Source organism: Pelobates fuscus, chromosome 11 (assembly GCF_036172605.1).
Source record: "Pelobates fuscus isolate aPelFus1 chromosome 11, aPelFus1.pri, whole genome shotgun sequence".
Lineage (NCBI taxonomy): Eukaryota > Metazoa > Chordata > Amphibia > Anura > Pelobatidae > Pelobates > Pelobates fuscus.
The window spans coordinates 77,461,810-77,605,988 of NC_086327.1; the positions used below are offsets into that span (position 1 = coordinate 77,461,810).

Here is a 144,179-nt window from a genome sequence, read left to right on the forward strand (position 1 = left end):
TCAATACGAATTCAGTATGCTGATATGGCTTACACTTAGCACTATTTGTACATATATTTAGACAAGAACTAATGAAGAGATTGTAATAGAGCACGTTCATTCGCTATTACTATTATAGACTGAGTTTACATTGACTGTAGAAGAACCCCCTTCAGTTGAACTGCACGGATACTTTGTATTGTATCTTATCTCTGACACATAGATACAATTATATCTAACAATATTGTGCAGTTCCACTTAGTGGGATCTTTCTGACAAGCCTAGTTAGGCTACATAGTTGGAGTAGTTACCTATATATATCGCTATATGCGACATTTATAAACTCAGTCCATTGTTTTATTCGCTTGTGTCATTCCTTATTTTTCTTATCTTCTATTTTTTTCTGTGCTCTTTGCTTTGACTGCCGAAATTGACTTTCGTTTAGTCAGGCAGTCATTGCCGGGGTTTTTTCATATTGGTGTCTCTTATCTATTAATAAAGTATCTTCTAGATTTTTAACTGTTTGTGTGTACCTGATATTGGTAGTGGGAACAGATTTCCTTTCTTCCTTTTGTTCTCAAAGTAAAGTCTTGCCTGATGGCTAATCAAAAAATGAACTATGCCCAGAGGAGTCATGGTCAGCAAACTCGGCCCATGGTAATAATTTGGACCAATTGTCTTAAGTGCTATTAACAAAACAACGCAAATATAATTCCAAGGACTGGTTAGCCCTCTCAGCTGTACCATTGGTCTGGGGATGGTAAGAGGATGAAAAAGACAATTCAATCCCTAATTGTTTATTGAAGGACCTCCAAAAACGGGACACAAACTGAGAACCAGATACTATATTGTGAGGAATGCCATGCAGACGGACAATTTCTCGTATAAAGATTCGTATCAGGTCTTGAGATGATGGCAATTTCTTGAGAGGAATAAAATGAGCCATTTTAGAAAAACGGTCCACAATCATGAGAATAGTGGTATAACCGTTAGAACTAGGAAGTTCAACAATGAAGCCCATGTACAAGTGGGACCATGGGACCTCAGGAATAGGAAGAGGTTGTAACAAACCACAAGGGAGTTTATGAGGCACTTTGCAAACTGCACAAACAGAACAAGCCTGCACATACTCCTTAACATCCTTCCTGAGGGAATCCCACCACAATGACCTCATGATAGCAGAAGTGGATTTATTAATACCTGGGTGACCAGCAGACACATTGTCGTGAAACACCTTCATGATATTAACCCATTCCCCCAATGGAACGAACAGTTTGTCCTGATGTTTACTGCAGGGCGCCTGAGACTGAGCCTCCATGATGGAGCCAAGCAGTGGAGAGGACAATGAAAGGACAGTGGACGCAATGATACATTCCAGGGGAATGATATGGGACGTTTATTGCTCTAGTATAGCCTCAGTATCAAACGGCCTGGACAAGGCCTCGGCCTTGACATTTTTTGAACCAGGTCTAGAAGTGATAAGAAAATTAAAGCGAGAAAGAAATAGAGACTACCTAGCTGGTCTAGAAGATAATCTCTTGGCATCTCCTATGTGATCAGTAATGATCAAAAGGGGGTCCTTGGAACCCTCTAAAAGATGTTGCCACTCCTTAAGAGCTAGAGTAAGGGCCAACAATTCTCTCTTGCCAATATCGTAATTGCGCTCAGCAGGAGACAATTTTCTAAAAAAGTAACCACAAGGATTTAACAGAGTTTCCCTATCCCTGTCTCTGAAGCATCAACCTCCAGTATGAAAGGCTTACTGGTGCCAGGATGTATCAATATGTCGGCGGAGGCAAACCGCTGTTTGAGAGTTTCAAAGGCTTCAATAGCCTCCTTAGACCATATTGTACTACTAGCCCCCTTGCGTGTCATATTGGTGATGGGGGCTATTACTGAAGAAAATCCCTTTATAAATCTTCTGTAATAATTGTCCAATGAACCAATGAACCTTTGAATGGAGTTCAACCCAGTGTGTAAAGGCCACTGTAGAACAGACTCTAGTTTTTTAGGATCCATCTGAAAGTCCAGGATGTATGTATTTCCCTTTTTTTATTCCAATGGCGATGCTGACAAAATCTGGACTGTTGGTGGGACATGAGGACTGGGTTGGGGACTCTTGATCTATACAGTATTAGACCAGATCACCTCAATGATTGGTAATTAGTGATGTCCCGAACTGTTCGCTGGCGAATAGTTCTCGGCGAACATTGCTTGTTCGCGTTCGCCACGGACGGCGAACACATGTTCGGTCCGTCCCCTATTCGTCCCCCTATTCCCCATTGAGTAAACTTTGACCCTGTATCTCACAGTCAGTAGACACATTCCAGCCAATCAGCAGCAGACCTTCCCTCCCAGACCCTCCCATCTCCTGGACATCCATTTTACATTCATTGTGAAGCTGCATTCTTAGTGAGAGTAGGGACAGTGTAGCTGCTGCTGATTTGATAGGGAAATTGATAGCTAGGCTAGTGTATTCAGTGTCCACTACAGTCCTGAAGGACTCATCTGATCTCTGCTGTAAGGACAGCACCCCAAAAAAGCCCTTTTTAGGGCTAGAACATCAGTCTGCTTTTTTTTTCTGTGTAATGTAATTGCAGTTGCCTGCCTGCCAGCCTGTGTGTCAGACTCACATCATATACTGTGCCCACTTGCCCAGTGCCACCACTCACTCACTGGTGTCACAATAGCTTGCATTTAAAAAAAACAAAACTTTTTTGACTATAATATAATAGCAGTCAGTTTCCTTCACTAGTGTGCGTTTCAGGGCCTGCCCAGGTATCACAAGAGCTTGCATGTAACAAAAAAAAAAAACTTTTTTGGACTGTAATATAATAGCAGTCAGTTTCCTTCACTAGTGTGCGTTTCAGGGCCTGCCAGGGCACAGTGTCACACCAGTGCAACTCATATCTGGTGTAACAGTAGTGTACATTTAAAAAAAAAAAAAATACAATTTTGACTGTAATAGATTGAATAGCAGTTAGTTGTCTGCCAGCGTGTGTGTCAGGCTCACAGCGTATACTGTGCACACTTGCCCAATGCCACCACTCATATCTGGTGTCACAATAGATTGCATTTAACAAAAAAAAAAACTTTTTGGAATGTAATATAATAGCAGTCAGTTTCCTTCACGAGTGTGCGTTTCAGGGCCTGCCAGGGCACAGTGTCAAACCAGTGCAACTCATATCTGGTGTAACAGTAGTGTACATTTAAAAAAATAAATAAATAATAACATTTTGACTGTAATAGATTGATAGCAGTTTCCTTCACGAGTGTGCATTTCAGGGCCTGCCCAGTGCCACCACTCACTCATATCTGCTGTCCCAATAGCTTGCATTTAAAAAAAACTAAACTTTTTGGACTGTAATATAATAGCAATAAGTTTCCTTCACGAGTGTGCATTTCAGGGCCTGCCAGGGCACAGTGTCACACCAGTGCAACTCATATCTGGTGTAACAGTAGTGTACATTTTATAAAAAATATACAATTTTGACTGTAATAGATTGAATAGCAGTTAGTTGTCTGCCAGGTTCACAGCGTATACTGTGCCCACTTGCCCAGTGCCACCACTCATATCTGGTGTCACAATAGCTTGCATTTAACAAAAAAAAAAAAACTTTTTGGACTGTAATATAATAGCAGTCAGTTTCCTTCACTAGTGTGCGTTTCAGGGCCTGCCAGGGCACAGTGTCACACCAGTGCAACTCATATCTGGTGTAACACTAGTGTAATTTTTTTTTTTTTTTAAATACAATTTTGACTGTAATAGATTGAATAGCAGTTAGTTGTCTGCCAGCATGTGTGTCAGGCTCACAGCGTATACTGTGCCCACTTGCCCAGTGCCACCACTCACTCACTGGTGTCACAATAGCTTGCATTTAAAAAAAACTAAACTTTTTGGACTGTAATATAATCGCTGTAAGTCTCCTTCACGAGTGTGCATTTCAGGGCCTGCCCAGTGCCACCACTCACTCATATCTGCTGTCACAATAGCTTGCATTTAAAAAAAACTAAACTTTTTGGACTGTAATATAATAGCAGTCAGTTTCCTTCACGAGTGTGCATTTCCAGGTCTGCCAGGGCACAGTGTCACACCAGTGCCACTCATATCTGTTGTTACAGTAGCTTGCACGCATAGTACCACTAATCGGAAAAAAAATGACAGGTAGAGGCAGGCCACCCCGCAGGGGCTGTCGTGGTGGTGGTGCTGTGATTCCCGTTGGCCCTAGAATAATGCTTTCTTGCACCTATCCTGCATGCTGTCAGCCAATCTACTACATGACTTGGCCTCTCTTGATTTCTGGGCTGGGGTATGCAGACAGTACATTCCATTCTGCCCTATTTCACCTTGTATGATAGCCTCTCTGGTAAGTAACACGTACCCTGAACTTCCATTCCATTCTGCCCTATTTCACCTTCTCTGGTAATTAACACCCTGCCCCCCAACCTGCCCTGACATGTAGCTTATTGCTGAGTGCTTAATAAGTGTGCCTTGTGCAGGTGTTGTATTTCAAATTTCTGTTTGTGTCATGTAATTAAAATTCCTTTAAAGAAAGGTTTAATTGTGAGTTTATACCTGCAGGCTATTGCCCGGTGCATATTAGGGATTCTTTTTCTGTTCAGTTTACTGTACTAGCTGTTATGCATGAGAATCTGACTCTGCTAATTACTTCTTTTCACACTGTCTGTACATTGCATATGCCATGTAAATTACTAGAATGTGGCTATGATGTGGTATGTGACTGGTCTGGTTAGGATGGAAGAGAGTGTGTATGTATTGACAGACTGGCTTACCATAAAAGTGTCTAGTAATTTTTTTTAGATTCAGTGGAGAATTTATTTTAAGTTCTCACGCAACATACTTTTCTGCAGCAAAAAGCAAAACTAACAGTATTTTTCACTAAATATGGAATTTTGTTCAGACGTATGAAATCCGGTAAAAAATTACCGAATTCTGACTGCATTGGCAATTCATATCTTTAGTAAAGCAATTGGAATTCAGTCGGCCCGGGCGAGTCTGCACCAACCACCTGGATGCATTCAGTGTCTAGATTAAAATTAGTATAGGATTCGGTGTATTCACAAAGCACCAGTTTGAATTTGCCAAATGCTTTTGGCAGGATAAACATAAGCAAATTATCATTCTCTTGATTTCATGCAAGTGAATGATGACTGGTATTACTAAAAGACAAGTATGGAACCAAAGGTCCCTAATTGAAGAGTTATGAAAAAAAGGGGAAGTCCCTACCTTTAATAATCTTAAGGTTAAAGCAGTACAAATTAGACAGGAGAGAATAGGGAGGAAAGGGTGAGAGAGGATGGATGTGACTAAGCACATACAGACCCAGGCAACTACTTAGCAGAGAGTTATGCCAAAGCCTAATGCCTAGATCAAATAATATCAAAAGCTGTAGTATTTCCAAGAATAGGTAAATAGAGGAATAAATGGGTGGATGGGGGGGGGGGGGAGGGAAGGAAAACCTCCTAAAAAGGGGATAGAAACTCCCCAAAAAAAGAAAAAAAGGAAGAAGAAACAAATCCCAATCCCAAGATAAGTCCACTCACTAGGAGAGGATCCTATAACTAAATACCTCGGCACTGTGAAGAAACACAAGTGCCTACCTATTACCCTGCTCCCGTCCTGACTAAGTAGCTAAAAAAATAATTTAAATCAAGTAATCCAATTACTTTGTGGCCCTTGTTTTTGACATATGTTGAGCACAACATACCCTTTAGCAAAACACAAAAACAAAAGGAGCAAGGTGTAGGACACAAACAAAGAAAATGTGCACATATTCCACATGTCTACCCTAAGGCCCTCTCCTCAATCATAGCCCATCCTCAAGGACACCTGGAATGCAGATAGCTTTTTTTCTCTTGGTATAGTTAAAATGTTTAAACAGGCATACGATGGAAAAATATCTGAAACAAGACTGAGTCACAATTTCACTTACAGTTTTGTGCTCTGTAGCGCAGCAGAGATAATACAGCCAAGTCTTAGACTTGGAGAATTAAATTAGGTCTTTTTCTACCACAGTCTCCGATTCGGGTCTGCGTTAATCACTACATAAAGTTTGTAGCTCAACGCCATGGTTTCCTGCTGTATCATGTTGGAAAGTGAAAAGTGACCTAAGGAGACAGAAGATAAAGAATACAATGAAGCATCCAGGCACTATCAACACCAGTGCATGTAGTACTTATGACCCAAGGGAGCTGAACCAGCTGCTTAGTCTAAAATCCCAACCCTCGTGAGGAATAATCAAAGAATCTTGCAATTTCTTTTCAAGCTCTCTAATCTTATTTATCCTACCTGTGACTCTGGCATTTAAGTGCAGCACTGTTTGTTTAAAACTTCACATGTACCCACCTTCTTGGCAAGAAGATCATCAATGCAATGCAGTTCTGTAGTGATATCAATCTTAAAGGGGAACTATAGGCTAGGAATACAAATTTGTATTGCTAGCACTAGAGATGGAGTTGACCCTGCAATGTAATTTCTCAATAACTGCAATAATTGCAATTGCAGGATTAAACTGACAGGGACAGTAAACACAGACTACTTCAATGAGCTGCAGTGGTCTGAGTGCTTGCATTTCTTCAGCAGTAGGTCCTATAGCTTCTATAGTCTCATTAGAACGTGTTTCTACTATGCTGTTGTGTCCTAATCTTTCTCTACTTATCATACACAGGAAAAATATATAAATAAAGCATTACGGCTTCCAGATATTTCAACAGCTGAGGGACCATCTGGTGCCTCATTCATTTCCTTCCTGGAACCATAGTTTTATGTTTATAAACAGTAAAAACCCTGTAAAACACAGTAACGGACCCCTGAGTTGTTAAGAGTAGTGGTGAAATGTGAATTTTTGCAGTGAACCCAGGACCATATGTAGTTAGTATTGTTTTCAATAATGTTGGCTACTACAGGTATGCTGCTTTTACCATATAATATAAAACATTTCAATGTGTAGTTACATTCAAACGTTCCCAAAAATACATGATCCTTGCCGCTATATAATAATCTAGTTCACACATAACCTTTTCTTGCCCTTACATGTAAAATGGGAGTATTTGATAGACCAGCACTGAAATGGAAAGTGGATTAAAGACCCTGACAAACCCAGGTCTCTAAACATTCAGGAAACCCTAGATCACTCTCTTTTTAAGAAAAGATGAATAATGAATTTCACTTAGCAGAAATAGTCTGCTTGCAATAGAATATGTACCCCAGTGCATTACAGCTTTTTATATTTAGATGTACTACACCAAAAGGTCCATGTATCCTAATCTGGTTGCTGGAATAGCATTAAAAGGTATACCATTAAAAGCACTTTGTGGTGTATTAAAACAAACATAGCATGAGTCATTAGACAATAGTGGAGCAACCTGGTGGGCTAATAATACTAAATCATTTTTCTCAGGTCCACTATTGGCAATATTTCTCAGCTCCATTACAGCATTGAAAATACAGAAATAAACACTATAATTTTTTATTATTTGGATTATACTGCCTTGCTATTAGTTTTGTAAGTCCTCCGCAGGAGGTTGAAACAGTTTGCAATGTGTAACATGAATCCACGTTGCAGTGTTGGTGACTTTAACAGAAGTGTTCATGCAGAGCAGAATCTGGTGGGTCACTTCCACCTTGGTGTTAGGTGGTTATTTTTTGGAAAACATTTACCATCACCTAGTCCCCAGGTTTCAAGTGGTGCACCTTTTCATGGTTCTCTATTGGCTGCACAACTTTAATCTATGAGTGAAGAGACTGAAGAAATAACTTATTTGGATACCATTTCATTCTATGTCATATGATACTATTCACATGTTCACTATTTCACTAATAATTAATCAGAGATTCCTGTTGTCATAATATATGTCTTAAAATAATTATTTTTTTTCTGGCAGAGGTGCTTCTCATAGATATGAGAGTCAGGGGAAGAGCATTGAGCCATTTTAATACAGTTTGACAAAATATTTTTGCAATTTTATTTTTAATGTACCATTGCTCTTTTTACTGCACCTGCACTCTGAGGGTGATGAGATCACTTAAGGTGGTAAGTTATACCTAAAGCCTTAGATTTATCTTTAACTACTTGAAATCTGTGCCTCTGTCAGAAAAGAGAGAGTAAGTTATTCCATACCTAGGAATATGCCCTTGTAACAATTTCTTTACCACCATTTTAGCATCTGCATGGATGCAAGGGTATCTTTCGATCCAACTGGAATCAAAGCATATTGATAATGTGCTTGTTTTGGCATTTATGAAATAACCCCATGGACGTGGTGAATGCAGCAGTAAATGTTGTACTGCTAGCATGTAGGGCAATTCTTACAATAGGGAGAAGCTACTGTGTATGCCCCTGGTGCCCACCATTGAGAGTTAATCAGGTTGATTATCCCCTCATCGTCCACATGAGACATGCTGTATGTCAAATTAAGAATGTATTGAAGTAAGGAGGAAGGAAAAGTAGGTAGCTGACTTAGTCACAGCCATCATTTATCCAAGATTAGTGTGGCATTAGCTTTCAACCATGAATCCCTTTCATTTTTAGATACTGCATCTTGAAACTGCCTAAGGTCAATTGGTGTCTCTATCTTTTCAGTATTGTGCTGCTTATGTTTGAAAGAGTGTGAGAATCTGCTTGTTTAGCTGCTTCATCTGCAAACCTGTTACATTTGGACTGGTAATAATTTCTGTGTTGTAACTTTGATAACAGCAACATGAGAGGGTTTGTAGTATAGTGTCCAAAGGTTCCTAAAACAAATTTGTAGTTGAATTGAGTTACCTGCAGTTGTTAATAACCCAAAATCATGGACCACCACCAAAAGCATACCTGGGTCTGTGTAAATGGCAGGCCCTAGTAATATCCACCAGTATAGCTACCTGAGCAGACAGAGTACCTGGGAGTGGTCTTTATTCCATAACATCATGCAGGGAGATTAAAGCATATCCAGTATTTCTTTGCCCTGTTGGAGTTATGAAAACATGAACCATCTACAAAAATACTCCTAATAAGTATTTAGTAATGTGGTTTCATGCAGATATTGTTTCATCTGTGAATAATGATCTACTACCGTATCACAATCATGAGGGCTTCCGTCTTCACCCAAGACTGGGAGTAATGAAGCAAGATTTAGAGGTGGGTATCTCACTAAAGTTACATTGTCAGTACCAGTGAGCATGCACTCATATTTAGAAAGTCAAGTATGAGTGACTTGTGTTGTTTTTCTCAACAACAAGGTTTGCACACTATGTGGAACTAGAACCTGTAGGAGGTACCCCAATATGATATTCTGGCAAGATTCAACTATTAAGGCAACACCTGCAACTATTCCCATACAAGGGTGAAACCTGTCGTTACTGAATCAAGAGTTGTACTATAGTTAACTGATGGTCAGTGATTAGGCCCATGTGGCATTCATGAACTTAACCCCTTGTGCTCATAGCAATAAAGACAAAAAGGTAACTGGGAATTTGGAAATAGTGCTGGGGCTGAAGCTAATGCTTGTTTTAGAAACAATCATCAGCCCAAAACAAGATATCAGGAGTCCATATTCTAGTCAAGACCTGCAACGGGACTACATGTCCCATATGTAAGAAGTTTTGTATCTAAAGTCTGCAGTATCCCACATTCTGGACACACTCTGTTCACTGTTTCTGGTCTTTCAGTCTGCAAGATGGGATTAATTCAGTCAGAGCTCAGAGACCAAGTTGTAACAGAATATTTCCTATGTATTTCACAGATGAACTGCAACTTGCCTTTATTTACCTTATCACCCTTAGCAGCCAAAAGTATCAGGGAGTTCCCTTCAGCTGTTTTTAAGTCAGGAGAAGTAAGCAGCAAATCGTCTACATACTGAACCAAAGTTTGTCCTGAGAGGTCAATTATCCTGTAGATCCTTTAAAACTGGACTCTCTGTATATCCCTGAGGCAGAGGCGTAACTAGAAACAACCTGGCCTCAGTGCAAAAATTGCCTCTCAGCCCCTCCATGTATCTCTCCCATCCAGTCCCTCCATGTGTCTCCCCATCCCCCCATCCCCCCATATGTCTCTCTCACCTGCTTTGCCCCTCCATTTGTCTCTCCCAGTCCCTCCATCTGTTTCTCTAGCCCCCCTTGTGTCCCCCCAACACCATAACCCATCCATGTGTCTCTCTCCCACCATCTGTCCCTCCCACCATGTATCTCATCAACCCCTAGCTCCTTCTTGTGTCTCTCCAAATCCCCACATGTGTGACAGACACACAAACTCACTGATAGACACACACACTCACTAAAACACACTTACTGTCACACACACTGACACACAAACACACACTCACACACACTTACTGACATGCACACTGACAGACAGACACACACACACTGACACAAACACTGACAGACACACATACACACACTGTCTCACACACACACACACACACACACATACATACTCACTGACAGACACACACAAACACATTAATGCACACTAACCAATTTATTGTATTTTCCAAGGCCCATCCAGCCTCCCTACCTTTTGGAAAGCTGGTATGGGTCTCCTCCCTGGGGTCTAGTTTATGGCAGTTCCTCACTCCTCCCATGCGCTATTTAGTATGCCGGGGCTGGAATGACATTACATTTCAGCTCCTGATATCACAGAGGGCATGTGAAGAAAGAGTGGGGAACTGCAAGACCAGTATCCCTTGCCCCTGATGCCAGAGTAGGTGCTCGTGGGTTAAGCAGGTGCCTACTCTGTTCCATTGAGTAAATGCCACATCAGGGCACCCTAAGGTGGCCAGATGGCCACATTGAGTGCTCCCTGTCATAGGGCTCCTCTTGGGGCCCTCCACCTTTTGAGATCTGTGGTCGCAGGGGTCGACAGGGTGGTCGAGCCCCCTGAAGTGATGGTTGCAGCTGTGACCGTTGTAGTTCCGCCACTGCCCTGCGACTGTGGCAGTTCTGCCAATGGCCTGAGGTATTCTCATACATGTGTATTGTTGTCCCTGACAAATAAAAGCAAATAGATGCTGGCTACCTTTGTGCAAGGGAATACAAGGAAATGAAAAAAAAAGTGATACATTGTCTATTGAGGAAATAAATGAACAAATAGTAGCAGGATTAGGAAATAAAGGAAATATGGGTTCCACTATGGCAGTGCTTCCAAAACTTTTTTCACTTGTGTAACCGTTGGCAGCCATTTCCATAAATTGTATCCCTCATATTAGCAAAATGTTTGTAGTTAATATAGTTGCCGCAATATCAAATTTATGTTTTTTTCTCCCCATCCCCCTTTTTGTCACTGCCCTAAGCTCTGCTGCTTCCCCTCTGCTCCAGACACCCCCTGTTCTTCCTCTGCCACAGACTCCTTTGCTCCTCCCCTACTCCAGGCTCCCCCTGATTCTTGACTGCCCCAATATAATGTATATACAGTGCAAATACATACACACGGACACACATACAAATTTACAGACATGCACATACAAACCCTGACACAAAAGCAGATACACAGACGCACAGATATAAACACTGACACACATAGAATATGACGGCAGATAAGAACCATTCGGCCCATCTAGTCTGCCCAATTCAACAGGTACACAGATAAAAGCACTGAAATACATACAGATACAGACACACATACAGGTACAGTGAATGCTATTGGAGATCCATTCCTAGTAGATAGTATAGGTGCAGGCTCACAAGACTGCCCTTAAAAAAAAAAACCCATAAAAGTACAAAAAAATAAAATGAATTGAGCTGCAGCACTACAATGTATGCAAATGGTGGTGGCAGCATTTCAACATACAGTGTCTTTGTCAAGCCTTAGATCCAATTAACCACATACAGCTTAATTAATAATAATTGCATCAATTAGTGCAAAACCCATTCCTACAAGGATCCATGCATACAAAAGTTTAAGGGACTCTCCAGTGCCAGGAAAACAAACCGCTTTCCTGGCACTGAGGTTCCCCTCTCCCTCCCACCCCCCATCCAATGTTGCTGAAGGGGTTAAAACCCCTTCAGTGACCTACCTGTATCCAGCGCCGATGTCCCTCGGTGCTCGGTCAGGGTCCACTCATGCTCATTCCCCGCCGACGGCATCTGGCGGGGGAGACATATTAAGCACGCGTGGCCGGCGGTGGGTAAGACCTAATGCGTATGTGCGGCAATGCCGTGCATGTGCATTAGACCTCCCAATAGGAGAGCATTGAATAATGCTTTGGGGATTTCAGCGACACAGGAGGTCCTCACTTAGCAACTAGAGGAGGACTTAACCCTTCAAGATAAATATTGCAGTTTATGAAAACTGCAATAATTACACTTGCAGGGTTAATGGTAGTGGGAGTTGGCACCCAGACCACTCCAATGGGAAGAAGTGGTCTGGGTGCCTGGAGTGTCCTTTAAACTCTCTACGAGATACCACATCCAAAGAAAAGGAAGAAAAACATAGAAAATGTATCATAACCACATTGAGCACAATAAATGATCCTTATAAAATAAAGCTTCTTAAGAAACTAAATTATCCGGTCACACAGAAGCACAATATATAATTATGGATACATTAAAGGTAGTTACCATGTACATAATGCAACATAATTGCAACATATGTTATTCACATGTTATTCTCAAAACGTCTATACTTTGGAAAAAAATTTGGGTTCCAGACAGTCCATCGCCTCACGTTGTTTCAGCAATTTCTGTCTCTTGTCAGACTGTATAGGTATAGAATGAATTGCTTGCCATTTCATATGTGATGCCATATGGTTACAGGAACAAAATGAGCTGGCACTGGTTTATCAATTCTCTGAAGTCTGAATATCTGATCAGTAGGTAGGCATGCTGATTCTATTGGTGGTCTCAATATAAATCAGGTCATATTGGGCATTTGATGAGATAAACTACAAAGGTCAATTCACAAATTAAGTAATGTATAATTGCAAATTGTTTACTGGGGATGTGAAAAAAATTGATCACTGAGCCACAAGAGCTACTGCCCAAGCAAGGAAAAATTTAGGTTTACTTAAAAGTATTTGCTTCAGCGTAGTGTCAGTTTTTTTCAGGTCTCACATAGATACTTGATGACTACAAATGGCTCTACCTCTTTTGTATGCCATGAATGGTGGCTAACTGAAGTCAGGAATGTCAGGGTGTGCCCACTGTAAAATGTGCCATTATTTTCTCAAAGTGGTGCCTACTGCCTTGGAGTGTGTCCTAAAATAACTCACAACCTCCCCCCCCCCCCCACGCAGGCACTCTACCAGCCCAGATAGACTATATAAAGTACCCAAGCTCCTACATGAACGAAAGTATACACCTAGACTCTCATCAAATGACTACACCTCACCATCGGACCTAGTCCAGCTTAATTGAAGCAACACTTACTAGAAAACAGCACACTATAAACCGAAGTGGCCCTCGGCGAGGCAACACCAATAACACCCACAGAACAGTGTCCTGGTCACTTCATGGTACCCAGCAGTGACACACACTTACAGATCACTACCCAGCCTAGCCAATACTCTTAAAAAACATTCAATCACAACAACCCAGGCACCTCCACTCTACTGGCTTCACAGTTTATCAAGTGGAGTGCTGATATACCCCCCTAGACGAGTGGCCCATACTCCCTAAATCCAGAAACACACCTCGCTATAACCTATCAGTCCACATTAAAAATAAAACGGGCGAATTGAACCGCCACAATGTCTAAAATTGCATTTGTCATGTTATGATGTTACGAGGAAGTATACCTTTGAGAAGGGTAAATGGTGGGAACCGCACTCAATCCAAGCGGCCACAGGTGCTCCAGAGCAGGACCAGCAATCCCAGGATAATAGGTAGAGAAAAGAGACTCACAGGCACTCCGAATTCAAGCCGCAGGCAGTTTTATTGTAGCAAAATGTAATGCAACGTTTCGACCGTAAAGACCTTTACGGGGTAGGGTTAGGGATAGGGGTTGCAAACCGCAGGCAGTTTTATTGTAGCAAAATGTAACGCAACGTTTCGACCGTAAAGACCTTTACGGTCGAAACGTTGTGTTACATTTTGCTACAATAAAACTGCCTGCGGCTTGAATTCGGAGTTCCTGTGAGTCTCTTTTCTCTGTTGTAGCTATACCCGTCAGTTTGTTATTCTTTCGCTCGAAAAATAAAGAATAAAAATATAAATTATGCTTACTAATGCAAGGAGCCTAAATAACAAAATGGGGGTACTAGAGGCATTAGCATACACTAAACAATATGATATAATAGGCATAACTGAAACATGGTGGAATGAGACACATGACTGGGCAGTTAACTTAAATGGGTACACATTATTTAGGAAGGATAGGAAAAACAAGAAGGGTGGTGGGGTATGTTTGTATGTCAACCATGATTTAAAGCCAAATCTTAAGCAAATTTAATGCGATGAGGAAAATGTGGAAGCTTTATGGGTAAATATCTGCTTGGGGGAAAAGAAGGGAAACCAACTATTGGTTGGGATATGTTATAAACCACCTAATGTTAATATTGACGAGGAACAACAGCTGTTTGAGCAAATTGAGAAAGCTGCAAATCTTGGTAACACTTTAATTATTGGAGATTTTAATTACCCAGACATAAATTGGGACATAGGGACTAGTAGCTCAGCAAAGGGAATTAGGTTTCTAAACTTGTTAAATGACAACTTCATGTCACAACTTGTACAAGCACCAACTAGAATGGACGCTTGTCTGGACCTGGTTTTAACAAACAACGTTGATCTTTTGACCAACATTCAAGTAGGTGAGCACTTGGGAAATAGTGATCACAATATAGTGTCCTTTGAAATAAACTCAAAAAAACAAAAGCACATGGGGTATACTAAAACATATAATTTTAAAAAGGCCAATTTCAATAAGATAAGGGAAGCTTTACAATATATTGACTGGCATAAACTCTTTAGTGAAAAGAACACTGAGGATAAATGGATCATCTTCCAACAAATATTAGAAAGGTACATTTCTCAGTATGTACCATTGGGAAATAAGTATAAAAGAAACAAATTAAAACCAATGTGGCTTAGTAGAGAAGTAAAACAAGAGATAAAAAATAAGAAAAGGGCATTTAAAGCATTTAAATCAGACAAATCAGATGCATCTTATAAAAGATATAAGAAAGCAAATAATGCGTGCAAAAAGGCAATTAAACTTGCTAAACTTCAAAATGAAAAAATGATAGCTAAAGAGAGCAAAACCAACCCCAAAGCATTTTTTAAGTACATAAATTCCAAAAAACCCAAAAATGAAAGTATAGGTACACTTAAAACTGAAACGGGGGTGTTAGTTAATGAAGACCAAGAAAAGGCAGGAATTCTAAATAACTATTTCTCCTCCGTATATATTAAAGAAGAACCCATGGCAATAGATGTGCAAATGATTGCTACTAAAAACTTGCAGAATAATTGTAATTGGTTAACTCAAGACAATGTGCTGCAGCAACTAAAGAAAGTTAATATAAACAAAGCTCCAGGGCCTGACGGTATCCATCCACGTGTACTTAAGGAACTAAGTGTAGAAATAAGTGAACCTCTGTTTTTAATCTTTCAAGATTCTTTTCTTTCAGGAAGTGTTCCGGAGGATTGGAGGAAGGCAGATGTGATTCCAATATTCAAAAAGGGTTCAAAATCCTTGCCTGGAAATTATAGACCTGTGAGCTTAACTTCTGTGGCTGGTAAAATATTTGAACGGTTATTAAGGGATAATATTCAAGAATTCCTTGAGAAGAATATGGTTATCAGCAAAAATCAGCACGGTTTTATGAAGCACAGGTCATGTCAAACTAACTTGATTGCGTTCTACGAAGAAGTAAGTAGAAGTATAGATCAGGGTGTTGCAGTGGATGTGATCTATTTGGATTTTGCCAAGGCATTTGATACAGTTCCACACAAAAGATTAGTGTTCAAACTCAAGGAAATCGGTCTCGATGAAAATGCTTGTTCTTGGGTAGAACATTGGCTTAAAAACTGAATACAAAGAGTTGTCGTTAATGGTAAATTTTCAAGCTGGACAGAGGTGGCAAGTGGTGTCCCTCAGGGGTCTGTTCTGGGACCCCTTCTATTTAACATTTTTATAAATGATCTTGAAGACAGCATTGAAAGTCTTGTTTCAGTGTTTGCAGATGACACAAAACTTTGTAAAATAATACAATGTGAGCAAGATATTACTTTGCTGCAGAAGGATTTAGATAGACTGGAGGACTGGGCACTCAAATGGCAGATGAAATTTAATGTTGAAAAATGCAAAGTTATGCACTTCGGCGTAAAGAATACACAAGCAACGTATACCCTTAATGGAAGTGAATTAGGGATAACAACACACGAAAAGGACTTGGGAATTGTTATAGACAACAAACTATGCAACAATGTGCAATGTCAATCAGCAGTGGCCAAGGCCAGTAAGGTATTGTCATGCATGAAAAAGGGCATTCATTCTCGGGACGAGAATATAATTTTGCCTCTCTATAAATCACTGGTAAGACCACATATTGAATATGCTGTGCAATTTTGGGCACCTGTTCTAAAGAAGGATATCATGGCACTAGAAAAAGTGCAGAGGCGGGCTACAAAATTAATAAAAGGAATGGAACATATCAGCTATGAAGAAAGGTTAACAAATTTAAACCTATTTAGTTTAGAAAAACGTCGCCTGAGAGGGGATATGATAACATTATACAAATATATTCGGGGCCAATACAAACCATTGTGTGGAAATCTATTCACAAACCGGACTTTACATAGGACACGAGGCCATGCGTTTAGACTGGAAGAAAGAAGATTTCGTCTAAGGCAAAGGAAAGGTTTTTTTACTGTAAGAACAATCAGGATGTGGAATTCTCTGCCTGAAGGAGTGGTTTTATCAGAGTCCATACAGATGTTCAAACAGCTACTAGATGCATACTTGCAAAGACAGAATATTCAAGGATATAATCTTTCAATGTAGGGTAATAACTGCTTGATTCAAGGATAAATCTGACTGCCATTCTGGGGTCAAGAAGGAATTTTTTGACCTAGCTTGTTGCAAAATTGTGCTTCAAACTGGGGTTTTTTTTTTGCCTTTTGGATCAACAGCAAAAAACAGGTGTGAGGAAGGCTGAACTTGATGGACGCAAGTCTCTTTTCAGCTATCTAACTATGTAACTATGTAATAAATAAATAAATAACTCACAAAAGACATCCTACTGGTAATGTATATTTTAACTGGTCTTTGATTGAGAGGGATCAGATAACAAATCACACCTATCAATATCTTGCAAAGCACATCATTCCTTATGTAAGATCGATCTAGTATAACCTCTCTGCAAAAATTTGTTACACATTTCATGAAGTCTCTGAGAACAAATATAATTTTCAGCCACAATTTGTTTAACCCTAAATAAGTGACTACGAGGAAGAGCAAACAGTAGTTGGGTTGGATGTGTTATTTTAAACAGTAAAATGTTATTCCTATCAGTTGGTTTTACAAAACGAAGCGTCTCTCAGACCAAACCTTTTTTGTACACAGTGGTATGAAGAAAAATGTTGCTGGATTGGTCATGGGCCATAGTGAATTGTATATTCTGAGAGCATGAGATAAGTTCTTGGTGGGGTTGTATGGGGTTGGAGAAAGTGCCATCCAATACTGTCATGATATAATCTATATATCAATACCAATAGCATACATGGAGCACAATATTAGATGTGGTTAATTAATCTTTAAAATAATCCATATAAATATTGACATGAGTGGGTGCCATGTTTGAGCCTATCACAAGGCCCTTGGTTTCAAAATAAAACTTTATAGCAAAAGAGAAGTAATTAAAGGGACACTATAGTCACCACAACAACTACAGCTTATTGAATTTGTTCTGGTGAGTAAAATCATTACCTTCAGGCTTTTTGCTGTAAACACTGTATTTTCAGAGAAAATGCAGTGTTTGCATTACAGCCTAGTGATAACTGCACTGGCCACTCCTTAGATATCTGTTAGAGATCCTTCCAGGATCATGGCTGCCTAAAATGCATCCAAACATTCAGTATCTCCTCCCTCTGCATGCAGACACTGAACTTGACTCATAGAGATGCATTGATTCAATTAATCCTCTATGAGGAGATGCTGATTGGCCAGGGCTATATTTGAATCATGCTGGCTCTGCCCCTGATCTGCCTCTTTGTCAGTCTCAGCCAATCCTATGGGGAAGCACTGTGATTGAATCAGGCTACCACTTCTGATGATGTCAACACACTGCTTTTTTTGTTTTAGGCAAACAGCATGCAGAGCTTATGGCTTGAATATAGATTTTCCTTTATTTATGGAGACATGAGGGGCCCAGGGGGGATAGATAGAAACATAGAAACATAGAATGTGACGGCAGATAAGAACCATTCGGCCCATCTAGTCTGCCCAGTTTTCTAAATACTTTCATTAGTCCCTGGCCTTATCTTATAGTTAGGATAGCCTTATGCCTATCCCACGCATGCTTAAACTCCTTTACTGTGTTAACCTCTACCACTTCAGCTGGAAGGCTATTCCATGCATCCACTACCCTCTCAGTAAAGTAATACTTCCTGATATTATTTTTAAACCTTTGTCCCTCTAATTTAAGACTATGTCCTCTTGTTGTGGTAGTTTTTCTTCTTTTAAATATAGTCTCCTCCTTTACTGTGTTGATTCCCTTTATGTATTTAAATGTTTCTATCATATCCCCCCCTGTCTCGTCTTTCCTCCATGCTATACATGTTAAGATCCTTTAACCTTTCCTGGTAAATTTTATCCTGCAATCCATGAACCAGTTTAGTAGCCCTTCTTTGAACTCTCTCTAAGGTATCAATATCCTTCTGAAGATAGGGTCTCCAGTACTGTGTACAGTACTCCAAGTGAGGTCTCACCAGTGTTCTGTACAATGGCATGAGCACTTCCCTCTTTCTACTGCTAATACCTCTCCCTATACAACCAAGCATTCTGCTAGCATTTCCTGCTGCTCTATTACATTGTCTGCCTACCTTTAAGTCATCAGAAATAATCACCCCTAAATCCCTTTCCTCAGATGTTGAGGTTAGGACTCTATCAAATATTCTGTACTCTGCTCTTGGGTTTTTACGTCCAAGATGCATTATCTTGCACTTATCCACATTAAATGTCAGTTGCCACAACTCTGACCATTTTTCTAGTTTACCTAAATCATTTTCCATTTGGCTTATCCCTCCTGGAACATCAACCCTGTTACATATCTTAGTATCATCCGCAAAAAGACACACCTTACCATCAAGACCTTCTGCAATATCACTAATAAAAATATTAAAGAGAATGGGTCCAAGTACAGATCCCTGAGGTACCCCACTGGTGACAAGCCCAAGCTTCGAATATACTCCATTGACTACAACCCTCTGTTGCCTGTCACTCAGCCACTGCCTTACCCATTCAACAATATTGGAATCCAAACTCAAAGATTGTAGTTTGTTGATAAGCCTTCTATGTGCAACAGTGTCAAAAGCCTTACTGAAATCGAGGTAAGCAATGTCTACTGCACCACCCTGATCTATAATTTTAGTTACCCAATCAAAAAAATCAATAAGATTAGTTTGGCATGATCTCCCTGAAGTAAACCCATGTTGTCTTTGATCTTGAAATCCATGTGTTTTTAGATGTTCAACAATCCTATCCTTTAACATGGTTTCCATCACTTTCCCCACTACTGAAGTTAGGCTTACTGGCCTATAGTTGCCGACTTTCTTGTGAATGGGCACAACATTCGCTAACTTCCAATCTTCTGGGACTACTCCTGTTATCAATGATTGGTTAAATAAATCTGTTAATGGTTTTGCTAGTACACCACTAAGCTCTTTTAATAGCTTTGGGTGTATTCCATCAGGTCCCATTGACTTATTTGTCTTTACTTTTGACAGTTGAAATAGAACCTCTTCCTCTGTAAACTCACATGTAATAAATTACTCATTTATCCTTTTTCTTAACTGAGGTCCCTTTCCTTCATTTTCATCTGTAAATACCGAACAAAAATATTAATTGAGGCAGTCAGCTAGACCTTTATCCTCATCTACATACCTTCCTTCTTTTGTTTTTAATCTAACTAATCCTTGTTTTACTTTTCTTTTCTCATTTATGTATCTAAAAAAGGTTTTGTCCCCCTTTTTTACTGACTGTGCTATTTTCTCTTCTGTGTGTGATTTGGAAGCTCTTATAACTTGCTTAGCCTCTTTCTGCCTAATCTTATAGGTCATTCTGTCTTCCTCACTCTGGGTTTTTAATAATTACTAAATGCTAACTTTTAGTTTTTTACTATTTTGGCTACATCTGTGGAGTACCACAGTGGTTTCTTGAATTTTTTGCTTTTACTGACAAGCCTAATGCAATTTTCTGTTGCCTTCAGTAGTGCAACTTTTAAATAATCCCATTTCTTTTGGACTCCATTTAAATTGCTCCAGTCTGATAATGACTCCTTTACACATATTCTAATTTTGGAAAAGTCTGTTTTTCTAAAGTCTAAAACTTTTGTTTTTGTGTGGTGTGACTCAGTCACTGTTCTTATATTAAACCACACTGACTGATGATCACTGGATCCTAAACTTTCACCTACAGTAATATCTGATACCAAATCTCCATTTGTTAACACTAAATCTAGTATGGCCTCTTTACGAGTTGGCTCCTCAACGACTTGTTTTAGAGACAATCCCAGTAGGGAGTTTAGAATATGTGTGCTCCTGGCACAAGTAGCTATTTTTGTTTTCCAATTTACATCAGGAAGATTAAAGTCACCCATGATGATAACTTCCCCCTTCATTGTCATTTTGGCTATTTCTTCAACTAGTAGATTATCTAACTCTTCAATTTGTCCTGGGGGCCTATAAATCACACCTACACGAGTTACTGTGTGATTACCAAATTCTAACGTAACCCAAACTGACTCTATGTTCGCCTCACTAACCTTTATTAGGCTAGATTTTATGCTATTCTTTACATACAGGGCCACCCCTCCCCCTTTCTTGCCTTCCCTGTCTTTTCTATATAAAGAGTACCCTGGTATTGCTATGTCCCAGTCATTTTTCTCATTATACCATGTCTCAGTAACAGCGACTAAATCTACACTATCAGTTGCCATTATTGCCACAAGTTCATGGATCTTATTCCCTAAACTGCGAGCATTTGTAGACATGACTCTAAGCTTATCATTTTTTAACACACTTGCTACAGGCACCTTCTGTCCTTGTTTTGGGGGACAATTGGATTGATGTTTTATCACCCTTTTGCCCCCCCCTCCTAGTTTAAATACATCCTAGCAAAACCTCTGAACTGCTCACTGAGAACATTTGTTCCCTTTTGAGAAAGATGCAAACCATCTTTTTTGTACAGTTTATTTCCATTCCAAACAGAGCTACCATGAGCAATAAAGCCAAATCCTTGCTCCCGACACCATTCACCAAGCCACAAGTTAAAGTCCCTAATACGCATCCGCCTGTCATTCTGAGTGTTATGCACAGGCAGAACTTCAGAGAATGACAATGTGGAAGCAACCTGCCGTATATCATTGGCAAAAACACTAAAAACTTCCTTAACCTCTGAAACCTCATTGCAAGCCAAGTTATTTGTCCCTAAATGGACAAGTACATCCAATTCCCCTTCCTGCTTTGCTTGCTTAACAATATTACAGATACGTCTCCTGTCTCTGTGAGCAGTAGCTCCGGGAAGACACCTCTCAAGACCACCATTGTCCATCTCCACACCTCTTATGATGGAATCCCCCACCAACAACTGCTTTCTATTAGGCCTCACCATAGTCTTCAAGCCTCTCTGCACAACACCACTAGCCTCAGTGCCTCTCTGCACAACACCACTAGCCTCAATGCCTCTCTGCACAACACCACTAGCCTCAGTGCCTCTCTGCACAACACCACTAGCCTCAGTGCCTCTCTTCACAACACCACTAGCCTCAGTGCCTCTCTTCACAACACCACTAGCCTCAGTGCCTCTCTGCACAACACCACTAGCCTCAGTGCCTCTCTGCACAACACCACTAGCCTCAGTGCCTCTCTGCACAACACCACTAGCCTCAGTGCCTCTCTGCACAACACCACTAGCCTCAGTGCCTCTCTGGACAACACCACTAGCCTCAGTGCCTCTCTGCACAACACCACTAGCCTCAGTGCCTCTCTGCACAACACCACTAGCCTCAGTGCCTCTCTGCACAACACCACTAGCCTCAGTGCCTCTCTGCACAACACCACTAGCCTCAGTGCCTCTCTGCACAACACCACTAGCCTCAGTGCCTCTCTGCACAACACCACTAGCCTCAGTGCCTCTCTGCACAACACCACTAGCCTCAGTACCTCTCTGCACAACACCACTAGCCTCAGTGCCTCTCTGCACAACACCACTAGCCTCAGTACCTCTCTGCACAACACCACTAGCCTCAGTGCCTCTCTGCACAACACCACTAGCCTCAGTGCCTCTCTGCACAACACCACTAGCCTCAGTGCCTCTCTCCACGACACCACTACACTCTGAAAGTGCAGATGGTGGTTTTAACACTATATAGGGTCAGGAATACATGTTTGTGTTCCTGACCCTATAGTGATCCTTTAATCTCCAAAACAGAAATTCTTTTTTTTATCAATGTCAGAAGTCAGAGTATCAAAGGCATTCAACATGTGAAATTAAGGTATATATGTTACAGATGTCAAAACTGACAAGGATATAAAGATGAAGAGAGGAGCCACACTCAATCCCAGCAAACATCAGGTACACTGGAGCAGGGCCAGCAATCCTACAAAGATCAGGCAGATACATATAAAGTCTCCAAGCACTCAAGGTGTTCAAGCCGCAGGCAGATTTATTGGTTGAACAAAAGTGAAAGAGCATCAGTTTGGGGGCATGTTTCCGTTGTGCAACAGTTTATCTATGGACATTGAGTGGGACTGCTATTATACTGGATTTGGGACATGTCAGTTTGGGGGATATATCCCCCACCAGAGGCGTAACTAGAAAACCCTAACCCTACTCTTAGCCCAACCCTAACCCTACCCCTAACCCTACTTCCAACCCAACCCTAGCCCTAACCCTACCCTAACCCTAACCCTACTCCTAACCCTACCCTAACACTAACCCTACCCCTAACACTACTCCTAATCCTACCCCTAACCCAACCCCTATCCCTAACCCTACCCCAACCCTAATCCTACCTCTACCCGTTTGGCCACTTTTCAGAAGTCCGAAGCACTTCGGCACTTCCGAAATTCAGTTTGGTTTGGCACTTCCGAAATTCGGCACTTCGACACTTCAGAAATTGGGCACTTCGGCAATTCGGTTCAGAACTTCGGACATTTGGACATTTGGAAGCATCCAAATGTCTGAAATTGGACGATTTTTCATTCAGACTGAACCAAATTGCACGTCTAATATCCTGTAACTCTTCGATTGGAATTCATGCATTCTTAATATAAGTAAATATTTTGTTTTTACTCTCCCCTTATAGCACCATCTTCTGCACTGTTTACTTTTGATTTTTCTTTCTTTCCCCCTACCCCCTCAGAAATGCTTTAGACTTGGGAAAGGGAGGTTCTTCCGAAAGCTTGTCATAAAAAAAATGCTAGTCCAATAAAAAAGGTATTACAAGATTTTAATCTATTTTTTACATCTACCCCACTGGACTACAATCTCTACTTGAATACTTATATGCTTGTTATTTTGAGCCCCATAGGCTTTTGTTTATTAAATACCAGGGCATTATGCAAACTTTGGCATTATACATTTTCATGATAGGATGATATGCTTACACTAAATGCCAGGGTTTTATACCTTCTTGTAAAGGTTGATCATTTTGTATGAAATATGTCATCAGTAATCCTGTGGACCATTAATTGTCATCAGGTCCGGTGCCACCTATAGGCGAAGTAGGCGCTGGCCTAGAACGCACATTTAGATGGGGCGCCCGCACACGGTAAGTCTTAGGGAGGGGGAAGAAACATAAAAAAAATCCATATATATATATATATATATATATATATATATATATATACACACACATATATGTATTTTTCTAACATTCCCCTTAGCCCCTTTTTTACCCCCTAAAGACCTAACCCTCAATACTGCCCCTTACTCCCTATCATTTCCCCCTAACCGCTACTAATTCCCCTAACCACCCCCTACTGCACCTAACCCTCTACTAATGCCCATAACCACCCACTACTACCTCTTCCCCCTACTATTACCCCTAACCACCCCTACTGCACCTAACCCCCTACTAATGCCCATAACCATCCACTACTACCTCTACCCCCTACTATTGCCCTTAACCACCCCCTACTGCACCTAACCCCCTACTAATGCCAATAAACTCCCACCCTGTTAGTAGGACAAGGTCTTAGGTCTCCTACTATTGCACCTAACCACCCACTAATGCCCCTAGCCCCCTACTAATGCCACTAAGCACCCACTACTGCCTCTAACCCTCTAGTATTGATCCTAACCACCCACTAATGCCTCTAACCACCCACCACACATCCTAACCCCCTACTATTGCCCCTAACCCTCTATTACTGACCCTAATCCCCCACTGCAGGTCCTAACCTCCCACTACAGATTATGACCTCTTACTACTGCCCCACCACTACTTATCCACTCAACATTTTTTAAAATATTCACATTACATAACAATAAAAAAATAACATAGGGGAAGAATTTCCTGGTGCACACCCTAATAAAATGGTCTGTGCATACCTATGCGCACTTCTGTCGGCTTTACTGGCGTCTAGGCAAATGAGTTGCCCAGGCAAACCCAGCAAAGAGCGTTAATACTGGCCAGACGGTCAGACTGCTCTACAAGCAGTACCTCAGGGATTGGGTATATGTGATGTCATGACATGGGTGGATCATTTAGGTAGGACTTTGTGATGTCACAACATGGGGAGGGGTGCGGCAAATAATTATTTTGCTTAGGGCTGCAAAAATCCTTGCACCAGCCCTTAGTGTCATATCACAGTACTGTGTTAAGAGAAATGAGGGCACCACGTTTCCTCCCACCCACAACTCACGTCTCTAAACAGGTTGTGTTTTTGTTTAACTTTTTTCCCCCAACAATTTAACAATGTATCCAGGCCAATATATAAATCTTGTGAGACCTAAGATCTTGTCCCACTAATAGGGTTATTTACTAAAGTGGGTATTCAAAGTGAATTCAAAGTGAATTTCAAATTTAAGGACAGAGTACCTGAACTAAAAGTACAGCTGACTTTAACCCCTTAAGGACCGGACTGTTTTTGCGATGTTGTACATTTGCGACCAGGCATCTTTTTAAACTTTTGTGGTGTTTGTGTTTAGCTGTAATTTTCCGCTCTCTCATTTACTGTTCCATACAAATTATATATTGTTTTTTTCAGGACAAAAGGGGCTTTCTTTACATACCATTATTTATATAATCTCATGTAATTTAATTTAAAAAAAATGAAAAAATATGATGAAAACTTGAAACAAATACATGTTTTTTGACTTTTATGTGAAAAATATTTTACTCATCTACAAAAGCGAATGAAAAAAACTGCTAAATAGATTCAAAATGTTGTCCTGAGTTTAAAAATACCCAGTGTTTACATGCTTTTTGCTATTTTTTTTGCATGTTATAGGGCTATATCTACAAGTAGGATATTGCGGTTTCAAAACATACATTTTTAAAATGTATCAATAGGGACATTGTAACACTATTATCTGTCATAAATCTCTGAATACCACCCCACATGTACATATTTTTTTTTAAAGTAGACAACCCAAGGTATTCAATATGGGGTATGTCCAGACGTTTTTAGTAGCCACTTAGTCGCAAACACTGGCCAAAGTTAGCGTTCATATTTGTTTGTGTGTGAAAAAAGTAAAAAACTAAATTGAACGCTAATTTTGGCCAGTGTTTGTGACTAAGTGGTTACTAAAAAAGACTGGACATACACCATTTGCAATACATTGGGTTGTCTTCTTTTGCAAATGGTATGCCATCATGGGGGTAATTCTTATTCCTCGGCTACCATACGCTCTCAAAGGCAACGTAACCAACCTGGCCATATTCAATGTAAAAATATTTGACCAATATATTTGACCCTGTACCTTTCAAAAACGCTATAAAACCTGTACATGGGGGGTACTGTTATACTCAGGAGACTTTGCTGAACACAAATATTAGTGTTTCAAAACTGGAAAATGTATCACAACAATTATATCATCAGTAAAAGTGCTGTTTGTGTGTGAAAAATTGTAAAAAAAAGTAACTTTCACTGACAATGTCATCGCTGTGATATGATTTACTGTTTTGAATCACTAATATATGTGTTCAGCGAAGTCCCCCCCCCCCACCCCATGTACAGGTTTTAGGGTGTCGTAGAACGTTACAGGGTAAAATACAGTGCTAACAAATTAAATTCTCTGGACTTTCGACCTGGGTTGGCAGGCAGGTCCCTTAAATTGCAATCAATAAAATTACTTAATTATGTAAAAATATTACATAAATACACACGTAGAATTTAAATATATATGCATATTTATATATTTGAAGTCTACGTGTATATTTATATAATTATTTATGTAATTTTGTATGGACACTCAAATGGCAGATGAAATTTAATGTTGAAAAATGCAAAGTTATGCACTTCGGCGTAAAGAATACACAAGCAACGTATACCCTTAATGGAAGCGAATTAGGGATAACAACACACGAAAAGGACTTGGGAATTGTTATAGACAACAAACTATGCAACAATGTGCAATGTCAATCAGCAGTGGCCAAGGCCAGTAAGGTATTGTCATGCATGAAAAAGGGCATTCATTCTCGGGACGAGAATATCATTTTGCCTCTCTATAAATCACTGGTAAGACCACATATTGAATATGCTGTGCAATTTTGGGCACCTGTTCTAAAGAAGGATATCATGGCACTAGAAAAAGTGCAGAGGCGGGCTACAAAATTAATAAAAGGAATGGAACATATCAGCTATGAAGAAAGGTTAACAAATTTAAACCTATTTAGTTTAGAAAAACGTCGCCTGAGAGGGGATATGATAACATTATACAAATATATTCGGGGCCAATACAAACCATTGTGTGGAAATCTATTCACAAACCGGACTTTACATAGGACACGAGGCCATGCGTTTAGACTGGAAGAAAGAAGATTTCGTCTAAGGCAAAGGAAAGGTTTTTTTACTGTAAGAACAATCAGGATGTGGAATTCTCTGCCTGAAGAAGTGGTTTTATCAGAGTCCATACAGATGTTCAAACAGCTACTAGATGCATACTTGCAAAGACAGAATATTCAAGGATATAATCTTTCAATGTAGGGTAATAACTGCTTGATTCAAGGATAAATCTGACTGCCATTCTGGGGTCAATAAGGAATTTTTTGTCCTAGCTTGTTGCGGGATTGTGCTTCAAGCTGGGGTTTTTTTTTTGTTTGTTTTTTTTTCTCTTTTGGATCGGCGGCGGGGAGCGGGTGTGGGGAGGGCTGAACTTGATGGACGCAAGTCTCTTTTCAGCTGTCTAACTATGACATATGTATAGTTCGTATTCTTTTTATTTATTTATTTATATATACATAGATATATATACAATTTCATTCTAAGTGTATTTTGATATAAATATATATACATATTAATATCAAAATACAGTTAGAATAAAATTTCATATAGATATATAATTTTGTAAATTTTTATTATTATTTTTACATTTTTTAATTTAATTTAAATTACTTATTATTTGTATTTTATAATAATATATATATATACAATATATATAGTTATTATATATATTATATATATACACATGTGTAATTTAATTGTATTTTTATATTAATATATGTACATATTAATATAAAAATACACTTAGTATGACATTATATATATATGATATAATATACGTCTATATATCATATATATATACACATATATAAATATTTTTATTTATTAACTTTAACCTTTATTTTTTTTCTTTGATTTTACACTAGCATCGAGACTGCCTGTCAGCACAGACAGTCCCCCTGCAGGCAGACACATGGACACCTATTGTGACCATGTGGTCGCTCTGTTGAGCGATCACATGGCCACAGGGGTCCTAATCTGCCATGGGGAGAGTGTCTGGGCTGCAGGCAGTCTCCCCACACCGGGACCAATGCCGATCACCGCCGGGGGAACAACGGCGATCGGATAAGTAACTAAGACCGTTAGGACGGTTCAGGACCGTCAGCGGTCGGCAACGCAAAAATGCTGATGATGGTCCTGAACCGTCCTCGGTCCTTAAGGGGTTAATGTTGAAATTCGCTTTGAATTCTCACTGTAGTGAATAACCCTGTTAATGAATAACTCTAAGTAAGTGTAGTTTTTTTTTGCTAGAAAAACTAAAGTCAGGGATCTTCAGAGCAATGTAGTAAAAATATAGTATTGTTTCGTATGGAACTATTTTATTCCAGTCTGCTGCCTTTTATCTTGCATAGTGGCAGCGATATGCCAGCTAGTAAATGTCATTTTAGCATGCGTTTCACATTACAACAGAAATGGAAAGCATCATGAACTAATAATTTAGCTAAATGGCTTTTGAGACTGCAGAGAAGCATCCTATAGTGTGTAGGGGTTGAAATTATTAAAAAGCATGCACTGGCTGGAGATGCCACTGTTGTATATGATATGAGGATACTAACATAAGGGTAGATAGAGAGTCTCAATTACTTAGCAATTTTCCTATAATACAAGGAAAAGGGAATGTCAGGTTACTTGGTCATAGATACACCCTAGAGCCATAGGTCCCCATATCCCTGACCATGTAAGCCAATATTAAACCATTTTAACTCCCCAACTGCCTTATATAACCTGAAATACTAAATAAATATTATATCTTCACATATCCCCATATGGAAATAAGTATTATAAATTACAGGGATTTTTAATAACTTTAAAAATTACCGTAAAATTATATATATATAGTTAATATGACAGTTTTTTTGGGTATATATTATCCATGTGTCAAGCGAACCCTTTGACATTCTCATCTCTTTTAATCATCTCCTTCTCTTCCCCCAAAATTAAAGAAATAAAAAAGCAAAAAACAAATACAAAGTCTAAGCAGAACCAAAGAAAATAGTGCTATGTTCCTCTGCAATGAACGAGTACAGTAAGTGTTGCTGAGATAAATTACTCTAGTTAGACAAGACTGACAGAACAGGTTAGAATGGAATTAGATGTGCTTTCTATTTCAAATTTAACGTCCTCATTATTTTTAAATTTGGAAGGCAAAATGGGAAATGCACAGATTATAAGGAAGTCCAGTTCCTCATTATCTGTGCAGCAGAGAGGGTAGATTTGATGTCAAGATAACTTAGTTTTTTGTCAAACCACTCTAAAACTGTTAAAGAATACACCAATAAGCTATAATACTTATGATGCCTTGTGTCCCTTTGATTTATGTGTTTGTTTGTTTCTTTCTGGAATGCAGAGATTCCGTTATAACCTTGGTATGGAATGCGGAGAATAGGTCATTAACTTGTACTACAAGTTACATTCCAGTGACACAATGAAAAACAGTAACACTAAGTGCTCGGCCTGCAAGTGAATGAAAGGGAATAAGTTTAAGCTTACCTTTATGCTTGAATAGTATACAATGCAATCAATAAGCATAAAACTGCTTAACAATGTAACATAACAGAGGAGGACAGAAAGTGTACCTGTATAAAGTGAGTTATTACTCAGATATATGTATATACAGAGCAAAGTATGATAATCTCAACAGAGTATTTAACTGTAGGGCAGAGTCTACCACTGGTAGAGTCAGATGCTCAGTAGATAAATGACGAAAAACAAATACATTTTATTTAATAATATTAAAACTACAACGTGCTAGTGTACAAAAGTGTAAATCAAAAAATAGTGCTAAAAGCTAAAACCCAAAATAGGTGTATAAATAAAAAGAATACAAGTATCAGCCAGAACCATATATCTATTTTTGTGCTTGACGCAGTCATCAAAATATTGTCGGGACTGGTAAGCAAACCCCAGGCTGCTTGGTAGATGTGAAGGAAATCTCCAAAGCTAAATTAGCAGCAAATAAATTTGATGCATGAAGTATAAGGGGATAGGACCAGTCTAGTAAGTAAGATATGAAAAATAAGATATATATGTAGGGACAAGAGAAGAGAGCACAGCTCCCCGTGAGAACGGAAAGATAGTGGCGGTCGCAACTATATTATTAACGGCAATGTAGCTAGAGTCTGTGGTCGCTGATGGTCTAAATATCGTAATAGAGCAGCTATCTCTGCATATCTAGTACCAACAGTGATGTTGGCAACTAGTGACCAGAGCCTGTGAACGCTAGAGGTCTGGTGTTATGTAGAAGAGCAGCTATCTCTGCATATATCGTAACGAAGATACCAGTTAGGTTGGCAACAAAGTAACTGAAGCCTGTGGTCACGAGTGGTCTAATGTTTCAAAATGAATGCGCTGTCTCTGATAAAGGCTGCTGTTGTACAGAATGCTGAAGATTTGAGCAATAAGTAAAACAGTATGGTATAAAGCTGTGCTACGGCGTAGAGTAAATGCTAAAGCGAAAGCTGTCCCTTCTACTCAGCCATCTACTAGAATAAAAGTATCTATTATATTTTTAAATAAGAAAAAAAGTCATTATAACTAAATGTAACTTATTATTATTATTATTATTATTATATTATTATTATTATTATTTATAAAGGGTCAATAAATGTGTACAATAGGTGGACTAACAAACAAGTAGGTAGTTGCAACAAGACAAGTTGAGTACACAGGAACAGAAGGTGCTGAGGGCCCTGCTAAAACCAGCTTACATTAATTACATTACATTTTTTTCAGCAAGTTTTTGCAGAAAATACATAAGGGACTCAATTTTCCCTACAACAAAAAAAGAATCTATGTATCGTAGAACAGAAAAAACACAAGAGAGAAGAACCTGGTTTGTTTAATAAACCAGACATGGTGGGAAATTGGTAAAAAAAATAATAATAATAATTTAGTGAAAAAATAACTAGAAAGTTACCAGGAAACCTTCACAATTATTATTTAAAATAAAATAATACATGTATTATAGCAACTGTGAGTGAAGTTTGATTGGAAACATTATAAATGCTTCTTTTCAGTCCATCCCCTGGCTAATTGTTGCTCCATGGAGGCAACCATTTTAAAGTTCTCAATGCTGAGAATTTGTAGTACTACATATGCCACCAAAGACCATCAGGAAATCAAGATATAGCGTGCATTCATGAATCATAGCATCATATGACAATTCCAAGCATCTCTCAAATGTGCATTAGGTTGGTTTCAGCTTTTTAAATTGTGCATGGTGCTTCTGACAAAAGAAAACTTAAAGATGGCTGCCTGAATGGAGCATGAGTGAGTAGGAGATGCATATTAAGTGTGAATTAAAATAATATACACATCAACTATAATATGTGCTATGTTTTTATTTATAATTAGAAACACAATGACCGTTTTCTTTCAATTTATGTATTTCTTGCAAAGGTATTTTTTTTTACTTTTTGTAAGGAACTTAATACATACATACAACATAAATTAAGACATAAAGGGGTTGGCATATATCAGTCTGAAGCTTGATATTAATTTGATAAATCAATCATGTCTGTTTAAAATCCAGATTTTATTGCTGACCACATATAATATGCATTGTATCCATGATACATACTATGACATTGTTTGAAGACTTTCTATCATTTACCAAAGCACTGAACAAGACTACAAGTCCCTTAATATTGTTATTCATCAATTCATTACATGCATTATACATAGAAAAAAAGTCTCATGCCTGGTGCAAACCATTATCATGAGAACTATACTATTCCAGAGCTCTAATACTGTAAAACCTTTCAATACTCCCCATGAGACTGGTCTGAAAGTCAATATGAAAGTTTTGGAGATAATACCAGTAGAAGGTGGATTTTTGCTACCCCCAAGATAGCCGCTGTTTTATTTTATCACTCCTTAATGGAAACTCACAAAGCATCATAACCTTTTGAATTGGAGAGGAATATTTCATTTGCATTTTACAGCATTCGGTCATTATTAACACTTTCGGTGCAAAAGCAATAAGCAGTGTTTCTTGTACCTTAATCGTTCAACAATTGCAGTGAAATGTCATCACTGTCTGTTTCTAAAAATGCTCAGAATTAATTTCCTTTTATTAAAGATATTGTTAAGTGTGCATCAACTGGCTCTTAAAGGGATCAATCTTCCTGCAGTCCCTGGGTAAGGGTAGGTTTAGAGTTAAATTAAAGGCTAGGTTTAGAAAAATATGTAGATAAAGGATAGTTGAATTAGAATTAGGAGTAGAATAATAATAATAGACTGACAGTTTGGGTAAGAAGCAATTTGGGGGCTGAGGTGGTACATGGGGGGCTGAGGTGGGTAACGGGGGCTGAGGTGGGTGCAGGGGGGGCTGAGGTGGGTGCAGGAAGACAAGGGCTGAGGTGGGTACAGAGAGACAGGGGCAGAGGTGGGTACAAGGGTTGCTGAGGTGGGCACAGGGGGTGATATTGTGGGTACAGGGAGAGATGTGGTGGGTGCAGGAGGAGTTGTGGTGTGTGCTGAGGTGAGTCAATGGGGCAGTACAAAAATAAAATATTTTGCTGTCTGCCAGGCTGCTGCAGCTCCTTATCTTCTTGGTGCTCTTCAGGACAGGGCAGGAAGTGAAGTCACTTCCCACCCCCGCCTCTTCCTCCACACACACAGCACCACACAGGGGCTGGAGATGATGCTTGATTGCTCCCAGGTCTCTCTGAGAAATGAGAAACGGTGACGGGAGGAGAGTTTGCCTACAGAATGATATGTGGCAGGGGGCCTGCAACATATCACTGGAATATGGATAAAAGCATGTGTTTCTAGCTGAGGAGATATCTGATATCCTCAGCCAGAGCATGGCTGTGCTGCCAGGTCCCTTACTGCCTCGGGCCCTCAGTCCATGACCGATCTGGTCAGTTCGACCCTGGCCGTGGGCCTTTTATCTCTCTTGTCTGCCCATGCAGAGCCTTCCTTGCTGTAAGCCCTCTCGTGCTGGTGAGGAGATCAAAGACACTGACACCTCACCAGCCCACTGGCACTTAGTTCCAACAGAGGGAGGGAAGGGACTGGGAAGCTCTGTGTTCCTCCAGCGAGCAGGCTGGTCAGAGCATTGCTGTATGTTACCACGGCAACGCTCCAATACGGTGCTGTGCTCGCAGGAGAACAGGAGAGTCGCAGAAGAACAGGAAAGTGAACATGCCACCACTGGACCACCAGGGCATGCAGCATTATGTCCCCCTCCCTGGTAACAGGCAAGATGAAGGGAGGGGGAGACATTAAAAAAGATTTTCACATCTAACCCACCTACACACAACATTAACCCTATGCACCCTTCACACCCAAACACACACTACACCCCTCACACACACACACTGCTCCCCTCACACACACTGCACTCATTACACACACACTGACACACACTGCACCCATCACACACACTGCCCCACACACACACTGCCCTCCAAACACATTGTCCCCTCACACACTGCCCCCTCACACACACTCCACCCCTCACACACACTCCACCCTTCACACACACAACACCCTTTACACATACACAGCACCTCTCACACACACATCACCTCTTACACACACATCACCTCTAACACACAAACTGCACCCCTGACACACACTAAACCCTCACACACACACACTGCCACCCTCACACACATAGTGTACCTTAGACACACACAAACTTCCCCCTCACACACACTGCACTTCTCACACACAACATCCTTCACATGCGCACACACGCACATATAGCACCCTTCACACACACACTGAACCCTTCACACACACAATGCACCCTTCACACACACAATGCACCCTTCACACACATACTGCCCCCCTCACACACACTGCACCTCTCACACACACACACACACACACACACACACACACACACACACAGCACCCTTCACATGCACACAGCACCTCACAGACACACATAGAAAAAAACACAGAAAATGAAAAAAAAGGAAAAAAATAGATACTGTTTTAAAAAAAACTGCACTTGCGTTACAAAATTAGTTACTGCGGTACTGGTGGGCAGTAAGGACATTTTAACATCAAGAAAGATACAAAAGTGGGCGGTAGGTATTAAAAGGTTGACTACCCCTGAATTAAATATTGGCATTTCTACAACCACTTCCCACCCTATTAAAAATAAACAACCACACCTTTCACACCTCACCCTAATAATAGTGAGGGGTACAATAAAACTAATAACTTTAGGAGTCCCCTATACTAGTCCCCCCTTTATATTATAATAGCTCACAACCACTTACCACAGATGGGAACTGCAGAGGCATAATAATTAGATTTTGTTAGATTTTGTTAGATAGATCTCAGTATACCCCAATAATTTATTTAATGTTTGTGGGCATCGGGTGACTATGTCCCACTGCCACTGTTATTTCCAAACCCCATCCTCATGGCATGGCTAATTTCTAGCAACTGGGCAGCTAGGTAATTCCTATCAAAGCATGAGAGGGATACAGACAGAAGCAAGGATGAGCATGACAGTAGTGCAAGATTCCCAGAGCTGTAGTCCTGGTGACTGATGCAAAAGTAGGCAGTTTTTTTCTAAAAACATTTGAGTTGAATACATAATGTCTCTCTTTGATAAAGAATATGTTGATTGCCTATGGGGTTTTCCGTTAAAACAAACCTGTCATAACGAGTTTAGTTTAGAGGAAATCAGCCCTAGCTGTGATAAAGAGTGAGTCATATATGTATATAGGATTTACATTTAGGTAGTTAGGCTTATTTTATATTTTTTTTAATAACAACATTGTATGGAGAGATCATATGCTAAAATACATATAACTAGGTGCTACATTTTAAAAAGAACTACCTCAAATGAGATTGCACACTAGATTGCTCCTAAGAGATACACACAAATGTTTTATTAAACCACACAAGGTATAACAAACAAAAAGCAAAAAATCAAATGGAGCAAAAAATAAATTAGTGTGAGAACAATAAGGCAAATAAATAAAACAATGGCAATAACCACAACTTACACAAGCCTATTCTGGCAGAAACACGAGCCACTAATACCCCAAATGTTTCGGTACCTCCTGTCTCCCTTTTCCTAAAGGTAATTTTATATTTTTAATAGTGATGTCGCGAACACAAAATTTTCGGTTCGCGAATGGCGAACGGGAACTTCCGCAAACGTTCGCGAACCGGCGAACTGGGCGAACCGCCATTGACTTCAAACGGAAGGCGATTTTTAAAACCCACAGGGACTCCTTCTGGCCACAAAAGTGATGGAAAAGTTGCTTCAAGGGGACTAACACCTGGACTGTGGCATGCCGGAGGGGGATCCATGGCAAAACTCCCATGGAAAATTACACAGTTGATGCAGAGTCTGGTTTTAATCCATAAAGGGCAGAAATCACCTAACATTCCTAAATCGCAATGGATATGGATTGACACCTGACATATGACATATTGACATCTTGACATATGGATTGACACGTGTCCTCAGAGACCCTGATACACACTGACACAGAGCAGAATAGGGACTGTTCCCCCTACATCGGGTCACTTGGCAGATATGGATTGACACCTATCCTAAGGATCCCTGATACACACTGACACAGAGCAGAATAGGGACTGTTCCCCCTACATAGGGTCACTTGGCAGATATGGCGTGGTTGTGGGAGGAGGAGGATGACTTTCACCTCTTCCCCTGTTAGATTCCCGTTGTGCTGTGACATCACCCTTATACGGTGTGTAAAGCATACTATTTAATTTATTTTGCAAATGCTGCATCCTTTCTGACTTGTAAATTCGGTAACATTTCCGCCACTGTCTGCTTATACCGGGGGTCTAGTAGCGTGGACACCCAGTACAGGTCGTTCTCCTTCAGCCTTTTTATACAAGGGTCCCTCAACAGGCACGACAGCATGAAAGACCCCATTTGCACAAGGTTGGATGCCGAGCTACTCATTTCCCGTTCCTCCTCCTCACACAGAGCAGAATAGGGACTGTTCCCCCTACATAGGGTCACTTGGCAGATATGGATTGACACCTATCCTAATGATCCCTGATACACACTGACACAGAGCAGAATAGAGACTGTTCCCCCTACATAGGGTCACTTGGCAGATATGGATTGACACCTGTCCTCAAAGCCCCTGATACACCCTGACTCAGAGCATTATAGGGACTGTTCCTCCTACATACGGTCACTTGGCAGATATGGATTGACACCTATCCTAAGGATCCCTGATACACACTGACACAGAGCAGAATAGAGACTGTTCCCCCTACATAGGGTCACTTGACAGATATGGCGCGGTCGTGGGAGGAGGAGGATGACTTTCACCTCTTCCCCTGTTAGATTCCCGTTGTGCTGTGACATCACCCTTATACGGTGTGTAAAGCATACTATTTAATTTATTTTGCAAATGCTGCATCCTTTCTGACTTGTAAATTCGGTAACATTTCCGCCACTGTCTGCTTATACCGGGGGTCTAGTAGCGTGGACACCCAGTACAGGTCGTTCTCCTTCAGCCTTTTTATACAAGGGTCCCTCAACAGGCACGACAGCATGAAAGACCCCATTTGCACAAGGTTGGATGCCGAGCTACTCATTTCCCGTTCCTCCTCCTCACACAGAGCAGAATAGGGACTGTTCCCCCTACATAGGGTCACTTGGCAGATATGGATTGACACCTATCCTAATGATCCCTGATACACACTGACACAGAGCAGAATAGAGACTGTTCCCCCTACATAGGGTCACTTGGCAGATATGGATTGACACCTGTCCTCAAAGCCCCTGATACACCCTGACTCAGAGCATTATAGGGACTGTTCCTCCTACATACGGTCACTTGGCAGATATGGATTGACACCTATCCTAAGGATCCCTGATACACACTGACACAGAGCAGAATAGAGACTGTTCCCCCTACATAGGGTCACTTGACAGATATGGCGCGGTCGTGGGAGGAGGAGGATGACTTTCACCTCTTCCCCTGTTAGATTCCCGTTGTGCTGTGACATCACCCTTATACGCTGTGTAAAGCATACTTTTTAATTTATTTAGCAAATGCTGCATCCTTTCCGACTTGTAATTCGGTAACATTTCCGCCACTGTCTGCTTATCCTGGGGGTCTAGTAGCGTGGACACCCAGTACAGGTCGTTCTCCTTCAGCCTTTTTATACGAGGGTCCCTCAACAGGCACGACAGCATGAAAGACCCCGTTTGCACATGGTTGGATGCCGAGCTACTCATTTCCCGTTCCTCCTCCTCACACAGAGCAGAATAGGGACTGTTCCCCCTACATAGGGTCACTTGGCAGATATGGATTGACACCTATCCTAAGGATCCCTGATACACACTGACACAGAGCAGAATAGGGACTGTTCCCCCTACATAGGGTCACTTGGCAGATATGGATTGACACCTGTCCTCAGAGACCATGATACACACTGACACAGAGCAGAATAGGGACTGTTCCCACTACATAGGGTCACTTGGCAGATATGGATTGACACCTGTCCTCAAAGCCCCTGATACACACTGACACAGAGCAGAATAGGGACTGTTCCTCCTACATAGGGTCACTTGGCAGATATGGATTGACACCTATCCTAAGGATCCCTGATACACACTGACACAGAGCAGAATAGAGACTGTTCCCCCTACATAGGGTCACTTGGCAGGTATGGATTGACACCTGTCCTCAGAGACCATGATACACACTGACACAGAGCAGAATAGAGACTGTTCCCCCTACATAGGGTCACTTTTCAGATATGTATTGACACCTATCCTAAGGATCCCTGATACACACTGACACAGAGCAGAATAGGGACTGTTCCTCCTACATAGGGTCACTGGGCAGATATGGATTGACACCTATCCTCAGAGCCCCTGATACACACTGACACAGAGCAGAATAGGGATGTGGAATAGTACCTGGGGAGCTGGGGGGGGGGGTGCCGTTGATGTGGAGCAAGACGCAGCAGCAGAAGAGGACTCAGCCGAGGAGGTTATGGAAGAGGATGGAGTAGGAGGAGTAGAGGAGCTGGCAGGAGGCCTGCCTGCAAGTCGTGGCAGTGTCACCAACTCCTCTGCAGAGTCACGCATTCCATGCTTGGCAGCCGTCAGCAGGTTTACCCAATGCGCAGTGTAGGTGATATACCTGCCCTGACCATGCTTTGCAGACCAGGTATCAGTGGCAGATGGACCCTTGCCCCAACACTGTGTGCCAGACATGCCATTACTTCCTTTTGCACAATCGAGTACAGGTTGGGGATTGACTTTTGTGAAAAGAAATTTCGTCCGGGTACCTTCCACTGCGGTGTCCCAATAGCTACAAATTTTTTGAACGCCTCAGTCTCCACCAGCTTGTATGGTAAAAGCTGGCGGGCTAGGGGGGCGTGTCCTAACTACTGAAGCGAGAAGTCGCCATGCGTACGCCAGGCATACCGTACGCAACATGCAGGAGGCAGAGGGAATCCTGGGGCAACTGGGTCTCCCCCCGGACTCGCTACTCACATCGAAGCCTCCAACAAATTCCACGCTCCCTCCATATTGGGGCAACGCCGAGGCTCCAACATTTGTCCCTAGAAACCTAGCCGGGACATCATGTGCAACTTGAATGTAAAACGGGAGTAACAGGTCAACCCTGCTTACGGAGACTCTCAGGTCATTGATCGTGTGAAGAGGAGGGGAACAACTTCAAAAATAGATTCCTGGCAAATTCGCAAAAAAAACGTGCAAACATGAATCCTGAAAGTACAGAAAGACAAAACCACAAGAAGAATTTTTTGAAGACGACAAATAGCTGTGCGATATAATGTGGGAACATTTTATTCACCAGATAAAAAGAAAACAACCGACTTAATACAGTTTTTTACAACTTTGCTAGTTTTGCATTGAATTTGTTAGTCAGTACTTCCTTTAGATATTGCACTGAATATACTAAACTCTGTAGTATGTTAGTTTTAGTTGCCAGAAAAGCTAAATAATAGTTTTCACATTTGGTAGATAGCTTGTGTGTTCTAATATTCATACTTGCATTTTGAATTTTAAGGCAGTATTTCTTTTTTATAAGCAGAATTTGATATTTTTGCATCTTTTTAAACATATATTTTCTCAAGGCGCTTTGATAGATTAACATTTCTTTATTTTATTAATCAACGTGCTTAATCGTATTGGTGTACTAATTTCCAGTATATCTAAAAATGTTTTACATATTTTCTGATTTTAATTGCCATGTGTACCTTTCGTATGCCCCTGTGAAACGTTTTACCATTTAGGGCCCAGAGTGGGGTCATTTAAACAGATCATACCTCGAGTGCAGAGTGCGTTTAACGTGACTCGTTAATGTTAGTTATTCACTAAGCTTAGTGAAAACATAGTTGGCTTAAAGATGTTTTCTATTCAAGTTCTTGTGCCCCACAGTTCAAATTAACATTCAAATTACAATTCATGACAGATCACACAAGTGAATAGCCCTGCCAATGTCGTCTCAGAATTTTTTTGTTATCTAAGAAGAAATAAAAATGCATATCAACGAAAAATGCTGGCGGGCTAATAGTTCGGACTTCTTACGCTCAAACATGTCCTTGACAGACACCTGACTGTGGGCAGATGAGCGGGAACTGCTCAAGGCGAGAGACGGAGTGGCGGATGGTTGAGAGGGGGCAAGGAGGACAGCAGTGGTTGACGTGGCTGAAGATGCTGGACCAGGAGGAGGATGGCGGCTTTGAGTTTGTGTGCTGCTTGTACTCATGTGTTGATCCCATAGGCGTTTGTGATGTGCGATCATGTGCCTACGCAAAGCAGTTGTACCTAGGTGGGTGTTGGACTTCCCACGACTCGGTTTCTTTTGGCACAGGTTGCAAATGGCATCGCTGTTGTCAGAGGCAGACACACAAAAAAATGCCACACTACTGAGCTCTGCAATGACGGCATTCTGGTGTGGACACAGCATGCGTTGATTGGCATGCTGTCGGGCTGACCCTGGGTACCGATGCATGCTGTCTGACTATGCCACTAGCTCCTTGCAACGACCTTCCCCTGCTTCCAACTCGTCTCCTCCTCCTCCTCTCTGTCTCCCCATCTGAACTTTCGCCCTGTTCTTCTTCTTGCTGAGCGGGCACCCACGTGACATCCATGGACGCATCGTCATCATCAACCGCTTCACTTGTATCTGACAACTCAGCAAAGGAAGTAGCAGCGGGTACAACATCATCATCATCACACCGTACGTCCATGTGTGTAATGCTGCCTGCCTGAGACATAGACCAGATATGAGTGGCACTGTGCAGTGGCAGAGGTTGGCAGAGTACACGCTGTAGGCCTGACACACCCGCTTGAAGACAACTAACTGCTATTCAATCTATAACAGTGAAAAAAGTTTTTTGTTTTTAACCCCTTAAGGACCAAACTTCTGGAATAAAAGGGAATCATGACATGTCACACATGTCATGTGTCCTTAAGGGGTTAAAGGCACTCTATAGTCACACCAGATATGAGTGGCAAATGCACTTGCTGAGGTTGGCAGAGTACACGCTGAAGGCCTGACACCCAGACGCTTGCAGACAAGCTATTAGCTGCTATTAGCTTACAGTGAAAAACTTTTTTTGTTTTTAAAGGCACGCTATAGTCACACCAGATATGAGTGGCAAATGCACTTGCTGAGGTTGGCAGAGTACATGCTGAAGGCCTGACACCCAGACGCTTGTAGACAACTAATTACTATTAGCTTACAGTGAAAAACTTTTTTTTTTAAAGGCACACTATTGTCACACCAGATATGAGTGGCAAATGCACTTTCTGAGGTTGGCAGAGTACACGCTGAAGGTCTGACACCCAGACGCTTGCAGACAACTAACTGCTATTAGCTTACCGTGAAAAACTTTTTTTGTTTTTGAAGGCCCGCTATAGTCACACAAGATATGAGTGGCAAATGCACTTGCTGAGGTTGGCAGAGTACACGCTGAAGGCCTGACACCCAGACGCTTGCAGACAACTACCTGCTATTAGCTTACAGTGAAAACCTTTTTTTGTTTTTAAAGGCACGCTATAGTCACACCAGATATGAGTTTCAAATGCACTTGCTGAGGTTGGCAGAGTACACGCTGAAGGCCTGACACCCAGACGCTTGCAGACAACAAACTGCTATTAGCTTACAGTGAAAACCTTTTTTTGTTTTTAAAGGCACGCTATAGTCACACCAGATCTGAGTGGCAAATGCACTTGCTGAGGTTGGCAGAGTACACGCTGAAGGCCTGACACCCAGACGATTGCAGACAACTAACTGCTATTAGCTTACAGTGAAAAACTTTTTTTTGTTTTTAAAGGCACACTATAGTAACACCAGACATGAGTGGCAAATGCACTTGCTGAGGTTGGCAGAGTACACGCTGAAGGCCTGACACCCAGACACTTGCAGACAACTAACTGCTATTAGCTTACAGTGAAAAACTTTTTTTTGTTTTTAAAGGCACACTATAGTCACACCAGATATGAGTGGCAAATGCACTTGCTGAGGTTGGCAGAGTACACGCTGAAGGCCTGACACCCAGACGCTTGCAGACAACTAACTGCTATTAGCTTACAGTGAAAAAGTTTTTTTGTTTTTAAAGGCACACTATAGTCACACCAGATATGAGTGGCAAATGCACTTGCTGAGGTTGGCAGAGTACACGCTGAAGGCCTGATACCCAGACGCTTGCAGACATCTAACTGCTATTAGCTTACAGTGAAAACCTTTTTTTGTTTTTAAAGGCACACTATAGTCACACCAGATATGAGTGGCAAATGCACTTGCTGAGGTTGGCAGAGTACACGCTGAAGGCCTGACACCCAGACGCTTGCAGACAACAAACTGCTATTAGCTTATAGTGAAAAACTTTTTTTGTTTTTAAAGGCACACTATAGTCACACCAGATATGAGTGGCAAATGCACTTGCTGAGGTTGGCAGAGTACACGCTGAAGGCCTGACACCCAGACGCTTGCAGACAACAAACTGCTATTAGCTTATAGTGAAAAACTTTTTTTTTTTTAAAGGCACCCTATAGTCACACCAGATATGAGTGGCAAATGCACTTACTGAGGTTGGCAGAGTACACGCTGAAGGCCTGACACCCAGACGATTGCAGACAACTAACTGCTATTAGCTTACAGTGAAAACCTTTTTTTGTTTTTAAAGGCACCCTATAGTCACACCAGATATGAGTGGCAAATGCACTTGCTAAGGTTGGCAGAGTACACGCTGAAGGCCTGACACCCAGACGCTTGCAGACAACTAACTGCTATTAGCTTACAGTGAAAAACGTTTTTGTTTTTAAAGGCACGCTATAGTCACACCAGATATGATTGGCAAATGCACTTGCTGAGGTTGGCAGAGTACACGCTGAAGGCCTGACAACCAGACGCTTGCAGACATCAAACTGCTATTAGCTTATAGTGAAAAACTTTTTTTGTTTTTAAAGGCACACTATAGTCACACCAGATATGAGTGGCAAATGCACTTGCTGAGGTTGGCAGAGTACACGCTGAAGGCCTGACACCCAGACGCTTGCAGACAACTAACTGCTATTAGCTTACAGTGAAAACCTTTTTTTGTTTTTAAAGGCACGCTATAGTCACACCAGATATGAGTGGCAAATGCACTTGCTGAGGTTGGCAGAGTACACGCTGAAGGCCTGACACCCAGACGCTTGCAGACAACTAACTGCTATTCAATCTATAACAGTGAAAAAAGTTTTTTGTTTTTAAATGTCAAGCTTAAGCTATTGTGACACCAGATATGAGTGGTGGCACATGGCAAGTGGGCACAGTATCCACTGTGATCCTGACACAGAAGCTGGCAGACAACTAACTGCTATTCAATCTATTAGAGTGAAAAAAATATATTTTTAAATGTCAAGCTGAAGCTATTGTGACACCAGATATGAGTGGTGGCACTGGCAAGTGGGCACAGTATCCACTGTGAGCCTGACACAGAAGCTGGCAGGCAGGCAACTGCAATTACATTACACAGGAAAAAAAAAAAGCAGCCTGATGTTCTAGCCCTAAAATTGGCTTTTTGGGGTGCTGTTCTTACAGCAGAGATCAGATGAGTCCTTCAGGACTGTAGTGGACACTGAATACCCTAGCCTAGCTATCAATTTCCCTATCTAATGAGCAGCAGCTACACTTTCCCTCCTCTCACTAAGAATGCAGCTTCAGAATGAATCTAAAATGGATGCTGGGAGGGAGGTGGGATGGTCTGGAAGGGAGGGTCTGCTGCTAATTTGCTGGAATGTGTCTGCTGACCGTGAGGCACAGGGTCAAAGTTTGCTCAATGATGACGAATAGGGGGCGGATTGAACCGCGCATGTGTTCGCCCACCGTGGCGAACGCGAACACTCTATGTTCGCCAGGAACTGTTCGCCGGCGAACAGTTCGGGACATCACTAATTTTTAACCATACAGATATTCTGGTTTTCTACTTAGGCGTATACTGTACTAATGTCACTACTGCTGCAACATTATGGTGACATAGCCATAGTATTACTTTATCATTTAATAACATTAGAAGGCAAACTACAAGGTAAGCTAAGTTAAATTAGTGCATGACTGTAATTAGGCCCAATAATCTCACAACATGGCTATTATGTACATGGCGGGGTTAATAATGTACGAAGGTCTACTTTTGTAAATTACATGCCATGATGTAGTAATTTTCATTTTAGGAACTGCTGTTTTATCTCAAATGTGACATTGACCTAGTAAATTATTCTGTCAAAATAACAGTCACAGAGCCAAGTTGGTGTGATCATGTGACTGCGCTTGATATCTGCATCCAGGCTAGGCAGATCCCCAGACGGCCTCCTACCATTCTGCGTAGGCTGCTCCAGTCTGCCTCCAATGTGACCCTAACTCTTTGTGACATTCGGGTAGATGCTGGTTGCTCCTCACCAGGGTCCCTTTATAGCTCTGTCTCCTCTGATAAAGTTAGTGACGCAAACATATTTCTGTAGTCTTGTCAACTATGCGCAAGCACATTTTAGCATCACAGGGGCAGTACTGACCAACTGACCACTCTGTTGTGGTTTCTATTTACTAGTTATCAGATAGTGCTTTTATCTTTTATTTCTCTTTGGCTATTCTGACCTTGTTATTGACTATTCTTCTTTCTATAATCCTTGACTATTTTATTTTGACACACACACACACCATATCACATATACACAGTCTGGATCCTCTGCACAAACACAGTAGATCATTTATTCACACTCTGGATCCTGTACACACTAGATCCTCTACACACTCAATAGATCCCCTATGTACACAAACTGCACCATCTACAAACACTAGATTTCTGACATACACACTCTGGATCCCCTATATACACACACTACATTCCCTAAACACACACTCTCACACACACTACATCATCCTATACAGACAAACACAACTACAGCCCATATACACACACTTGTTACATACCCTATACACACTACACCCGCCATCCACACAAATTATATGACTCTCTACATCCCATAGCCACATTACATGACAAACATAACAAAAATGAAACACCACATCCCAATCAGCTCACTCTACACACATGTGATCCCACAAGCCTCCAAACACAGGCAAAATATTATTTTCTCCTCTGGTATCCAACTTATGGAGACACCAGAGACAATTCACAAGCAAACACAGTGCAAGTGTGTCATTACATTTATATTACTAGAGTTGTAGAGCTCTTCACATGGTCTGCCCTGGAAGAGCATTGAGCCAACATGCTCATTTTGACTTCTTTGACTTCTCACTGACTTTTTACACAGTCTGGCACTGGGATCATGGACTCCACATGTGTATTCTTGCCCTCCCTTCTTTTTAACATGGCATGGGGTACTTGAGTAAACAATGTGGCTTGGTAAGACAAACTCAGTTTCAAGCTCATGCATAATGAATAGACAACTCTTTCATTTTGTATAGCTCATTGGCTATTTGCCAAACAAGCCTAACTTAATCCAAACCAGACTGTGTGTGAAGGCTTCAGTATGTGACTTTTGTTCAGTGACTATCTATTTTTTTCTATTTTATCAAGCATTTGTTGGGTCAGTTGCAATGCCAGTACAGCACAGTGTTTAGTGGACAGACCACTATTTTGTTTTTAATAAACAATTAGTGAAAAGCGTGGATACAAGAAAGAGTAAACATTTAATAAGCTCTAGATCTACAAGGTAAGCAGTCATAAAACAATTATCCAAAGAGGCAAGAAGTAGAACAAGTTACAACCACTGTGAACATTCTAATGATAATTTTTTTTTTCTGTCAAAGAAGGCAGGGCGGGAATGTTCCTAAGGCTTCCTGGGTGTGGATCAGGTTGTGTAACCTTAGCTGTAGCTGCAACATCTCTTAATCACATCTGCTTTGTTAAGGCTCACCTGCAAAAATCTGGTTTCTTCTTCAGTAGAAGTTTGAGTCACATATTCAGCGCTGTGCAATTTGCTCTCTATATCATCAAGAGGTTTCAAAGTACAGAAGATCCTTAAAAGGAGCAGCAAGCAAGAATATCAAGAGAAGCAATGGAAGAACAAGATAAAACAGCAAATGGCTCACACTCTGAAAACGCAAATGGCAGCTGTACTGTAGACTCTCCAAATAAAACTGATAACAAAGACATACCAAATGGAACCACCATGGAACAGAGTAATGTAAAAACGACAATCCTAAAAACAACCATTGGTTCAGGGGGTGCAAAGATTGGCAGCAGGGCAACTATTCTTAGTTCATCTGATTTAAAAGGGCCTACCAGCCCTGGGCCTGTTACTGACCACTCCGATTCTAGAAGGTCAGTTCGTGTTAGTGTAGGGTCTAACTATGATCAAGATGATGTACTGTGTGATTCTTGTATTGACGACAAGAAGAGAGCAGTTAAATCATGCTTGGTCTGCCAGACCTCTTTTTGTGATATCCACCTCAAACCCCATCTGGAAGGGGCTGCTTTTCGGGACCATAAGCTGCTAGAGCCCATCAGAGATTTTGAAGCTAGAAAATGCCAGTTGCACAGCAAGACTATGGAGCTGTTCTGTCAGACTGATCAAACATGCATCTGCTACCTATGCATGTTTCAAGAACATAAGAATCACAATACGGTCACAGTGGAAGCTGAGAAATATGTAAAGGAGGTGAGTGAACTTTTATTTGTTCTGTTTATCTCAACAAATATATGTATTTGTTTTACATGTATAGGGATTGTGCAGTGCAGGATATACACGATGTATTTATTATTTATTTATTTATAAAAAATTCTTAAGAAACGCAGTCTTATTACCCATAGGGTCTCGATGCGCAGAAACGCAGTCTTATTACCCATAGGGTCTCAATGCGCAGTAAATGTACTACGATGTAGTAAAATTGAATATTAAGGAATAGTAACATTTCTTAGTGAATATATTTTGCGTCTTTCCGTCCATACTAAAATGTTTGCAGAAGACCCCAATTCTATTCAGGACTAAATCAAATCAGTTTACGAGTTTATTTGTATTTGCAAATAACAGTTGATATTTATCATATTTAAATTGTTGTTCATTGGTTACTTTCCTCTCCCCCCCCCCCCCCCCCCCCCATACTTTAAAATCCCTTTAGCAATCAAACGTCTCACAGGCCCATAATTAAATTGTATATTATACCATATAATGTTTTAGGCAAGAAAATCATCATCTATTTACATCAGGGAAATCTTTCTTGCTCAGAAGATGAATGCAAAATAGGTTTGAGATATGCTACATTTCTCACACTCTTTATTGTAGATCAGAGTCCAAAGGGAGTGGGAAAGAAATAAATTCCATTGCTGGCTGTTTAAAATACAGTGCCAGCCAGCTAAATGGTTGAGTCAGAAATGTAAAGCTAAATACTTATATCACTAGAGTTGTATAGCTGTTCAGAAAAATATATACACACTATAAAAAGTATATCTAAGTGAAGAGAAGTAATAAGACCTGAAGTTCTAGATTTGTAGGTCAGGACTGGTATATTGTTGGACTGGAATATCAGTTATTGTCTAAGAACGAGTTTTCCAGTCCACATCTTAGGTGGTCTGTCTTTCCAATGTTCTCCTTTGAACAAGTAGTTAGATGTATATTTTACAATGTATGCAATGTTTATTTATAAATATCGTGACACATATTAACAGACTTATTAATATATACAACTTCATAAGGTGATTTATCCATTAAAGATTGACGTGCATGACATTTTCACCATTCTGAGGGCTTTTTTAACAAGGGTTTTTCTTTTAAGGAGGGTTTTCAGTCATATTCAATATTTGTAGGTACTGGAATAAGTTTGGTACACCTTTATACAAAATGTCTTTGTTGGAAAATGTCTTTTTCGCATGCATGTGAATTTAGGGTGAGAGCATGGGTGTTTTTACGTGCCCAATAATCTATTCTGGGCTAAATGTTTTATGGCTACAATTCTGGAGTGGGTGTGACTAGATAGTGAAATGTCTAGAGAAAAGTCATCAACTTCACCTTTCTTTCTTTGGATAGTAGGATTTTGCTACTAAATAGATTGATGAAATTATACAGATAAAAAAATAGAAAATATAATCAATGCAGATAAAGGCTTTTATGTTAGCGAGAGATTTCAATATTTACTCACTAACACCTTAACATGAGTAAGTAAACTTAAAGGACCACTATAGTGCCAGGAAAACAAACTCGTTTCCTGGCACTATAGTGCCATGAGGGTTCCCCCACCTTCAGGGTCCACTCCCGCCATGCTTAAGGGGGAAGAAGGGGGTTGAATACTCACCTTTCTCCAGCGCCGGGCTCCCTCGGCGCTGGGGACTCTCCTCCTCCTTCGGTCATCATTGGCTGAATGCGCATGCGCGGCAAGAACCACGCGCACATTCAGGCAGTCCATATGAAAGCATTCTCAATGCTTTCCTATGGACGCTGGCATCTTCTCACTGTGAAAATCAAAGTGAGAAGCGGGGAAGTGCCTCTAGCGGCTGTCAATGAGACAGCCACTAGAGGCTGGATTAAACCTAAACTGCTATGTTTACAGCAGGCAGGGTTAATCCTAGATGGACCTGGCACCCAGACCACTTCATTAACCTGAAGTGGTCTTGATGCTTATAGTGGTCCTTTAAAGTTAAAACACCACTAAGACTGCTAGCAGCAGCTTATTAGTTGAACATTTAATACAAAAATTAAACAATATTCAGCTAGAAATATTACATTAAACACTTTTTTTACGAGATAATTCCATGTATGATTTTTGGTTACAGTTTAAAAAAACTAATGGTAACTTGGAAACATAATTCCTTATTGTGTTTTTTAAAGTCATTATGGTTTTGAATAAAAACATCTGCTGATAGGTTTTGTTTTTTTTTAAATATCAGGTTTACAGACATTGCAATGGCGAGTGTGATGGATACTTGGCACAAACATTCATTGCAAAGCAAATATAAACTGTGTAACTAGAAATTCTTTAGTGTCTTAGGAAAAGGTGTCTTGAAATGTTGGTTCCTGAGCTTTTTTGTTCTGAAGAGGTTAATTGAAAAGACACATATTCTGCTCAGATCCTGCCTGGACAGAGCAAGGGCTGAGGGCGTCTCCTCCATTACGACATTTCTTGAATGCTTCTATATAATAGCCTTAAAACTATAGCTGTTTTGCAGTCCCACCTAGGGTGTGCCGGAGCATCATCCAGGCAGACAAGTCACTTGCCTGCAGCTAAATACTGCATGTTATGTATGCTGACATCACTTCGACCCCACCTGAAAAGATGAGAGGAGATAACTCGCAACACTGGTCTGTGTATGAAGGCAATTTCTAGTGAATTTAGTCACACAGGCAAAACTGGATGAAACTGGTGCAACATAAAATAAGAAGGGATAAGTAAAAGTGTTTAAGCAAACAAAATGCGAAAAAAACCTAAACCTAGATGTTTGTTTTTCAGACCTGAAAATGTTCTGTTGTCGCTTCCATTCAATTTTCACTTATCATGTTTTTAGAACACAGGTATTTTACACTTTGATCAGCTTCAGGGCAAGATATTTTTTTTTACCGTGTGTGCCCTGTCCTCTTACATCTAGTCCCCTGGTTTTCTTATATCTCTTAGCTTTTTATACACAGGATGAGATTTATGTGTTCAATTGTAAAAACTGGTCCAAAGTACTAAACATGGGGTAGTCACCAGGGGGACCAATGGTACCAGCAGGGACATTCCATTGGTAACTCAATCTCTTTTCCAAATTCTTACACACAATATATCCAGGTCTTCTATACTCAATGTCTCCTGGCTCCTTATACACAATGCCCAGGTCAGGTCTCACCGTCACCTCAGGCCTTAGTTCCTTCCCAACTGTTGCGTTGTTGAGTGAATTGTTGCATTCACTCCATTACACTTGTTACCTTCTCTTCTCTTCTACACACTCTTCCCTTATTTCTAGTGATGTCCATTAACTGATACGAACATCATACAATTTCTAACCACAATCTTGATTTCCTACCTTTTTTAAGAGTGGCCTAACTGGTGTCTAGTGAAAGAATGACTTGAATCAGTGTGTTTCAGAGGTACTCTCTCAAGGGAGTACAGTATTAAAGGGACACTCGACACTAAGGATAATGGAGCACTCTAAGCACCATAACCACTGTAGTCTAATTAAGTGATTATAGTGCAAGGCGTGCCCTGGCATCCTCCCAGTATTAGTGGTGTAACTTACCATGTGCCTTCCACTGCCTCACCTGCTGCCTGTCGGCTCTGCACCAAGTCAAGTCTTGTGGTGCAGGGAGGTGTTGATTGACTGAGCGTACTCAGCTGACTCAGGCTGTTGTTGTTATGGTCCTTGGCATTTTATTTCATCTTAATTTATTTTGTGCATAATATAGATAATGCATTAAATAAATGTCATTAAATAAACAATACTTTCCACTGACAACCTTTTATTTCTTGTACCTTCCAGCATTACTAGACAGAAGCTAAAAAATGTTAGTCACTCCTAGATTTCCAATTCCCTCAAATAGTGTTTTAAGACTACCCATAATCCTCTGCTCAGATTAGGCATTCTGCATATTACAAATGTTAAACTTTGAGTAAGATATAGATGATTCTGTCCATTTGCAAATTGATGTGGTCTCCTGGTGCTGTGCGCATTTAATTTTCTCTTCTTCTAAATATTAAAATATATGGCGTGACATACAACTGTTCATCTTTCAACTTCCCATTGTCATGTTAATATAATAGGCTTAGGTTTTATTCAGATGGCTTTTCCCAGACAAAAACAGCTCAGCAGTGACGTTCAGTTCAAACAGGCCTCATGTGTGACTCCTCCGCAACATCATAAATAGACATAAAATTGCTTTTCAGAATTATGAAGCTGAATTAGCCTGGAGAATGATGAACCTTTATAGTATATAGACACATGGGATGGGAAAACAGAAGCAACTTGGAAACAATGTATACATATATTAAAGTAACACTACAGGGTATTTTAGCATCCATTTTGTTAAGTATTTTGCAGACAATGCCCTAAAATATTTATTCAAAAAAATGATAAAGGCATTTAAAAGGCCTATTATAGTATATTAATTGCTGACATCTCAGCCATCCCTGATCTCCCATTGCTTCTAATTAGAAGAGTTAGTGAACTTGTGCTTGTGTGATATCATCATGACAGACCTGCCAAGTTGCACTATTTCCTTGCGTGACACATGATTTTCACACTAAGTAGAGGTTGATCCTGCACTCAAGAGAGTCAAGATGACTATTGGAATGTTCATATTGACCACATTTACTATGAACTTCAGGGCAATAAACTCCATATGCTGGTTCAATATTACTCAGTGTGTGGCTGGCCATTTCCCATCGCATGCTTAACCAAGTTGACAGGAAGTCTGGCACAAACAATATTAATTATTTTATTTATTTTTATACAATTGCAAATGATAGTACAGAGTGTCACTTTAATTGCTTCAGTCCCAAGCCATAGCCTGCGTCTAAAATTGTACATACATAGTGTTAGTTTTCCGACAACAATGTTTAAATATATATATATATATATATATATATATTTTTTTTTTATCCACTTCCTTATTCCGTGCTGTTTTTCTTACAGTCCATAATCAAAATATATATTTTTCCAATGTCAGACCTGTTTGTTGCCCTCAGATACAGCATGATATATTTTGTGCCTCAGCAAATTGGTACAAAATACTTACGGTACCAGTTAAAGGATTTAATTTTATTTTTTTTCCAAGCATTATTGAACCTTATACTAATGGGAAAGAACTTGGAAATATAGAGTTTTAATTAATATGCCACTACTAATATACTGCAGACTCAAAGGTGACCAAAGTATTACGCAATAGAGATTTAAAAAAAAAAAAAAATTAGAAGACATTGTGACTTAGACAAACCAGGATATAAAATAAAGCAAATCATTATTGTGTAATTGTATGGATTATATAAACCCCCTAGTGACCAGACCGTCAATTTTCTTACCGATAAGGACCAGGGCTCTTTTTACATTTCTGCTGTGATTGTGTTTAGCTATAATTTTCCTCTTACTGATTTACTGTACCCACACATATTATATATTGTTTTTCTGCCATTAAATGGTCTTTCTAAAGATACCATTATTTTCATCATATCATATAATTTACTATAAAAAACTATAAAACATGATGACAAAATGTAAAAAAAAACACACTTTTTCAAACTTTGACCCCCAAAATCTGTTACGCATCTACAACCGCCAAAAAACACCCATGCTAAATAGTTTCTAAATTTTGTCCTGAGTTTAGAAATACCCAATGTTAACATGTTCTTAGCTTTTTTTGGAAAGTTATAGGGCCATATGTACAAGTATAACTTTGCTATTTCCAGTTAACGCAAGTTACATTGTAACAATGATATCTCTCAGGAAACCCTGAATAACCCTTCACATGTATATATTTTTTTTAAAAGAAGACAACCTATGGTATTAAACTTGGGGTATTTTGACTCTTTTCATGCAACCATTTTACCACCAATCTATGCCAAATTAAAAAATAAATAAATAATAATTGGTGATTTTTTTGACACACATAGCAATTTTAGAATACATGTACATGGGGTTAAGGGTTACTGCCAACTGCACTCAGTACAGGCAGAGCGTCAGAAGCACCGGGGGAGCGATCCTTGGGGTCTCGGCAATGAGGGGGGGAATTGCGCAATGCCTCGACATTGAGGCATCTCTGCAATTCCACTAGAGCTGCTGGAAGCTTCCAGTGCTCTAATTCCCCACGTACATATCAGGTGCGTCCGCGGTCCTTAAGGACCGTTTTTTGTCAGACGTATCTGATACATCCGTGGTCACGATGTGGTTAAAAGACCTAATTGAAAGAAAATATTAAGCCAGCTATTTGTTTTACATATGCTAGTTATGAATTAAAGAAACACTACAGTGTCAGGAATATAAACATGTATGCTGAAGTGACTGTTTAGGTGATCTGCTGTCTTTCTGTTCAGTAAAAAAAGTGATTTTACTCTCCTTTCCTCCCATGCCGCACATGTTTTACGGGAGCTGGCCCCATCTAGCTCGTCCTCCATGGTTGATGATCTCAGAAAATCCAATGTTTTGCCAAAGAAAAGCATTGAGGCTATTGCGCCTGCATGGTAAAACGCTGTGCTGCGCAAATCAGCATTTCTTCATAGAGATCCATTGCATCAATGCATCTCTATGGGAATTGTTAGGCTATCCATGCAGCACTGGACTAGGAAGCACCTCTAGTAACCATCTGAGAACCGCCCCTAGAGGTATTTCTAGGCAGCAATGTAAAAGACAGTGTTTACAGTGTTAATACTGCAAAGACATGCATTGACACCAGAATCACTACATTAAGCTGGTGACTATAGTGTCCTTTTAAAGTCTTCACCATCAGCAATACGTTGTCATTGTTTTGCAATGTATTGTAACACAAAACAAAATACAAACACCAAAATCATCTTACAATCAATATTCTCTAATATTTGATAATGCACCCCTATTTCTACAGGATGAACAAATACATGAAAAGTTACCTTTTTTTTATTTGCTCTTTTGATTTGTTTCTTAAATTCAAAAGACAAAACAAAACAAAAAAAAGTGAAAACGGCTAGTGTGCATTCGTATTGTTGATGAATTTCGGTAAAGTGTATAATTTAGAGTGCTTTTAAACAAGTGCAACGTTTTGGAGATTTTAAGGTATCACTCAACAGAAATCTATACACAAAATTAAACATACCCAAGCAATCTAGAAAAAAAAAAACCCTCTTAAACTCATTTATCTATAGACTAGGTTGGATACACATTAAAAAATGAGTCTAAGCACCATGCTGTAAGCATTTTGCATTATATTAAAGTACATCGTGTTCAAAGCACCCTGAGCCCATTCTTATGTCTGAGAGTGGCTTATAGCAACATGGATTTTTAAATATCTCTACCGCTATAAAACATAGGACCAGACCAGACAGCATGCAGTACACACAGTAAGGATGAGACTGCACACAGTCCACAGTCCACAGTCCACAGATTTCCTGATAGTAAAAACATAGCTTGGTTTGCTTAACAGTTGACCGGGCTGTGTATAAGCTGATTGCAGTTTGCTATTAGTTTATAGAACTGGGTCATTCATGTTATGTGAGGATTGGAACTGCTCTTCAGGGATAAACTACTTATGTGATAAGCCTTTGCTAGACGGGATTATGCGATACGATCAGAAGGAGACACTGCAACTGCAGGCAGACCTACTAAGTAGAACACTGAGTTACATTTTAAATGTTTTACGATATTTTTAATGCACTACCTTTTGAAATCTCTTATGGGTGCAATGACTCCGGCTCTGCCTTCCTAGTAAAATATCAGAAAATAAACAAGCATGAGTTCTCCAGCCCTCATTAAGTGTTGCACACCTATTTTTGTTTATTCTTAACCCTTTAATACTTCTGTGTAGGCTGTATTGCAATGTTCTATTTAGTGCAGCTTGAGCCGGGCAACTGTACTTACTCTATGTAAGTCTTGACATTTAAAAAAAAACATTTGGAAATGCTTTATTATCACTAAAATAGTGTACAATCTCTCCAAAGGTTCTTTAAAGAATTATTTAATACATGGAAACAGATGAAATGCAAGAACCCTTTAACAACAACCTATAAAACAAAAACACTGTTTTTGTATGGATTTAGAGACAGCTATTTATCATATGTTTAAAAGTAAATACAAACTTTATAATTATTTTACTAAGAAATGGTAGCAAAATGGTTAAGACCAGAAATACTCTTTAACCCCTTAAGGACCAAACTTTTGGAATAAAAGGGAATAATGACATGTCATACATGTCATGTGTCCTTAAGGGGTTAAAGAAGTAGACACTTCTATTTAGCTTTGTCGTGTGTGTGTTTTTTTAAATGTAAATATTCATTAAACTAGCCCTTTAAGCTATACACATTAAACAGCATTTTAAACATTTTAAAATGTATTTATCTCTTTGGAGTTAGGGTACAGGTATAACAGGTGAAACAATAGAATTTTGGCAAACATATTTCTTTTCCAGTTGTCTTGTGCTTTCTGTTTGATGTTAGATAGATACTAATTGTAAATTAGCTGTTCAGCACAGAGTTCTACTTACGGTAGGTCACCTGACACCTGCAGTGGATAGGTATGTTGCCACCACACCTGTTGTATGTTGTTGACACCCACTCATCACTTTGTGTTTATCTCCTAATACTTTTTTTTGTTTCTCCGAATCTGCCTTTTCAAATTTGTGTGTTCCTTGACCCCTTTGACCATCAAATGTGTCTCTTAACCCTTACCTCTTGTCTGATTCTTAACCTTCTTACTTTTTTTTGTCTCCCCAAATACATACATAATAGCATGCATGCATTCATAATGCATCACTTTTTCTGGCTCCCATTCCCATTTAGTGAGTGGAAACTCCATTGTTCTTTCCTACACACAAACACTTTTCCACATATAGCTACTCATACAAAGTCATATGTAGTGACACACAGCCACACTCAAGCACACATAGAGTAACACACGCTATGTCACATACAGTCGTATGCACACAGTCACACACAAAACCCCAATCACACAGTCACACACACTGTCAAATGCACACAATCACACACAGTCAAAGGCACACAAAGTCGCATTCACACAATTACACATACAGTCACAGGAAATGGTGCACAGTCCAATGCACACACACATGCAGTCAAACACCATTACACATACAGTCATAGACACACAGTTAGCCTTCTACCTTTAATGGCACCAGATGGGAGGTTGGAGTGGAGTTCTAGTCCCTGGTGTCTAATTGTTGGGGAAGCAGGGACTCCCCCCTTGGCAAACTGCAGTTACCAGGCAGCGGGTTCGAGCAGCATCTAACTCCTCCCCGTTGCCAGTAAATGACAGGCAGCTGCTCCTCGCTGTCCCTATTAGACCCAGGTAAAGGATAATGAGTATGCAGTGCAGCCCATCTCCTCGGTGCTGCTTTGGCTCATGAAGAAGCCTTAGTCTGAGCGGAAATCAACTGCTGTGATTGGCTGAGTGTCAGCAAACTGATTCTATCATATCACGGTGCCCATTGCTGGTACGGATTAGTATAATTAGAAGGAATGCCTTACCCATACCTCCAGTGGGGCAGGGCTGTGAGGTAACTGTACATTTAGTGTTCTTGAAAATGGTCTAACCCTGGATGGAGGGACAGTTCCAGGGGACTCCTAAACAGTTCAAATAGTTATAGTGCTTAAAGTGTCCCTTTAAGTCTTCAGCCTCAGTTTGGGATGACTTTGCATCCGATTTGGTGAGACTTCAGTTGGGGACAATTTAATTAAGGATTTATGTGGTGCAATATACAGATTTCTTTCTGCACTGGAGACTCTTAATGTCCTGAATAGCTTTAATTGCTTTCCACAAACTAGCTACTAAAAATCTGGAGCTTCATAAATATCCCACACACATTTTATTCAGCATGTAACGATACACAGACCAACTTTCCAGACCCCAAAATGAGCCTAATGCATATTTGTGGAGATACATTAAGACACAAATAGTCCCACCCAAAATATTTCATGTGAAAGTGCATTCCTAGATAATTTAGCCTTGTAGGCCACACCTGCATTTTTTTTTTACTTAAACATATTTTTTTACATTTGAAGTAAAACTTTTAAATCATATTTACTATGACATTTTAAAAATGTACTGCTAATTTCTAGTAAATGAAATTTCTGTGGTGAAAATAACCATATCGGTATTTGAATTATTTTCTCTTTGGCAATGTCATTTTACTAAGAAATGGAATGTGACTTTTCATTGTAAACTGTGGAATCACAACCTAATGCTTCAACTATGGAATTCTAAGTTTAAAACTTTAGTAAACAAGGTATCCACTTTAAAAATCCATTGGGTTCCACCTCCAATTTTTCTCTTTTTTTATAAATAGAAATAAAATACAGGTGGGGAAGATCTCCATATGCTTTTAGCAAAGAGGGCTGAAATCTTTTGTTTGCTGAAACAAACACAGCCCACTTTGTGAAAATCATAATGGAATGCATGTGGTTATTAAGCACTCCAGAATTGACACCACACCAGACTGAAACAAACATGGACATTTCGCAAGCCAGACATCCAGACCTGTTTATCCTGTGTTGGGTTTTATATGCTTAAAATATATAATATTTGAATATATGAAGTTTAGGTTGTTGTCCTCTGTATCCGGAAATCGAAAGGGGATGTGTTGTAGACACCTTTAGATGCCTAATACCGATCCTCATTATGGCTCTAATAGATGTCAAAGGTTTCAAATAGAATTCTGTGTTTTCTTGTATGTATTATTTTTTTTTTATTTTTTTTTAGCCATTTTAGCATTTGGACATAATACAGGAATCTGAATTATAAGTTGTCCTAGGTAAAACATGGAATTATAAGTAATTAGAAATTCGAATTATAAATGGTGCCCTAGATCAATGTGTGTGGAAGGCACATGCTCAATACAATTACAGTTGTCCCAGGGACACTTGCAACAGCAGGATAAGTCAGTGGTTATGGCTCTGTATGATGGGTGGAGGATAAAAACACATTTGTTAACCTATATTTATATATTACCCATTTACTGGAAGAAGGTGTGGTAGAAGGGCTTACTCTAGTTTTACGCCCTAAAGGAGACTGGATGTAGGTTAATGTAATTAGGCAGAAAAATGCACCTTTCACATTTCTGCTTCAAAGCTTTAGTTTGTGAGTTTGGGTGCAATCTTTTACCATCTTTTTACACCACATATATATTTGACTGTTAGTCAAAACCCACATAGACCATGATAAATTGAGTGATTGCATAATATGGAGCATAGGAATCATATCGGGTTAAAAGGATATTTTGCTTATTATTATTTTCATTATCCCACAAGTCATAATCATACAGTTATTCATTAAAGGGTGGACTGTCAGGAATTCAAAAGGAATTCAAACTGAATATAAACTTGTGAACAGTGAATATTTAACTAGCATTGTACACCCATGAACACCAATGGTGTCAAGGTTTTGGTGCAGCTAAGACTTTATCAAGCAGCAATGTTTTTTAAAAATAAAGAAATAATAATTATTAATTACAACATAAAATTAATACCAAAAGCCAGTGCACAACTAAATGTGAAAAAACACCACGATACTTAACATTAGCATTGGCATGTGATTCAGTTTTATCTGAAAATTGGAACCATAAATATATTGTGTGTTATGTCTGAAGGCTACAAAAGCTCTATTAAAAAAAAAGAAAAACAACTAAAAAAAACCCCATACACAGTGTAATCAAATTTAAGCAAATAAGCTTAAATAAATTCTATCGAGAGTCATTCACATATATTAGAACCATAATCAGACTCTGTATTATGCACCTACATATGTCTATAACATATCCCATCTTGATTTCAGGATAGAGGGGACAACAGATTAAACTTTGTATATTCAAATTTTATAGGCTCCAAACCCTATGTAAAAAGTGGACCAATAAATCTCATTGCCGGATTGTCACTTTACGTAGGGTTAAAGAAAAGTATTGTACACACACGTTTCACCAATGCTGTCTTCTTCCTAGTGCATATTTCGGTGTTGTCCAATATTTAAAGTTTTCCTTTTTGATATGGGCAACAGTGAACTCCATACAATAAAACATCCTTATTGTTCATAATGCATACAATTATATAGTTCTTACCTTAGAGCAATCCAAGGCCCCTTTATCAAGTATCCAAATAGGATTGTTTATCTTATAAAAAAGCTCATAAATCTTTCAAGTAGTAATAATCACTCATCAATTTACAATTCATGAGAAATGCTCCATACATTATACCTTCAATAAATATCTCATTTTGCATATATATTTTAATCCTAATAGCTATTGAAGCATGTATAGTCAAAAATTTTATTAAACAAAACCTTTTTGTTTACATTCTTTTTTGTTCAAAATCTAAGTTGAAATTTTAGGAAACTAAGTCTCCACTTTGAAAATCCATTGGGTTCCACCTCCGATTTTTCTCTTTTTTATAAATAGACATAAAAGACAGGTGGGAAAGATCTCCATTATGCTTTTAGCAAAGTGGGCTGAAACAAACACAGCCCACTTTGTGAAAATCATAATGGAATGCATGTGGTTATTAAAGGAACACTATAGTCACCTAAATTACTTTAGCTAAATAAAGCAGTTTTAGTGTATAGATCATTCCCCTGCAATTTCACTGCTCAATTCACTGCCATTTAGGAGTTAAATCATGTTTCTGTTTATGCAGCCCTAGCCACACCTCCCCTGGCTATGATTGACAGAGCCTGCATGAAAAAAAAAACTGGTTTCACTTTCAAACAGATGTAATTTACCTTAAATAATTGTATCTCAATCTCTAAATTGAACTTCAATCACATACAGGAGGCTCTTGCAGGGTCTAGCAAGCTATTAACACAGCAGGGGATAAGAAAATCTTAATTAAACAGAACTTGCAATAAAGAAAGCCTAAATAGGGCTCTCTTTACAGGAAGTGTTTACGGAAGGCTGTGTAAGTCACAAGCAGGGAGGTGTGACTAGGGTTCATGAACAAAGGGATTTAACTCCTAAATGGCAGAGGATTGAGCAGTGAGGCTGCATGGGCATGTTCTATACACCAAAACTGCTTCATTAAGCTAAAGTTGTTCAGGTGACATTTAGTGTCCCTTTAAGCACTCCAGAATTGACACCACACGCAGGCTGAAACACACATGGACATTTCGCAAGCCAGATATCCAGGCCTTTTGATTTTATACTGGATTTACCCTGTGTTGGGTTTTATATGCTGAAAATATATAATATTTGAATATATGAAGTTTATGTTGTTGTCCTCTGTATCTGGAAATCGAGATGGGATATATTGTAGACACATTTAGACACATAATACCAAGCCTCATTATGGCTCTAATATGTGTACAAAGTTCCAAATAGATTTCTAAAGATAATTTGCTTAATTTTAACTATGTATGTGTTTTCTTGTTTTTTAAGATAGCAGTTTTAGCCTTTGGACATAATACAGGAATCTGAAATATGTGTATGGTTTTGATTGTCAGATAAAGCTGTATCGCATGCCATTGTTAATGTTAAGTATTGTGTTGTGTTTTCAAATGCACACTGACTTTTGATAAAATGTTTATGGGTAGCAGGACCTTTATGAAACTTGAAATAGACTCTACTGAGCCAACATTTCTTGGCAGGGATTTAAAGGAAACCTGTAACCACTTACCTTGGCCTCTGCGCCACCGCTGCAATCTCATTAGCGCAATCTGTCTCTGCTCCTCCTCTGCTGCTCTCCAGTACGCCCGAGATCCTCCTCTGCTCATCACTGTTTTGCCCTGCTTTGGGACAGTTGCCCAAGGAGGTTAAACTTTTTCAGAGACGCCAATACGCTGGTTTTATCGCCAGCCTGCCGGTGTCTGAACAGAGTGATGTCATGTCACTTTGTTCCTATATTACCTATCCAGCACTAGCAGCACTGGCTAGGGAGATTCCATGGGTGAAGAGCAGAAGGACCTCCTGAAGGAGGTCTATTCTGCTCTCCTTTATCAACCAATTTTTGTTTTTTAGCCAAATCTCTATATTTGTTAGCAAAACGGCTAGCACAATGTATAGAAGAAATTTAATGTTAAAGAGCTAAAAAAATTTTGTGCACTACCAATGCCCTTTAAGCTCATATAGTCACCTACTTTGCTGAACTTTACTGGAGAGTGCAGGTTCATGTCAGTTTCTATTAGCTGCCTTCTCATGCTTTTGTGGCAGTGAATATCTTTACCGCCAGGGCCGGACTGGCCCACCGGGATACCGGGGTATTTCTCGGTGGGCCGGTGGACTTGGGGCCGGCAGTGCAGCACTTGACACATTTATTTTTCCCTCCTGTGCATTTTTGTGTGAGGGCTGGGGCAGATAATTACCGAGGTGGCTGCTACACATACAGAGGTGGCAGCCAGCTGCAGCAGGCAGGAGTGAGAGTCTCTCACACATTGCCAGCTCCTCTGCACGGCCTGTCTGGTAGGATCCAGCCCCTGCATTGGAGCTCCGCCCACCAGCCTCAGCCTGGTGAACTTTCACACAGGAAGAGGAAGTACAGGAAGCACCTCATGAAGGATCCACACTGCCAGTGACAGGTAATTGTATGATTGCTACTGAAAGAGTGATAGTGAGAGTGAGAGTGTGTGTATCAGCTTGCTTGTGGTAAGCTTGTGGTGTGCTTGTGTATATCAGTGAGCGTGTAGTGTGCTTGTGTGTGTATCAGTGAGCTTGTAGTGTGCATCAGTGAGGTTGTGGTGTGCTTGTGTATATCAGTGAGCTTGTAGTGTGCTGTGTATATCAGTGAGCTTGTAGTGTGCATCAGTGAGGTTGTGGTGTGCTTGTGTATATCCGTGAGCTTGTGGTGTGCTTGTGTATATCAGTGAGCTTGTAGTGTGTATCAGTGAGCTTGTAGTGTGCTTGTGTATATCACTGAGATTCTAGTGTGCATCAGTGAGCATGTAGTGTGCTTGTGTATATCAGTGAGCTTCTAGTGTGCATCAGTGAGCTTGTAGTGTGCTTGTGTGTGTATCAGCGAGCTTGTGTGTTTGTCAGTGAGCTTGTAGTGTGCTTGTGTATATCAGTGAGCTTGTAGTGTGCATCAGTGAGCTTGTGGTGTGATTGTGTATCAGTGAGCTTGTAGTGTGCTTGTGTATCAGCGAGCTTGTAGTGTGCTTGTGTGTTTGTCAGTGAGCTTGTGGTGTGCTTGTGTGTATATCCGTGAGCTTGTAGTGTGCTTGTGTGTGTATCAGTGAGCTTGTGGTGTGCTTGTGTGTAATCAGTGAGCTTGTAGTGTGCTCGTGTATATCAGTGAGCTTGCAGTGTGCATCAGTGAGCTTGTGGTGTGCTTGTGTATCAGTGAGCTTGTAGTGTGCTTATGTGTGTATCAGTAAGCTTGTAGTGTACTTATGTGTGTATCAGTGAGCCTGTAGTGTGATTGTGTGTGTATCAGCTGGCTTGTAGTAAGCTTGTGTTTGTCAGTGAGCTTGTAGTGTGATTGTGTATCAGCGAGCTTGTAGTGTGCGTGTGTGTGTATCAGTGAGCTTGTGTGTTTGTCAGTGAGCTTGTGGTGTGCTTGTGTGTATATCCGTGAGCTTGTAGTGTGCTTGTGTGTGTATCAGTAAACTTGCCTGTAATAAGCTTGTGTGTGTCAGTTTACTCTTGTGAGCTTGTGTATGGGGCAGGGTGCTTGTGTGTGTCGGTGTGCTTGTGTGTGTCAGTGAGCTTGCCTGTAGTAAGCTTGTGTGGGTCAGAGAGCTTTTGTGTGTCAGTGAGCTTGTGTGGGTCAGAGCACTTCTGTGTTTGTCATTATCTAACTTGTGTTGGTCAGAGAGGTTGTGTGTGTGGTGAGCTTGTCTGTAGTTAGGTTGTGTTTGTCTCTAGTGTGCTTGAGTGAATGTCAGTGAACTTGTGTACGGCAGTAAGCTTGTCTATAGTGAGCTTGCGCATGTGTCAGAGAGCTTTGTGTGTGTGTATCAGTGAGCTTGTCTGTAGTGAGCTCTTTTGTATCAGTGAGCTTTTCTGTAGTCAGTGTGTGTGTGCCATTAAACTAGTGTGATTTATTAATGTGGAACATCCTTTTAATATATATATTTTCTGAAATTATCCAATTGACACACTGATGCCGATATGCTGATATCAGCATGGAGTGTTTCCCTGCTTAAAGAATTGTCCCCAAGTGAGCCAGTCACAACGGACAGGGGGCATCCTGGAGGGTGGCGGTTATAGCACTGTAACAACTGTCGTCTTCAAAGTACATACATATAAACAATACAAGCATACTATGTGACACAATTAATTAGAGGGCTGGAATAATTTTTTTCCAGGGCTGTTTTCTGTTCCCAGTCCGGCCCTGTTTACCGCCAATTTGAATTTACTGAATGTAAGACATGGTGGAGATTAGTTTGCAAGGCAGCTTTTTACCCCTCTGCATTTTTAGTATTTGTGTCATTAGAACATCTAAATATACTCTTTATTTTTATTTTTTTAACAGAAATTCCATATTAAGTAATTTAAATTTTATCTTTCATATATTGGAATGTTGTCTAAATAGATCCATAGAATGTTAGATTTGTCTTTAATATACATTTAATGATTTTTTTTGTATAAAATGCTTAGGTTTATGTTCTGTGATATGATGCTGCAGATAAATACATTTGAGAAGGTGAAATAATATTTCGGCATTAGTGCTTATAAAAAAAATAATATTGCTTAAGTATAATATATATTACCAGATTTCTAATTGTATTTTTTTTTTTTTCTCAAATGTAGTCAGAGCTGTCCGAAATACAAGAACAGCTTCATCTCCAGCTCCTGGATGTGGATGATGAAGTAGAGAAATGGCATAAGGAAAAAGACCGTATCAGAGTAAGATCAAAAATCCTCACATTTACTGTCAAACTTGCTACATTCTCTCTCCATTCTCTTAAATATGCATTGAGTGTTAATTCCTTCTATTGGTCCAAATTATGCTTTACAAGCATCCAGTTTAAATCATACTTCACACCTCACCATATAATTAAAGGAAACTGAAAATGTTACAAGCTGACAAGCAGTTTTAGGACAACATGGCTTGTAACCTATTCCTTCCAGGTCTGCTGCCTGGTTCGAATTGAGAGGGGCCTAACAAGAGGGGTTGGGGCCTAGTGGGGAACACCTTGACGATCTGCCTCTTCGCACTTACCCAGAATTGGCCCTGCTTCAGAGGATTCTGAATGAGAAGCCTCTGATTACTATTTCCCTGTGAAGAGACTAAAAGTTTATTCCAGAAGAAATTGAAGGGCTTTCAAAGGCAAACTGCTTTAAGATGCATGCATGAAAATACAATTATTTTATATATATATATAAATCCAAATCGGTTTGCACTCCTGGTAAAGCCAGTGGTTTCTATGCCCGTTGCTGGTCTAACAAAAATACAAATTCAAAAAACACTGGCCGCACTCCAAAGACTTGTAAGGATATGTTTGAAGTAATACTTAACTTTTATTAATTCATAGTTAAATAAGACTTCTTTGACAATGAATTAATAAAAGTTAAGTATTACTTCAAACGTATCCTTACAAGTCCTTGAAGTGCGGCCAGTATTTTTTGATTTTATATATATATATATATATATATATATATATATATATATATATATATATATATATATATCTACATACTAAATAAAAAAAGAAGAAAATAATGATAAAAGGATAATCTTCTAAAGAGACCCATATCTCTTATTATAGGCAGCAGCAGGTAGGAGGGAGCTATGTCCATGCAGCTACCAGGGTTATTAGAGGTCAAGGCAGGTGTGCTCACAGCAAAACTGTTTGCATGGAGCTCAGTGGTAATGGACTCAAAATGTGAGTAGAGCCGAGTTCTACTCAGTCTTTAACCGGGACGCTCCCTATAGTGACTTTCACACTGGTAGTTCCTGGAGGCGTGTTCTAATGTACACTTTAAACATTGCTCTTTCTATGAAATAGCAATAGTTTACACTGCAGGACAAGAATGACGAGTTCACAGCACCAAGACCCCTTCATATAGTTGAAGTGGTCTGGGTGCTTATAGTGTCCCTTAAATTAGTCTTCCCTTCATTCCACCCTCCTATTAATAGGGGAGTGTTTTTGCCCATTCCTGGGGAAAGCCCAAATTCTATATGTGGACAGTAATAATAAGTATGCAATTGTTCTATAAGGTCACCTCAACAAGTCATCTAGCGCTCTACACCAACTTCTGCAAGATAAAGTTAAACCTGTCTGATGTCATTGAATGGTTTATGGATGGCAATTAAACTCTTGTAATAAGAACAAAAAGCTTCCACCTTACTTTCATATGTCTATGTGGGAAAATCCTATAGCTTTTGAAGCTTAGCATAAATCTGTCTAGATTTTCAGTTTTGTTTCTCTTTTATGGGCATGTTTTCCACAGATATTTATCCATTTATGTATTTTACAGTGATTTGCCAAAGATCTGTAGAGTGGGTAGTTAAAGTGAATAAACCAAAGTTTACAATCCTTGTTGCACAGGCCAGAACATTCGAAGGGGCAATGGCAAACATTTAAATAAGTAATGTTTATGACCTTTGAGGTTTAACTTTGAGTCCTATGACTTTTCCACAGGGCTGGAGATGTTATGTTAGATGAACACAGAGACTAGGTGTAATATATTCATGTTCTACTAAGTTGGTATAAAATCCTCTCATGTAATAATCTTACTTAATCTTGCTATAGATTTACAACATAAAACTAAGTTAAAAAGACACTTGAGGTAGGTACACTCTGGGCACCAACACAATTGAAGTGAATATGATAGAATTTGGCCTACTATTCCTCCACTATTTTCTTTTATTAAAAATTTAAGTCAAAAAGTACATGTTCAGCTATTTGCTATATAACCAAACCCAACGTTTTACAAAGCATCTTCTTTATTAGGCATACTGTACGTGTATATTCAGCTCAGCTACTTAGAAATTAGTGTCTGTTGGATTACTGACATGACTGTCCTATTCTATCTCGTTTCTCTTTAGCATGGCTTTTGTGTATGATACAGATAGGAATAAGATAGTGATTGATTGTGGGACAGAGTCAAGTCAGCAGCTGATTTCAAACATATCACTTAATGGCTGAGTTACACAGTCTACCTTTTAACCAGGCAGACATTTTGTGAAAATGGAAGACATGAATGTTGCTTAGCAAAAAAATAAAATAAATAGAGATTGGAATGTAGAGAGAAACACAGCATGAATTTCAAAACCTGTGTTGGTGTCCAGAGGGTTCTGGAGTACTAGTATGTCATTTTAGGTGTTCCAAAAGGAATTGTATTGGCATTTGGTTGCAATCAGTGGTGTATAGTGATGTCCCGAACTATTCGCTGGCGAATAGTTCCTGGCGAACTTAGCATGTTCGCGTTCGCCACCACGGGCAAACACATGCGATGTTCGATCCGCCCCCTATTCGTCATAAAAAAAACAATAAAGATAATGAGGGGGGACCTACTGTCCTCCCCCTCTCCGGCCCCCACCCCTGTGTGGCGGGTGGGGGCCCTAAAAAAAACAATAAGGGGGGGACCTACTGCCTCCCCCCTGGCCCCCACCCCTGGGCGGTGGGTGGGGGCCATAAATCACAATGGGGGGACCTACTGTCCTCACCCCACCCCTAACCCATGAGCGTTGGGTGGGGGCCATAAAAATAATGAGGGGGACCTACTGTCCTGTCCCCCACCCCCACTGCTGCGCGGTGGGTGGGGGCCTTAAATCACAATGGGGGGACCTACTGTCCCCCCCGGCCTCCACCCCTGAGCGGTGGGTGGGGGCCCTAAAAAAAAATAAGGGGGATGAGAAGAGGGGAGTGATTGTGAGAGGGAGGGGGGTGATGAGGAGAGGGGGGGTGATTGTGAGAGGGAGGGGGGTGATGAGGAGAGGGGGGGTGATTGTGAGAGGGAGGGGGGTGATGAGGAGAGGGGGGGTGACTAAAAAATTACCTTAAATCCCTGGTGGTCCAGTGGGGGCTGCCTGGTGGTCCGGTGGGGTCCCTGGTTGTCCGGTGGCCCTCATTTCCGGTCTGCAGCTCTGCAGAGCTGCAGCCCATGGATCTCGCGAGACCCAATCAGAGTGTTGCCGTGGTACCCCGCGGCAACGCTCTGATTGGGCTGTGCACACGAGATCCATGGTCTGCAGCTCTGCACATTGCAGAGCTGCAGACCACCGGTCTCGGCGATCGCGGCAGGAGGGGCATTGCAGTCTGCCCCGCGCACCCCCATAGTAAGTGGCACCCGGGGCGGTCCGCCCCCCCCCCCCCCACTCCCCCTTAGTACGCCACTGGTCATATCATATGCGTAGAATTTCTCCTTATTTTCGGTTCAGTGTTTTAGTGTTCACTGTTTTTAGAATAGTGTAATTTTAATTTTGCTAACAATTTGAATGTAGGCCCCTCTTGATCTTGAGGCCCTAGGCTGAAGCCTAGTTAGCCTATAGGAAAATCTGGCCCTGCCTGTGCAGCATTCAATCAGAACAAAATAAACAACAACTAGGAATGAAAGGATCCCTGAGATACTCACTAGAGTAGAATAAATAAGCTAAGCTGCCTGTCTGTCTCACACATCATGCTCAATGATCGGGTAAGATGAACAGAAGTGATTGAGTTCTTCTGAACATAATTTTACATAATTGCATGTAATAAGCAACCATATAAGTCTTGTATTTAAATCCCTCGATGCAATTAATAGATGCACTAGTAACTATAAATAGTAAAGATGGATAAACAGAGGGGCGCAAAGACAGTACATAAAGAAGAACCCTAGTTTAATCATATATAAAAAGAGGTTCTTAAGAGAGTGTCTGTAATTCTTAATTAGATAAAGGGTATATCGTATGTCTAGCCCTCTCAAGGGTTACAAACAGTTATAAATAGAGAAACAATTATGACATATGGAAATAGCAGGCACAGAATTATACTTAATGTTAGAAAAGGCAAATCATGGGAATATAATTAAGGCCATTGCCCACTGTACGTCCCTACTGCCAACCAACTATCCGAGATCTCCTCCCAGCCTGCTGCTTCGAGGAGCACCCTTAATACAATATAACTTTAAATAACCTAATCCAAGTATTACAAAAGTAAACATGCATTATAGTACTAGAAACCCCTTCCTAATAAGTGAAAAATAAAATCAATGAAAGTGCTTCGGCTTAGCAGCCTGACAAGCGTTTCAGAATTTGAAGTACGCCTTTCTCAAGAGCAATCCACCAACTGAAATGCACTTGCTTATAAAGGTAAGTGGATTGCTCCCATTCACAATACTCAACCAATCATAGTCAATCCTACTCAGCCAGTTTAGAAGTGGCTAAAATGAGGGTAACATATAAAGCCAGGAGTAGGGGTTGATCTACTAAATGAAGATTCTCAAACGTAAACTTACCAAGTAATAGGACCTAAAATTTAACTCCCAAAGAAACCGAAATGATGGAGTTCTTGTGAACATCATTCTTCATCAAAGGGTGCCAATGAATATACAACGTTTTTCTACACCTTATGTCAATTTTGGGTTATTAATGATTAACATGTAACGTGGCCTGTGGGGTAGGTGATGCCTAATAAAATACATTAAGCAAATTCTTTATAACTAAGAAGAGTGCCTAAGGGTTATGTTACCCTCTTATAACCAAGAGGTTTGATGAGAATGCAGGCATGGAGAATGGACATATGTTGTTCTCCATCTGATGTGCAGTTACACAGCATAGTTTCACAGCTGAAAGGAGACTTGCATTGATCAAGTTCAGCCTTCCTCGCATCTGTTTTTGCCATTGATCCAAATAGAGGCAAACCCCCAGTACCCCCCCCCCCCCCCAAAAAAAAAACAAACAAAAAAAAACAGTTTGAACAACATACTAGGAAACAATTCCTTCTTGTCCCCAGAATAGCAGTCAGACCTCTCCTTGGATCAAGAAGCTATTTAACTAACAGTTAAATTAGGTCATTTTGTTCAATGTGACCCAAGTTCCAATGACCCCTATCCTTGTCCATACTATATAAAATGCCCTGCTAATAATAGCAACAATCCATATCTATTCTCTAAAACTTGAGCACTGGACTAAAACATGATTTAGCTAGGCTCTCTGTGTGTCAATTCAGTTGCCCAAAGTAATCGAATGGCTTTTCATCCACATTGCAAGACTATAATATACAGTAACCATGGAAATGTTTTGCATCTGACATCAAGTTTGTGGTCAACAAACAAGATCAAGAAAGCTTTTGATGTTCCCAAGTCATCCAACACACCCAAACTCCTATAAAATGTTTCAGCTGTAAAATAGAGGTAGAATATATTCTTTGTTTGTGATCCTAGACCACAGAACCTATAATAAACTAGTGTCTCAATGTGATTCTCTGGCAGTAAGAGATCATGAGGTATGTGCCAACAATTAATTGACATGTGAGGGGAAGAGATACATTTTCAGAGTTTTAACCCCTTAACACCGCAGCCAAATGTACAAGTTGTGAACGAAACAAAATGTAAACAAAACCTGGCATTTGCGCTATATGTCTGTCAAACCGTAATTCACCTCTTTCATATTAAATGCACCCCCCCTTATTAGATATCATTTTATTCAGGGGAAACAGGTCTTTCATTTAATATCAAATATTTAGCTATGAAACATAATTTAATATGAAAAACATGGGAGAAAATAAGATTTTATTTTATTTTTTTAGTTCTACATGACATTTTAACTGTCAATGTCATAATACTGTTTGCTTTTACTGCAATAAAATACACATATTTGTATTCAGCAAAGTCTCACGTGTAAAACAGTACCCCCTATGTACAGGTTTTATGGTGTTTTGGGAAGTTACAGGGTCAAATATAGCGTGTTACACTTGAAATTGAAATTCGTCAGATTGGTTACGTTGCCTTTGAGACTGTATAGTAGCCCAGGAAATAAATTTACACCCATAATGGCATACCATTTGCAATAGTAGACGACCCAAGGTATTGCAAATGGGGTATGTCCAGTCTTTTTTAGTAGCCATTTGGTCACAAACACTGGCCAAAGTTAGCGTTAGTATTTGTTTGTGTGTGAAAAATGCAAAAAACGCCAATTTTGGCCAGTGTTTGTGACTAAGTGGCTACTAAAAAAGACTGGACATACCCCATTTGCAATACCTTGGGTTGTCTACTATTGCAAATAGCATGCCATCATAGGGGTAATTTTCATTCTTGGGCTACCATAGGGTCATAAAGGCAACGTAAGCAATCTGGCGAATTTTAATGTGAAAAAAATGAAACACAAGCCTTATATTTGACGCTGTAATTTTTGAAAACACCATAAAACCTGTACATGAGGGGTACTGTTGTACTCGGGAGACTTCGCTGAACACAAATATTTGTGTTTCAAAACAGTAAAAAGTATTGCAGCAGTAATATCGTCCGTGTAAGTGCTGTTTGTGCGTGAAAAATGCAAAAAACGTCACTTTTACTGGCGATATCATCGTTGTAATACATTTTACTATTTTGAAACACTAATATTTGTGTTCAGCGAAGTCTCCCGAGTAAAATAGTACCCCCCATTTACAGGTTTTATGGTGTATTGGAAAGTTATAGGGTTAAATATAGTGCTAGCAAATTAAATTCCTTATACTTTCGGCATGGGTTGTCAGGCAGGTCCCGCTAATTGTAATTAATTAGGATACCTAATTATGTAAAATTATTACATAAATATATGTGTACAATTAATATATGTATATATATACATATGTGTATATATACGTATATATATATATATTTTTTTTAATATTTGTATTTATATATAGGTATATATATAGTGATATATACGTATATATTTATGTATATAGATATATATATTATTTCGTTGTACGTGTATTTTTATATAAATATATATATATATATTAATATCACAATACAGTTAGAACGAAATAAAACACATCTATATATTTTTTAACATTTTATTTTTAATTATTTTTTTTACGTATTTACATATTTATTTTTTTTATATTATTTATAAATATATATATATAACAATAATTATATATATATTTATTCAGTATCAGTCTACGTGTAATTTGATATTAATATATATATATATATATATAATTATATATATATATTAATATTAAAATACACCTAGACGGTGTATGTGTGTGTGTGTGTATATGTGTATATATATACTTAGATCATATATATATAATATATATATATGATCTAAGTATATATATATATTTTTTTTTTTACACTTTTAACATTATTTAATTTGATTTTCAGCCAGCAGGGGGACCAACTGTCATTACAGTTGGTCCCCCTGCTGGCAATGCCTGAGCCAGCTATACCGGCCATGTGATTGTGAGGTCCTCGCAAGGACCTCACTCTCACATGACCGGGAGGGACCGGAGGAGGAAGATTTTAAAAGGACGTAAATATATACGTCCGCCGGACTTAAAGGGTTAAGATCATCTACTTATTTCTTAGTTATTTTTGTAGCACAATGTATAGACCATTTTGTGTAATATAATTTTAGTTACAATCATGCCCCATGACAGGTATATTTAAAATATATTGTAAATCAATTAATAAAATAGCAAATACAAAAAAAAAAAAAAAATACTTGCATTTGACTTTCCAGAATTTGGTGCACATCCATATTCTATGCACCATCCCCCCTGAGCTCTCACAAAACCAGAAAGTGACTCATCTAATTATTATGTTCATTAATTTTCTATAACACTACTGAGTTTATTTTATGGGAACGGCAAACGTTTCTAGAAGCTATAGTTCAATAGTCAGCTTATTACTGGAAAGGATAGTTAATACAAAGTAAAACAAAAATCTGCACACCAATCAAGACATAAAACTTGCTTTTTCCACAGAAATCACAAATCTGCAGTATAGTTACTACCACAAAGGGTTCTGGGTGGACATATGCAAATTAGTTAAACAAAGAATCACATTTTTGCCTAATTCTGTTTTAAGCATAGATTCCTTTGAGTCTGTGTTTGCTGTATTCAATTTAGGAAAAGATGCAAAGCCAGTGAACCACTTATGGACAGTTGTTTCATTGTTAATGCAAATCATCAGCATAAGGTTGGTTACTGGTTTGCGTATTGAGGCTCAGTAGTGCTTGGGCAAAAAAGCAAAAAACAAAAAGGTTATGGTGGGGGAAAAAGTGTGATTGGAAACCCCTTCCACCTGAATGGGAAATAGTGAGTGACTTAACCCCACAGCTGAAATTAAGACACAGGTTCGAAATACTGTCCCTTATTTTGAATTGTTAAGCTACTTGAGCTCATTAAAATGTTCATGATTGCATCTACTGATTTCTTTCTAGAACTTCGTAACAAACCAAAAGTCAGCTGTGGATCACAGCTTCAAGGATCTAATTAGAGAGATTCAGAGACAACAGGAAGAGGTGAAAGTACAACTGGAGCAAAAAGAAAGAGCTGCTGTGGATCTTATTGAACAGATTGTCAGTGACCTACAAGTGAAACGTGATCAACTACAAGAAAAACAACATGATGGTGATAAACTGTTGCATACCACGGATGCTGTACTGTTCTTGCAGGTGAGTTTATAACTAAGAAAGTATATAACAGTGTATTTCTTGCTTTTCAAATAATGTTAGGGATCATGGTGTGTTTAGTTCTTGAAATTTCTAGGAAATGACCCAAGGTGTAACTGAGTAACTTAATTGTTGCAAGTAACTTTTTCAACACAGAACTTTCCCAATTACTTTCTAGCAGAGACTTTCTAAAATGTATGTTTTTGTTTTTTTTGTCAATCTTTCTTTTTACTGTTTTTGTATTTGTAGGTGAGAATACAAGAAAGCAGTAACAATTCGGTTGATAGCATTCACGACAGTGTATACAGAAACATAGTCATAGTTCCTATCTATGTAGTTGCATTGAGATGTACAGCTACAACAATTTTCGGTAGCAGTCGTTGCAGTTATAGCAATTCTAGCATTAGGGCAGATCTTGTGAGAGGAAAAGCAAGAACATTCAGATAGTGTCGTCAAGGAACAATGGTTGCATCATTTTATCTGGTGCCTTTTACACTTTATCTCGTGTTGATTATCGCATTTGGGTTTAACTGTTTCCCTCCTGGACTTTATGCGAGAGATTAGAGTTTAGAGCGTGGAAACATATACGGCAATGACCGGGGTGGCTTCCCCAATGTACCTCTAGGTGTCAAGGGCTATCTGTCCATCTGGGACCGTAATACTTTCCGGTGTAAATTGTGGGGTAGTCTTGGGTGCATCAGTTTTCTTCTGTCCCCGCTTGTGTCTGCCGCTCGTGTGTGTGCTGTGTTCTAGTCTTATGTCGGGCGTGGGCCTCTATAGTGTTGGCGTCGCTGTCATTTAGTTGCAGTGTCTGTGGTAGGGAGCCTCTGTACCTATATGCCTCCCATGTGCTGCCCACCTTCCCTCGTTCCCAGGTTTGGGTCCATTAAGGTGTCATGTTAATGTTTGTTGGCTATGAATGGGGTGGCATCGGTGCTGGCTACTCAGTAGGTCTGGTAGTGACCCGCTCCATCTATACCGCTCGCTTCGAGTACCAGGGATGGTCAGAGTTTGAGACTTGGAGGCGTAAGAGTAGGTAGAGCAGAGTGAGCAGAAGTTAGAAGGAGACAAGAAAAAATATAGGGGTTAGAGGACATAAGGGTTGGAGGGAAGGGTAGGGGAGGACAGTACGGTCATCCCGGGATACCCTCGTCTGGGGTGCATCACCTCCTCGTGCCCCTCCCTGGTGTCTCCCTAGGGATGCCCTTGTTCTCTCATCACCCCCCGTGGTCCAGGCATTGCTCTTTCTTTTGTTGAAGGTGGCGGTGGATGTCATTTGTGTCTCTCCGATACAAACATGAGCTCGGGATCCTGCAGCGACCCAAAGTTACCAGGCGGCCTTTGACCACAGGCACAAGTGGAATTTTTGTAGCTAGGCCAAACTGCCAGCGGGAGCCATGTCGGATTCTCGGACCAGTCAGCTAGGCAGGGCTCTCCCCAACCCGTTACCCCCCCACCCCAAGCATCATAGGTACTCTCCCCTTGTCCCCTCCTATCTGCCCGGTGATATGCGTCTGTCCCCAGTAAGATCATACCACTCACCTGACCCCAACTGACCCGATCAACTGCGTTCTATTCTTCTGGGTCGTCCGGCCCTCCCCTCCTACGCGGCGCGGCCGATCCACTTGGAGCCACTTCAGCCTTTCGTATCGGTAGTGGCTTCATCTATGGATCCAGTTGCGTATCTTGAGGCTATGGCTTCGTCTAGGATCCAGTTGCGTATCCTCGTTGGTGCCAGGCTCAGGGTCCTCTGGAATCTCGGGATGTCTTCTGGCCAGCGGCCGTGATCTAGGCGTTCCCGTGTTTTGCCTGGAGGCTAAAGGGGAAGCCCCAGCAATAGGGAATCCCCTTGTCTCTCAGGGGACTGGTGACCGGTCTCAGAGCTCGCCTCGCATCTAGGGTCAGACTAGATAGGTCTTGATATAGGGAGACTTCTGTTCCTCTGAACGATATGGAAGGCAGACCCCGTGCTGCAGCCATAATTTTATCTCTGAAGCCCTGCGTGGTTATGCAGCAGATCACATCTCTGGGGCTGCCGTCTTGCCTCGCTGGCCCTAAGGCTCTGTGTGCGCATTCTATGGTGAACGTTGCAGGTGACTCATCCCCGAGGAACTGTGCGAACAGTGCCGTCAGGGTGGTTGGGAGCGGCTCAGCATCCGTTTCAGAAAGGCCATGAACGCGGATATTATTGCGTCTGCTTCTGTTCTCCAGGTCTTCCACTTGTCTCCGGAGGATGAGAAGCATATTACCCTGCCTGGTAACTGCTACCTCTGTCGCTCTGTGCTGGTCGTCACATCCCCTCGCCACCGACTCCATTTCATCCACTCTCTGCTCCAGGTTTGTCAGATCTGTGCGCAGGCCTGCCAGTTCTTCTCTCAGGGCTGCTCTAAGTTCCTGCACAATGGAGCCTGTGTCTGCCCTAGTGAGCATCCTTCTGGAGATCTGGGTGAGTTCTGCCCTAATTTGTGCCAGGTCACCAGCCTGTGTGGGGTTTGTCTGGGAGTCTCCTGCTCCCTCCGAGTCTGGGGACCCGGGCGCCATTTTGTCCACATGGCGAGCGCCGCGGAGGTCGGACGGTGTGGCTTTAAAATCATCCATTGATCCGGTGTTACGGCGCGGGGAGCCTGCCGCCGCCGTTCCCGATGGTAGGGGCTTCTTATTTCTCACCATCGCCTCCTGGTTCCGTGCTTAGATAGCTTTTTATTCGGCCAGGGGTGCAGAGCTCTCGCACTATGTGTCCTGCACCATGCTCGTCCAGGCCACGCCCCCTAAAATGTATGTTTGAGTAATCTAAACAGAGTAATTTCATGAAAATATATCAAAGGTAAGGGATTATGTCATCTGTGCACAGCAGGAACATGGTAATAAGCTAACTATTATATAAAAAAAATGTTTACTTTATAGCAAAATCCAGCATTAGGGACAAAATGCGCAAGATGCGTGTTTTATCCTGCATTGTGTTTTATGATGCTGCATTCAAGATATGAATAAAGAACTTTTGTACCGATAATAGTCATATTATTTTGTTTTGTTCCTGCTGTACATAGCAAGGATTATCCTCTTTCTTTTGGCATATGCTACAGTGTTTTACTAATTGGTTTAGCCCTCCAGCGTTCTCTAGGTCCTGGGAACATTTACTCAACAATAAGCCTCCTTTACCTGTTATTAAGTAATTTGGCTGAGCCATGCAGAGCTTCCTGGTTATACGATAAAGAATATCTTAAGCTAATGGTATATAACCTGGACATTTTATACACATTATGTTGATATTTTCAATGATTATATCTTTTCAATTGACAAAGGAAAACTGATGGTTTGTAAAATATTTGTGGTAGAAGTTCTTGAAGGCATCACATACTTTGGTTTCACTTTCAGCAGAATTAGTACTAAGGAGAACAAAAACACAATGCCAAACAGTCTTACTTCTAACAATGTAAATGTAATGTGCCTTCTTCCCTCTTTCCTTCACTTGCATTCTTGTATTGTATATGCTCAGATTTACTTAGGTCAAGCTATCCCAATTTTCTGCGGGTCTAACTATTATGACCTCTTTTTTTAAAGGGACACTATAGGCACCCAGACGACTTCATCTCATTAAACAAAATCAGAAAAGTATACACCTTAATCACATAAACATACAATATAAATACTTATCCCTGTGTAGCAAATGGACAGGGTAAATCTAAAAAAATAAGAAGAAATAACACATAGTGCTTTCTATATATATAAATGGAAGAGCAAAATATAGGAGGAATAAAACAAAGTATAGAGCCGTGTCAGACTCTATATACTGTGCTACAAGGGTGCCTAGACAGGCTTAGGGATGTGTATAATTCTTCCTTCTGTAGTTGAATTACTGAAGATGGAGGCTCCAGTTAAATGGTGGAAAATGTTATTTGCATAGTTTAACAACAAATTAAAAATGAAATAGGGACAATAGACAGTGTATGAATGACAAATAAAAGTCACCGCAGAGTAAAATATTTAAAAAAGTCCCAAATAGCAATCAGCAGACGCATTTTGACTCCTCCTGGAGTCTTCTGCAATGCTGATCTGTGCCTCAATTCTTCTGGCATATATATGCTGGTGATTAGTATTCATTCCGTTCACCTGGCTTTTTCCGGCGTCCTTTCCGGCGGGTGAGTAATGTGTCATCACAGCGCACATTTCCGTCACTTCCGGTTTCGGAGTGAGTCCGGTAAAAGGGCGGAAGCAGTACGGGTGTCAATTTACTTAAGGGAAAAGGTCCTCAGACAGAGTAATACATAAGCATTAATATAAAATATGCATGGTGCAATGAATTAAGATAGTAATATAGTATAGGCGACCAGTTTCATAAACATTAAGTCATAATGAATGAAAATAGAATAAATGAATAAAAATACAATTGTAAAAAAAAATTAAAAGACATTTTAAGTACAAGATATTAATAGAAAGTTACCCAGAAGTTTAAAGAAAATGAACCAATTCAAAATCAATATTAAGACCCTTTGGAGCCATGTTTTATACTTTCTTTTCATACCCACAATTAGTAATATTAGAATATCCATCATGAATAATAACATGAAAAAATATATATTTAAAATTCACATTATATATCACCGTTAATAATAATAATAATTAATAATAATAATTATTATGTAACTCTGTTAAAGAATATATTTTTAGATTTCTGTAGAACCACCCTTTTAATTTGACACACTTCTACATCAATATAACATGATTTCACTGTTATTTTCCATTTTCCATTTCATCAGCTGACTATTTACCAAGGTGAAGAATATGCTGCAAGCTATATCTCATTTTTTACAACTACAAAATCAAAGTCTGAATAATTTTTACATTCAACTTTATCTGACCTTACGCAATATATGATACAGCCATGTACTGTAAGTTGGTAGTTTGAAAAATGGCTTTGTGAACGTGGAACTGTTTGACATATGGGCAGTAAAACATTAGTAAGTGCCTGAAGTACAGCATCTAATAACAACTCTTGAAAATAACTGCAAGAGCTGAAGTTGGACTTCATTGCTGGAGTTCAAAGCTGTCCTATTCCTCTTTGTTAAGTAGAAACAAACATTTCTCATTGCTCTTGCTCCTCATTCAAACTTTAAATGAGGAATTAGAAGTTATTTAACAAGAACCTTTCAGGTCTCAAACACATTCTTTCTCACTCAGGCCATTACAGATAGTATAAATACCATTTGCATAGAACACTCATCCAACCCATAAGAGGAGTCAAGACAAACAAAAGCTGAAAGGTTGCCTCTACAAGAGATATAGAAATTCCAAATGATCATTTAGGGCCTTGATAGTAAGGTGCAGCTGATAACCTGCTACGAACATGGCACATGTGGTCCATGTCTAGATTACCCTTTTAAATTAGGGGAATGCTAAACTAATGGATTGAAAGAAAAGCAATCATTATATTGATTGTTATATTGATATGAGAGCATAGAAAATGTGCAAAAACTCAGCATCATGCCTTGCATTTAAAATAATAATAATAATAAAAATTGATTGTGTCACTTTAATTCAGCAATGTTTGAAAACAAAATAGCTGTAAATAACCAAATTAGGTTGCAAAATGCCTTAAAAGATTAGCCTCTAAATACTGGGAGTTAATTCTTAAAAAAAAAAAAAATATATATATATATATATTCTCCTACTCTGCTGGGAACAGATGTTTTTGTCACGAGTCAAAGCTATTATTCTTATTCTTATTGCCATTTATATAGCGCCAACAGATTCCGTAGCGCTTTACAATATTAAGAGAGGGGGGATTTAACCATAAATAGGACAATTACAAGAAAACTTACAGGAACGATAGGTTGAAGAGACCTATCATTACAGACTGTAGCGGGGCAATACGTAGAGCATGGAGAAGCTCGTTGGTAGCATCTTGCGTAAGAAAGGGGTAGATGAGGGCTTTGTTTTTAAGATGGAATCTACAGGATTTGGCAACATACTGGATGTGAGGCTCAAAGATGAGGCCAGAATCAAGTATGACGCCAAGACAGCGCGCTTGCAAGGATTGACTTATGTGGATACCACTAACTTGAAGGAAGAGCGAAAGAAGAGAATCAGTTTGAGGAGGAAGAAAGACAAGGAGCTCAGTTTTAGAGAGATTGAGTTTCAGAAAGCGGGAGGACATCCAGTCATAGATGGAAGAAAGGGAAGCAGTGACACGTTGCAGGATGGCAGGGGAGAGATACCACCATCTCTAGCTCTATGCACATACTCTACTGGTTGAAACAGCAAATAAATGAGCTAACTAATTATGAACATAATTTAATATTGACTATTCAATAATTTTTTGTTTTTGGATAAACTTTAAAAATTATTTAATATTTTAAATATGTTATAGTTGTTTATATGTTGATATGTGTTATATATGATTTTTTTTATATTTTTTATTTTTCTTTTTTTAAAGCATTTTAAACTTTTATCTAAAAATATTAAATCATTTGAATTATGGGGCTAGGTTCTGACAAGGAAATTGGATTGGATTGGCAAAGAAAGGGGTGTTTCACGCCCGCTCTGTTTCCTGCTACACTTGAGCAGTTAAGAAAGTTGCATTTAAAAAAAAGCCACTATGATAATTCTGCTATGCTACACTTAAAATATAAGATATTGTAAAACAAATTGAAAAACATGCATGTTCTTTTTTTAACTTATAATTTAACATGGAATTATAAATGATCTAGTTTTATGTTTACCTTAGTTATATTATTCTTATTATTAATTCTTATCATCTTTATTGTTACAAAAATAAAGGAAGAAAAAATATTTATTATAGAATTTGCTATAATTATAGTGATTTCTGATTCATAGCCTTTCCCCTGAAGACTGTAATTAGACCTTTTAGATATATTTAACTCAGTGAGGTGCACCATAAACCTCGGGAGTATTAGTTGTTGAAGATCATATTGCCTGTAGTATAATATGACTCTTGCGATGTTCATACTTAATGCATTGTAATTTTCTTGGAAAGTAACCAGAAATCGCATTCTAGCTTGTAAAGAGGTAAACGTTTATTACCGTTTATTAGACTCCCTCTCTCGAATTTAAGATTTGAAAACCAACATAGCTTGAGTCATCACATTTCCTGTAATTTCAAAGCTCATAAGCCTAAGGGATATAAAATGAAGTGTGCATTTTACTAAATATGTTACCCGTTTTAAAAGGCTTCTCTTTGCCATAGTAAATGATTCACTGAGTGTTCTGTTTTTGTTTTTTCTAATGCATGAAAGAAGCACCATGGGATCGGTTGAAAACCAAGACATAGTGACTTGTGGTTAGTTGGCAAAGTCACAATATTTAGGTCAAAACACCCAATTTAAAACAATATCAAACTAATTTCTGATGGCCAAAACAATGAATCTGGGTACATAACCAGTGCCTCATCCTTTATAACTCTCACTAATTAACCAGTACCACACACATTTTCAATCCTCTTTCCTAACTAATTTAGCGCCACCTACCCCTCCTTTCTAACTTTCTCCTTAAGTAACATGTTCCACCTACAATTCCTCCTTTCTAACCTCCCATAACTAGTTGGTTGCACCTAAAAAATATCTGTGTTTTGCCCATGTCGTACAAACACTTGGGCCAGCTATTGTCCAATTGATCACTTTAATTAATTACCACTGGTTTGCCTTAAACTGCATAGCTTTAGATGTATTAAATATCATATAATCATGCATTAGTGATGAAAAGATTACAACACTTGTTTAATACAGTTACCTCTCCATTTTGCCTGATGTTCATACATTTCTGGTGTTAATATATGAAGTATTGAACTTCATGGAGTCTTTTTTTCTTTCCTAAATATTTCTTCCTATATTACTATACTGACCTATGCACACTTGTTATCATATGAAATTATTGTATCAATATCTACAATTTCTTTATATATATATATTTTTAAACGATTTTTGCTGCTATTGTACTGTGTTATAAGAACAATTAAATTATATGTTCATACTCTACAGGAGTTCCAAATGGTGATAAGGAATGCTCCACAAATTCCTCCTCTGCCCACCTACACTGTGACCTTAGAAGGAGAAAGGCTGACACAGTCAATGGGTCAACTACGTGAAGAAATGTTGTCAGTGTGCAAGAAGAATGTGGATAAATACTGCAAGACTGAAAGTAACCGCAATTTGGTGGAAAAAAATGGTAAGTGCTTAAAATTTGCCTATCTTGTCTAAATGGTTCCATTGGAAAGACTTGCAGTAAAGCAAATACCTACATCATATAATGTATCTCTTATGGCTATTTAGTAGAATAGAGAGCTTGTTTGCATATAGTGCTTTGGCTATAAAATCCAGATGATGGAAACACGGCAAACTGTGAAGAGCTTATTACCACTGAGAGGTCATAGGTTACAGTTACAATTATCTACATAGCGCCAACATATTCAGCAGCACTTGATAATAGGTAAACAAGACAAACACTTGAAGGGATACTATACTAACCAACTTTAGTTTAATGAAGTGATTTTGGTATATATGTCACGCCCCTAAAGTTTCACTGCTTAATTATCTGCAATTTAGTTACAGTTAAAGTTAAATCGCTTTGTTTATGCAGACAAGTCATGCCTCCTTGCACGTGACTTACAATCTATTGTTTAAAAGAACATGGTAACGTTAGGAATACATGTCTGTATACAGCCCTGATGCCCCTTATCAATTAGATCACATCACGATAAAAAATGTAATTAATTAAAATTAAACTAATTACTGATCTTTTCTCCAGCGGCGTGAGACATGCCTTCAGGATGACAGACCAATCCAATGCTCCTCATAAAGGAACATTGGGTACATTAGACATATGATTCTCTATGGCCAACCATGATGCAACTGCGCATGCACGCATAATGTCATGGTATGATATTGTATGATACCTGGGAAGTACGATTCCCAGCTCTCATACCCTTGACGTCATGCTTCTAGTACTTCTCTTTAGTGTAATATTGGGTTTTGTTGGGGTATGATGGGGGCACAGGACTGCAGGCACTATGACAACTTTAAATTTAAGTTGTTAAAGTGCCTACAGTTTCTCTTTAATCTTCCTTTATTGCACAATCTGTTTAATTAAGAATTTAATATCCCCTGCTCTGCTAATATCTTGCTAGATCTTGCAGGAGCATCCTGTGTGTGATTTGAGTTCAATATACATAGAAGGAGATAAAAACCTCCAAAGTAAGTTAAGATCTGATTCAAAATTAAACAATGCTGTCATGCTGTCTGTATGAGTCATATACCAGTGGATGTGTGCCTACAGATGCATTGGCAGAAGCAAAAGTTATCTCACTTTAAATCACTCCTAACTGGCAGAGAATTGATCACTGAGACTGCAGAGGCATGATCTATACACTAAAAATGCTTAATTATGCTAATGTTGTTTTAATGCTAATAGCATGTTCAAAACAAAATTGACATACTGGACAGGTTGATGAAGAGGGCCCTGACGAAATAAGCTTACAAAGGTTAAAAGGTTGATTATTACAGTTTACCTCTCTCTTGCTACAAGTCTAGTGGTTACCAGTTTTATACAATGTCTAAATGTGGCTAATAGTTTTATTTTTTATATAAACAATATTTAAATGATTAACTTTTGCCTCTTGAAGTTGCAGCAATTTACGCATACAGTTAATAAAAAAAAAAAGGAGATCTCATAGCACGATCCCTTCCATAAAGTACATTAGATGCATGTCCTGCACAAGTAGCAGAAGCCGGCTCTAGGCACAAGTCTGTTTTTATGTTAGTGTGAGCCATACCTTATGATGTCTTGTGCACATATACCGTATGTGGTGCATCATGCATACTATTCTGGATTTCTAGGAAAACTTTGTAATTAATATAAATTAAATTAAAGGACTGAGAAGCATGGAAACTCACAAGGAATTTATGAAGATGAAGGGGTGGACATTATATTATTTAAAGCAACCATATATATTAAGTAAATTACTATTATTTCTAAGGTGAAAACATTATTTATAGTGATGCACAATAAGTAAAACAATCTCATAAAATAGGAAAAAATATTACTATTACATTTGTAAGTGCAAATCTTACATCTATGTTAGAGTAAAATAAAAAAAAATCATAAAGATCAAATTTCAATATATTTTTACTAAATCCTTTTTCCGTTTCTACTTGTTTGATATGGATTATGACATTCACAGGAATTGAATGTGCTTTGGCAGTGGAATTAAACAGTTTTAGGCATGCCTCTGAAGCATAAATAAATGCATGCATGTTTTTGGGGGGATTATATTAATTCAATTGCTAAAAATAAAATAGCATATTTGCATTGGAGTGTTCCTTTAAGATTTTCACTAAATGATCAACTGAAAAATGTTAACATTTAGGAAGAACTTGCAGTAATATAAGAATAGCTAAATTGAAGATGTTTTTTTCTCTACCCAATTCTCTGATTACAGAATAAACTCAAATGAGTCACATCACATGCCTTAAATATGCTTCTGTCTTTGGGTTAGTTTATAAGACATAATGCTGATTAAAGTTGAAATTGCATTTTAAATAAACCTAATTTGTTCATGTTGGGAGTCAGAATAGTTCCATCGATTCTAACCACCCATTAAAATTAAATTGCCTCAGTTTCCCAGCACATGGAGAAAATGTGCCTTGTTGTTTTGCTGTATTGATGCAAGTGAATTTTCTCTTTTTTTTCTATAAATACACAATAGAAATAGGCTAATGTGGCATCAATTATATTATTTATTTTAATCTGCTTTTTAATCCAGTGTTATATTTAAAAAAAAAATCAAATAGAAATGAAAACAAAGAGATAAAACAGCATGCATATTTACGAACAATAAAATGCTGTACACATTGTACAGACTGGACAGTTTATAAAATAGACTGTACATAAAATAAAATAAAACACTCAGGAGCTTGGTGCCACAAAGTAATAGTTTATCTCACAATGATATTTTATTATATCTGCTAGCCATACTCTAGTTATTAATTTTGCAGATTTGGTATACTTTAAATATAAGTCGATTTTCTCTTATCTGTCTTTCTATTGGAAAACATGCATACGTATAATTGGACTCACCGCGTCCAGTACCGCGTGGAGCTCCATGCATCTGGCCCCACTCCTGATCCCCCTTACTTGACTCACATCATAAGAATTAATCTTCTTAACCAATCATAATGCTTTCCCACAGGAAAGCATTGGATTGGCTGAGATTTCAATTCTGATGATCTCAGCCAAGGAGGTGGGGCGGAAGTGGAGTCACACTTTGCCCAGGCCAACCAGCAGCTCCTAATAGAGATGCATTGAATTAATGTCTCACTATGTGGAAAGTTAAGCGTGGAGACGCTAAACGTCAGTGCTGCACACTGTGCAACACTTCCCCCATCTGAGGAGTGGCCATTAGAGGTGTTTCTAGGCTGTAATATAAACACTGCCTTTTCTTTTCTCTGAAAATGCAGTGTTTACACTAAAAGGCCTGCAGGGACTAACTATACTCATCTGAACAACTACAATACCATGTAGTTGTTCTGGCAACTATAGCGTCCCTTTAATAATTTCTAAGCACTGCATTGCCTCTCAAGCTCAGCTAAATTCAACATTTCCCCATAGGTATAATGGAGGAATATTCATCTGATCCTGCAGTGTTTAATTGCTTCTTTTAGCAGGATTTACATAAATTTACTTTGGTAAACGATTGCACCTCTAATTACCTGATTTTCATTTACAGTTATTAACTAATGAGTTTAGTATTTATTGCTCAAGGTACAATGGTAAAACAGATGCCATTTTGTTAGGCATATGAAACAGAGAGATCATTTCAACTCATCCACACACATACCTTCTCAGATATGATAATCTATAAAAGCTCACACACCTCATGTCTTGTCTTCACATGTACAAAGATTTCAATGCCTCGCCAGTATTTTGTACATGCTACAACAAGAAACTATTATGCACAAAAAAAATAATAATATAACTTGCTAAGAAGGCCCATGTTATTATTAATGTCTTAATATCAAAGTAAGGCAATAATGATTACTGAATGTAAGAACAACATATAATACAGACTGGATATTCTGAAAGAAAGTGTCCTATGACATTTGGTGTTTCTGAAATACTTCAGAAGCAAAACTTCCATATAACTGTGTGGATAAAAGAGATATGTGGAATATGCAGGGCACAAAAGCACCTCAACTTGTGTTTCCCACCTAATTCCATAGTGGTTGCTCTATTTCTCATCTACTTTAAAATCATGTAACATATATACCATATTCCTTTGACTATGCATACAGCTTTTTTGTGTAGTACTGGTTTGGAGGTTTGGAGTCTGGTTTGTGTCACCACTGTTGACCATTTTTTTTTTTTTTTTTAGATGCATATATTCACCACATTTATTAAATATTCCTTGACATAGAATGATCATATAGTTTGTACATGCATATAAATCATCATCTCAATTCACCTATGTTCATTATACTTTTTACAATTAAAAGTCCACAGCCTCTGTAGCATTTACATACAAAAACATAGACTTACAATTACAAGCATTACTATCGTACTAGACCTAAGATCTTATAGTAACCTATTATCTTCTATTCTCTTTATTCCCTTATTTTTCCTTCTCTCTCCTCCCTTTCTCTTCCCCTTAGTTATTCCCTTCTGTTGACTACTGTTGACCTTTGACCAATTTTTGTCATTTGTGCCGTCATGTTAGTTGAGCTGGTAGAAGTGATTATTTGGCAGAATGGGTCTGTCCTGATTGACAGATTTTCTGTTTAGGCCTATGAATAGAGATTTTTACCTTTGTATTCGTAGGAGAAAGTGCAGTAATTATGTACAGTAATTATAGATCTTTCAGACAATCTGTGTACAGTAAGGCAAGACTGATAAAGTAAGATCAGAACTAACTGCATGTTGCACAGACAACAGTGTTTATTTGCAACAGGGAGTATCTAGATATAGGGCAAGGCATAAAAGAATGTGGTCATGTCATAGTGAGACTGATGATACTCTTGACAAATTGATTTGTCAAAGTAAATGTAATCTTTTTAAAGCAGAACTAGTCTACTCAGTCTTACAAAAGGTAGACTTTGATTGTTTTTCCAAGCACTTAGCTTGTAGCATGATTTGGCACATTTTGAACTCATTGTCTGTACTAAGCAAATACAAGTCAATGATCTTCCAGAACCATACAATCTATAACTACATATAACAGACCAAACGGAACCCAGAGTGCATTGCAAACAAACATTCTTTCTCCTTTTATAGTTTTTATGTTTGTTAGTGTAACAAGCAGGAAGTAAACATATTTGTTGTACATTAAAAAAACATGACAGATGCTTTGTTTCATAGAAATGGCACTGTAAGCTTGGAAGTATTTAGTCTTTATTGTTATACTATGGACCTTTGCTCACTTCCATGTAAGTAAGGAAAAATGTTAAGGGTGATATCTATTTTCTGCAAAAATCTCTAAGCTGGTAATTAACTAATGTAAAATAATTTGCATAATCACCCACTGCAACTGAGTCACACTGCACAGGGCAGTTCTAGACAGGTGCGGCTTGAAAAACATTAAACTTGTTATACAAGTATAGCAATTGTATATTACTAAGCACTGGCTTGTAATCAGCTCTTGAAACCATCAACGTCTCAAAATGTCCCTACTTAAAAAAAACTACAATAAAAATGTCTTAACAGGTAGCACGCAAAAACATTAGCAGAGATTACCTGTCCCCTTAAAGATATGGACATGGCTGTTTTATAATATCCTACACAATATCATGTTCACACCCCATTTTTCTACTTTTATATATATATATATATATATATATATATATACATAAATATGTGTGAAAAATGCATTGAGCAGGTGCCCATTGACTGCACCCTCCTACTCTGACCCCATCTCCTGGCATCAATCAGTGGAGGGATATAGGTTTTATGATAATGCAAAAATTCTCTACACACCATGTAATCCGATAGGAGGTTTTAGACTCACTTCTGTGTCACAACATGTAGGAGTGGAGAGCAGTTAATAAAATGGAACAGATAAGCTTCTAAATAATTACACTATGGACCTTTGCTCACTTCCGTATATCACTAGTTCCCTGGCATTAACAGAGCCTAAAATATAAAAGTACAAAGTATGGGGCCCAGGATACACAGAAAAAAAGAATGTAAACATTTACTAAAATAATGCTATGTAATAATTTCTTGAACCAAGACTAAGATGTCTGCACCTTCTGCATGTGCAAATAGAAATCCTTTAAAACCAACCAATCACAACTTTTATATTTCTGACACAGACTTTGAAATACTATCAACTGCTTAAAGGAACACTATAGGGTCAGGAACACACATCAATTCCTGATCCTATAGTGTTAAAGCCACCATTTAGGTGGCTTGCACCCCCTTAGCCCCTTTAGAAGGCGTTAAAACATACCTTATTTCCAGCGCCAAGCAGGTCTGCCGGCGCTGGCACTGCCCACAATCAGCCTCATTGGGACATCATCAGAATTTACGATTTGTGAGCAATCTAATGCTTTCCCCTTTAGTAAAGCATTTGATTGGCTGAAATCAGCAAGGAGGTGGGATGGGACGGGGCTAAACATTGTGGAGAAGCAGAACAGCAGTGCTGCCTACTGTGCAGCAATGCCACAGGAAGCACCTCCAGTGGCCATCTGAGGAGTGGCCACAGGAGGTATCCCTAGGGGACAATGTAAACACTGCCTTTTCTCTGAAAACGCAGTGTTTGTATGAAAATGCCAGAAGGGAATGATTATATTCACCAGAACAACTACATTAAGCTGTAGTTGTTCTGGTGACTATAGTGTCCCTTTAGTGTTATGGAGTACACTGGTACATATTTATTTCTGTGCCCACACTGTTGAGAACACAGATATGTGTTAATTTTCATATTTTTATATTTTAATAATATTTTTATTGTTTTCTTTTTTTTTTCACTGTGCTCATTGTTAGCTTTGAGTTGCCAGCTTGCTATTTTACATTTTTTTGTTGCTGACAGGAAAACTTTTAAAAGCTAATAAATATCACCAAAGTAATTATGTTTTGTTCATAATGATTTAAACTGGCTATTACCGCAGTTAAAATTGATTAATTTGATTCAGTTCAGTTGGTTATCCCCCCCCCCCCACCCCCACTCCCACACACACACATTTAGTGAATAGTATTTTGGAAGCTTGAGAAGGTCTTCTTAAATTAATCTCACATAAAATTTATCTGAGTTTCTTACAAACATTGTTTAATAAGTTGGACTTCTTTGGATAGACCATGTTCTTACTTATCAAATGTTAAAGCGGCATTATCGCTTTGCAGATTTTGTTTTAGATTAACTGTTTTTGACCCCCACTAATCTCTGTTTTATTGTTTTGAAATTCACCTTAGTGTTTTTGTTATATATACTTATATATTTGATCTTTGGCAATATTTGTTCATTATTATTATTTATATAGCGCCAACAAATTCCGCAGTGCTGTACAATGGGTGAACTAACAAGCACGTAATTAATGGGTAGAGGTGTTGCAAAGTTTCATTTCAGTTGCATTTATAACTTACTATTTTATCACATCTATGCTGTGAAATTGTATTTTTTTTTATTTCTGTGTTATACTAAACTTTGTACATTTGCCTTTCAGCTGAAAACCGATATGCAATGAAAGATCTTACATCAGATTGGGCCCAGCCAGGTGACTCATATGGAAGATTTGGATCACTTTTTAACATGAAAGGTACTTAAACTCAATTGTGTGTATTTTGATGATTTTGGTTTAAATTGCTAATGAAGCCATGAGATGGCATACATTGACACAATGTTAAGAAAAATGTGTGCCTCTAAAAATGCTCACATACAGCGTTATTTATTAAAGTGAGAATTCAAAATGAGTTTTAAACGTAAAGTTAAAATAGTCTATGCTTTCATTTTAGCTAGTCTGGCCTCAGATTTGAAATTGACTTTGAATTCACCTTGGATTTTCACTTTGGTGAATAACCATCTTAGACTTTATAAAAACAAACATATGCCTATCAGTGATTTCGCACATATCTTCACTAATATAATGGTAAATGTGGAGAAGACTAAGAGAGTAGAGGCTCTGTAACACCCTCTGGGTTGCACGCTCCATTTTCATACTCATTGTACTTAGTATACACAGAATATTATAGAGAAATAAGAGATCTGAGAAAATAGAAACATAGAATGTGACAGCAGGTAAGAACCATTCGGCCCATATAGTCGGCCCAATTTTTAAAAATACTTTCATTAGTCCCTGGCCTTATCTTATAGCTAGGATAGCCTTATGCCTATCCCATGCATGCTTAAACTCCCTCACTGTGTTAACCGCTACCACTTCAGCTGGAAGGATATTCCATGCATCGACTACCCTCTCAGGAAAGAAATACTAAAATTATTTAATTTAAGATTATGTCTAATTTAAGATTAGGTCCTCTTGATGTGGTAGTTTTTAAAGAATATTATCTTGCTCTTTTCATAACACTACACAAAATAAGTTTTGAAAATTATACATTGCTAGCAGTATATCTTAAACTTGACTACAATAATGTTAAATACTGTAAAAAAAAATAATAATTTTGTCTCTATTAGGTGGTCGTCAGTCTTTTCAGACATCTTCTCCCGCACGTTTAACTGAAAATGTTGCTTCAGGTTTGAACAGCATCTATGGAACAAAAGGTATGGATCTTTAACTATCTCAGTAGTAAGAGTGAAATAATATCCATACACAAAAATATCAACCTCATACTAGGTTTTGGGGTAGAAGATATCACACACAATTCTGTATATATATTTTTAATAAATTTGAACATATATGATTGTAGAATTGGTTAAGTGCAACATGAGTAATTAATTGAAATTATAGAACATACACTTCAATGGTCCTTCTCTGACTGTATTATCTTTAGTACCTGACTTTAAAGTTAAGTAATAATTTCTTGACAGAAGATTAACTTGGCATTTCATTATTCGCGATCTGTACTTGGACCCATTCTCTTTAATATTTTTATTATTGATATTGCAGAAGGTATTGATGGTAAGGTATGTCTTTTTGCTGATGATACTAAGATATGTAACAGGGTTGATGTTCCAGGAGGAATAAGCCAAATGGCAAATGATTTAGGTAAACTAGAGAAATGGTCAGTGTTGTGGCAACTGACATTTAATGTGGATAAGTGCAAGATTATGCATCTTGGACGTAAAAACCCAAGGGCAGAGTACAGAATATTTGATAGAGTCCTAACCTCAACATGTGAGGAAAGGGTTTTAGGGGTGATTATTTCTGATGACTTAAAGGTAGGCAGACAATGTAATAGAGCAGCAGGAAATGCTATCAGAATGCTTGGTTGTATAGGGAGAGGTATTAGCAGTAGAAAGAGGGAAGTGCTCACGCCATTGTACAGAACACTGTTGAGACCTCACTTGGAGTATTGTACACAGTACTGGAGACCGTATCTCCAGAAGGATATTGATACTTTAGGGAGCGTTCAGAGAAGGGCTACTAAACTGGTTCATGGATTGCAGGATCAAACTTACAAGGAAAGGTTAAAGGAACTTAAAATGTATAGCTTGGAGGAAAGACGAGACCGGGGGGATATGATAGAAACATTTAAATACATAAAGGGAATCAACACAGTAAAGGAGGAGACTATATTTAAAAGAAGAAAAACTACCACAACAAGAGGACATTAAATTAGAGGGGCAAAGGTTTAAAAATAATATCAGGAAGTATTACTTGACTGAGAGGGTAGTGGATGCATGGAATAGCCTTCCAGCTGAAGTGGTAGATGTTAACACGGTAAAAGAGTTTAAGCATGCGTGGGATAGGCATAAGGCTATCCTAACTATAAGATAAGGTCAGGGACTAATTAAAAGAATTTTGAAATATTGGGCAGATTAGATGGGCCGAATGTTTCTATGTTTCATCCTTTGGAAGTCAGTAAAGTTAGTGCCACTAGGCTGGATATTCATAATTAAAATTATACTCCATTACCATTACATACCTAAAACTAGTAAAAAAAAAATAATGTATATTTCCTAGTTAAATCATTTGGCTTCAATTGTTGTTTCTGGTGTCTTTATTTATAGCAATGTGAGTCATTAAAAAAAAAAAAAGCAACAGTGCAAATTTCTAAATTTCGAGACATGCTATTTAATCATTTGATAATAGTTTCATTTTTCAAAATCAGCCCTCAAATCCTACTTTATAAATACTCTGAATTATTCTCCATGCTTTATGGCATTTCTGTATTGAGAGAACCAATCACCCTGAAATGCTACAGATAGATGTGTACCGCTTAAAAGCATGCATTATTTTCATAAACATTTTGTTAAAATATGTGCATTTTTAAAGAAGTCCTTGTTTTTTATGGGACATATACTATGGGAAGCATACTTTGAGTTTCGCACAAAATACAGCTTTAAGTGAAAATAAAGTAAAAGCGATGCCTTAATCTACCATATTAATAGTTTGCCAATTTTAGTCCGTGTGAGTTTATTAGCAAAAGCTGAGGGTACATTACTGTGCACCACCAATGTTTGGTGAAAAATCCAGCTTGGGAAAAATTGTCAGCTCTGGATGTAAATTCACCTATTATGACAGACTACTTTGTTCAGCTGTATTCACCTATTTGGATGTTAGCACACTTTTTAATGTTACAGGCTGGAAATGTAATTTATTTATTAGGGATATTAACCATTTAAGTAACATACATTTTCTAACACTTTAAAGGAGCAACACTATTTTTTACTGTGACACAAATGTTACATTGAGAAAACATTAAGACATTTGTTGGTTGTATTCACCTCTTTTGCTGTGAAATCTCAAAATACATTCTGGTGCTCAGATTTGATACAGAATTCACAAAATACACCAACAAAATGATAAGAGAACAGAGATGCGAGATTGGCATGGATAGTAAAATCAATAAGCAGTGATAAACTGCTGCAAAACAGTTAGATACACTCTGTAAGACTTTATGGAATACTGTGTTCGATGGCACCTGTAAGCAGATACATGCGAGCAGGTAAAAGCATAGGAGGAAAGGCCCAATGTAGCAGCTTGGTGTTGAGTTGGTGGGCAGAACAATTTACAAGGTGTTTGACACAACTTGCCTTAGCTTTAACCATTTGTAAAAAATACAGAACAATTGAGAACAGGAAGAGAATATTGCAATGAGTGCACAAACCACAACCGTGGCATTGCAAAAAGACTGGTGTGGCAACAATTCCCATGGCTTCAAAAGGATACATTGTTGCTATTCATTTCTAAACAGGTGTTCAAGTAGAGATTGTAGCTGTATTAGTACAATGATATAGATGTAAAAAAACATATACTATTTGTATCTTGTAATACCTTTTTTTATTGGACTGACAAAAATTTATCATGAAAAATTTATCAAGTGCTTTAGACTTGAGAAAGGGAGGTTCTCCCGAAAGCTTGTCACTACAAAATTTTGTTAGTTCAATAAAAAAGATATGACAAGATATACATTGTATTTGTTTTTTTACTTTCTAAACACATCATATACTAATAGCCCTTCTTATTTTGATTGTCACAGTCAGATCACCCCTCAAATATTATTGCCACTTATAAGGCCATTGATGGGATGGGATGTCCTTCTTTTTAAGCAAATTCCAACCGCATCTAAGTATAGTTAAAATGCTTTCGTTATTTGTGTCTATTAAAAATAATGCAGAACAAACAAGCAAAAATTGGGGAATACAATTTACTCATAGATAATATTACTGTTAAACAGGACCAATTTCTCTTAAAAAAAATAACTCATTAGAACTATCACTTCTACAGTTATTTTCAAATTAGGCTTTAACCTCTCTTATAAGGTCTAACCAGCAATCTTCCGAGTTTGGACACTAAGTGTCTTTGCAAGGTTATGAGTAATGCAGAATAAAATAATATGCACAAATACCAAATGCCATTTTACTTCAAAACAGTCAAACTAAGTCTGAAAATGAATGGTGTATGCATTCTTCCTTTAGAAGTACATCAGTGTTGGAATTTAACTACAAACTTTTTCTCCCCAGTGCATTACACTTTGAGAATTTAGCAAAATATTTTCTGATTCTTCTCGAAGCAGTTGGATGTGTCACAAAAACACTGGTTCTCCAGCTCACATGTACTGGCTTTGTCCACCGATTAAACCCCACTCATCAGAAATCATTGTTTTAACTAGCCACATAACAGTGGCTACTTTTCATACCAATCCAACGAATGTCCTCTTTCATCTCACTCAGCTTTCCCGATTTAAATGGAAAAAGCCTTTAACAATTCACTTCTAAATGTAGCTGAAGCCCTGCCCCCTATTTTATGGAAAATACATCAACCCTTCAGCTGTTGCTGAGTGTATCATGACAGTTGGAAGTATTACACTACTGGAAGAACTTTGTCTTTCCTTACAGGAGTGTTATGATGTGTATACTGTATTTTTTTTTTTTTTTTTTTTTTTGGTTCCACTGTCTTGCCTACTTATCTTCTCATGGTTTGCTACAATTACATTCCTCAGTCACTCAATTGATAAGATGCCATTTTTAAATCTGTCATCTCATAATATACGACATATCCCATTAAGTCAGATTATCATGGGTATGCAATTACTAAATAAATAATTTTGGACTAAAAAATAAACTACTGCACTATGTTTTATGTTTTGAATTCCTACATTTTTATATTTCATATGTATTATCACTTACTGGCTTCTATAAATGTATTTTAATGAATATTTACATGCAATGTTGGAAACTATAAAAAAAAGGCTTTAACCTACTAGTTAGCGAATATAAATTAATTGGTTTACTTCCTCTTTTAATGCTGGACCTTAAGTTGCCTGTTACTGGTTACTATATTTTTTGATGTTGTTTAAAACCTCGTCTAACTTTATATTTGACCAAAACTATTTTGGCTCTTACAATATAGATCATATGTGGCTCCGCCTACTCAGTCCATTTTCTTAAAGTTTACCTTTAAATCTTTAAACTTTAATCATTTAGTGAACATGCTTGTTTATCATCTAACACAGCTTGTGCTACTGTATATTATACTGGCTTTTCGAACACATTAATTTTAAAGCCTAGAATGAATCTATATAATTATGAAAGACTCTAGTTGACCCCCATAAGCACTTCCAACTGTTTTTTTGTCTTCTTTTGGATCAACAGCAAAAACAGTAACTATGTAACGATGTAAATCCATCATTCATGGCTCTGTTGACACTTTGCTCAGAGGTGCAGTATGTCCTCTACATTAAGAGCATAGCAATGAGTCTGATCTGTGTCTGAAGTGAGCAAAGAAAATGCATGTATGTAAGAATACATATCACATAAAATAGTTTTGTGACATGCATTCCAGTGTGGAAAATGTAGCAAAGTAGCTGTGGGTCTGTTAATAATGACGATTATGGGTTAGTAAGTACTTGTGTTAGGTAATGTATTGTTTTTAACCTAATATTTTTTAAACCTTGGATTAAAACTCTTGCTACCAAATTAAAATGTATTTTCTTTATATTCTTTATATTGCGACATTTGAAAGAGGATAGTGTCATCTCACAGAGAAAAGCACTTTTTTTTCTGTTACTCCCTGAACTCACTACGACCTCAGTACCTCAAAAACCTCTAAATGTGCTGCATGTCTATACTCATGAGTTATTTACGTTGTTGATATCATAATGCTAAATGCATTTCAGTTTACACAAAATATCATAACCAAACATATATGCCATAAATATTAGTAAGATTATTTTTTTTTAAGTGTTTCAATAGTATGATACATTCTTCAGTCCATTTCACTAGTGAATAAGTGGTCATAGAGTATATAGATTAATTCTGAAAAGGCAGCACCTACCTCTTCTTATAGGAAATTTCAGGATGTGGGACGGAACTCCCCTTCAGGCTCAAGAAGAAACCCCCAGCTACTCATCCTCGAACTTTTCTCAGAAAGGTATTCCATCTGCAGTACAGAGGATTTAGTGCAAAATAAAATCACTGATTGGTGTTCACAAATCAAGGAATTAAGAAAATCTACTGGGTTCTTTTTTTCCAACCATGAAAATCCTGGTGTTTTATGTTTCAACCTTTTAATCTCTACCTTAACTCATGAAGGACACTTGATGGGTTTCTCCTTTGCTCTACACCTCGCAGCTACTTCAAATGATTTATTTCTTGTGAAAATAAAACATCTCGGCAATTATAATGGCCAGATATTTTCAACTATATTGAAGCTTACAGATGTAGCAAACATGCATCATTGAATAGACACAACGATATATTTCACTTTTATAGCATTGAAATGGGCATTCGAACAATGTTATGGTTAATATCTCAAATGCTGCACAATTCCCACTCAAAGAAACTCAAGAGCATTCATTACAGTGAAATGTTTCCATACTTCATACATAAATAACTAAACTAAATGGAGAAATTGTCACTTGTAACATTTATTTAATTAGTTATCACAGGAGAATGCATTACAGTCTATGCATTACCCTACACAGAGGTTCAGGTGAGATTGTAGTCACTGAGTAGTAAGGTGAGAAGACTGTAACTTGAAACTACTTTTAGACTTATTCTTCATGATTCACCTACTTGGTTTTCTGGGCTGCTTGCCTTTGACTTTAAATCGGAATGATTTAAAGCAACTTTCTTCATTACTATTCTTTGCATGTTTCAAATTAATTAAAAAAAACTGATCAACACAATATGAGTATCTGAATATAATTTTGTTTCCCTAATAGGCACCAGTCCAGCTGCATCATTCCAGTATTCCTCCACTGTGACATCCACAGAGTCCACCGGTCAACAAGAGAACCCCTTTAACATGAATGGTTTGTGTTTTCTATACACAATTAATAGTACTAAACTCAGTTGTAATTTTTGGGTGAATTTACTAGTTGCATGAAGAAATGCCATGTCTGATAAAAGAAAAAAACTACATAAAACGTAATGATTTTTTCCCCATGACATGACCCCTGAAAGTCAGAAAGAAACCTCCATTATATTTATTAGCGTGACTCATGGTCCACCGTCTAAGTGCAAAGCATTCCAGCATACATTTTATCCTATTGTAAGCACACATTTTGCACAACTGCAAATATATTGTGTAAATGTTGAATTATTTTATTATTGGTATATGGGGTTCAGGGATCCGATGCCATGTAATTCTATTATACTCCAGCCCCTTTAACAGGGGGTGCAGGAATGTGTAGACCAATGATGGCGAACCTATGGCACGTGTGCCACAGGTGGCACGCCGGGCCCTCTCTGTGGGCACGCGGCCATAGGTTTGCCATCAATGAAGAGTAGGCACCTGCCTGCCCGAAACGGCAGGTGCCTACTCTGCTTCCGTGTCTGGAGGACCGGAAGCAGGGGGGAGGGATCAAGGAAGCAGCTCTCCTGTCCTCCCTCGAGCTGTGTGGAGTGTTGCCGTGCGTTATCAGGGCAACGTTCCACACAGCATCGCGCAGGAGGACAGGAGAGCTGCAGGACCTGTCCTCCTGTGCTGCATACCCACCCTCCCCACACACACAGCACCCCTTCCCCCAAACACACACAGCACCCTACCCCCCACACACAGCACCCCAACTCCCCACAAACAGCACCACTATCCCCCCCACACACAGCACCCCTCACACACACACACAGCACTACACACAAACACATACACTGTACCCCTCAATGCAGTATATGTGTGTGTGTGTTCAGTAGTCTTTATTTATTCAGCAGACTGCGTGTGTATTCAGCAGACTGCGTGCGTACTCAGCAGACTACGTGCGTACTCAGCAAACTGCGTGCGTGTATTCAGCAGACTGTGTACTCAGCAGTGTGTGTGTGTACTCAGCAGACTGTGTACTCAGCAGTGTGTGTGTGTGTGTGTATTCAGCAGTGTGTGTATTCAGCAGTGTGCATGTATTCAGCGGACTGTGTGCGTGTTTGTGTGTGTGTGTTTAGCGGACTGTGTGTGTATTTAGCAGTCTGTCTGTGTGTCGGTGTGTGTATGTATTAAGCAGTTGGTGTGTGAATGTGTTTAGCAGTCTGTGTGTATGTATTGCATTTGTTGGAGATACAAATAAATATAAGCTTTATTTATATCATTATTTAAAATTTGTATAATTGAACTCTCTGTTGTGAAAGAAAGTTGTTAACTGTACGAGTAGTTTTTTCTAAACGTAAACCTCAGTATTCAGGTTTAATTGCCATGTTGGCACTTTGAGGGAAAAAAAGTTGGCATGTATTGCGGTTTAGGCACTCAGGCTCAAAAAAGGTTTGCCATCACTGGTGTAGACTGTTCATAGGGGTACTACTTGTATATTATTTTTCTCCACCTATACACTGGGTCAAGGAACATTCTGTGAGTCCTTCTGCTTAATCTTAGGGACACCATGCCATTTTTCAGCCCTGTCAGCATCACAGATCATTGTGTTGTTCTCTTTGTGTTGGATTAGTCCATGTCTTGTCACAAACTTGACTGTCAGATCCACCATCAGGGGGTACATGCAGTATTCCTGTAAGGAGAACTTTGAAATTAATGTTATACCTTGAAGTGGGTCCCTTACCCAAGAGCACTGTCTATTCTCTTTGAGCTCTGAGACAGCCCTGGGAGGATGTGCTGTCCTTTCACTAATATGCAGAAGATAACTACTGGTGTGCAAGAGGAGGACCCTGCACTAGCACTTTCCCATCTGGAACAAAAGGAAGGAAAACAGGAGGGTGGCTAAAACCCATATACAATTAACATTTTAATTTATGTTTCTTTGGGAGTGTATTTTTGTATGTGTTTGTGTCTGGTTGTATATTTCTATGCATGACTGGCAGTATGAATGCATTTGGGAATGCATATCTAGTTGAGCGTATGTAAGTATTGGTGTATTTTTTTTAAATTTGTACCTGGTTGAGTTTGTACACTTTTCAGGAACTGTATCATTGGATGAATGGCCATTGCTTTTTTTAAGCTGTCCAAATTTTTTTCTCCATAATTGGAAGCCTTTTTAACACTATAATGGTAGACACGCACTGGATATGAAATATTATTTTGAGATCAATGTTGGCGCTTTAGGCTCTTTAGTGATGTCTATCTATTTATAAGAACAGCTTCTATTTCTGATTGTCTTGCATTGTCTTAGATTCATTAGGAATGCGTGGATGATTGCACGTGTTTGAAATTGCTAGAAGTGAAGAAAGTTTGATAAGAACATTTTCTAATCTAAATGAAAGCACACCAAGCAGAAAATATAGGAGAACATTATTATTGAGCAATTTTATAGAATTTGTGGGTACAAAGTATACAGTTCAATAATATTTATTAAACTGCAAAGCAAAATTGTAAAACATAGCTGAATTAGTGTGAAACACTTTAACTGAGCTATGAAGGCTGCCAGTGTATGTAGTGATCCACTATTAGTTTATTTATTTAAGAGCTAATTAAACTGATTTAGCTACCATCTAAAATGTGTAAATTGTGTTCTTCAACAACTTATTATTTCTGTCATTCTGTATATCTGGGGACAAAAATTACATGGATATACTTATTCTTACTGTCTTATGAGTGAAATGTGAATGTATAAATTAGTCAGGTAGACAAGCTAACTACAAATTCAGCCAAGACGTAGTTACAAGTATTAATTTTGTAGAAAGCTTATTTATTTATTCAATCAAGTAAGTGTGGTAATATATTAAGTGCACAGACTCACTTATTTTTGTAAGAATTACCAAAGGGCTATGTAAGACATCTTGAATCATGCCGTGATGATCCCATTGGTGGGAGCTGAGATATGCATTATGCTTGCTCCTCAACTTTTGACTCACCCTGGATGCTCATTAGGCTATTTTTCATTACTCTAACATTACTTTTCTTTTTCATGTAGTGTATCCAATGATGTCAAGGCACCAACCTACTAAGCCTTTGCCCCAAACATGGAAATCCTCCAAGCAGAGCCTACTGGTGAGTTTGTTTGACATTTACATGATTACTTGGATGAAGACCTCATTGAATTCTGTTCACTAGCACAGGCAAAACAAATCTATACATATGTAACTACCAAATGTGAAGTATTTTTGTAACTCTTATAGTGAATTTTTCACAGGGAATATGTGTTGATTTGGTTGTACATGGAACAATTCTGCATGGATTTATCATACATGCCACGCAAATAGTTTGGACATAAAATGAGGAAGGTGACACTACCTCATGTGACATCCTATAGTGAGGGAGTGGGATTTGGGTGCTAGGAAGTACTAAAGGAAAAAAAGAACAGTAAGCCATATCAAGTAAATAAGTGATTTAATTCTGGAAAAAGTGTTAGAATATGTTAGGAATATTTTAAAATTCCAAAGATAACAATCACAATATGTTATTTATATAAGACTATTTGTAAGGTGTTATCTAATATCAAGCTGATATGATAATGTTTGCTCACAATTTTACAGTCTAACCCAATTAAGTAGCCCATTAGTATGTTGGAATTTAGTTTTAGTACAAATATGAACATGTTTTCTGTCTTTTCAACGTAGATATTGTGTTTTATTTTTTTTCAGACTCAACAACGCCCTTTTTATGTCAACAAGGGAAATGCTGCAAACACTGAGTCTCCGTGAATCTCTGTAGTCATCTGAATAAAACATGTGTGGATGATAATAACGTTCTAATATCACTATGTAGATTTACTGAGCTGGAGGCAAAACGAGAGGGGTACAGAGGGCTCTGATTAACATTTTCTTTGCCACTGAAATGATTAAAAATTTACTATGTTTAAATATGAGTACCAAAGCATGTTTTAATCTTGCCTCTAGCAATAATCAGATATTTGAATTGGGTTGGGTAAACCATTTATTTTCAAATGAACCAAAGCAAATAGGAAAGATTGAATTGATTAATTCAATGTTACAATAACCCTCTGTCTATGTGTATTTTTTATCATTTATTCTTAATATATCCTTAAACAAAGTGATAGAAGACATGATACATAAAAAAAAATTCACTTATTTGCAATTTACAATAATTCACCAAAAGTGTTTTAGATTTATGTAGCCATGTGACATCATCTCTATATTATATGTTTCTCGAGAAGTCTGAGTTTTATAATACTGACTTGGGATTTTTGTTCATTGTTGTCTTTCTTAAGCCCTTTTAGCCAACTGTCCTTAATAAAATATATAAGTACAAAGCACATCGAAAAACTGAATATCTCATAGAATCCTAACCCGTGTTTCTGAATTATGTATTTGATGTATGTCATTTTGAAAACACTATGTTAGATAAATTAAATAACATATAATTGAAAAAAGTAGATATACTTTCTAGACTCTTTAGTTTGCAGAAATAAGGATCTATCCTACGCAGACATAAAGAGCAATATTTTTAACTCAGCTTCATTGGAAAATAATCTTCGCAGTTTAGAAGATGCTGCCTTGCTTTTCCTCTCACCAGATTGCCTTGGTGAAATTATAAAATCAATTTCAGTAATACAAGATTTATTTGTCTCCTGCATCTTTGGATGAAAAAAAGCTTCAATATTTTGTTTCACTGCATGTTCTGGAAAACAAATTGCTACATTTTTCTCCATATTGGCAATATACAGTTTCAAAATATTTTCATTGTGTCTGTCTGGGGTAAATTGAAAGAAAATTAGGACTGGTCTGCATTAGACTGAAATGTTTTCTTGTGCTTAACATTTCCATTGAGACAGGTAAAAAAAAAAAGAGAAATATTGGTTTCTTTGTCTCCTTTGTCACAAATGACTCTTTCTATGGGATATAAAAGAGCAAACTGCAGTACGAACATAAGCTAATTCTTAAATTTTCAATCTCCAAATTGATAGGTTTTCTTTGCATTCCTACTGGCATTTCAAATGCACTTTATTTGAGCCACGTATGTTATCTAAAAATGCCATTAGCTACAAACATTGCTAGCAGATTTACAAGTAACAAAAAAAAAATAATAATAAACATTATGGTACAAATAAATGTAGGTCACATAAGGCACATATTATTAAGGTAGCAGGAGGTAAATGGACATAGCTCCTTTGACAGGTTACATTAGCAGAAAATGTGAACACCCATCATTTATTTTATCAATATGGAACAAACCCTGCTGATGTGAATAATATATCTCCCTACTTATCCCCTTTGGGGACATCTTCATGAAAACCAACAAGTTATCATCAGTACCTGCCGCCCCTGCAATATATGTAGCTTTAATTTCTCTGTGTCTCAAAATAAAGGGACACTACAATGCAAATTTGCAGAATTTTTCTAATATATAACACAAATATCTGTATTCTAAATAATCCACAAAGTTTCTTAAAGTGGCTTTGTCACCCTCCCCTCTAAAATGAGTATTAAATCAATACACAATCTTAATGAAATACTCACATTGACATTGTTGCAATTGCACTGAAATTCCAACGTAGTCCAAACATGTACTAAGGTGAAGTATGGACTACTTTGTCATAGTACATTCCCTATGCCTGCCAAAACTTGACAATAGAGCAAGATACTAACATAAAGTGGTCATTTTCCCAGCCGTTGCTGTAGTGACGGCTGTAGGGAAAAAGACATTGTCTATGGAGGATCCCATGGTTTTGCGTGATGCTCCATAGACCGTATTGCATGATTGTACAACACTCACATGGGCGCCTTGCATATGTAGCTCTAGGATCTGAAGAGGATTAACCAGATTAAGAAGGCAGCAGCTGTGAGGGACAGGTTCAGGTGAGCAAAATACACCTTTCCCTGCAGCACACGTGTGCTGCGATGCAAGAAGCACAGTCACCATTGGAGTCTTTTCAAAATATGTACAGACCCCAGATGTTGACAGAGCTATGCAAAGTCTCTCTCTATTAAGTATCTCTCTTAAGAGCCATCTTGTCTCTCTCTATTGGAGGATAACTGACCATAAACATATACCTGATATCACCTGTACTCATGCTCAGTAATTTTCTTATTTACTTGTGCTTCCATTAACTTGCCAGCGTCACGATTCCGGGAACCAAACACGCTAACACACACACAGAAAAGGTGCAGTACCAGACCTTAGAGTGGCCGGGCTAAGCACACAAATAATAGTCAGGAGACAAGCCGAGTAAGGGGAACCAGAAGACAGAATAACGAGAAACAAGCCAAGGTCAAAGGGTAGGAGAAAGTCACAAAGTCAGATAAGCAAGCCAGAGAGTACGTAACCAGAAACACAAGTTCAGTAGCAATACTAGCAAGCAAAGACCACAACAGGGCAGAGAGGAACAGGAAAGGTAAGTATTTAAATCATTAGGTTAATTCTGATTGGATAATTTCCAATCAGAATTAACAATCACACGTGGGAGATATCTAGACCTCCCACTGTGATTGAGGCACTGTGCCTTTAACGCCGGGTCAGGTGGCTGACCCTGGCGTTTATTAAAATGGGCGATCTCCCAGCGTGCAGCGTCATGCATGCTGCCGCTGGGGGACGCAGATGAAGATGCGGGCGGCATCCGTGGCTGGGAGGATGCCGCCCGCCGAACGCACGCCAGGAAGGGGACCGTGGACGGCTGGAGGGTGAGTGCCGCGAGCGGACTGCAGCCTCCCCTCGCAGCCACCTGCGGGATCCTGACAGCCAGTTTTATAATGTTAATTTAAAGTTAAAAGGTTTTTCGATTGGATATGTATGCTGTTCCCATTCATTAAATGAAGAAGGGTTGTTCAGAGGCCAAAGAGAACAGTTCTACTTTATACTATAGTTAGGTGTCTCAACACCACCACAATAAAAAAATAATAATATTTTTAATGTCTAGAATATATATTAAAATCAAACTTTACCTATGAATGTTCACATCTATATCTATATCTGATGTTAACAGCTTATTTTAGAAGATAGCTTAGACACAATGACATATTTATTCGATAAAAAATATAGCAGAATATTTATTATTTATATTAACTCTAGAAACTGTTAAAAAAAAGTCATGACCTTTAAATCACCACACAATTTAAAAAGAACCTCATAACATTTAAGGAAAACAGGTGTGGTGAGGTAGTCAGCTATTTAGGGAATATGGGCTTTACTACACAAAGTACTGTGACATTAACGTAGTCTTCTTCAAAGAAAATAAAAACTTGAATGTTCGTCATCTTAACCCGTAACTTTCAAAGCCTGACTAATGTTTCGAGTTTCAAAAAGCATGGGAATAATAAAGTATTTAAGTCTAGCACATCCTCATTCATATTGTGTTTCATAAACATCATATCACTCAGGAAGTACAGGTGGTGCTATCTAAAAAGTAAAAGATGGCATTCCTCTTGATACAGGTAGCATAATTACCAAGGAATTTAAATACTTGTAGAACTCTTTTTCTGTTTCAAACTAAATTTTAGGGATTTATGACATGGAAAATAAAATTGACTGGGTACCAGTAGGCCTACGAGCCTTTGGTCAGTTCACAAAATGTCCAGGTATCTTAGTTATTCTCTGGCTGTATTGCCTTTCATGTAACTCATTGATTTCCTGTCCTCAGTCGCCAACCTTTCCAAATATGTGTGTCTCAGAGGAAATCGGTTTTAAATCAATATATGTATGTCAGAGCATTAGCGATTTGTCCTACAAATCTTAATATTAAATCTAATATTGGTTTTCATAATTTTTTTTCTTTGACGTTCTACTTGCCATCCTTGTGAAAGTTATTTTTCAAATCCTCTAATATTGACTCTTCTTCCATCAGTCTTAGATGCTAGAAGGTACTTGTTTTTCTTATTAATTATTAGCAATTAATTATTGCTATCAATGATCTCACTGTCAGTCTTGAAACAGCTTTTCTCTTTATATTCAGAAAAACAAATCCACTACATTTAACATGTCATTGGCATTTTTAATAGTATATAGACTATATTTCTGAACAGCATGGGATAGCTTGTAGCATTAAATTCCGATATTTTTTATGGTGTCATTTAAAAAGAGCATTTGCCTTTTGGCAACCTCATTTGTATTTTATTTTTCAATGCTTTGAGTACCTAATCAGAAAAATAAACACATTTATGTGCACCATAACTTTCAGTGATTTTCTTTCATTCACATAGTTGTCTGTTACAAATATAAACAAAAACGGATAAAATGTTTTGTAGATTGTTTAAACAACCATTTTATTACTATGACATCATTCTTCTCTCTTAGCAAAAATAATTAAAACAATGAAATGTCTCTTAGTTGCGCTGTAAAAAAACTATAACAATTCTGGCTTCACATGTTATATTTTATATCTTTTGGATTTCTTCTTTCTTCTATTCTACAGTTAAAATGCTTCAAGTAGTTTCATTTCTATTATTCTATTCATTGGGTATTATTTGTTTCTCTTTATATTCTGCTTTAAAAAAATCCACTCTCTGGAATGGGTTATAATAATTCATGGCAATGGTTTCTAAGCAATAAAGTGCGGTTGGAACACACACACAAAATTTACAAGGAACTGCAAGTACTCTCTTGCCACAAATTCTAATAGCCACAAATGGAAATAATAGTACAGCACTTCTCAAGTGATGATGATCTGTAATTCAAGGCAATTTAGAGGTGACATTTCAAACTAAAGGTGTCTTTTACAAATATGAGATAGAAGTGTTGTGTTGAAACATTGTCACTTTGCTTCCTAAATAAAGGATTGCTCAAATTTCAGAAAACTAATTTTTGTAGACAAGATTTTCCATGAAGTCCATAATATTAAATTACCAGATATCTGTTGTTGGTATATCATTAAAAAAATCAGATACGTTGTGTGATCTTCAAATAAACTTGCAACGCTACATGTCTGCAAGCATGCAAAGTAAATGGAGGTCATGTCTATTTTCTTTGAATGATTTAGCAATAACTCTGTATCTTGTGTGTTGCTCTGCATCAAAGCATTTCTTTCCTCTATACTGTATTTTAAGAAAGTACTGCCTCATTAATTATTAAGCTGTTTGTCTCAGAAAAAGTTTTGTTGAATGTGGTGGTTCAGGATTTTACAATTCCATGTATATGTTTTTCAGTTTACATCCAGTTGTAATTAAACTTTCTATGGGATGTATAAGGAATCCGTGCTATGTTTTGTTATAAAAAAAAATATTGTAAAAACATGCATCTAGCAAGCTATGGAGAACTTTAATAATAGTTCTACCACAAAAATGGTTTGTCTGTCACACCACAAAAAATAATATACTACCAAAAAATAAATAAAAAATGGACTTATGGTATAATGAGGAAAATGGATCCTTTACTTTTTCATTTACTTAGGTTACAACTATATCTACATCCAACCTATAATTAAAAAGTGTTGGATTGTGCATAGATATGTTTCATTTGTTTAATTATTCATTCTCATTCCACATAAAAAAACTGTCATTACACATCTTGAGGAGCTGACAATAAGCTTAATTTTTTTCACAATGTATACATATTGCTATTGTGAATTTTTAAATAATACAGACAAAAAAAAAATTATGTCACCATAAAAAAGACATGCCTTTGAATATACTCGTACTTGACAATGGAACTTAGTAACGAACAAAGAGACCAGATATTGGTAATCAATCAAGGTGCAGGGTATGCCCGCTCCCCCAAGTTAGTGTTAAGTGTTTGTAGGAATTTAGTGATAAAACTGTCATTTTTTTCATACCAATAAATAACTGATATGGTCTCCAACATAAATGGTTATAGTTGGGGCTTGTGGTTGCTTCCAAAATAAGTTTTTGCAGCCACCAGAATATTTACGACCATGCGTTTAAGTAGACCCTGAAGGGAGGCAGGAAGCTTATCAACTAAGTAAAATTCAGGGGAAAGGGCTGGGTGGGTCTGCATGAGCAGCTGTATAATATCTTGGATGTTAATCCATACCTTTTGGAGCAATAAACATGACCAAATATATGTAAAAGGGATCCAATAGATCTGTACAACTCCAGCACCTGGGAAGGGACAACCCTGGATAAATCGATAAATCTTATAAAGGCGTTTTGCTACCATGTATCAGCGCATTAGGAGTTAGCAACTAGTTACCTAATAAGTTAGGTTTTTTAAAACCTAACCTAAAGAATTGCCATTTTTAAGGCAGCTAAACTATTTGGAGATGTCTTTCTCCCATTGTACCATGTAAGATAATATAGAAGTTTCTGACTGCTGGTAGTAACTCATAGAAAGAAAATTACATGCATGTGCCATAAACACCTACATCATGCCCTTGTGAAATATGTTTAAGCTGAAGAAAGGTAAACAGTTTTGCAGATAGTAGCTTATACGAGGTACATTGCCCAGGGAAGGGCAACATCTTTTACCTATTTTTATCTAAGCTTGGAGTAATCAAGAAACATTTACGAAAACACAGTTTACTAAAGAAAGATCAGATGATAACTGAGACAGGGTTGGGAGCATTGAAAAGAATAGGAGTGAAGTAGAACCCAGAAATGTAGTCATCCTTGGTGACTAAATATTTAGGAAAAATTTGTTTCAATGCAGCATAGAAAAAGTATCAGCTCTATGTATATGTCAAAATCCAAAGGACCTATTGGAGAAAGTATGGAGCTAGTAAACAATTTTCAGTTAGCAGCCACTGTGTGGTCTTGAGGGAAACCATAAACAACCAAGAGAATTCTGTCAAAATAGAAGGCAGTCATGTGACTCCTACAAATGTGGTGGTTAGTAGTTCTTTTCCAAATATGCCTGTTCAATAACTTTGAAATTGCTACAATCTGAAGGAAGGAAAGGGCATTGGTAGAATATGAAATAGGTACAACACTAAAATGGAAGCATAAACATTTTGACCAAGGTTATCTGCCCCCTGCCACAACACCTTGTTGCATTTCTTATTTGATTAACTCAGTTCATATGGTTTACTTTAATACACAAGTGGGGGAGGATATGGTAAGCTGAACCCCCAAGAATTATTTTTATTTTTTTTGCGTCAGATATTGGGATCGCTTTATGTCATTGCCAAATAACATTATCAAAATCCCATATCATCATATGCTTAAAACAATCCAAAGAAGAAAGGGGAAAAAGACAGAGAAAGGGAAGAAAAAATAAACAACAAAAAAAGAGAAGGAGAGGAGTTCTGCCAATACTTCTAACATTAGTGGTCTACTAGCTTATCTTCAGTGTCTTAACGTAGTCTTGCTATGGTGTTGTCTTACTATGGTGTTTCTGCCCAATGCATTCGCCATAGTTCCCATGTCCTATCATAATGGTCTCTCTTCCCCTGAGTGGCCCAATGTGCTTCTTCAAGTTCCCTCCAAGCTTCCACTCTAAGAATCCATTGTTCTTTAGTCGGGATACTAGATTTACGCCAATACAATGGGATTAGAGCATTTGCCTCATTCAATAAATAACTCAACAATATCTGCTTGTTATTCTCCTTGAAGGAAGCTGGCCAACCCAACAAAATCTTGGATGGGGATAGTTGATCAAGCATTGGAAAAAATTATAAATAACTCTCAATACCTGTAACCAATAGCTCCCAATAATTTTGCACTCCCACCATATGTGTTCCATATTCGCCTATTACAAAGACCATAAAGGTCTTTGTAATAATTCCTAAAAGTGTTTGCTATTTCCTCAGTAGTATTACAAATTGTCCCTTGTGTGTCTTTCATTTTGGGTATATATGTTTTTTGTAACTTTACTTTTAAGGCTTTAGCTAAGAATTTCCCACTTTTATCCCCATGTGTGTAGATTGTACTTTGTGTCAGCTGGACCGCTCTTTGGGCCTCATATGTCAATATTGACCTCAGCTTCAGTTGGAGATTGCTTATGCATAGACTCCAGTATATCCAATTTTTTTACAAGCCTTTGAATTTCTTCGGCTCGTTCCTTTTTACATCTAGCACCCCATTTAATTAAGACCCCCCGGATCACACTCTTATGCGCTTCCCATATCCATGATTCATTAATATCATCTGTACAATTATCTAGAAAATATTGAGAAAGCTTTTCTGATATGACCTTAGAGACCCTTGGGTCGTCAAGAAGAGACTCATTTAATCTCCATATGTTATTACCCTTCCCAACACCCTGCAGTTCGATATCCAGGAAAATGGGGGCGTGGTCAGACCACGTAATATTTCCTATTTTTGCTCCCTTTACCAAATGTAGATACCTATGATTTACAAAAAACATATCTATCCTAGAATAACTATCTGCAGCTGATGAATAAAAAGTATAGTCCCTTTCATATTGATGAAGAATACGACAGCAATCAATCAATTGGTGGGAGTGCAAAACTTTTAGGACTAATGACCTCTGACTCTTTTGTGTTTCTCTCGTACTTGAAGAGCTATCCACTGCATAGTCCAAGACCATATTATAATCCACACCAAGTATCAAAACTCCTTGCTTGAAATCTTCCAGTTTCCTTAGAAATGTTTTCAAGAAAGATGCTTGGCTAGCGTTAGGCACATATATATTTGCAAGTGTAATCATTTGGTCATTAAAGGGACTCTATAGCCAACATATAAAAGCAAGAAAGACAGGTCCCCCAGCCTTCCTTCTTGCTTTTATATGAACTTGCAGCAAAAAAAAAATATTTTCGAGGCTTTTTTATATTAAAAACTTACCTCCGTTCCAGCGCCGAGCTCCCAAAAAATTCCAAAGAACTTTCCCACGCTTGTAAAATGACACAGAGCACTGTGATTGGATGGATTTCAAGCCATCCAATCACAGTGCTCTGTGTCATTTTACACAGCGTGGGAAAATTGAACTTTCCCACGCTGTGTAAAATGACACATAGCACTGGGATTGGATGGCTTGAAATCCATCCAATCACAGTGCTCTGTGTCATTTTACAAGCGTGGGAAAGTTCTTTGGAATTTTCCCACGCTGTGTAAAATGACAAAGAACACTCTGATTGGCTTAAACCAGCCAATCAGAGTGTTCTTAGCCTAATTGCAGGGCGTGGCAAAGCTTTATAAGCCTTCCCCCGCCCTGCAGAGCTCAGTCTGCGCGGAGCCCTCCATGGGTGAAGATGGATTATTATTTTTTTGCTCTCGTTTTTTTTTTTTAATTGCGTGTTATTTTTAGGGCCCCCACCCGCCGCACAGGGGTGGGGGCCGGAGAGGGGGAGGACAGTAGGTCCCCCCCCTCATTATCTTCATGGCCCCCACCCGCCGCCCAGGGGTGGGGGCCGGGGGGGGAGGAGAGTAGGTCTCCTCCCCCCCCCCTTCAACCACTATAGTGGCCAGAAAGAGTCCCTGTGGGTCCTCCTCTTCGGGCTTCAGCTGTCAGCTCTAACCACTCCCACAGCAGAGCTGACAGCCTCAGCACACAAAGCGCGTTCACAGTGCTTTGTGTGCTGACAGCCCGTCTGAAGTATTCAACAATGCGTGAATACGTCAGACGTGAGGCCTTTTTAGGGCCTCTGAACTCGGAAGTCCCTCTGGTGGCCGTCTGATTGACTGCAACAAGAGGTGTTCCAAGCTTCCAATGTAAACACTGCATTTTCTCAGAAAAGAAAAAGGCTCCGGGTAGCTGTAGCACTCACCTGAACAACCTCATTAAGCTGAAGTTGTTCAGGTGACTATAGTGTCCCTTTAAGCTTCCCTTTTAGTAAAATATATCTACCTCCTCGATCCATTTTACTATCTGATTGGGCAAAATTCAAATCAGAGTTTAACCCCTTAACACCGCAGCCAAATGTACAAGTTGTGAACGAAACAAAACGTAAACAAAACCTGGCATTTGCGCTATATGTCTGTCCAACCGTAATTCACCTCTTTCATATTAAATGCACCCCCCCCTTATTATATATCATTTTATTCAGGGGAAACAGGGCTTTCATTTAATATCAAATATTTAGCTATGAAACATAATTTAATATGAAAAAAATGGGAGAAAATAAGATTTTTTTTCGATTTTTTTCGTTCTACATGACATTTTAACTGTCAATGTCATAATACTGTTTGCTTTTACTGCAATAAAATACACATATTTGTATTCAGCAAAGTCTCACGTGTAAAACAGTACCCCCTATGTACAGTTTTTATGGTGTTTTGGGAAGTTACAGGGTCAAATATAGCGTGTTACATTTGAAATTGAAATTCGCCAGATTGGTTACGTTGCCTTTGAGACTGTATAGTAGCCCAGGAAATAAATTTACACCCATAATGGCATACCATTTGCAATAGTAGACGACCCAAGGTATTGCAAATAAGCGATGTCCATTCTTTTATAGTAGCCATTTGGTCACAAACACTGGCCAAAGTTAGCGTTCGTATTTGTTTGTGTGTGAAAAATGCAAAAAACGCCAATTTTGGCCAGTGTTTGTGACTAAGTGGCTACTAAAAAAGACTGGACATACCCCATTTGCAATACCTTTGGTTGTCTACTATTGCAAATGGTATGCCATCATAGGGGTAATTTTCATTCTTGGGCTACCATAGGGTCATAAAGGCAACGTAAGCAATCTGGCGAATTTTAATGTGAAAAAAATTAAACACAAGCCTTATATTTGACGCTGTAATTTTTGAAAACACCATAAAACCTTTACATGAGGGGTACTGTTGTACTCAGGAGACTTCGCTGAACACAAATATTTGTGTTTCAAAACAGTAAAAAGTATTGCAGCAATAATATCGTCCCTGTAAGTGCTGTTTGTGCGTGAAAAATGCAAAAAACGTCACTTTTACTGGCGATATCATGGTTGTAATACATTTTACTGTTTTGAAACACTAATATTTGTGTTCAGCGAAGTCTCCCGAGTAAAACAGTACCCCCCATGTACAGGTTTTATGGTGTCTTGGAAAGTTATAGGGTTAAATATAGTGCTAGCAAATTAAATTCCCTATACTTTCGGCATGGGTGGTCAGGCAGGTCCCGCTAATTGTAATTAATTAGGATACCTAATTATGTAAAATTATTACATAAATATATGTGTAGAATTAATATATGTGTATATATACGTATATATATATATATTTTTTTTTTAAATATTTTTATTTATATATAGGTATATATATATAGTGATATATACGTATATATTTATGTATATAGATATATATATTATTTCGTTCTACGTGTATTTTGATATAAATATATATATATATTAATATCACAATACAGTTAGAACGAAATAAAACACATCTATATATTTTTTAATATTTTATTTTTAATTATTTATTTTATTTTATTTTTTTACGTATTTACATATTTTTTTTATATTATTTATAAATATATATATAACAATAATTATATATATATTTAATCAGTATCAGTCTACGTGTAATTTGATATTAATATATATATATAATTATATATATATTAATATTAAAATACACCTAGACGGTGTATGTGTGTGTATGTATATGTGTATATATATACTTAGATCATATATATATAATATATATATATGATCTAAGTATAAATTTTTTTTTTACACTTTTAACATTATTTTTATTTTATTTTCAGCCAGCAGGGGGACCAACTGTCATTACAGTTGGTCCCCCTGCTGGCAATGCCTGAGCAAGCTATCCCGGCCATGTGATTGTGAGGTCCTCGCAAGGACCTCACTCTCACATGACCGGGAGGCACCGGAGGAGGAAGATGTGCCGCGGGGGGGCTCCCTGGGAGTCCCCCCAACCGCGATCGCCGGCGTGGGACCACCGGCGACCGGGTAAGTTACTAAAAACCGGAGGGCGTACTATTACGTCCGGCGGCGTTTAGAGACGCTTTTAAAAGGACGTAATAGTACGCCCTCCGGACTTAAGGGGTTAAGAGAATTGCCACTCCTCTAGACATGCCTTTCAAAAAGTTGCTATAGAAAGTCTGGTTGAATTTATTCGTATTGAGTCTAGGCTGAAAAGTGTTTTTATAGTGAGTTTCTTGAATAAATACAATATCTATTTTTTTGCCTTTCTAACTCCTGTACCAAGATAGAGCGTTTCCTTGGGGAATTCAGACCATTAACGTTCAAAGACATACAACTAATCTGTACCATACAGGGAGTGCAGATATATTAGGCAAGTTGTATTTTTGAGGATTAATTTTATTATTGAACAACAACCATGTTCTCAATGAACCCAAAAAACTCATTAATATCAAAGCTGAATATTTTTGGAAGTAGTTTTTAGTTTGTTTTTAGTTTTAGCTATTTTAGGGGGATATCTGTGTGTGCAGGTGACTATTACTGTGCATAATTATTAGGCAACTTAACAAAAAACAAATATATACCCATTTCAATTATTTATTTTTACCAGTGAAACCAATATAACATCTCAACATTCACAAATATACATTTCTGACATTCAAAAACAAAACAAAAACAAATCAGTGACCAATATAGCCACCTTTCTTTGCAAGGACACTCAAAAGCCTGCCATCCATGGATTCTGTCAGTGTTTTAATCTGTTCACCATCAACATTGCGTGCAGAAGCAACCACAGCCTCCCAGACACTGTTCAGAGAGGTGTACTGTTTTCCCTCCTTGTAAATCTCACATTTGATGATGGACCACAGGTTCTCAATGGGGTTCAGATCAGGTGAACAAGGAGGCCATGTCATTAGATTTTCTTCTTTTATACCCTTTCTTGCCAGCCATGCTGTGGAGTACTTGGGCGCGTGTGATGGAGCATTGTCCTGCATGAAAATCATGTTTTTCTTGAAGGATGCAGACTTCTTCCTGTACCACTGCTTGAAGAAGGTGTCTTCCAGAAACTGGCAGTAGGACTGGGAGATGAGCTTGACTCCATCCTCAACCCGAAAAGGCCCCACAAGCTCATCTTTGATGATACCAGCCCAAACCAGTACTCCACCTCCACCTTGCTGGCGTCTGAGTCGGACTGGAGCTCTCTGCCCTTTACCAATCCAGCCACGGGCCCATCCATCTGGCCCATCAAGACTCACTCTCATTTCATCAGTCCATAAAACCTTAGAAAAATCAGTCTTGAGATATTTCTTGGCCCAGTCTTGACGTTTCAGCTTGTGTGTCTTGTTCAGTGGTGGTCGTCTTTCAGCCTTTCTTACCTTGGCCATGTCTCTGAGTATTGCACACCTTGTGCTTTTGGGCACTCCAGTGATGTTGCAGCTCTGAAATATGGCCAAACTGGTGGCAAGTGGCATCTTGGCAGCTGCACGCTTGACTTTTCTCAGTTCATGGGCAGTTATTTTGCGCCTTGGTTTTTCCACACGCTTCTTGCGACCCTGTTGACTATTTTGAATGAAACGCTTGATTGTTCGATGATCACGCTTCAGAAGCTTTGCAATTTTAAGAGTGCTGCATCCCTCTGCAAGATATATCACTATTTTTGACTTTTCTGAGCCTGTCATGTCCTTCTTTTGACCCATTTTGCCAAAGGAAAGGAAGTTGCCTAATAATTATGCACACCTGATATAGGGTGTTGATGTCATTAGACCACACCCCTTCTCATTACAGAGATGCACATCACCTAATATGCTTAATTGGTAGTAGGCTTTCGAGCCTATACAGCTTGGAGTAAGACAACATGCATAAAGAGGATGATGTGGTCAAAATACTCATTTGCCTAATAATTCTGCACTCCCTGTAGAAGCAGTAGAAAAATTCAATTTCTATGGTTACTGAACTCAAGCCACTTACCACTACTCCCATTTTTATGCAGAAGGCAGAACAGAAAAAAGAAAAAAGAGAAAATATATAGTCATAATATAAATGCTATCTCCAAAATAGGATAAGCTGCCACCCCCGTGGGAGACCCATTTGGGTCCACAAGACATATCAGCATCTTCCTAAGGGGGGAGGGGAGAGGAAGAGAAAGGTAGGTGGGAACAAAATTATAGGCTAATTTTCCAGGAGACCTCCATAGATATTCTACATTGGCATAATACGTCATCTGGTGTTATCCTCCTTCGCAAGGCCTTCTAATCTTGTTAAGGCAATCATTCCCTAATGGCCTCAGCTAATTTTTTATTTTTTGTTTTGCTTTGCCATTTAGGTTTTTGTATCTCTTGTAATGGAGAGATACCTGAAAGACCTGTCCAGTCTTCGATATCTAAATGAGGGAGCTCCAGAGCTTGTAGATAATCTGGTATGTCTGCTGGAGTCTTTATCGTATATGTTTTGGAGTGCTGAAAAACCATTAGAGCAAATGGATAGTTCCACCGGTATTTTATTTGTTTCTGTCCTAGTAGAAGAGTGATCGGTCTCAAAGCCTTACATGCCATTAAGGTAGAAGGTGAAAGATCTTGGAAAATTAAATAGAATACTCCTCATATTTAATTTCCTTCATCAATCGGGCTTTCTGTACTATCTCTTCTTTTATTGAAAAATCATGGATACAGCAGATTAAATCACGAGGATTTTCTTGTAGTGGATTCCTTGGTCTTCCTACTCTATGTGCTCTATCAAGCTTAATCTTAGCGTCCAGAGATCTTCCTAAAATATGATTGAAAATACGATTAAGAATCTTTGTAGGGTCTTCTAGTTCATCCTGCATGATTTCAGGGACCCCTCTTATCCGTAGACTATTTTGTCTTCCCCGATTATCAATATCATCTAATTTCCTTTGTAAGGACAAGATAGCTTCAGTCTGTGATCTTTGGAATTTCCAACATTCAGTCCACTGATTTTCATTTGTTTCTTGATTATCTTCCAGTGTACAAACCCTATCTCCTAAGTGATGTATTTCTAAGGTAACGGCTTTTAGTTTTTCACAAAAACTATCTTTCATTTTTTTAAACATATCCATCAAGTCCGCTTTAGAGGGTAGTTGTGCCAGGATTGTTATGATATCTGCACCTTCTGTTAAGCTCTTAGACATTGTAGGGCTAACTGGTGAACTCAAAGGTTCATAAACTGGAAATGCCCCTTTCTCAATGTGGTCTTCCTCCTGGCCTATTCGGTCTGTACATAATCTTTGTGGCGATGAGTTAGGTATAGCAGATTTAAGACCTACAGCAGTTGTCGCTGTCTGACGTTTTTTTTAGGTCCCATTATTTCTTAAATAGGTCTAGGTTAGCAGTCTTCCCCAGACCTTACACTAGCAAAGTATTAGAACTTGCTGTTTTGATAATGTTGTTTGGTGTTTTAATATTTTAATACCTTATATCTCCAGCTATACTTAAGGGGTATCGCAGGGCTATTTACTAAGGCTTCTTCAAGCTATAATATTTCACACCTTATTGAGTATTAGTGAAATACCCGTTTTGCAGGTCTAGTAAATGTTCCTTATACTTTAGAAATTTTCAGGAGATCACTAAGTATCATTCGGCACTAGTCCAGGAGCCTAATGTATCGCAGTAGTTAAAATAGCACAATTAAGCCCAATTAAGCCGATTTATATCGAACTAATAGACTAATAACTGACCATTGCTTGAGAAAAAAAAAGCAGCAAGGAGCAACTATTGTGCAAATCAGCTATCAACTATCAGCTACAATTATCCAATTATCCTATTTTTGTATCAATATTGCTACTAATAAGAATACATTTATACAATGATACAGTTTTTCATTATTCAGTCATCAGTATTCAGTATTCAGTGTATTAATTTCAATTTTCAGTTTTAGTACTCAGTCCCACTAATCAATGTATCAATGTATCAATGTATCAGATGTAGCAAATGCAACAAATGAAGCAAATCAAAAAGAAAAGTGCAAAAAGTACTGAAATGGACACAAGCTACTATAATCTGCCCTTATTCTGATTTTGTCGATTAGATTTTGTACTAATTGTTACAGATTATTGCTGAGTGTTTTGCTACTTGTGTGAGTTGGAGGGTACTATTCCCCAAAAGGAGAAAGTAATCCTCGTGTCTCGTCATCTTGATGTTAGACAGGTGCCTGGCGTTTATCAACCTCTCCACCAGTCTTCGCGTCCGGACTCCACACAGCTCCAAGCAGCTCTCTCGGTGTCTGTCTCCTTATGCCGCGAGCCGTCAAGTAGTCACCGCTGCATCCAGTCGTTGCTCACTGCTCGCCGTACGCCGTTCACCGCTCTCAATACCCGCCGGCTTCAGACTTTTCCCGCTACCTCTCGCTTCACGAACTCCGCCCCCCCCTCAGACGTGGCATACTCACGTCACGTCATCCCGTCCTGTGAAAAAAGGTTTAAAAGAATGAAATATTCTATCTTTAATAATACTTATTTATTGGGGTGGGGTGACAGTTCTGCTTTAAATGGGGAGCTGTACAAGGCAGGCAAACAGATTGTGAACTTCACCACAGACATATTGAGTTGTCCTAGCTCAAAGCATACTTTCTTGTCTCTAATGGCATAGTGGCAGTGAAATGTCCCCTGTGCAGCAGGAGGCCCATCGGGTGATACGGCTGGTAACAGTGCATGGTTATTAGTTATTATTATTATTCATGTTCCTAAAGAACAACATGGAAGCAATCCTACAGAGTCGTAAGATTGAACCTGGAAAGAGGCTACATCCAAACAAGGTAGGTTTTAATAGGAGCTTGAAGGTGGAATTAGAAGATTGCAGGTGTAAAATGATGGACACCACTCCACAGTTAATGCAGGCCACCATTTGTGATTCAAGAATATAGGGCAATTTGCCTATGTAGAAATACAGACTAGTAAATAAAGTTCATGAGACTGAGAGAAAAAGGAGTATGGTAGTGTCACCTTCAAAGGAATCATCTACCTAATCAACGCACATGGCATTGGTGAGAATGGCAAAATGCCATATGGAATGAATACTAAGTGTAACAGGCTGCATCTGCCACAGTATCTGTGATGTTGGGCCATTGCTGTCCGAAGACTCACATCCAAAGGCTGCTGCTGCTCTAAGTGAACCCCTTTTCTGCCAGTCTGCCACCTCTGTCCCTGGGTGGCTTACTTCCAAAGGTGTCAGCTCTGTTTATGAGTAACAAATGAAAATGTTTCTCTTGAGATGTAGTTGAGACACAGCAAGGCACAACATTAATCTAACCAGTTTCACATCTGGAAACTCAGCAAGGCACAGCATTATTCTAATCAGTTTCACATCTGGAAGAAATGACCCAGGCTATCAATCTCCCACTCAGAGTTGGTGTAAGTAGCACTGGCAGTGACTAGGCACAGCAGTAGCTGAACCAGTCTCACACTAGCATCAATGACCCAGGCTATCAATCTCCCACTCAGAGATGCCAGTCTCACTCCAGAGGCATGCCGCTGGGATTAGGGGGTGCCCAGGCACACCTGATGGGTATTGCTCAACAGGGGCCAGTCAGGTGCCATGGCCCTTTAAGAGTGCGACAGGACCCATGTCGTATCGGCAGCCTTTGAGGAACCGAAATCCAATCAGTGATATATCATATATATTTCTGTGTTTATGCTTCTATAATAATTTTTTGCCTTAATGAAACTAACCCTTATATATAGTCTCATACTATACCCTTCATATGTTCACAAACATTATGTTCCATATATTTCCGAATTCATGTATTTATTTGTCTATTATTTCTGCTTTTTGTTCCTCCCTTCTCTTTAATTTCTTTTTTACAATTAAATATTGAGAGCTGACCTATATAAGGCTAAATCATGTTAGAAACCCAAATTTACCGTGATTTTAAACCTTTTTTGTTACTATGGTAACGCAAGTCGCGTCTAATGATGCAATCACATGCCCCATTAGCCGCAAGGCATTATGGACTTTGCAGTACGTCCGTGGCATTTTTCACTCAAATCTTTTTTCCTACTATTTTGTTGAGATTGCTTTTACATTTGCACCCCGATCTTACAGTATACTTAGAGCCTCAAATCTCCCATTAAATGGGGGAATCAGCCAATTAGGAGATTGGCATATATGCAAGTTTCTGTTTAATATGTGACGCCACCAGGTGCCGGGCACATTCTCCTCTTTCCAATGCAAGCCGTGAGCATCTGATGTAACGGACATTTCGATACATGTAACTGCTACTAATGTAGCTTCTGTGTTATTATGTACCGAGGTTCGGATGCCGATAAAGTTTTTATGTGCACCAGGATGGTTGCGCATGCGCACTGGATATTTCCTGATAGCAGTAAGCGCAGGACCCACAGGTGTGTGCCTCTGCACCTGACTAGACGGAACAAGGTGTCCATGTGCACATGCGCTACAGCTATATTGGGCGCGAAGATTTGAAGATAAAAGAAGAGACGCCGGAAGGACGGACAGATGGCCTACAGCTCCTGAGGAAGTCCCAAATAATGTGGGACGAAACGCGTAGAGCCATCCGGTTAGCAGTCCAGAGACATCACTACCACCCCCATTACAGCTGCAAGTATCCCGTAGCCCTAGGAGCCGCAACTAGGGGCTTTGTGTATACCTCTTTCTTGTTGGTTTAGTGGTTGGTGCCGGGCATTTGTCCACTGGTGTTGTAATAGTACTGCTTTATTTTATTGTATATACCTTTTTACTGTGTTTTTTTTAATTGATTTTGTTATCTTTCTATATTTCCTAGAATAAAGTCTCAAGATATTTTTATCATAATATTTTGACTTCCTCCACATCACTGTATCTTAAGTGTTTAGCGTTTTAAACCCATCTTTGTCGGTATTCTTTTGTTAATTCCAGGGTGTCCAGACAATATACTGGAGTGTAATTGGAACAACAGTTCCTCTGGGTTACAATAAAGTATTAAACAACTTTTGGGGCAGGTTCGGGTTCAGGGCTTGTGCATGTTCCAAATGTAATGACACATGTGTAGCTGCTGTGATTTTTTTCTTATGTATTATAGAAATATAACCTGATTAATTGTTTTCACAAGCTTCATAATGTCTGCATAAAACATTAGCCATGGTATTTTTACAGGCGGATCTGTAAAAGATTAAAATAATTCTCTATTGCAAATAAAACAAACATGTTTTCCTTGCACTGTAGAATCTTTAAGGGCCCCCTCCCTCCTGCTCCCCATCCCACATCGCTAAAGGGGTTAGCTAAAAAAGACAGGAAATTCTTAATTTATTTGCAGTAGTTAATCGAGAAGCCAATAAAACTCTGTATTGGCTTAAGGACATAAGGGCCCTCCCATGACAACTTGTAATTTCTTGGGATCCATTTGAATCTCAGAAATTTAACTTGTGACTGGTTCAATAGATGTTTCTACAGTTTGCAACAGAGACCAGTTCGCACATGTTTATGGTGAGCTTTCAAGTCAGGAGAGTCGACAAAGAAATTGTATAGGTAAACAATAATCAAACTGTGTATATATCCTATTAACACATTGTTAATGAAACCCTGGAATACAGCAGTGGTAATACATAAACCAAATGGCATGACGGTATATTTGTAATTCCAGATTTTGGTAATAAAGCACTGTCTTCCATTCATCTCCCTCTTTGTTTCTGACCATGTTATATGCCCTCTCAGGTCATGTTTGACAAACACTGTTGAGTTACACAGCCTATTAAACAATTTGGTTATGAGAGGAATTGGATAAGTCTTCTTAACAGATATTTTATTCAATCTTCTATCATCAGCACACAATTTCAAAGTCCCTTGTTTCTTTGAGACAAAAAAGTATCCTGCTTCCACAGGAGATGATGGCCTTCTGATAAACCCCTTAGTAATGGTATCTGCAATTTACTTCTCCATTATCAGATATTTCTTAAGAGATAATGGATAAACATTACTACAAGATGGCTTGGTACATGGGAAGAACTCTGGCACAACCGTATGTCCCATTTGGTAGCAACTTGAGGACGAATTTCTGTGTATAGAGACTCAGCAGGGGGTATATTAAGCATGTGCACATGTCTCACTAGGTTTTCACAATCTTCCTTACAGTTATTAATTCAAGCAACTATTTGCCATACCTCCCAATTTATCAGAGAATATAGGTTTGAGAACCATTGAAGATTATGGAAAATTATAGAAAAGTCAAGACAGGATATAGCCTGCAGTATAATTGTTTCAGAATGTAACAATCCCATGGTTAGAGTCAGGGATAAGGTTTCTTGTGAGATTGTAGGGATTGCCAATGGTCTACCATGGTCTACCATCACTATGGCCAAGAGTGTTTCCTTGTCTTTTGGGGGAGATAGAAGTAGCAAATAATACATCAATCAAATTCTTAGTGGGACAGGAATCAACTAATTATCCCAGAACAAAGTTATAGGAAGTAGAAACTGCTGTAAGGTGAATTTGGAGGACATAGTCTAAACACCCAAGGCTAGACTGTCCCTTTTTACTGCAATAAAGAAACAAACCCACTTTTCTCATAAACTGCTTCTCTTTTTTAGACAGTTTAGTAAGGCCTAATTGCATGGGTTCAAGTGATGTTACTATGATTATGTTACTGAAAAATTAGGAGCTTGTTTTCTAGCTTTGCCCTTTTTCTTATGTTTTGGGTTTATTTTTTGATTAATAAAGGACAAATATGTAATGAGGTCCTCCAGATCCCCAGGGAGATCCCTGGTGGCTAGCTGAAGTACTTCAGACAAATTCTCCATAAAAAAACTGTCTTCAAAGCCTCATTGTCCCACCTGAATTCTGAGATAAAATAATGTATCATAACCCTTTTCTGAGTCTTAGAAGCTCTTAGCCTGCTTTGGGGCAACACTCTATGAAATGCAGACGCAGACACTACGTAGTTTTAAACAATGGATTTATTACCTTCCCAGGAGGAAGTCCCCTATCAATAAGATGGTTGATAATAAAACCCACCTTGACTCTTTCAGTAGGGTAGAAATGGGGGTGACTTAAACTAAATACTAATTTGATTGAGTAAACCCCTACAACCCAAAGGATCACCCCATATTTGGTAGGTGATGTTTGACAGGAAAATGGACTCTCACCATTCCCTCCTTCGATAACCACAGTGAAAACGGCCCTAAATGCCTAAATTTCAAGTTGTAGAGAAAAGGTACATGTTAATAATGTTTGCAATGCCAATGTACATGTGGTGGTCCAGTTTCTCAACATGTGCCTCATAGGACTTTACTTTTGGCCAAAATAACATGTAATATATAAAGTACTTAGAATAACAAAATTTAGTACATAAAGCCATAAGGCAGTAAAAGGGCTGTTAAGGACTTACCCCTTGTCAGAATATCAAAATAAAGAAAAAGTGGAGTAGCTAGTGACAAATTGGCTATTTACTACCTATTAAATAAAGATTGTCTCCTTGTATGAAACAAAAGTAACACAATTTGAAAACAAAATGTGTGTACAAAATAATGACATCCAACACCCAAAGTGATAACTAATAATTGTAGATTATGCTAGCTTTAGTGTACCTATAATCTTAATTTTATTATTGACAGGAGGCTTCGTATTTGCTTAAGACTTTCTTTACTTAAGCTTCACAGCAGCACTTTTTTACTTAGTAACAGGGTAACCAATCAGAAAAAAAGATAACAAGGTATAAGAGTCCCTCCCTGTGATGTCACTTCCTCTTTCTGGCTGCGAACAAATAGGAACAGGAAACTGAACGTAAACATGTCTTCTTGAAGATGATGCTTGAGGTGGAACAGCAACTAGACTTGTCTCCTTGGTGGAGTGTTACGCTGAAACGAGAGAGCAGAGTCGAAACCAAGGATTAATCCGTGAAATGGACTTCTAAAATCATGACATCCAGTTATAAATCATGTATTATAGGTCACTTCCCACCCAGAGTTATTCTATCCCCCCATAGAGAGTAATCCCTTGCCCCCATGGAAGTAAGACATAGTGTATTTACTCTTGTCTTTGATTAACTTACCTACAGTGTTGACCTTAGGGGGGGGGAAACGAGAGTGAAGGGTGGGAAATACTCGCCTCCTGTCATTAATAAAATTAAGATTATAGGTACACTAAAGCTAGCATAATCTACAATTTTATAACATGACAGGAGGCTTCGTATTTGCTGTTTTAATGCTCCCCGAGAAGGGGTAAGGAAGCGTGCACAGCCGGACGACAATAGAAGTTGCGGAACGTCTGCTCCCGTGACCAGTCTGCAGATTGAAGAATGTCTCGAAGTGAGGCTCCCGCGTTGAATGCTCCTGAAGCCGCCGCTCCCCTGATGGAGTGGGCTCTGAAGGAGGCTTCAATCCCGGCCAGGGAGAGCAACCATCTAACCCATCGAGCAAGGGTTGTGATTGACACTGGATAATGAGGTCGGACGTATGAGACCAATAGTTGGCTGGAGGAGGTAGAACGGAGAGAGGAGGTGAGTAATAAATAACGGGAGAGAAGTGAAACCACACACAATTTCAGATGGTTAGGGAAGAACGGGTAAAACACTGAAGAAGAATTTGATTTTGTCCGTCTGGACACTGAAAAGTTCTTCTGGGGAAAAGTTGATAGCGTCATGGTCAAATGCTCGAACATCCGATACCCGTCTGAAGGACACCAGGCAAAGTAACAGGATGAATGTTGCCGAGAGTTGACGGAGGGATAGATCCTCGTTGTTCGGCCACGTTTCCAGGAAGCGGAATGACATTGATGTCCCAAAGATGGGAGTATTTCGGTGTTGGGGGGCGAGCTAGTTTAATGCCCCGCAATAGTCTACAAACCAGCGGGTCCTGGCCCACTGGAGTTCCGTCTAGAGGAACATGGGCTGCCGAGATGGCTGACCGGGCAACGTTGATGGATCGGTAGGATCGGCCCAGGTCGAATAGATGAGAGAGGAAATTCAATATGAATTGTCTAGGGGCAGTAAGGGGATCAGTATGCCGTTCCAGGCACCAATTGCACCAAGTGTTCCAGGAGGAAAGGTAGCATCTTCTGGTGCCAGGGGCCCACGAATCCCAGAGGAGTTCCTTAGCTCTCTGCGATAGTTCTCCGAAATGCCAGGTTCCCCTGAAAGAGTCCAAGCTACTAGGTAGAGGTGACCTTGTAGTATCATTGGATGAGGATTCCCTTGAGGGTCCTCTAGGAGATTGGGCCATGGAGGTAGAAGGAGAGGATGTTGACAGGAGAGGTCCAGAAGATCCGGAAACCAGGCTTGGCCTCGCCAGAGTGGGGTGAGTAGTACCAGCGTGACCTGTTGTCTGCGAATTTGAAGAAGGATTCTGGAAATCATCGCAAATGGAGGGAAGGCATAGGCTCCTGTTGTCGGCCACCCCTGAAGGAAGGCATCTACTGCCGAGCATTCTGGGTCTGGAAGCCAGCTGAAGAATTGTGGGACTTTAAAATTCGTCCGGGAGGCGAATAGATCCAGAATAAACGGACCCCTGAGTTTGGAGATGCGAAGGAACACTGTTCTGTGTAGGCGCCAGTCGCTGCCGTCTCTCCAATGTCGGGAGAACCAATCCGCGGTAATGTTCGTCTCCCCTGGAAGATATTCTGCTCGAAGTGTGATGTTGCGTTGGAAGCAAAATTCGTGGATGTGAGATCTGGCTCCTCCCAATTTGTTGATGTATTGAACGGCTGAGATATTGTCCATCCGAAGGAGAATACAGCAGTTTGAGAGATGATTGGTCAAATTGCGAATTGTGAATGAGCCTGCGATTAACTCCAGACAATTGATGTGGAGAAAGTGTTCTGTGTTGGTCCATGGTCCTCCGGTGGAGGTTGTATGACAGGTTGCGCCCCAGCCTTGGAGGCTCGCGTCTGATTCCAACACAAAGTCTGGGGTGGGGCCGAATATTGCCTTGCCGTTCCAGGCAGACATGTGGCGGAGCCACCAGTAGAGTTCCTCCCTCACCTCGGTAGTGATCGGGACCCTCTGGTCGTATGATGGATGGGTTCAGAGGAGTTGAGCTTTCAAGCGTTGCATGGCCCGATAGTGTAGGGGACCTGGGTAGATTGCCTGAATGGAAGCTGAAAGTAGGCCTATAATCCGAGCTAAACCTCGAAGAGGTAAATCCGTTTGACAAAGCGTTTTGCGTAGTTCCTTCCTGATCGCAGTTAACTTGGATTGAGGCAGGCGAAGGACACAGGTTGAAGAGTCGATCTTGAAGCAGAGAAATTGAATGACTCTGGATGGGGACAGTGATGATTTCTCTTGGTTGATGACAAATCCCAAAGATTCGATCAATAAAGATGTATAGTTCGTCTGTGAACGCAGTCTGGATACGTCTTCGCAGAGTAGCAAGAGGTCGTCGAGGTAGATTAAGCAACGAATGCCCCTTTCTCGAAGATGTGCGGTGACTGGCTTGAGCAGTTTGGTGAAGCACCACGGGGCGGAACTCAGGCCGAATGGAAGGCAGGTGAATTGAAAAATCCGGTGGTGCCAAGGAAAGCGGAGAAAATGCCGACTGGATGGATGTACTGATACAGAGAGGTAAGCATCCTTGAGATCGAGTCGGGTGAACCAAACGCCTGGTCGGAGAATGTCTCTGAGGAGATGTATTCCTTCCATTTTGAAATGTCTGTAAATCACAAAGGTATTCAGTTGGCGAAGGTTGATTACTGGGCGGTATTCCCCAGATTTCTTTTTGACCAAGAAGATGGAACTGAGGAAGCCTTCGTTGAGGGGAGCATGTTGAATCGCTCCTTTTGTTAGTAGGGAACATAGTTCTGAATCGAGAAGAAGACTCTGAGAGTTTGACATTGTTGGATAGTGAGGATAACCTGTTTGAGAAGGGAGAGAATGAAACTCTATGGAATAACCCTGAACTGTGTTTAGAACCCAGGTATCTGAAGACAGCGTCTTCCACATGTCTACACAAAGTGACAACCTGCCCGCATGATAAACAGTAGAAAGGTGAAAGGTAGGGAATCTCACCTGTTGGGTATCTGTTGCGTCCGCGGGCTCTGTATCCTCTTCCCCTATCCGCCCTTTGGGTGTAAGAGCCCCTTGATTGATAGTTGGGGAAGAACGATGGAGTGGGGGTTCTCTGGCGTTGATTTGTGGACCAGAAGCGGCTGACTGCACGACCCCTTGTACGGCCAGCCCTGCCAAAAACCCGTGAGGGTTGATGATGAAATACCCTTTTCATGGATGACTGCGCCTTGTTTAGTGTGGCGTATAAGTTTACATGTTTATGTAACTCTTTAATATAGGGTTCTCCAAATAACAGGCCCTTGGCCTTGGGACCCAATTCTTTAGTACCCAAGTCGGCTAGCTTGGCATCCATACGCAGCAGCACTGCTTTTCTACGCTCAGTACAGAGAGATGTATTTGCATTGCCCAGCAGGCAAATGGAGCGTAGTGCCCATTCTCTTATCACAGATGGGTCTAAAGGATCTTCATTAGAGAGGGCTTCATCAGCCAGTAGTAGAATTTTGGCCAGGGGCCCCAGGATATCTAGCATCTTGTCCTGCGTGAGGCGTAAGCTGCGCTCAATGCCCTTTTTTGGGTCACGGCCGGATCTGGCCATATATGTGTAGAGCAGCGTATCAAACTCCGGGGTCACAGCAACCTTGTCCGGCAGAGTAGGTCTAGGACATTCGGCTCTTGGGCATTTGCGGACTTCCCAGTCTAGGGGTCTCCTGATCCAAAAATGGATATAGTTGGAGAGATGGTCTGGGAGTGACCATTCAGATGATCGAGGGTATCTGATCTGTCTCGGGTCAAAAAGAGGTTGACCAAGCGCATCTAGAAAGGATTCAGCGTCCCCAGAAGGGTTCGAACTGGGTACCATATCTTCGGTTGTGAGGTCTCCCATAGTAGTTTGAAGGATAGGTGCTCCTTTAAAAGATGTCTCGGGCCACTCTTCCTCATCTTCTGAGGAGTGGTCAGCTTGCCTTTCATCTAGGATGGCCAAGGGGTGTAAGTCAAAAGAGTCTTCCTCCTCTTCCGACAGAGTGGGCTGGACTGAGTGTTTCTCTTTAGCGTCCGCCTGTTTGGGGCGTTCCGCCGGTTCTTTCCCCTTGCGTTTGAGTGGTTCTGGCCCATTCCCCTTCCAATATCTCTTATTCGGTTTGGAAGGGTTTCTTTTTGTGGAATCGGACTCCTCCGCCTCTTCGTCAGAAAGCGGGGGTTCAGATAGGATCCTTTGGTTCAATGGGCAGCACCCGAGCCAGGGCCAGTATTAGAAAGTATCTTAAGGCCGTCTCCATATATCACAATATGTTATAATTTCACAGTGCAAGCAAAATTGGGGGTCACCCAGCATAAATAACCTCTGGGAATAATTATTCAAACCCGTATAGAAGTATGGTGGCACAGACAAAGTGGGCCAATCATGGGCTGTATAAGTAAACAGCAATCATAAATCTTATTTAGGGATTTTTCCCTATACCCATCCACAGTATAAACATGGGTTGTATTAATCATAAGGCATAAATAGGGAATTTACCCTAAATAAATTCCAAAGTATTCAGAGTCAAATTAGTGTATGTAGTATAAATCAATCTCCACCAGGGGGAGATAGTCTGAAATAAATTGTGACTGATATTTGGTATTTTAAATCCCTCCTATGGTTTTGAGTAGAGGCAAGGAGGGAAGTAATGAACTCTAAAATCTGTAATTTTATTATATATATCAATATACAACTGGGCAGATATCCTTGTTTGACTGTAAGTTTAAATATATAAGTATGGGACAGCCGCGATATGCGGCAAAAAATGGCCGCCGCACGGCCGGAGTGATTGCAGATCGCGGAACCAAGAAAATGGCCGCCGCGATCTCGCGCATGCGCACGAGCGAAAGAAGGAGGCCGTTTGGATCTCGCGGAGAAGCGCGAGATCCAAGATGGCCGCCGTGCGCACTGAGAGCTGTTGGAGGCATTCTCCACAGCCCAAAAAGCCCGGGAAAACGGGGCACAAGAATGCCGCTCGCAAACCAGGCTAAAAGGAGGTAGAAACGGACATTAAAACGGAAAAAACAGATATAATTATAAGAAATACCGAAGAGTAGAATTTAGATGAGTAAAAAACATACAAAATTCAGTAGTGAGGAAAGTATAGGAAAATAGATAAATAAATTAAAACCCATAAGGGATAAGAAATAGTAAGAAAATATATAATAATAAATAATGTAAAACAGATAACAGATAAATTAATAAGTAAACCACAGAAACCCACAGAAAGTAGGAGACAGTGGCACTCTGACCTGTACTGGTGTGAAGCAGCAAAGAAAGAGGAAGTGACATCACAGGGATGTCTGATTGGTTACCCTGTTACTAAGTAAAAAAAGTGCTGCTGTGAAGCTTAAGTAAAAAAAGTCTTAAGCAAATACGAAGCCTCCTGTCATGTTATAAAATTCTGTCTGAATACAAGTCTTGCCTAGCAACAATAACAATGGTCCCAGAAAAACCTACTTAATGAGCACACCCCACTCAAAATTGCAATTCAACTACTAAGCTAGTGAGAATACAAAGGCTGTTAATTGCCAGCTAAACTACAACACTAAAACACACACAAAGAGGTGACCATCTGTCCATTATCCTTAAAATGTGTATGTATGTGATAAATGAATATGATGACTCACCTGATCCCCAATATTAATAATAGGTGTTACAGAGAGAATGGAATATTGGCAATAAAAGTTAAAATAAATCAATATGTGTTAAGTCTTCAAAAGCCTATGTATCAGAGGATCAAAATAAAAGCTAAATATCAGACAATATTCTCATTATATGAACCTGGCACAAGCAAACAAACTAGCCAGTATGAGGTGTCTGAAAGTCAACAATGATTAATTAGCAGGAGAATACAGGCAAGGAGAATGAAAGAAAAGCAGGCAATTTACCTTAGCTAATGTAGATTGCTACATTAGTATATGCACTGATCAGCCACAACATTAAAACCACCTGCCTAATATCGTGTAGGTTTCCCTTGTGCTGCCAAAACACAATGTTTCAGTGCTCCCTGCAGGGTCCTAGTAACCTAAACATAGCGCTGGCACGTCTTATGATGCGCTCTTACAAAAGTGGGACTTTAGGGGACTAAGGCAGGACAGGACCCAAAAATCAGGACTGTCCCTCTGAAATCAGGACGGTTGGGACATCTGGATAGAGTGATCCTGGGTAGTTCTATTCAGAGATGAGCTTTCAACCTTTTGGCTCTCTGAAAGAAATGTTTAGGTGACATGACCCTTTACTAATATCCTATGTTTTTTGGTTTTGTTGCTGCTGTTATGAAACATGTCAGCTACTCCTGATACTTTATTAGTTCTCAGAACACAGTGTGTACATAGTTAAAGCACTATGATACTGATAGACTCCTTATTACCTTTGCAAATGGCAAACTTATTAATCTGCAGTTGTGATATTGAGACAAGAAGTAGCTGACATGCTTGCCAGAATAAAAAATAATTATAGACTGACACAGATTGAAATCAGAATCAACTTAGAGTCACAGCCCCAGTCCAGCAACTGTTTAACTAACCACAGCAGAGTGTCTCAGGTCTCAGATACAGAGTGATGATGGTAGGTTTTGAGCAGCTGAGCCTATGCCTGCCTATGCTATGTGCAGTAAAAGTTATTAATTACATGCAAAGGCTGCTGCCATTTTCCTCGCTTCCCTTGTCCCCTCTGTACTTCCCTTGCTGTAACGGAGGCTGTTGAGGGAGAGAAAAAGATTATATTATAAACTTACATTTGGCGGGGGGCCAGGAGCTGTGTCATATCTGTGTCATACCTCCCAAGTATCTCTATTTACGGGGGGACGTCCATATTCTGGGCCCAAATCCCTCTGTCTCTTGTTTCTACGCTAATGTCCTGTGGGCACTGTAATCCCACCCCTGGTGCTATGAGATAATGATGGCCACTGAATAGATAGTCCAATAGCATGCCTCCACTAAAGAAAAGCTGTCTCTGCTGCTCGAATGGCAACTCAACAGAGGCCCTAAAATTCCATCTTACAGGGAAAAAAATGTATGTATGAAGACCAGGAAAAGGCAGGAATTTTAAATAACTATTTCTCCTCCGTATATATTAAGGAAGAACCCATGACAATAGATGTGCAAATGATTGCTACTAAAAACTTGCAGAATAATTGTAATTGGTTAACTCAAGACAAGGTTCTGCAGCAACTAAAGAAAGTTAATATAAACGAAGCTCCAGGGCCTGACGGTATCCATCCACGTGTACTTAAGGAACTAAGTGTAGAAATAAGTGAACCTCTGTTTTTAATCTTTCAAGATTCTTTTCTTTCAGGAAGTGTTCCGGAGGATTGGAGGAAGGCAGATGTGGTTCCTATATTCAAAAAGGGTTCAAAATCCTTGCCTGGAAATTATAGACCTGTGAGCTTAACTTCGGTGGCTGGTAAAATATTTGAAAGGTTATTAAGGGACAATATTCAAGAATTCCTTGAGAAGAACATGGTTATCAGCAAAAATCAGCACGGTTTTATGAAGCACAGGTCATGTCAAACTAACTTGATTGCGTTCTACGAAGAAGTAAGTAGAAGTATAGATCAGGGTGTTGCAGTGGATGTGATCTATTTGGATTTTGCCAAGGCATTTGATACAGTTCCACACAATAGATTAGTGTTCAAACTCAAGGAAATCGGTCTAGATGAAAATGCTTGTTCTTGGGTAGAACATTGGCTTAAAAACAGGGTACAAAGAGTTGTCATTAATGGTAAATTTTCCAGCTGGACAGAGGTGGCAAGTGGTGTCCTTCAGGGGTCTGTTCTGGTACCCCTTTTATTTAACATGTTTATAAATTATTTTGAAGACAGCATTGGAAGTCATGTTTCAGTGTTTGCAGATGACACAAAACTTTGTAAAATAATACAATGTGAACAAGATATTACTTTGCTGCAGAGGGATTTAGATAGAATGGGGGACTGGGCAATCAAATGGAAGATGAAATTTAATGTTGAAAAATGCAAAGTTATGCACTTCGGCGTAAAGAATACACAAGCAACGTATACCCTTAATGGAAGCGAATTAGGGATAACAACACACGAAAAGGACTTGGGAATTGTTATAGACAACAAACTATGCAACAATGTACAATGTCAATCAGCAGTGGCCAAGGCTAGCTACAAAATTAATAAAAGGAATGGAACATATCAGCTATGAAGAAAGGTTAACAAATTTAAACCTATTTAGTTTAGAAAAACGTCACCTGAGAGGGGATATGATAACATTATACAAATATATTCGGGGCCACTACAAACCATTGTGTGGAAATCTATTCACAAACCGGACTTTACATAGGACACGAGGCCATGCGTTTAGACTGGAAGAAAGAAGATTTCATCTAAGGCAAAGGAAAGGTTTTTTTTACTGTAAGAACAATCAGGATGTGGAATTCTCTGCCTAAAGAGGTGGTTTTATCAGAGTCCATACAGATGTTCAAACAGCTACTGGATGCATACTTGCAAAAACAGAATATTCAAGGATACAATCTTTCAATGTAGGGTAATAACTGCTTGTTCCAAGGATAAATCTGACTGCCATTCAGGGGTCAAGAAGGATTTTTTTTTCCTAGCTTGTTGCAAAATTGTGCTTCAAACTGTTTTTTTTTTTTTGCCTTCTTTTGGATCAACAGCAAAAAACAAATGTGAGGAAGGCTGAACTTGATGGACGCAAGTCTCTTTTCAGCTATGTAACTATGTAACTATGTAATGTGTGCAAACCTGCTGAAACAGGACAGGTTTCAAACCTGCCCCATTTTGACAAGTCTAGTTGCTCTCATAAAGCTTCTCTAGACAACCACCAATGAGGGAAAGCAAATCTGCAACCTATTACAGAATTAAAGAAACACAGATTATTATTATTATTATTATTATTATTATTATTATTATCTTGACACACATATGGCTGGAATATGTTAATCTACTCCTCCCCATAATGTTTAAATTGCCACTCCCTCCCCCCCCCCTCAGAAAAAGAACATGAGTGTTTCTAAACTATTGAAATCACATTTTGTCCCACATAAAATCAGGAAGGGCGCGGCCCCAAGTGCCCCTATAAATGAGCCTCCACAATTCCAAGCATCCTGGAATACTGATAACCAGATTGCACTGAACTCATGAGAAAACAGTTTACCTCTCTCCCAGAGGGTGACTTATTCAAAATAAAGTCCAAGACCGATGGTAGTACAAAACTGCACACTTTCTTCAGTTACAATTTCTGGTCTCAACAAAGCATGTCAGACTAGTCCATCCACACACTAACTGCAGACATATTATATTGCTTAAGGGGTTTTCCTCACAGCAGCATTCTTTATCTAGAAAAAAAACAAAAACCTGATTTTCCTGTGCAGCACTACTTTCCTTGCCTTCTGGGTAAGAACTATGCATTGTGGGAAATACCATTTAAGGATTTTAGAAACAGCTTAATACATACTTTGAGACATTATGAAAATATATATATAACATTTTGTACAATATTGTCGAATATGTTTGTGATTTATACATAATAATTCACTGAGAATATTTCTACAATCAGGGAAGAGATCTCATCTCTCTCCATTCCCTACCAATTTTTCCCCCAACCACATTCCCTTAGCTGTCCTATGCTCCTTTGCACCCACTACAGCAGTAGAGGTTTCTTCTCTGCTCTGGTCCTCCTGCCCCACCACCTGTTCCCTCGATCCTATTCCCTCATATCTCATCCGCACTTTGTCTCCTTCTCTTGCTCTTCCTCTCACTAAACTTTTTAATCTCTCCTCTGGCATATTTCCACTACCCTTCAAACATGCAACCATAACCCCAATTCTGAAAAAAAAACCTTGACCCTGATTCCCTGTACAACTACTGCCCTATCTCGCTACTGCTATTTGTCTCCTTGAGATCCTTGAGAGAGTTGTTTATGTGAGATTGACAGACTTCCTCGAATCCAACTCTCTGCTTCACCTGCTTCAATTTGGTTCCGCTCTCGTCACTCTGTTGAAACAGCTTTGACCAAAGAATCCAATCATCTTATCACTGCAAAATCGCATGGCCACTATTCAATCCTAATTTTCCTACACCTTTCTGCTGGCTGTGGCTGGCGGGAGTTAGGTGCTAGTGCCTTTCCTTGTCTGCCCACTCCCCTCCCTTCCGACTTGCGGCTCCTCCTCCTGCGCAGATGGATCTGAGTATTAGTGAGCTGAGAGAAAGTTACCAGCTCTAACTTCCTCCCAGCTCTCCCTGTGGATAGAAGGAGCCCAGACTTATTATATTGCTTACTGGGTTCTTTCCTCACAGCAGCATTCTTTCTCTCTCCAGGAAAAAAAAACTAAAAACTTTATTTTCCTGTGCAGCACTACTTTCCTTGCCTTCTGGGTAAGAAAAACTGTGCATTGTGGGAAATACCATTTGGGGGTTTTAGAAACAGCATAATAAACTCCTCGAGACATTATGAAAAGATATATATCTTACTCTCTGTACAATGTTGTAGAATATGTTGGTGATGTATACGTAATAGCAATAACATTATACAGAGAAACACAGACTGTGCAGAGGGAACTTTAAAAATCATGTTTCTATCTTTATTTAAAATAATTATTTATAATAAATGAAAGTTCAGCAAAAGAAGATTTCATTTGTCTGCCTTGTTGATTAAAAGATACCTGTTTTTTTTTTACGGCAGATGCAAAGAAGAAGGGACAGTAGGGTGAGTTAGATGTATGGCCAGAAGGGTGAGAACTAACAAAGCAATAGTAACGAAAGATTTTCTGAATCTAAGCACTGGCTCAGGAGATTTTGAAATGCAATCAGCTAAGATAAAGGTGCCGAGTTGCAGGGTGAAGAGGTATGGATTTCTATATTTAATATTATTTTTCGCAGCTCGTAAATAAGTATTTTTAAATTCACGAGATAAGTAAAAAAATGGTAGTGAAATCATGAATATTAAATAATAAATAAATGATATTAAACCTTTACCTCACATTACAGAAAGCTTCTGCAAGCTTAAAAAACAAAAACAAAAAAACCACTTACTTCACCTTTACACCTATATCTGTATATTTTAGACTTGTATATTTTCACAGGAATCCAACAGAGCTACATTTCTGGAAATATCTGTGTTGCCAAAACTGAACTTTCACCTCACTTATCATTCAAGTTTGCTTTAAAAATGGTCTAGGTATAGTCTGGATCAGTGATTCCCAATCTTTTTTCATTTGAATAACCCCTTTGGTAACCCATTTTTTCATAAATTGTACCCCTCCTATTAGCAAAATGATTGTAATGAATATAGTTGATGTTATTTCAAATGTATATGTTTTTTTTCTGACCGATCTCCACTTTTTCTCTGCTCTAGGCTTCACTGCTTCTCCTCTGCCCAGACATAGATATATACATTTCATATACACACACACACACACACACACACACACACTGACATCCATGCAGATACACCAATGCTCACACTGACACAGAAGCAGGTACATAGATGCAATCACTGACACACATGCTGATGCACAGACACCTACAGATGCATACAGATACAGACACACAAAATCACACAGACACACAGATACAAACACTGATACACGTGCAAATAAAGACACACAGATACAAACACTGGCTCAAATGCAAATACACACACTGACACACATGTAGAAACACAGACACACAGATAAAAACACTGAGAAATAGTTGTACAGACATGCACACAGATATACAGACACAAACACTTACACACATACAGATACAGACACACAGATACACACACTGATATATACAGATTTACACACTTGGGTAGAAACTCTGCCACACGTGCAGATACACAGACACAGAGGGGCAAACAGTGACAATCATTCAGTTGCACAGACACACTAATACACACACAAACACACATGCAGATACATGGAAATATATATATGAACACTGACAAACATATAGATACACAGACACACAGATACAAACACTGCCGCACACACAGTTGCATAGACACACTGATACACATGCAGATAGATAAATACACACACTGACACAGATACATAGATACAAATACTGCCACACATACAGATACACACACTGACACGTATGCAGATAAACACACACAGATACAAACACTGACACACACATACATATACAAAGATACAAACACTGATGCACACACACACACACACATACACACACAGATACAAACACTTCATACACACACATCTGTGGCTGGTGAGAGTTAGGTGCTTGCTCCTGTCCCGATCTGGCCCCTTTTCTGACTAGCAACTCCCCCATCCTGTGCAGCTAGGTCTGAGTGTGAGTGAGCTGAGAGAAAGTGAACAGTTATCTCACCAGCCCTGTGGATTAGAAGGGGCCCAGTTGCGTTATTAAAGCACCAAAGTGCTTTACTCGCCCCTGAAGCCATATCTGTTGGGAACTCCTGGTCTAGATGGTCTAAACTAAGTTCAAAAATTGTGTAACGTGGCAACTGAGTCCTCGAGTGCCTTTGGACACATTGTCTGACTATGCAAATTACCAGAAAAAAAAATCTTCCTATCATTGGCACAGGTGTATCGGGGCTCAAAATTTCCACTCGCTGTTGAGTGAATATTTCGCCCTTGTAAGTTAAAATGTACCTGTGGTGAGTGTGGCATATACCCTCCAAGCTTGCAGTGGTGAATACGTTTCAAAGCTTGGCTAGTGGTGTAGGGGTTGAAATGTTAAGCCCTCAGCGTATAATTTTCCAGTTTAAGGATGTTCAGTTACTTGACTTTGAAAGGCTAAACTGATTTTGCCATAAAGTCAAATTTCAACACCCAAGCAAGTTGTGCATTCTGAAGATATTAAAGAAGTTATGTTCTAAGTTTTCTACAGACAACAATTACTGTATTATTCTCCAGCAGTGAAGCAGTAATGCCTTCTCCATAAACATATTATTTACCAATTCCTATGTTCAGTTCTAACACTGTAGTTCTTACCAAGATTAAAAAACAATCAGGCATAATCTTTTCCATCACTGAAGTGATTGTGATCACAAAAAGCAAGCTTCAAACGACAGCTTTGGAATAATAAATAAAAAGAGAAGATGCAGAATCTCAACTTAGTAAGCTATCCAGGGATGCGAGATTCAGCAGAGGACTAGGATAATGATATTTAGAGAAGAGCCAGGCAGGCTCTTAAGTACTCCAGCAAAAGTATGGAAGAAAAAGATAATATGCCTAGTATAGGTGAGTGCTGTATATGCAGTATTTGACTATTTACTTGGTTCATAAATCGGCAGTGTGCAGTCAAGTCACAGCTTTAAACACCTGAAGAATGATTAAATTGAATAAATCCACTCAATTACTGGGCTCAGGGTAGTCTATCAGCAACTCTGCAGGTAGAGGAGTTTACATTCTTAGTACGTAAGCTAAATCATATAGTCTCTCACACAGAGGTAATATGCACAGGATGATTTGTTTGATCTTGTTTTCTGCTTTCTTTCTGATTCAAGACAAAACGAACATTTGGTGATGAATAAAAGCAAAAAAATAAAGGAAGGAAGAAACAAACATTTTAAACAACGGTGTTGCACAGCGACTGAAGCCCAGGGTGAGTCCTGAATTGTCACTTGTCTAATTTTGATATCATGTCATTTTTAACCCAGAGTCTCCTGTAATAGAGAGAGAGAGAGAAATGACACCTCCAATTACATAACTAATGACAGAGTTTAGATACGTCAGAGTTAATTATACCGCAATGTGTGGGGGGAGTTTTGTGGGTGCAGTGTTTTAATACTGTGGGGTGAAGGGTTAAACATATCTGTCTTCTAACATTTTCTTTGGAAACCGACTCTAATCTTCTGGATCTCAAAGAAAAGATGAAGAGCTTCTTTCAGCGTCATTCCGAATGGCCCTATACCTATCTGCAATAAAAACATATGATGCTGCTGTTCACTCTATTTAACAATGTCCAGATTTTGCAAACAAGGGTCCGAATGAGTTTGAATTTTGCACAGGATTGGATGTTTCAAATCCAGGTCACACTTTAACAATCCAAACTATTTTGATTTGTGCTAGCAGCCACTACTGTATATGGATCATCACAAGATAAGGCATAGGGTTCAGATTAGTTGCGAACCCTAATGAATAAGAATTCCAAATAGCTACATGTACATTGTGGCACATGGACATCTATTTGTTAAACCATGTAATGGAACCACAGTCACACACAGAGACAATATGTTTCACTGCACCATCTATTTATGTTTGCAAGGGCACACTGTTACAAGATACGTATATTTTTCCTAGATCTCTCTTCCACATTTCATGATTATTTTGTTGCCCATATATTTACAATGCAATTTTGATTTTGTCACCACAAATTAAAGCGGCACTGTCATGGCCGAATAACCTTTTTTTTTCTTTAACCCCTTAAGGACACATGACATGTCTGACACGTCATGATTCCATTTTATTCCAGAAGTTTGGTCCTTAAGGGGTTAAACCTCACTCCTGACTCCAATACATTTAATAGTCACCCCCAAATGCCCATAGCCCCCCATATTATCTATTTTTTAATCTTTATTTTCTGCGCGGACTTAGGTCCTGGGCGCTGCCATCTTTGTGTGGGTAGCTGAAGTCCCTGTGAGACACGTCATCTCCCCACACTAGATAGCACTGTGAAATTCCTGCGCATGCCCAGTTAAACACATGGACGTGCTAACAGGAATTTAATCTATTAATTCATCAGAAAGACGAATAAATTAATAGAAATTTCAAACAAATGAATGAAGACCTCTTCGTTCTTTCGTTTGGTTTATTACAAGGAGGGAGCTACCAGCGCGCAACTCTTGTAATATGTAAAAATTAAAGCGACAGGGAGCAATGCTCCCTGCCACTTCCTAAACCCCCCATGTCCTCCCTCACTCTACGGGGGTCAATATGACCCCCATAATAGCATAAGGAAAATTAAAATATCCCAAATGCCCCTACTTGCTATATTGCGAGTAGGGGCATGTCTACTAAACAGTGAGTTACCCCTATTCCCCTGGGGGGTTTACATTTAGCCCCCACCCATTGCCCATGGGTGGAGGCTGAGGGGACAATAGGTACCCCCCATTTTCCTTTATGGCCCCCACCCGTCGCTCATGGGTGGGGGCCGGGGGAGGGATGATAGGTCCCTGTTTCAGTTTAATAACAACCACTCGCGCGGCAGGGGGCTCAGGGGGTTCACTAGGGTTTTTATTTTTGTTTCTTTACAACAGCCTGTGGCTGCTCACTGTTTAATAGACATTCCCCTACTTGCAATGTAGCGAGTAGGGGCAGAATTTACTAATACTAAGTAATCTTTGCTTAGTATTAGTAAATTTGGCTGAAAGACTAATTTAGGTTTTTCAGCCTTTTGGTAGATAACTCCCTAATACCGTGGGAATTAGGGAGTTATCTACTAAACAGCTGAAAGATCATTCAATTTAAATTCCGATCCCAACAAAGTCCTGAATTGCGTCCTAACATGAATGAACAAAATGTTCTCATTCTGTTAGAACAAAATTCGGTAGTTTCTGTCCAAAATGACAGGACGTTCGGGAATACTGACAGGAAGCATCGCAAGATCACGGAGGAAAGGGAAAATTTATCTGACCACAGGAAATGGAGCACACATTGCTCCTCCACTGGTCAGAGATGGTCAAGCGTAGGAAACCTCCATAAGACAAGATAGTCCCTACTTTGTCTTATGTTTTAAAGAAAACTAGAGCAGACAGGAAGAAATGAAGAACAGATCCTGACAGAGGGAGAGAAGAGGAATAGATTGGGGAAAGGTAAGTTTGTCATGACAGTGCCGCTTTAAGTGTAACATACTTAGATGTTAGTCTTGGTTGAAATACTGATTAAAGTTGTAGTAGTTCCTTTTAGAGCTGTGGGTCTTGTCTGGTTCTTTCAGACATTCCAATGACAGAGATGGAACCTGTTCCCTGGTCCCCATGGTCCTGTCACAAACTTACCTTTATCCTGCACCCGTGCCACTCCTCTCCTCAGGCCACGCGGGCAGTATGCTCCACGTGGCCAAAATTGTATGCCCCGCGAATGGCTCCCTCTGCTGGTTCATGGGCCAAACTGCAGCTCCTTGATAATATTATTCCCATGACATCACACCCTTCAAGGGACTGTGCCATCTAGGTGACCCCATGCTGTTTGAAGTCACAGAGATCACGTGGACCAATTGTGGTTTATGCCCTGATACCTGTTTGTGCATTGCCCTATTGTGGTTTATGTCCTGATACCTGTTTGTGCTATGTATAAGTCTCTCTTGTTGTACTCCTGTTATTGACCTTGGCTCGTATTTGACTTGTGATTTCTGGTATCCTGACCTTGGCTTTGTATTTTGACTTGTGTTTTCTCGTATCCTGACCCGGCTTCGTATTTGACTTGTGATTTCTGGTATCCTGACTCGGCTTTGTATTTGACTCGTGATTTTCTGGTATCCTGACCTAGCTTTGTATATACTCTGTGTATTTCTGTATTCTTGACCTCATTGCCCTATTGTGGTTTATGTCCTGATACCTGTTTGTGCTATGTATAAGTCTCTCTTGTTTTACTCCTGTGATTGACCTTGGCTCGCATTTGACTTGTGATTTCTGGTATCCTGACCTTGGCTTTGTATTTTGACTTGTGATTTCTCGTATCCTGACCCGGCTTCGTATTTGACTTGTGATTTCTGGTATCCTGACTCAGCTTTGTATTTGACTTGTGATTTTCTGATATCCTGACCTAGCTTTGTATATACTCTGTGTATTTCTGTATTCTTGACCTTGGCTTACCCTGACCTTGTTTCTTGCTGTTTCAATACGTTAAGTCCGGCCATTCGAAGGCTCGGTAATACGTCTTTTGGATCTACCTTTTGTGGATTTTGACTTAGGGTAAGACTCCCATGACAGTTCCCTTGTTGTTGAGACCTGCTACAGAGTGTGAGGACATGTAAGCAACGAGCTGGCCTGAGAGATAAAAGCATCTTTATAAAGGCAGTGTCAAGAGCTTACAGGGAGCAGAGGGATTGATAGACCCAGAGGCTAGAGAGTGGAGATGGGTACCTGCCCAAAGTGAAATGTGTCAATTGCTAACTTGAAGGTGTTGACAGTTCTTACTATAGGAGGATAAGGGACAAACCACTTAATTGGACAGGTCTGGATCCAAAGGCGGTGAGCAGTCACCCTTGTTTCTGTTACAGTGACCTTTTATGAGAAATTCTCTCTGCCATCTCTTCCAAGCCGGGATCAATAAGGTTATTGCCCTTTGTTGCTTTTGAACCAAAGCCCATGCTATTGTGAAATGTCTTGTTCTGAGGCGATGAATCATGAAAATGTCTAAGGATGAAATGACAAAACCATACAGTCAGACTGAAATTCTCTCTTTATTCTTCTATGCTCATGCATAACTTTTGCAGTTTGTCTTTCAATTCACTACAGTGGATTTTTTTTTTGTTTTTTTACAAAATAAAACCTTTTGTATAGTATTTTATTTTATATACTATTTCCTTGTTGTTAAAAAAAAATGTGAGGGTTGCCCAACAGAGGGCAGTATTACACTAAAAGTCAAACAAATTACTGCAGTTCTATCACAAAGAAAGACAATTCAGTTTGTTCACAACAGGAGGCTTCTGCTGATCATTCAAGAGAATCAGTAATATCACTCTGTGCAGCCCACTTGCCTCTAATTTACCATGTCACAGCCTTGCACCTACATATGCAGCCACATGCAAGTTGTCAATATTCATCCATATTCCCAAATGTTATGCCCTTGTTCTTAGACTCTAATTGCACTAGACAGGTTGGTCATGGATTAAAATGCTGTGTTTTAACTAAAAGCTAAATCTGAATACAGCAAAATACTATGTTTAGTAGTGTTGAGTATAGCAGCATGATAGTACTAGGTTTGTATTATACAGAAATGGCATACTATACATTTTTCATATTTATTACAAAACGCAAACTCTTTCACGAATTTCTCAACAAGAAATGGTGCCATCATTTTGCAGTGCAGTTTGCAAAAACAAAAACAGGTAAAAGACAGGATTCAAAGACAACAGGTATCAGGGACCATTCATTATTAATCACAAGAACTCTTAACTTCCAGTATTTAGTGTTTAGGCATAGGGAACTGATCCTACAGGGTGATTCTCTAAAGATATTTGTTACAGGGTTGTTTACTAAAGTGAGAATTCAAAGTGAATTTAAGGTGAATTTCTAATTTAAAAGCATAATATAGTGTATACAAAGCTGTATTTCTGGCCCTATCACTCACTCTGCCTACCCCCTCCCTCGCGCCACTGCGCCACAGTAAATACATAAGGGACCTGAATCAATGCTTTCCTTCGGGGAAATAGCTATCACTAGATGTCCTTATGCAGAGCATGAGGATGTCCAGCGTCAGATACCGGACCAAAGCTCCATCCAGGAGGTGCAGAATTAGTGCAGCAGTGTAAACACTGCAGTTTCTCTGAAACTGCAATGTTTTACATTGCAGCACTAAGTGCAATAGAGACACTGCACCCAGACCACTTCAATGAGATGCAGTGGTCTGGGTGCCTATAGTGTCCCTTTAAGGCTAAAGTAGCTGAACTGGAAAAAAATCTCAAACTCAGCTGTGCTTCTAAATAAGCAACCTTGACCTTAAATTTCACTTTATAACCCTATTAGCCTACAATGAATACCCTTTTCTAGTTACCTACTAATATAAATGCTATGATCAATTATGATCAACCCCATCTCACTCTATACTGGGCTTATTTTGTACAATACAATTTATGTTCTTCCAGGATACAACTTTGTTTTATTCACCCACCAACATGTGGTTCCTCTATACAGCTATCATTAATGTAAGTTTTGTAAGAGGATTAAAGATGCCTCCCAACCATCAATTTTTAGATCCTGTTCCACTATTCTGACTTTGTTTCCTGCTACCCAGCTTTTGGAGACACCAGGCAACTATGACCAAAAAAACACAGTGCAAGCTCATCATTACATCATTAGTCATGCTTGCACTACACTAAAGGCACCGGTGTCCCGCATTTCGGGATGAAGAAGTTGGAATTCACTAAACATCATTTACCTTGGGGAAAATAAATAGGTAACTTTTTTATTTTATTTTACTCAGCAATATTTGGACTTTTTCCTAAATGAATTATCAACAATAAATGAATATGTTTAGTTGGCAGAACTTAAAGTTAAAGGGTTACTTTAACCAGCATAACCACTTTAGTGATTTGACGTGGTCATGGTGGTAGGAATCAGAATGTGCAGTGTCTCAACTTGAAAAACTTCACATACTGAAATATTTGTAATTGTGTGCTAGGGGCAAGTTACACGCCCAACACGAGACAGTGAAAGCCCAGAACTCTGTTCCGGGCTGCCTAATGCCAATTCTATGCATAAATTACGTCTTTCAGCTCGCACTGCACGCTGTCAACTGCCATAGAAACTATCTCTCCTCCTCGCATCCTCCCTCCCTGTGCATGCTCACCCAGCCTCACATAGTTCAAAAAACGGTAGAAATGCTCCCTCCCACCTCCTCTCCCTTCCGAAGCCGGCACGGAGCACATGCATGTGTTCTGAGCTAGTGAATTGGTCCATCTGAGTGCTGGGTGAAGTTGCAATGGGGCATGGGAGAGCAGCACCAGGGGCTTTACCTGGCACTGGATTAAGGTAAGTAAAAACATTTTTTGCAGAGTTTTACTGGGGAGAACCCAAAAGACATGCCTCATAGTGGAATTAGAGTGCAAATCCATTATTTTTTTTTTTATCAGGGTTGGAGTAACCCTTCAAATAGATACCTATTAATATATGTGGAAAAAAAAAGTATCAAGGCCATCAATTCCAGCCTTTTAATTAATCTTCATGTTGCAAGAAACTGGCTTCAAACACCATGCTAGTTTTCCAAATTTCAGGTGGTATTGCATTTTAGTTTTCAATACAATCACAATCAGAACATGAGTTAACCATGTTTTTTGTAACTGTAAAGCTGCTGATGTTAGTAAACATTATCATTATTATGGCTCTTGTCGTTGTTAATCACTGGATCTTGAGATTGCTATACCAGAGCCATCATAGGCTGAACACTATCAATAGCCTCAGTAATGATAATAATAGGTAATGTGTGGACATCTGTACGTGTTTTTGTAAGCCTTTTCAAAGCACATACTGTTTCTCTATAGCAAGGATGAGCAATTTATGATGCTCATGCTTGGAATGCATGGCTGCACACTCAAATGGGCCAGACTGAAAAGATCAGAAGAACTTCATAGAAAGCCCACAGTGCCCCAGATTCTGGGACAGAAGGTAGCCTGCAGCTTCACCTCCAGTAGGTGCCGACATCATTGGGAGTTGATAAAGTACCAGACTGGACGTAGAGCCAGTAGGGTTCTACACCCATAGAAGGTGAAATATTCACCAGTGCACCAACAGGAATGAGAATTCCTGACCTCCTCCCTGGTAGATAGATAGATAGATAGATAGAAATACACAGATAGAAATACATAGATAGATAGATAGAAATACATAGATAGATAGAAATAGATAGATAGAAGTAGATAGATAGAAGTAGATATCAATATATAGATAGAAATAGATAGATAGATAGAAATAGATAGAGATATATTTATATATATATATGGATAGATAGATAGATAGAAATAGATAGATAGAGAAATATATATATATATATATATATATATATATATATAGATAGATATAAATAGATGATAGATAGATATATAGATAGATAGATGGATAGATAGATAGAGAAATATAGAGATAGATAGAAATAGATAGATAGATATACATTTATAAATAGAGATATAAATATAGATAGATAGATAGATAGATAGCAATATATATATATAGAAATAGATAGAAATAGATAGATAGAAATAAATAGATAGATAGAGATAGTGTGTGTGTGTGTTTATGTTAAACAATATTTATTTAAAATGCGTGTGTTTGTATACAAACATTATATATACAGGGAGTGCAGAATTATTAGGCAAATTAGTATTTTGACCACATCATCCTCTTTATGCATGTTGTCTTACTCCAAGCTGTATAGGCTCGAAAGCCGACTACCAATTAAGCATATTAGGTGATGTGCATCTCTGTAATGAGAAGGGGTGTGGTCTAATGACATCAACACCCTATATCAGGTGTGCATAATTATTAGGCAACTTCCTTTCCTTTGGCAAAATGGGTCAAAAGAAGGACTTGACAGGCTCAGAAAAGTCAAAAATAGTGAGATATCTTGCAGAGGGATGCAGCACTCTTAAAATTGCAAAGCTTCTGAAGCGTGATCATCGAACAATCAAGCGTTTCATTCAAAATAGTCAACAGGGTCGCAAGAAGCGTGTGGAAAAACCAAGGCGCAAAATAACTGCCCATGAACTGAGAAAAGTCAAGCGTGCAGCTGCCAAGATGCCACTTGTCACCAGTTTGGCCATATTTCAGAGCTGCAACATCACTGGAGTGCCCAAAAGCACAAGGTGTGCAATACTCAGAGACATGGCCAAGGTAAGAAAGGCTGAAAGACGACCACCACTGAACAAGACACACAAGCTGAAACGTCAAGACTGGGACAAGAAATATCTCAAGACTGATTTTTCTAAGGTTTTATGGACTGATGAAATGAGAGTGAGTCTTGATGGGCCAAATGGATGGGCCCGTGGCTGGATTGGTAAAGGGCAGAGAGCTCCAGTCCGACTCAGACGCCAGCAAGGTGGAGGTGGAGTACTGGTTTGGGCTGGTATCATCAAAGATGAGCTTGTGGGGCCTTTTCGGGTTGAGGATGGAGTCAAGCTCAACTTCCAGTCCTACTGCCAGTTTCTGGAAGACACCTTCTTCAAGCAGTGGTACAGGAAGAAGTCTGCATCCTTCAAGAAAAACATGATTTTCATGCAGGACAATGCTCCATCACACGCGTCCAAGTACTCCACAGCGTGGCTGGCAAGAAAGGGTATAAAAGAAGAAAATCTAATGACATGGCCTCCTTGTTCACCTGATCTGAACCCCATTGAGAACCTGTGGTCCATCATCAAATGTGAGATTTACAAGGAGGGAAAACAGTACACCTCTCTGAACAGTGTCTGGGAGGCTGTGGTTGCTGCTGCACGCAATGTTGATGGTGAACAGATCAAAACACTGACAGAATCCATGGATGGCAGGCTTTTGAGTGTCCTTGCAAAGAAAGTGGCTATATTGGTCACTGATTTGTTTTTGTTTTGTTTTTGAATGTCAGAAATGCATATTTGTGAATGTTGAGATGTTATATTGGTTTCACTGGTAAAAATAAATAATTGAAATGGGTATATATTTGTTTTTTGTTAAGTTGCCTAATAATTATGCACAGTAATAGTCACCTGCACACACAGATATCCCCCTAAAATAGCTAAAACTAAAAACAAACTAAAAACTACTTCCAAAAATATTCAGCTTTGATATTAATGAGTTTTTTTGGGTTCATTGAGAACATGGTTGTTGTTCAATAATAAAATTAATCCTCAAAAATACAACTTGCCTAATAATTCTGCACTCCCTGTATTGTACAGCGCTACGGAATCTGATGGCGCTATATAAATAATAAAATAATAATAATAATAATAATAATAATATAGAGATATCTCTATATATAGTGTTTGCATACAAACTTTTAGAGGGATACCGTAGGAGGGGGGCGGGTATTGACAGCCAGCTCAGCTCGCAAACGTGCAGACCCCGCACATGCGCGGTAGAGTGCTCAGTTGTGAAGAAACTGCTTGGTGCAGTGCGAGGCCGCGCATGCGCACTACAGAGCGACGACGCAAAGCGTCTGATTGAGCCCTGCTATTTCGTCATTTTGACAAAAAATGGGGCGTGGCCTGCCGAGAAGCTCAGCGCTGGAATAGAGGTAAATTTATATGATAAAAAGGGCTCAAATGTATTTATTTTTAATGGCAAACTAATATAAAAGCAAGAAAGAAGGCAAGGGGACCTGTCTTTCTTGCTTTTATATGTTGACTATAGTGATCCTTTAATATATTGGCATATTTGTATTTTTTAACATTAATACCATACCATAATATAATACCATACACTGTTGGTATAGTAATGCATTGTTTTCTTACTTCAATCATTTGTCTGAGGATTCTTAAAAATATACACATTTTATGTGAATTTCATTGTGTAAAGACTACTCTTTGGTGTATGTAATCATAAAACATAGTTTAAGCCTAGCTAAGCAAGACATACCACTGGTTCAAGGTGATTTTATTCTGGAAGGTATCAGTCTGATACTTGAAAGAGATGTAGTGGGATGGAGAGTTAATACATTATTGAATGGGTTTATAACAGCAGGTGTGAAGGTTATGCATATAGATTCATGTAAAACTCTGAATTTAATCAAGTGTTTGGTCTCACAATATGATTAATATAACACATTAGGGTTTTGGGTTGGACTTATGGCATTGTATATTGCTGGTTTTAAGAGATGCTTAAAGCAAAATATGCGGGAGAGGCCATAAAATGTACCCTTAGGCTAAAACCTTTTTTTTTTCCATCGTACAAATAACTATTCAAAACAATGAACTGGTTGGATAATTCCCCATTATCCATTACAGTACATTTTCCTTCTTTGTCTTAATTGAAACCTAATAATACTTTATTTAATTTTCTACTCTACCCTTGCCTTTTATGTTACAATACCCCACTCTCTCTAGCATATACGTTTATCTGAACAGGACCCTCAACCCTCTCTGATCCTGCACGTCCAACTCTGATCCTGCACGTCCATTGTACAGTGCTGCAAAATTTGTTGGCGCTCTATAAATAATAATATTATAATAATGATAATAATAGTATTAATAATAATAATAACAATATTTAATAATGAGAATGAATAAAAATCTTTTGCATCCCATACTGAGAATTTAAAACCAATGATACACTTAATCCATTTCCCCTAACCCATTGGAAACTATGTA

At 39.1% G+C, this 144,179-nt stretch overlaps 1 protein-coding gene across 2 annotated transcripts; it reads left to right on the forward strand.

Annotated features, from left to right (window-relative positions):
• The first annotated feature begins 45,412 nt into the window (after positions 1 to 45,412).
• On the forward strand, positions 45,413 to 99,294 carry TRIM29 (tripartite motif containing 29). Of its 2 annotated transcripts, XM_063436846.1 has the most exons (10): positions 45,413 to 46,205; positions 62,877 to 62,972; positions 71,428 to 71,661; positions 79,653 to 79,839; positions 87,324 to 87,416; positions 88,289 to 88,375; positions 93,567 to 93,650; positions 94,444 to 94,533; positions 97,570 to 97,646; positions 98,240 to 99,294. In XM_063436846.1, the coding sequence occupies exons 1-10, from the start codon at positions 45,603 to 45,605 to the stop codon at positions 98,297 to 98,299; spliced, it is 1,611 nt and encodes a 536-aa protein (XP_063292916.1). In that variant the 5' UTR covers positions 45,413 to 45,602; the 3' UTR covers positions 98,300 to 99,294. The 2 variants fall into 2 exon arrangements, with proteins under 2 accessions (XP_063292916.1, XP_063292917.1); XM_063436847.1 differs by lacking the exon at positions 93,567 to 93,650.
• The last annotated feature ends 44,885 nt before the right edge of the window (positions 99,295 to 144,179 follow it).

Bases quoted from the DNA above. Each gene is read 5' to 3' on its own strand.
- TRIM29 (XM_063436846.1), top strand. From the start codon at position 45,603: ATGGAAGAACAAGATAAAACAGCAAATGGCTCACACTCTGAAAACGCA. The intron at 62,973-71,427 runs GTAAGATCAAAA...ATTTCTTTCTAG, and splicing joins AGGAAAAAGACCGTATCAGA to AACTTCGTAACAAACCAAAA. The intron at 88,376-93,566 runs GTATGGATCTTT...CTCTTCTTATAG, and splicing joins CAGCATCTATGGAACAAAAG to GAAATTTCAGGATGTGGGAC.